Genomic DNA, 121,896 nt, shown 5'->3' with positions numbered 1-121,896 from the left:
CTGGAGATCGTCATCCCACGAGATCTGGCGGATGGATTTGTCAATAATAAGCGGGAGAGTTACAAGTTTCGGTAGGTTCTAGTTTTGTGGAATTTACAAACGTTGAATATTTTGAAGTTTTAGTTAATCCTCAGCGTTGTACATGGAAGTATTGTGGGGCTTCAGTTCAGCAACATAGACCACCAGGGATATCTATATGAATCTATTCATGCCCCCCAGACCACCAGGGATATCTACATGAATCTATTCACCCCCCAGACCGCTAGGGATATCTACACGAATCTATTCACCCCCCAGACCACCAGGGTTATCTACATGAATATATTCACCCCCCAGACCACCAGGGTTATCTACATGAATATATTCACCCCCCAGACCACCAGGGCTATCTACATGAATCTATTCACCCCCCAGACCACCAGGGCTATCTACATGAATCTATTCACCCCCCAGACCACCAGGGATATCTACATGAATCTATTCACCCCCCAGACCACCAGGGATATCTACATGAATCTATTCACCCCCCAGACCACCAGGGATATCTACATGAATCTATTCACCCCCCAGACCACCAGGGTTATCTACATGAATCTATTCACCCCCTAGACCACCAGGGATGTCTATGTGAATCTATTCAACCCCCCAGACCACCAGGGATATCTACATGAATCTATTCAACCCCCAGACCGCCAGGGATATCTACATGAATCTATTCACCCCCCAGACCACCAGGGATATCTACATGAATCTATTCACCCCCCAGACCACCAGGGATATCTACATGAATCTATTCACCCCCCAGACCACCAGGGATATCTACGTGAATCTATTCACCCCCCAGACCACCAGGGATATCTACATGAATCTATTCACCCCCCAGACCACCAGGGTTATCTACATGAATCTATTCACCCCCTAGACCACCAGGGATATCTATGTGAATCTATTCAACCCCCCCAGACCACCAGGGATATCTACATGAATCTATTCAACCCCCAGACCGCCAGGGATATCTACATGAATCTATTCACCCCCAAGACCACCAGGGTTATCTACATGAATCTATTCACCCCCCAGACCACCAGGGTTATCTACGTGAATCTATTCAACCCCCAGACCACAAAGGGATACCAACATGAATCTATTCACCTCCCCCTCCAGACTACCAGGGATATCTAAATACACTTATATGTCCTTACTTATTCATTAAAATAGAACTTTTATTAAACTGATTAAAAACGTAAATCCCTAAAGTGTTTAAATTTATTCCTTAAGAAGGTGTTATGAAAACTTGCGAGAAATGGGGGGGGGGGGGGCTTCTGTTGAATACAATTGTGGTAACCCGGTTGGTAATATGGGCTCCCACTCCATCTATCAGGGGTATATTCCTATTCAATCATTTTGGACCCCTTTCTCGTTTGTACAAACACCTCCCATTGATTTGCACTAAAATTTAAAAAGCACACAGGAGCATACACTGGCGGGGGTACGTTGTGAGACAGGGCTGCTGCAGTAATCAGCTATCTCTCTTAGCCTTGTCAATCCCCTAGAGGCCAATATTGCCATTGCAGGTTTCCCTCACTAAGGATTCCCCCTCTTGTGTGTCGGTGCTGATTGCTACCCTCAACGCGTTTCCCCATTCAGGTTCATCAGGAGGTAGGTATAAAGCGATGTGCAGTGACAACCGCAGTTCATGGGACCACGGTGGTTGGCCCGTTACTTATAAGGATCGAACAGGGATATGTACATGAATCTATTCACCCTCCCCCTCCAGACCACCAGGGTTATTTATGTAGATCTTGAGGTGATTGTCCTTTGTATACAATATGGGACCCCCGATAGTTAAACCTGTTAATATTTTTTGTTTTGATATCCCACCTATGTGTTTAATTTCCCTGGTCTGTATGTGTCGGTCAGTAGTAGGGGGCCATGTACCTGGCTCTGCCCCTCCTCGCCTGCTCTCCTCCATCACCTCTCCCCCTCCTGCCTGCACCACCTTAATTCCCCCCTCCCTTACCTCCGCCCCCTTACACCTCCCCCCACCTCTTTTCATAAATTTGCACAATAAATTACACATTGATCCATTCTTTACTAGCCAGAACTAATCTCAGCCATCAATTTGCTGACAATGATAGGGTCGGGGCTCCGGCAGAACACAGGGGGGTTTTGTTTCATTTCTGGGTGGTTGTGGGGGGGCTTCTCTACACAAACATTGAGGTTATGAATCGAGCTCTGTTTCACACTCCAAGGTGCTAAAAACTCCTAATTCTGGGATATTTTGCAGATTTCAAGAGACCTTTGACCAAGAAACAAAGCAGGAAGCCATATTTGAACGCATTGCAAAACCAGTGGCAGAAAGGTAAGGATGACGGTGGCGCCCCCAACAGTAGGGGTGCTGTACGTAACTACAAAGGAACAGTAACGCCAAAGACTGTAATATACGGGATTGTGACACTGTTGTTTTGGCAGAGGTGCAGCTTTCTGCGGATCCACTACTGCTGTGTGTGAATATACACCCAAGAGGTGATAGATTAACCCTTAATACTGTTAGGAACAGATTAATAAATGCAGGGTGCAGGGGCTGCAAGTTCTCCATAAAGCCTCCTTGTGAATGACTCGCCAGCGTGCTTGTGCGACCGGCGCTCTATTCACTGCTACGGGGCTGTCAGGACTGTCGTCTCCATAGAAGTGAATGGAGCTCCGGTCATGCAAGTATTCACTTAATCACTGCCTCCAGTGATCGGACACTTATTCCGTCCTGTTGCCTTAGTATAACTCCTTTAAACTTTCCCTGTGCTGATGGTTTGTTACAATGTATCAGTACAGGTAGAAAACACAGTTTATAGGTCATCCTAAGGCCGTGTTCAGAGAGCTGCGTTACTGCTACTGCGACAGATAAATCCTGATAACCCTTTGTGGGTCAAGTTTTATTGCATATCAGATTATTAGGGCATCCTGCCTGTCCCGACCCTCTCTGGGGATCCCATGTGATACCATATTGTGCAGCAGGTGCCTTCATTCACCTGGGGTAATGTCTCGGCCCCTGCTCTTTTGTGTGGAGGACAGAAGTGACCCCTGGCATGTAGGGTTTTTGTTGTCTGGAGGGAAATCACCAGGCTGGAGACCTTGTAATGGTGCGTCTGGATCCTACCGAGATAGGCAAACAATCAAAGTGCAATTATACAGTAGGAGAGAGGCCTAACATGGCATCCGAGCGAGGACAAGCACATGGAGCAACACCTAGAAACAGCGCAGCGATGGCGCTCAGCACTGAGGAATGAGACAGCGGCTGTCATTCTGTGCCATGTCACACATTGTATTGCTCTTATCATTTTACTGATAGTTCTAACATATTCCATAGCGCTCTACACACATTTTTTTTCCTCTTTTAAATGTAGATAGAGAGCCCCATATAGGGATCGCAATGTACATTTTTTTTCTTCCTATCAGTATGTCTTTGTAGAATGGGAGGAAATCCACGAGAACATACAAACTTCTTGCAAATGTTGTTCCCGGCGGGATTCGAACCCAGGACTCCAGCGCTGCAAGGCTGCAGTGCTAACCACTGAGCCACCGCGTTGCTCTATAGACATTGTTCCCATAGCGCTCACATCTGGAACTCCTAGCCGGTTTCTCAGGATGTTTTTTATATCGTGGGAGGAAATTAGAGAACCCAGATGAAACCCGTCCAAACTCCGGGAGACGTGGGTCACACTCACACCCAGGACCCCTCACTTGGACTTGTCTTTTCAGAAATTTACTTTAGGCTAAGGCCCCCCTTGAAAAAGCGCTACAGGAAAAAATGCAACGTGAACGCACCAGTTTTTCCCGCAGCACTTTTCACAGAAAGCCTGCAGCATTGTTGCCTAAATCCTTATAGGGAAACCGCTGGCGTGTCTGGACATGCGGATTTCCGTATATTTTTCTGCAGTGTCTGGATGGAATTTCATCCGCTTTCCGGGGACCGTGAAGCGCTGTGGTTTACGCCACGTGAGCCCCTGGCTTTGACTTTCATCTAGTCTCATAATTGGTATCTAAAAGCCGTCTTAAAGGAGTTTTCCAGGATCCAAATGCCAGTCCTTAGGGTCGGTCCTCAGTCAGATGTGGGTGGGGCTAGTCTTATGTGAATGGGACAGCATTACAATTCCCAGCACAGCAGCTTCTATATGTGTAGTGTGAACAGTACGGAGGTCACAGAGACCCTACATACAGCTGAAGGGGGTCAGTTGGACCCTCTTATGTTATGTTCTACCCTAACGATTAGTCATCAGTAATCCCCTTGAATCCTCAGTCAGTCCGTGCCATGGCCTCGGGGTGGGAATACTTTTTCTAGGGCCTGGCGCTCATTCCATGTCCAGCGTTTCTCATGGTGTCCGGTTTCGTGCGGTCAGATGCTTTTATTTTCCCTCCAGGCCGGGATTCAAGCTTTGCTCAAGGCTCCTAGTTCCGGCCACTGTTATTCAGGACAGAACATTGTTTTCTGTTCTTTGCATCCTGAGATTTGGCTCGGGCCCCGTTCTCAGGGGCCACAATATAATCATTTGTGAAATAGGGGTCATTTGATTCCTGACGTTCAGGTTCATAACACAGAGAAGCGTGACATGTTGGGGTCTCTACTTCTGGGGACCCCTAATAAGTCCGGCCCCTGTGAAGCTGTGTGGTGTACGCCCCGTGACTGGGCCACACTATAAGGTTGTCACTACTGTGCCATGTTACACTCGGTAGATTCTGATGCACAAATGTCTGACTCAAATCCTTTCCGTTCATCTCAGCAGGGCGGTTTTGGCGGCAGATACCTGCTTTTTGCCAAGCTCCTTTCAGATGAATAGCACAGTGCCTGCCGCGTGTGAATTCAACCTTACATTGCTCCCAAACAAATAGACAGTAAATAAATCTACTCCTAAAATGTATCAGGTTCTTTAACCGTGCCCTAGTGTTACCATCAGCTTTCCTCTCTTCTCTTGTCTCCTTGCAGCTTCCTTCTTTCTTTTGTCTCCTTGCAGGCTCCTTCTCTCTCCTCTTGTCTCCTTGCAGCCTCCTTCCCTCTCCTCTTGTCTCTTTGCAGCCTCCTTCTTTCTCTTGTCTCCTTGCAGGCTCCTTCTCTCTCCTCTTGTCTCCTTGCAGCCTCCTTTTCTCTCCTCTTGTCTCCTTGCGGCCTCCTTTTCTCTCCTCTTGTCTCCTTGCGGCCTCCTTCCCTCTCCTCTTGTCTCCTTGCGGCCTCCTTCCCTCTCCTCTTGTCTCCTTGCGGCCTCCTTCCCTCTCCTCTTGTCTCCTTGCGGCCTCCTTCCCTCTCCTCTTGTCTCCTTGCGGCCTCCTTCCCTCTCCTCTTGTCTCCTTGCGGCCTCCTTCCCTCTCCTCTTGTCTCCTTGCGGCCTCCTTCCCTCTCCTCTTGTCTCCTTGCGGCCTCCTTCCCTCTCCTCTTGTCTCCTTGCGGCCTCCTTCTCTCTCCTCTTGTCTCCTTGCGGCCTCCTTCTCTCTCCTCTTGTCTCCTTGCGGCCTCCTTCTCTCTCCTCTTGTCTCCTTGCGGCCTCCTTCTCTCTCCTCTTGTCTCCTTGCGGCCTCCTTCTCTCTCCTCTTGTCTCCTTGCGGCCTCCTTCTCTCTCCTCTTGTCTCCTTGCGGCCTCCTTCTCTCTCCTCTTGTCTCCTTGCGGCCTCCTTCTCTCTCCTCTTGTCTCCTTGCGGCCTCCTTCTCTCTCCTCTTGTCTCCTTGCGGCCTCCTTCTCTCTCCTCTTGTCTCCTTGCGGCCTCCTTCTCTCTCCTCTTGTCTCCTTGCGGCCTCCTTCTCTCTCCTCTTGTCTCCTTGCGGCCTCCTTCTCTCTCCTCTTGTCTCCTTGCGGCCTCCTTCTCTCTCCTCTTGTCTCCTTGCGGCCTCCTTCTCTCTCCTCTTGTCTCCTTGCGGCCTCCTTCTCTCTCCTCTTGTCTCCTTGCGGCCTCCTTCTCTCTCCTCTTGTCTCCTTGCGGCCTCCTTCTCTCTCCTCTTGTCTCCTTGCGGCCTCCTTCTCTCTCCTCTTGTCTCCTTGCGGCCTCCTTCTCTCTCCTCTTGTCTCCTTGCGGCCTCCTTCTCTCTCCTCTTGTCTCCTTGCGGCCTCCTTCTCTCTCCTCTTGTCTCCTTGCGGCCTCCTTCCCTCTCCTCTTGTCTCCTTGCGGCCTCCTTCCCTCTCCTCTTGTCTCCTTGCGGCCTCCTTCCCTCTCCTCTTGTCTCCTTGCGGCCTCCTTCCCTCTCCTCTTGTCTCCTTGCGGCCTCCTTCCCTCTCCTCTTGTCTCCTTGCGGCCTCCTTCCCTCTCCTCTTGTCTCCTTGCGGCCTCCTTCCCTCTCCTCTTGTCTCCTTGCGGCCTCCTTCCCTCTCCTCTTGTCTCCTTGCGGCCTCCTTCCCTCTCCTCGTCTCCTTGCGGCCTCCTTCCCTCTCCTCTTGTCTCCTTGCGGCCTCCTTCCCTCTCCTCTTGTCTCCTTGCGGCCTCCTTCCCTCTCCTCTTGTCTCCTTGCGGCCTCCTTCTCTCTCCTCTTGTCTCCTTGCGGCCTCCTTCTCTCTCCTCTTGTCTCCTTGCGGCCTCCTTCTCTCTCCTCTTGTCTCCTTGCGGCTTCCCTCTCTCTTATAACCCTGAAGGTGGTATTCTTGGTCGGTGCACCTCCATAACCTGATCTTGTGTCTTTGTATAACATTTCTAGGGGTCCTTGAAATCTTCCATTGGTTCATAATATTGAGAACAAGTTTTTTCTTCTGTGCGGTCTGGTGGGCCGGTCCTATATTCTGGTCGTCTGGGGCCGGCTCGCACTGACATCACGTGTTCTGGGTTCTTGTGTATTGTGCACACAGCTGTACATGACACCGTCCAGCTGCAGCTCCCAGTACACAATGTCTCTGCCGCAGCTTCGGGATCTTCTCAGTTTTACTTCATCTTATATGTTACTAACATGTTACTAAAAAGGGAACCTGGCTTACAGCTCTTAAAGGGATAGTCATGTTTGTAAGACGCTTAAAGAAACACTCTGGGAAAAACTAATGTTCTCAGCTATTGGTGGGACTGAAGGGGCGGGTCGTGTTTTCTTTATCTTTGTCATGCTCCTCCCCTTCAGGTCCTGTACCTGGTCTGGGTTAAATGTTGTTTGCAATGTAAGGTTTTTTTTTACAGATAACCTTAAACTAAAGAGGTATTCCAACCATAGATATGTATGGAGTATCCATAGGGTATGGTCTTACACGTCTGACCGGTGAGACCCCCCATCAACCAGTACTCAGACAACCATAGTGACCTTGACAGCTGAGAAAAGTGGGGGATGGTGAGCGTAAGTCGAACCTGTGCTCTCCTCCATACAGACTAGTAACCGTTGTGGGGAAACACGGTGGCTCAGTGGCTAGCACTGTAACCTTGTAGCGCTGGAGTCCTGGGTTCAAATCCTGCCAAGGACAACATCTGCAAGCAGTTTGTATGTTCTCCCCGTGTTTGCGTGTTTCCTGCCATTCTACAAAGACATACTAATAGGAGGGGGGGAAATGTACATTGTGATTCTTATATGGGACTCACAATCTACATAAAAAAAAGAAAAGACTAGTCACAGTTGTGGTCTTATTGAGTTTTCTGCAGACAGCAATATGGCTGCATGTGGAAAAAATAAACTCTGTGGACAATTAGTAGCGAGATTTCGGCTTATTTTGTTTTCATAGTTTTTTTCTGCATTTTATATGATAATGATGGAATATTGCAGTTCCCTCACTGGCCACTTGAGGCCTACAATGAGCTTATACTAAGTGTACACCTTGCTTTCTGGCCTGCTGAGACGAGTGTGATACCGTATTAGTCGGGCTGGGTTAGAGGCTGTGGGGGGTCTGGGGATGATGCCATTGCTGTAGTGATGCTTCAGACCTCAATGTGAACAGGCGTGTACAGTCCAGGAAATACCGCCCACACACAGACACGTGAATACGGCTAAGTTTTATAGATATATAGGTTTTTTTTTAATCAATTACATATTTATTTAAATTTGGCAACTAAAAACGTTTTTTGGCTTGTAAATCTTTCAGTTTTGTAACCAAAGGCTCGGAGGTGTTTGGTGTGTAGGCGGTGAAGAGAGACGATGTGTTACATATAGATAGACAGGACTCCTCCATTCTTTACACTGCAGGCTGCTAAAGTTTGTATGAGAAGGTTCTTATTTTATTGTATAACAGAAACCACTTAAAGGGCTTGTCCTGAGGGCAGAACTTTGACCACTGCCATCTTGCGCTGTAGTGGTAGAGCCCGGCCCCCCCTCCCCCCAGTGACCGCGCACACATGACCGCTGCAGCCAATATGCGTCCTCCGCAGGGATTTCGGCAAGTGATGGCCGCAGGAATTTATGAGAACCGCCGGAGAGGGGCAATATCATTGAGACTGGTGTAGAGTTTTTAATTTTTTTTATTCTTTTCCCAACATTTTAGTAGATCCCAGAGCGCCCCTATAAGATATATCTTTAGAAATGTATGTAACGTATTTGCAAGTAAGTCAGAACATTGAGAGCTGAGGGGTTGTTACAATTGTAGCCAGCCTAGACAATCCTTGATTCCAGACTGATACGTGTTCCATGCACTGATACATTGTAACAAAGCACAGGCCATGAGGTTGCAGGGACTAGATTATCACTTTAGTAATGTCTCTGATCTGCAGTCCAAAAACCCAGAGTAGTTACTAAAGTAATAGTTCTGCTGCGACACCGACGTGGTTACTTCTGCCTTACCGCTGCAGTAATGGGTTAAGCGCCCGGTCAGAACGCCTCCAGAACGCCGTGTTCCGTCCGGCCGTGTGGTAACGTGGACAGGACAGGGGCCGGGAGATGATTCACTATATAAATAATGCAGAGGAGAATTTCCACTTCTGACACGGCCCTATTTATACAGCTCCAAATCCTCCCGCTCCTCCCTCCGAAATCCAGGAAACCGGACGTCTTCAGAGCTTTTCTTATTAATATGTTCTAAATCTGTCACGCTCCATTTAAAGCCCACTGGCCCGCGCTCGGATTCCTTTGGTGCGGTGCCCTGCGTCCTCAGCCCGGCCACAAAGCTGTCAGTGTTCCCTCTCCTTCCTTTTCTTCTTTTTATTAGTCAGGATACGGCGTATTTGTACAGTCTAATGAGGAGGGGGGGAGGGTCTGGGGCTTCGCATGATACCGACTCTTGTAGCTTGGCTCTGGCCATTGGAGACGGAAATTTTGCATGATCCAAACAAGCTGCACGCTCTCGCTTCTTGTCACACAACGCAGCTATGTAGGTCTTAAGATGAAGATTTTTAGAGAATTTCCATCATGCGGAGGGCGCAATTTATTTTTTTTTCTGGTTAATTTAAGCACTCGGAGCCCTGGTGAATTATACAGAGGCCTAAATACATTGACTTGTAAGTGTGGTATTACATCACCCGCTGGACACAAGATGGCTGGACTTCACCTGTAAAGGGGTATGCTACTGGGTACTCATGGTGCCCGGGTATTCCCAGGACTTACAATGGGACCGAATTATGGCCAATAAACAAACATGAACACAAGAATGACTGGACTAGGATGTGATGGTATCCGATGACGGAACAAACTCTATGGAGAACCTTACTCTGAATCGTACCCTTGATCTATTAGATTCTGACCCTAGCACCAGGCGCAGCGCGGGATAATGTAAGTCACATCGTGGAGTGACGCAAGGGACAGCGCGGGCTAACACCAGGCAAAGTGCGGGGTAACACAAGGCATCGTAGACCCTGAGTGTCTGTAAAATATCCCTAGTGGAGACGCTCACCTGCAATACTGAGCCTAACACAAACAGGAGAGCGCTAGGACCCAGTGTCAAGAAAACCAAGCTAAGCAAAACTAGACGAGACAGATCCCTACAGGAGGACTCAGAACCGAGAAATCTAGAACTGGATCTAGAGCAAGACACTGGAAAAATGAAGACTCTACTGCAAGCACTTCTACTACCATATAGAGAATTACTGGATTATATACACATAGCACACCCTATAACCAGTACCGTATAGAGAATTACTGGATTATACACATAGCACAGCCTATAACCAGCACCATATAGAGGATTACTGGATTATATATAGCACAGACTATAACCAGCACCATATAGAGAATTATTGGATTATATATAGCACAGACTATAACCAGCACCATATAGAGAATTATTGGATTATATATAGCACAGACTATAACCAGCACCATATAGAGAATTATTGGATTATATATAGCACAGACTATAACCAGCACCATATAGAGAATTATTGGATTATATATAGCATAGCGTATAACAGCACCATATAGAGGATTACTGGATTATGCATAGCACACCCTATAACCAGCACCATATAGAGAATTACTGGATTATACACATAGCACAGACTATAACCAGCACCGTATAGAGGATTACTGGATTATACATAGCACAACCTATATACAGCACCATATAGAGAATTACTGGATTATGCATAGCACACCCTATAACCAGCACCATATAAAACAATCCTTTAATAGTCCCACCATGGGGGAATTCAGTGGGTTACAGAAGCATAGATAATACAGTAATAGTACAAGAAAAACACATACAAGCTCAGAATAGAAGATAAAAAAGCTACTAGGAGTCATTACAAATAAAAAGAAAAGACTTCAGGATCTTTCAGTTCTCTGTTTGGAGTGATCTCCACTTAGCCCGGTGTTGGTTGTACAGCCTGACCATGGTTGGGAGGAAGGACCTCCGATAGTTCCTCCTCACACTTGGGGTGAAGCAGTCGGTCACTGACAGTACTGTCCAGTGTTATCATGGTCTCATACATGGGGTGGAAGTCATTCTCTAGCATGAAACTCAGCAGGTCACTCCAAAGAAGATGACCGATGCTACCACAGAGTTGAAGAAGGCCTTAAGAAGTGGTCCCTGGACTCCAAAGACCCTCAGCCTCCTGAGCGGGTAGAGCCTGCTGTGCCCCTTCCTGTGTAGCGCCTCCAGGTGATCAGCCAGTCCAACTGATCAACAAGGAACGGGCATTGAAATAGTCAGGACCTATAAGTACCTGGGTGTGCTCTTCAATAATAATCGCGAGGCGACTCGGCCTGAGAGAATGAGCACCTAGCTTCTATTTCCAGGAGCCAGAACAAACCGGGTCCTGGAAAAAAGAACTGACCAGCTCCGGTCATTCATTGGGCCGAATCCGGAGCGGAGTGCGCAATTGGATGCAGTGCACCGCCATTCAGTCGTGGATACCCGTATTTTGGACCGGAACCTGAGGTGGTCTCCACCTCAGGTTCTGGGCCAAAAAAACCCTTGTGAACTTACCCTAACCAGCACTATATAGAGAATTACAGGCTTATACACACATAGCACACCCTTTAACCAGCACCATATCAAGAAATAGTGGGTTAACCCTTTTGCTGCCAGGGGCTTTCAGACACTTCACACCATTGTCGGCCAGAACATTTGTTTTACGCTACAGAGATGTACAAGTAAAACCCTAAACTATCGTACTAGGCCCCCTTGCCTTTTATTTTCTGACAGTAGCCACCTGCCACATGTCTATGAACAGTGTATGGACTGTGAGTTGTTTTATTTTTGAGTTTGTCTTTACAAGTGGCCCCTTTGTTTTTTCCGCCCCCTCCCCTGATGTTTTTGAGCCTCGTTGGCAGACATCTGGCGTGCATTGATTTCGGCACGGCTCGTGCTCGATAGTACTTGTTATTTATTTGTTTTCATCTGTGATTTCCAGAATGGCGCTCATGCAGAAGGAATTTTCTAATAATAACCTGGAGTTCAATTTGTCACATTTAATCTGTGCCCTGGCGTCACGCCTCTGCACCTTGGTGGTTTTGCCTGTTTTGGAGCCGCTTGTTGCGGTGTTAACATCTCATTAGCGGTTCGGGGTAGTTATACTGCTCTGATTGTTTTCAGAGGTTGGGATGTAGAGTATTTGCCTGCAGCCACATGTGGCACTGGTTGTGTGATCTGGATACTGAGAGATTCCAGCACGTGGCTGTGTGTAAATAGAGACTGCTGCAGATGGAAGAGGACAGTGATCTGGCGCGCTTTCCCTTGTGGAGGGGCTGTCGCTCTCCTTACCTTGTGGAGGGGCTGTCGCTCTCCTGCCCTTGCGGAGGGGCTGTCGCTCTCCTTCCCTTGCGGAGGTGCTGTCGCTCTCCTTCCCTTGCGGAGGTGCTGTCGCTCTCCTTCCCTTGCGGAGGTGCTGTCGCTCTCCTTCCCTTGCGGAGGGGCTCAGTCTCTCCTGCCCTTGCGGAGGGGTTCAGTCTCTCCTTCTCTTATGGAGGGGCTGTCGCTCTCCTTCCCTTGCAGAGGTGCTGTCGCTCTCCTTCCCTTGCGGAGGGGCTGTCGCTCTCCTTCCCTTGCGGAGGTGCTGTCGCTCTCCTTCCCTTGCGGAGGTGCTGTCGCTCTCCTTCCCTTGCGGTGGGGCTGTCGCTCTCCTTCCCTTGCGGTGGGGCTGTCGCTCTCCTTCCCTTGCGGTGGGGCTGTCGCTCTCCTTCCCTTGCGGAGGGGCTGTCGCTCTCCTTCCCTTGCGGAGGGGCTGTCGCTCTCCTTCCCTTGCGGAGGGGCTGTCGCTCTCCTTCCCTTGCGGAGGGGCTGTCGCTCTCCTTCCCTTGCGGAGGGGCTGTCGCTCTCCTTCCCTTGCGGAGGGGCTGTCGCTCTCCTTCCCTTGCGGAGGGGCTGTCGCTCTCCTTCCCTTGCGGAGGGGCTGTCGCTCTCCTTCCCTTGCGGAGGGGCTGTCGCTCTCCTTCCCTTGCGGAGGTGCTGTCGCTCTCCTTCACCTTGCGGTGGGGCTGTCGCTCTCCTTCCCTTGTGGAGGTGCTGTCGCTCTCCTTCCCTTGCGGAGGTGCTGTCGCTCTCCTTCCCTTGCAGTGGGGCTGTCGCTCTCCTTCCCTTGCGGTGGGGCTGTCGCTCTCCTTCACCTTGCGGTGGGGCTGTCGCTCTCCTTCACCTTGTGGAGAGGCTGTCGCTCTCCTTCGCCTTGTGAAGGGGCTCAGGCTCTCCTTCCCTTACGGAGGAGATGTCGCTCTCCTTCACAGTCCAGTTCCGTAAAGGCATTGTTGTGTGTTGTACTGGGGTTTTTTGTATATAGTGTTATACGTGTGCGTGTGGATAGATAGATAGATAGATAGATAGATAGATAGATAGATAGATAGATAGATAGATAGATAGATAGATAGATAGATAGATATTAAAAAAATTGAGAGTCTTCAGTAGTTGATACCTTTTTTAATGGCTAACTAAAAATGATGACAGATTGCAAGTTTTCGAGGCTCTAGGTTTCTTTCTCAGGTATAGTGCCTGAAGAAGAGGCCTAGAGCCTCGAAAGCTTGCAATCTGTCATCATTTATAGTTAGCCATTAAAAAGGCATCACCTACTGAAGACTCTCAATTTTTTATATTTCATATCCACTGACTATATATGTATGTATGTGATGTCATCCCTGTATATCATGGATTCTGTTCCCTGTACTGTGCACTGATCTTCTATAGGGTCTGCTCTACTATTCCGTCCTTCTGTGTTATTTCTGCCTTATTCTAGCTGCGATGGACCCGGTGACCTCTGATGGAGCCGCTCCTGTAATTTCTGTCTCTAGTTTCTGTGGGCTGGCTGCGGATACGTGTAGTCACATTTCTGCATGTATCACAGTTTTCCTGCGTCGGTCGCTCTCTGTGACCTCAGATGCATTTTACATCATTGATTTATAGAGAAATATGTGGAATAGTCTTAAGAATATTTCCTAATGTCTTATTTCTATGCTGTGGTTTTCACATCCTCATGACAACTCTTCCTATTCTGATTTATTTTAAGGTATTGTGCCAGCCCACGTCAGCGGCCACATCAGTCCACATAATAACTGGCCTGACAAGTCTTAGTAAAGTGTGAACACTGATCTAGATGTTGATCTGATAATATATGTGTATACTACTTGGTCTATCCTGACAGTGTCCTCACCGGCTACAATGGCACCATATTCGCTTATGGGCAAACGGGCAGTGGAAAAACCTTCACCATCACAGGAGGAGCCGAGCGTTACAGCGACAGAGGGATCATCCCCAGAACATTGTCATACGTCTTTGAGGAGCTTCAGAAGGTGTGACCTATTACTGTGGTGTGTAGACGGTGTCTGTGACGAGTGGTCTTGGACCTTCACGTATTTGTTGCTTTTATCTTTATGTAGGATGGTAGTAAAGTCTACACGGTGCACATCTCCTACCTGGAGATATATAATGAGTGTGGCTATGATCTACTGGATCCAAGACATGAAGCCTCCAAGCTGGAAGACCTCCCGTAAGTCACTTCATGGTTATTGATAATGATGTAGTGTTTAGTCACAAAGGGAGATGCTTCCGAAATAGCATGTCCTGCATTCAGTGCACCGTCCACCGACCTGCCACAACTTCATACACAAGGGCCTATATACAGGGTATGATATGGTGACAGCCCTATAATGATTCATGATCAGGGCCAAAAGGATCTTCCAAATGAGGCTCATGTCGGCAGCTATTCCCCCCCATGATGTCCATGTTCACAGCCATCTCCCTGATGAGGTCCATTTTTGCAGCAATCTTCCCCATGAGGTCCATGTCCGCAGCCATCCCCTTCCATGAGGTCCATGTCCACAGCCATCCCCTTCCATGAGGTCCATGTCCACAGCCATCCCCTTCCATGAGGTCCATGTCCACAGCCATCCCCTTCCTGGAGATCCATTTCCGTAGCCATCCCCTTCCAGGAGATCCATGTCCGCAGCCATCCCCTTCCTGGAGATCCATGTCAGCAGCCATCCCCTTCCATCAGGTCCATGTGATCTATGCCCACAGCCATCCCCTTCCATGAGATCCATGTCCACAGCCATCCCCTTCCATCAGGTCCATGTCCACAGCCATCCCCTTCCATGAGGTCCATGTCCACAGCCATCTCCTTTCAGGAGATCCATGTCCGCAGCCATCCCCTTCCATGAGATCCATGTCCACAGCCATCCCCTTCCACGAGATCCATGTCCACAGCCATCCTCTTCCATGAGGTCCATGTCCACAGCCATCTCCTTTCAGGAGATCCATGTCCGCAGCCATCCTCTTCCATGAGGTCCATGTCCACAGCCATCTTCTTTCAGGAGATCCATGTCCGCAGCCATCCCCTTCCTGGAGGTCCATGTCCGTAGCCATCCCCTTCCTGGAGATCCATGTCCGCAGCCATCTCCTTCCATGTGATCTATGCCCACAGCCATCCCCTTCCATGAGATCCATGTCCGCAGCCATCTCCTTCCATGAGATCCATGTCTGCAGCCATCCCCTTCCATGAGATCCATGTCCGCAGCCATCTCCTTCCATGAGATCCATGTCTGCAGCCATCCCCTTCCATGAGATCCATGTCCGCAGCCATCTCCTTCCATGAGATCCATGTCTGCAGCCATCTCCTTCCATGAGATCCATGTCCGCAGCCATCTCCTTCCATGAGATCCATGTCCGCAGCCATCTCCTTCCATGAGATCCATGTCTGCAGCCATCTCCTTCCATGAGATCCATGTCCGCAGCCATCTCCTTCCATGAGATCCATGTCCGCAGCCATCACCTTCGATGAGATCCATGTCTGCAGCCATCTCCCTGATGTTTAGTAATCTGTTTCTCAGCCTTGGAACTGCAGTTTTCTGGTGATGAGAATTACAGACAGTCCGCTTATTACATGAGGCTGAACTGACTTACACTGGGCCCCTGGTCATTGAGAATAGCAGCGGATAACCACCTGAAAAGAAAACACTCATTTATTTGAGCTGGATGTCAGAAGTAATTGGTGATTTGAGTGCAGTGAGAGCGGCCTGCGCGCTGGAGAAAACCACAAAATATAGCGTGCTTACGGCATGAATGTGTGGGAGAAAATCACATCACTAAATAATAAACCAGGGCTCGGGGGGAATGTGCCAACTATACTGGAGCCGGAGAATAAATGGCGGACCCTGCTAAAGCTGCAGCTTATGAATGGCTACCACCTCACTAAGCTCCAGATACATATAAATTGGGGAGGGGGGTTTATGGGATTAACCATTTTTGTTATATTTTACATATAAAGTATCTTAGTCATCGTATCGTCTGGCCAGCATTGGCATCGTGGGCCCTCACTTGGATGCTTCAAAAATGTTACAGATCCGTTCCCACTGATCACTGACAAATTTGACATACCCTCTCCTGGATGACTGATGATGTCATAGACCCTCTCCTGGATGACTGATGATGTCATAGACCCTCTCCTGGATGACTGATGATGTCACAAACCCTCTCCTGGATGACTGATGATGTCATAGACCCTCTCCTGGATGACTGATGATGTCACAGACCTTCTCCTGGATGACAGATAATGTCACAGAGCCTCTCCTGGATGACTGATGATGTCATAGTTCCTCCTTTGTATTGTTTCTTTTACTTGGATCCATTTTTAATAGAAGGTCATGAAACCCCTGTACATTCCATATGGGTCTGTGTGAGTGATGTATGCCTCCTCAATAACCTAGTGCCACCCCTCCATCTGCTCTACCATCCTCCATTATAATAGACCCTCCCAAGCACATGTACAGCCAGAACTAATTGGAATATGCAGAAGTCTGGTCTTTAAAAATCTAGAATGGATTTCAGAATATCCAGCAGCTTTTTGATGAGATCAGTCTTCTGGCGGTATCCTGTTACCGTAAATTACAGACAACCATCCTATATTTATCAATGGTTAGCTTTACACGCATTTGTCCTGGTCACTAGAATGTTGCTATTTTAGGGCAGCAGACACCAATTCCTGCAGAGCCTTTAATTGTCATGTTATGTAAATGAAAGGGATAAAAAGTGTTTATTTACTTTTTACAGTTAAGTGTCGTCATCGCACAGACATGTCTCTTTTTGGCAAGAGAAAACCTTAAATGGCTTGTAAGAATTCCCAGTGTCTGTAGTAAGAGCTTCTGTCCTGACCGAGTGACTGTAGTAAGAGCTGTTGTCCTGATCAAGTGACTGTAGTAAGAGCTCCTCTCCTCACTTCAGTGACTGTAGTAAGAGCTCCTCTCCTCACTTCAGTGACTGTAGTAAGGCTGAGTTCACACTGAGTTTTTTGGTCAGGAATCAACCTCAAAATTAGCCTCCAAAAAAAGCCTCCCAATAGAACTCTATTGGGGTTTTTTTGGGAGGCTGATTTTGAGACGGATTCCTGACCAAATTCCTGACCAAAAAACTCCAGCCTAAGAGCTCCTCTCCTCACTTTGGTGACTGTAGTACGAGCTCCTCACCTCAGTGACTGTAGTAAGAGCTCCTCTCCTCACTTCGGTGACTATAGTAAGGCTGAGTTCACACTGAGTTTTTTAAACCTCTATTGGGAGGTTTTTTTGGAGGCTGATTTTGAGACGGATTTCTGACCAAATTCCTGACCAAAAAACTCAGCCTAAGAGCTCCTCTCCTCACTTTGGTGACTGTAGTACGAGCTCCTCACTTCATTGACTGTGTAATAGCTCTTCACCTCACCTCAGTAGCTGTAGTACGAGCTCCTCTCCTCACCTTTGTGACTGTAGTACGAGGTCCTCTCCTCACTTCAGTGACTGTAGTACGAGCTCCTCTCCTCACCTTGGTGACTGTAGTAAGAGCTCCTCTCCTCACCTCAGTGACTGTAGTAAGAGCTCCTCTCGTCACCTCCGTGACTGTAGTACGAGCTCCTCTCCTCACTTCGGTGACTGTAGTACGAGCTCCTCACCTCATCTCAGTGACAGTAGTAAAAGCTCCTCTCCTCACCTCAGTAACTGAAGTACAAGCTCCTCACATCAGTGACTGTGTAATAGCTCTTCACCTCACCTCAGTAGCTGTAGTACAAGCTCCTCACTTCAGTGACTGTGTAATAGCTCTTCACCTCACCTCAGTAGCTGAAGTACAAGCTCCTCACTTCAGTGACTGTGTAATAGCTCTTCACCTCACCTCAGTAGCTGTAGTACAAGCTCCTCTCCTCACCTTGGTGACTGTAGTATGAGCTCCTCTCCTCACCTTGGTGACTGTAGTATGAGCTCCTCTCCTCACTTCAGTGACTGTAGTACGAGCTCCTCTCGTCACCTCAGTGACTGTAGTACAAGCTCCTCTCGTCACATCAGTGACTGTAGTACGAGCTCCTCTCCTCACCTCGGTGACTGTAGTATGAGCTCCTCACCTCGGTGACTGTAGTACGAGCTCCTCTCCTCACCTCGGTGACTGTAGTATGAGCTCCTCTCCTCACCTCAGTGACTAGTACGAGCTCCTCTCCTCACCTCGGTGACTGTAGTACGAGCTCCCCACCTCATCTCAGTGACTGTAGTAAGAGCTCCTCTCCTCACCTTGGTGACTATAGTAAGAGCTGCTATCCTCACCTCGGTGACTATAGTAAGAGCTCCTCTCCTCACCTCAGTGACTGTAGTAAGAGCTCCTCTCCTCACTTCAGTGACTGTAGTACGAGCTCCTCTCGTCACCTCAGTGACTGTAGTACGAGCTCCTCTCCTCACATCAGTGACTGTAGTACGAGCTCCTCTCCTCACCTTTGTGACTGTAGTACGAGGTCCTCTCCTCACTTCAGTGACTGTAGTACGAGCTCCTCTCCTCACCTTGGTGACTGTAGTAAGAGCTCCTCTCCTCACCTCAGTGACTGTAGTAAGAGCTCCTCTCGTCACCTCCGTGACTGTAGTACGAGCTCCTCTCCTCACTTCGGTGACTGTAGTACGAGCTCCTCACCTCATCTCAGTGACAGTAGTAAAAGCTCCTCTCCTCACCTCAGTAACTGAAGTACAAGCTCCTCACTTCAGTGACTGTGTAATAGCTCTTCACCTCACCTCAGTAGCTGTAGTACAAGCTCCTCTCCTCACCTTGGTGACTGTAGTATGAGCTCCTCTCCTCACCTCAGTGACTGTAGTACGAGCTCCTCTCGTCACATCAGTGACTGTAGTACGAGCTCTTCACCTCAGTGACTGTAGTATGAGCTCCTCTCCTCACCTCAGTGACTGTAGTACGAGCTCCTCTCGTCACCTCAGTGACTGTAGTACGAGCTCCTCTCGTCACATCAGTGACTGTAGTACGAGCTCCTCTCCTCACCTCGGTGACTGTAGTATGAGCTCCTCTCCTCACCTCGGTGACTGTAGTACGATTTCCTCTCCTCACCTCGGTGACTGTAGTACGAGCTCCCCACCTCATCTCAGTGACAGTAGTAAAAGCTCCTCTCCTCACCTCAGTAACTGAAGTACAAGCTCCTCACTTCAGTGACTGTGTAATAGCTCTTCACCTCACCTCAGTAGCTGTAGTACAAGCTCCTCTCCTCACCTTGGTGACTGTAGTATGAGCTCCTCTCCTCACCTCAGTGACTGTAGTACGAGCTCCTCTCGTCACATCAGTGACTGTAGTACGAGCTCTTCACCTCAGTGACTGTAGTATGAGCTCCTCTCCTCACCTCAGTGACTGTAGTACGAGCTCCTCTCGTCACCTCAGTGACTGTAGTACGAGCTCCTCTCGTCACATCAGTGACTGTAGTACGAGCTCCTCTCCTCACCTCGGTGACTGTAGTATGAGCTCCTCTCCTCACCTCGGTGACTGTAGTACGATTTCCTCTCCTCACCTCGGTGACTGTAGTACGAGCTCCCAACCTCATCTCAGTGACTGTAGTAAGAGCTCCTCTCCTCACCTTGGTGACTATAGTAAGAGCTGCTATCCTCACCTCGGTGACTATAGTAAGAGCTCCTCTCCTCACCTCAGTGACTGTAGTAAGAGCTCCTCTCCTCACTTCAGTGACTGTAGTACGAGCTCCTCTCCTCACATCAGTGACTGTAGTACGAGCTCCTCTCCTCACCTTTGTGACTGTAGTACGAGGTCCTCTCCTCACTTCAGTGACTGTAGTACGAGCTCCTCTCCTCACCTTGGTGACTGTAGTAAGAGCTCCTCTCCTCACCTCAGTGACTGTAGTAAGAGCTCCTCTCGTCACCTCCGTGACTGTAGTACGAGCTCCTCTCCTCACTTCGGTACTGTAGTACGAGCTCCTCACCTCATCTCAGTGACAGTAGTAAAAGCTCCTCTCCTCACCTCAGTAACTGAAGTACAAGCTCCTCACTTCAGTGACTGTGTAATAGCTCTTCACCTCACCTCAGTAGCTGTAGTACAAGCTCCTCTCCTCACCTTGGTGACTGTAGTATGAGCTCCTCTCCTCACCTCAGTGACTGTAGTACGAGCTCCTCTCGTCACATCAGTGACTGTAGTACGAGCTCTTCACCTCAGTGACTGTAGTATGAGCTCCTCTCCTCACCTCAGTGACTGTAGTACGAGCTCCTCTCGTCACCTCAGTGACTGTAGTACGAGCTCCTCTCGTCACATCAGTGACTGTAGTACGAGCTCCTCTCCTCACCTCGGTGACTGTAGTATGAGCTCCTCTCCTCACCTCGGTGACTGTAGTACGATTTCCTCTCCTCACCTCGGTGACTGTAGTACGAGCTCCCCACCTCATCTCAGTGACAGTAGTAAAAGCTCCTCTCCTCACCTCAGTAACTGAAGTACAAGCTCCTCACTTCAGTGACTGTGTAATAGCTCTTCACCTCACCTCAGTAGCTGTAGTACAAGCTCCTCTCCTCACCTTGGTGACTGTAGTATGAGCTCCTCTCCTCACCTTGGTGACTGTAGTACGAGCTCCTCTCGTCACATCAGTGACTGTAGTACGAGCTCTTCACCTCAGTGACTGTAGTATGAGCTCCTCTCCTCACCTCAGTGACTGTAGTACGAGCTCCTCTCGTCACCTCAGTGACTGTAGTACGAGCTCCTCTCGTCACATCAGTGACTGTAGTACGAGCTCCTCTCCTCACCTCGGTGACTGTAGTATGAGCTCCTCTCCTCACCTCGGTGACTGTAGTACGATTTCCTCTCCTCACCTCGGTGACTGTAGTACGAGCTCCCCACCTCATCTCAGTGACTGTAGTAAGAGCTCCTCTCCTCACCTTGGTGACTATAGTAAGAGCTGCTATCCTCACCTCGGTGACTATAGTAAGAGCTCCTCTCCTCACCTCAGTGGCTGTAGTAAGAGCTCCTCTCCTCACTTCAGTGACTGTAGTACGAGCTCCTCTCGTCACCTCAGTGACTGTAGTAGGAGCTCCTCTCGTCACATCAGTGACTGTAGTACGAGCTCCTCTCCTCACCTTTGTGACTGTAGTACGAGGTCCTCTCCTCACTTCAGTGACTGTAGTACGAGCTCCTCTCCTCACCTTGGTGACTGTAGTAAGAGCTCCTCTCCTCACCTCAGTGACTGTAGTAAGAGCTCCTCTCGTCACCTCCGTGACTGTAGTACGAGCTCCTCTCCTCACTTCGGTGACTGTAGTACGAGCTCCTCTCCTCACCTTGGTGACTGTAGTAAGACCTCCTCTCCTCACCTCAGTGACTGTAGTAAGAGCTCCTCTCGTCACCTCCGTGACTGTAGTACGAGCTCCTCTCCTCACTTCGGTGACTGTAGTACGAGCTCCTCACCTCATCTCAGTGACAGTAGTAAAAGCTCCTCTCCTCACCTCAGTAACTGAAGTACAAGCTCCTCACTTCAGTGACTGTGTAATAGCTCTTCACCTCACCTCAGTAGCTGTAGTACAAGCTCCTCTCCTCACCTTGGTGACTGTAGTATGAGCTCCTCTCCTCACCTCAGTGACTGTAGTACGAGCTCCTCTCGTCACCTCAGTGACTGTAGTACGAGCTCCTCTCGTCACATCAGTGACTGTAGTACGAGCTCCTCACCTCAGTGACTGTAGTATGAGCTCCTCTCCTCACCTCAGTGACTGTAGTACGAGCTCCTCTCGTCACCTCAGTGACTGTAGTACGAGCTCCTCTCGTCACATCAGTGACTGTAGTACGAGCTCCTCTCCTCACCTCGGTGACTGTAGTATGAGCTCCTCTCCTCACCTTGGTGACTGTAGTAAGAGCTCCTCTCCTCACCTCAGTGACTGTAGTAAGAGCTCCTCTCGTCACCTCCGTGACTGTAGTACGAGCTCCTCTCCTCACTTCGGTGACTGTAGTACGAGCTCCTCACCTCATCTCAGTGACAGTAGTAAAAGCTCCTCTCCTCACCTCAGTAGCTGTAGTACAAGCTCCTCTCCTCACCTTGGTGACTGTAGTATGAGCTCCTCTCCTCACCTCAATGATTGTAGTACGAGCTCCTCTCGTCACCTCAGTGACTGTAGTACGAGCTCCTCTCCTCACCTCAGTGACTGTAGTACGAGCTCCTCTCCTCACTTCGGTGACTGTAGTACGAGCTCCTCACCTCATCTCAGTGACAGTAGTAAAAGCTCCTCTCCTCACCTCAGTAACTGAAGTACAAGCTCCTCACTTCAGTGACTGTGTAATAGCTCTTCACCTCACCTCAGTAGCTGTAGTACAAGCTCCTCTCCTCACCTTGGTGACTGTAGTATGAGCTTCTTTCCTCACCTCAGTGACTGTAGTACGAGCTCCTCTCGTCACCTCAGTGACTGTAGTACGAGCTCCTCTCCTCACCTTGGTGACTGTAGTAAGAGCTCCTCTCCTCACCTCAGTGACTGTAGTAAGAGCTCCTCTCGTCACCTCCGTGACTGTAGTACGAGCTCCTCTCCTCACTTCGGTGACTGTAGTACGAGCTCCTCACCTCATCTCAGTGACAGTAGTAAAAGCTCCTCTCCTCACCTCAGTAACTGAAGTACAAGCTCCTCACATCAGTGACTGTGTAATAGCTCTTCACCTCACCTCAGTAGCTGAAGTACAAGCTCCTCACTTCAGTGACTGTGTAATAGCTCTTCACCTCACCTCAGTAGCTGTAGTACAAGCTCCTCTCCTCACCTTGGTGACTGTAGTATGAGCTCCTCTCCTCACCTTAGTGACTGTAGTATGAGCTCCTCTCCTCACCTCAGTGACTGTAGTACGAGCTCCTCTCGTCACCTCAGTGACTGTAGTACGAGCTCCTCTCGTCACATCAGTGACTGTAGTACGAGCTCCTCTCCTCACTTCGGTGACTGTAGTACGAGCTCCTCACCTCATCTCAGTGACAGTAGTAAAAGCTCCTCTCCTCACCTCAGTAACTGAAGTACAAGCTCCTCACATCAGTGACTGTGTAATAGCTCTTCACCTCACCTCAATAGCTGAAGTACAAGCTCCTCACTTCAGTGACTGTGTAATAGCTCTTCACCTCACCTCAGTAGCTGTAGTACAAGCTCCTCTCCTCACCTTGGTGACTGTAGTATGAGCTCCTCTCCTCACCTCAGTGACTGTAGTACGAGCTCCTCTCGTCACCTCAGTGACTGTAGTACGAGCTCCTCTCGTCACATCAGTGACTGTAGTACGAGCTCCTCTCCTCACCTCGGTGACTGTAGTATGAGCTCCTCTCCTCACCTCGGTGACTGTAGTACGAGCTCCTCTCCTCACCTCGGTGACTGTAGTATGAGCTCCTCTCCTCACCTCGGTGACTGTAGTACGAGCTCCTCTCCTCACCTCGGTGACTGTAGTACGAGCTCCCCACCTCATCTCGGTGACTGTAGTAAGAGCTCCTCTCCTCACCTTGGTGACTATAGTAAGAGCTGCTATCCTCACCTCGGTGACTATAGTAAGAGCTGCTATCCTCACCTCGGTGACTATAGTAAGAGCTCCTCTCCTCACCTCAGTGACTGTAGTAAGAGCTCCTCTCCTCACTTCAGTGACTGTAGTACGAGCTCCTCTCGTCACCTCAGTGACTGTAGTACGAGCTCCTCTCGTCACATCAGTGACTGTAGTACGAGCTCCTCTCCTCACCTTTGTGACTCTAGTACAAGGTCCTCTCCTCACTTCAGTGACTGTAGTACGAGCTCCTCTCCTCACCTTGGTGACTGTAGTAAGAGCTCCTCTCCTCACCTCAGTGACTGTAGTAAGAGCTCCTCTCGTCACTTCCGTGACTGTAGTACGAGCTCCTCTCCTCACTTCGGTGACTGTAGTACGAGCTCCTCACCTCATCTCAGTGACAGTAGTAAAAGCTCCTCTCCTCACCTCAGTAACTGAAGTACAAGCTCCTCACTTCAGTGACTGTGTAATAGCTCTTCACCTCACCTCAGTAGCTGTAGTACAAGCTCCTCACTTCAGTGACTGTGTAATAGCTCTTCACCTCACCTCAGTAGCTGTAGTACAAGCTCCTCTCCTCACCTTGGTGACTGTAGTATGAGCTCCTCTCCTCACCTCAGTGACTGTAGTACGAGCTCCTCTCGTCACCTCAGTGACTGTAGTACGAGCTCCTCTCGTCACATCAGTGACTGTAGTATGAGCTCCTCTCCTCACCTTGGTGACTGTAGTAGGAGCTCCTCTCGTCACCTTGGTGACTGTAGTACAAGCTCCTCTCCTCACCTTGGTGACTGTAGTATGAGCTCCTCTCCTCACCTCAGTGACTGTAGTACAAGCTCCTCTCGTCACCTCAGTGACTGTAGTACGAGCTCCTCTCGTCACATCAGTGACTGTAGTACGAGCTCCTCTCCTCACCTTGGTGACTGTAGTAGGAGCTCCTCTCGTCACCTTGGTGACTGTAGTACGAGCTCCTCTCCTCACCTCAGTGACTGTAGTACGAGCTCCTCTCCTCACTTCGGTGACTGTAGTACGAGCTCCTCACCTCATCTCAGTGACAGTAGTAAAAGCTCCTCTCCTCACCTCAGTAACTGAAGTACAAGCTCCTCACTTCAGTGACTGTGTAATAGCTCTTCACCTCACCTCAGTAGCTGTAGTACAAGCTCCTCTCCTCACCTTGGTGACTGTAGTATGAGCTTCTCTCCTCACCTCAGTGACTGTAGTACGAGCTCCTCTCGTCACCTCAGTGACTGTAGTACGAGCTCCTCTCCTCACCTTGGTGACTGTAGTAAGAGCTCCTCTCCTCACCTCAGTGACTGTAGTAAGAGCTCCTCTCGTCACCTCCGTGACTGTAGTACGAGCTCCTCTCCTCACTTCGGTGACTGTAGTACGAGCTCCTCACCTCATCTCAGTGACAGTAGTAAAAGCTCCTCTCCTCACCTCAGTAACTGAAGTACAAGCTCCTCACATCAGTGACTGTGTAATAGCTCTTCACCTCACCTCAGTAGCTGAAGTACAAGCTCCTCACTTCAGTGACTGTGTAATAGCTCTTCACCTCACCTCAGTAGCTGTAGTACAAGCTCCTCTCCTCACCTTGGTGACTGTAGTATGAGCTCCTCTCCTCACCTTAGTGACTGTAGTATGAGCTCCTCTCCTCACCTCAGTGACTGTAGTACGAGCTCCTCTCGTCACCTCAGTGACTGTAGTACGAGCTCCTCTCGTCACATCAGTGACTGTAGTACGAGCTCCTCTCCTCACTTCGGTGACTGTAGTACGAGCTCCTCACCTCATCTCAGTGACAGTAGTAAAAGCTCCTCTCCTCACCTCAGTAACTGAAGTACAAGCTCCTCACATCAGTGACTGTGTAATAGCTCTTCACCTCACCTCAATAGCTGAAGTACAAGCTCCTCACTTCAGTGACTGTGTAATAGCTCTTCACCTCACCTCAGTAGCTGTAGTACAAGCTCCTCTCCTCACCTTGGTGACTGTAGTATGAGCTCCTCTCCTCACCTCAGTGACTGTAGTACGAGCTCCTCTCGTCACCTCAGTGACTGTAGTACGAGCTCCTCTCGTCACATCAGTGACTGTAGTACGAGCTCCTCTCCTCACCTCGGTGACTGTAGTATGAGCTCCTCTCCTCACCTCGGTGACTGTAGTACGAGCTCCTCTCCTCACCTCGGTGACTGTAGTATGAGCTCCTCTCCTCACCTCGGTGACTGTAGTACGAGCTCCTCTCCTCACCTCGGTGACTGTAGTACGAGCTCCCCACCTCATCTCAGTGACTGTAGTAAGAGCTCCTCTCCTCACCTTGGTGACTATAGTAAGAGCTGCTATCCTCACCTCGGTGACTATAGTAAGAGCTGCTATCCTCACCTCGGTGACTATAGTAAGAGCTCCTCTCCTCACCTCAGTGACTGTAGTAAGAGCTCCTCTCCTCACTTCAGTGACTGTAGTACGAGCTCCTCTCGTCACCTCAGTGACTGTAGTACGAGCTCCTCTCGTCACATCAGTGACTGTAGTACGAGCTCCTCTCCTCACCTTTGTGACTCTAGTACAAGGTCCTCTCCTCACTTCAGTGACTGTAGTACGAGCTCCTCTCCTCACCTTGGTGACTGTAGTAAGAGCTCCTCTCCTCACCTCAGTGACTGTAGTAAGAGCTCCTCTCGTCACTTCCGTGACTGTAGTACGAGCTCCTCTCCTCACTTCGGTGACTGTAGTACGAGCTCCTCACCTCATCTCAGTGACAGTAGTAAAAGCTCCTCTCCTCACCTCAGTAACTGAAGTACAAGCTCCTCACTTCAGTGACTGTGTAATAGCTCTTCACCTCACCTCAGTAGCTGTAGTACAAGCTCCTCACTTCAGTGACTGTGTAATAGCTCTTCACCTCACCTCAGTAGCTGTAGTACAAGCTCCTCTCCTCACCTTGGTGACTGTAGTATGAGCTCCTCTCCTCACCTCAGTGACTGTAGTACGAGCTCCTCTCGTCACCTCAGTGACTGTAGTACGAGCTCCTCTCCTCACCTCAGTGACTGTAGTACGAGCTCCTCTCCTCACCTCGATGACTGTAGTACGAGCTCCTCTCCTCACCTCGGTGACTGTAGTACGAGCTCCTCACCTCGGTGACTGTAGTACGAGCTCCTCTCCTCACCTTGGTGACTGTAGTAGGAGCTCCTCTCGTCACCTTGGTGACTGTAGTACGAGCTCCTCTCCTCACCTCAGTGACTGTAGTACGAGCTCCTCTCCTCACTTCGGTGACTGTAGTACGAGCTCCTCACCTCATCTCAGTGACAGTAGTAAAAGCTCCTCTCCTCACCTCAGTAACTGAAGTACAAGCTCCTCACTTCAGTGACTGTGTAATAGCTCTTCACCTCACCTCAGTAGCTGTAGTACAAGCTCCTCTCCTCACCTTGGTGACTGTAGTATGAGCTTCTCTCCTCACCTCAGTGACTGTAGTACGAGCTCCTCTCGTCACCTCAGTGACTGTAGTACGAGCTCCTCTCCTCACCTCGGTGACTGTAGTAAGAGCTCCTCTCGTCACCTCGGTGACTGTAGTACGAGCTCCTCTCGTCACCTCGGTGACTGTAGTACGAGCTCCTCTCGTCACCTCGGTGACTGTAGTACGAGCTCCTCTCCTCACCTCGGTGACTGTAGTATGAGCTCCTCTCCTCACCTCGGTGACTGTAGTATGAGCTCCTCTCCTCACCTCGGTGACTGTAGTACGAGCTCCTCTCGTCACCTCGGTGACTGTAGTACAAGCTCCTCTCCTCACTTTGGTGACTGTAGTATGAGCTTCTCTCCTCACCTCAGTGACTGTAGTACGAGCTCCTCTCCTCACCTCGGTGACTGTAGTATGAGCTCCTCTCCTCACCTCGGTGACTGTAGTACGAGCTCCTCTCGTCACCTCGGTGACTGTAGTACGAGCTCCTCTCCTCACCTCGGTGACTGTAGTACGAGCTCCTCTCCTCACCTTGGTGACTGTAGTATGAGCTTCTCTCCTCACCTCAGTGACTGTAGTACGAGCTCCTCTCGTCACCTCGGTGACTGTAGTACGAGCTCCTCTCCTCACCTCGGTGACTGTAGTAAGAGCTCCTCTCCTCACCTCGGTGACTGTAGTAAGATTTTTTGTGCTGTAGTCTTTCTATTACAAGACTCTCCCTCTTAGTATTCTGCAGCTTCTTTTTCACATTCAGTAACCTGCCGCCTTTTCATGCACCTACCAGAAGGAGTGGGGTTGTTTCTGAACGATCACCAGCATGTTTGTTTGACCTCATAGTCTTCAATGATCCCTATATTCCCACAGCTGTAACACTATTCACCCTGATTATAATCCAGCAGAATCTGAGGGTGGTCACTGGCACATGGCGACTGTGACGTCTTTAGTCTGTACACCGGCAGTCCAGGGGGAAGGGATAAGAACCCCCCAAAACCCTGAAAGCGACAGTTGCGAGAAAAATCAATGGGTGCAAACCACCTGCTGCTAAGTACGACCGGCCCACGACATCCGAGTCCCCTGAGCCGCTGCTGACCGCTCTCACCACCGCAACCAGAAAGAAAATAAAAATAGGCCTCTGGGTGTAGGAAGCGACTGCGCCCTCCGCACTTGGCCATGTAATTGTTTGGTTAGAAATTCGATGCCGATCTCCACGACTGCGCCATAAAACAGATGGAGCGGCCGCAGATATTTATACCTCGGGGCTGAGTTATTTAAATGGATGAGCAGCAGCATTGCGTGTAACACAGGCGGTGGAATGTCGTATCTACGGGAAAGCTGGGTGACAACCAAAATGGCCTCCTCAGTTTAGGCCTTTTAATAAGAGCAGTGTTAAATGTGTTTCTGGGAAAGCTGGATGCGGTAGTCATCTTGCTGTCCTACAGTCTGTGTATTATTACAATGTGCCATTGTTTCCTGATCTGTGGGGTACAATCTCTGGGTCTTCCACCGATTTTTGAGAATTCAGGGGCTGCAGCATTGATTCGGAGTCTTCACAGTCTTTACCTGCAGAGCAGCGCTCCTGGCCTCTGGTTTTGCAGGTGAGATGCAGCACAGACCTATTCACATGAATGATCACTGAGCGCTGCAAGGCAAATCTAAAAAGGGGCGCAGCATGCGCAGAAGTGTCTCTGCAAGCTCCTATTTCTCAGGATTGGAGAGTCTCAGATTCAGACCCCCCCCCCCTTCACTGATTACGAGACAGTGGCGTATATTAGATGAGAGTAACCCTTTAAGTGTGAGGTCTACATAAATATACAGCTATAAGGGGGTGAGCAGTGTCCCCATGTGTAATTCTAAATCTTTGCTGCTCTGCAAATTTGCATAATTTCACTTGATATCTAACCAGGCTGCTTAGGATTAAGGATGGTGAAAATGGCGTCTAGCAGCGTGTTCACATATCACTGGTCCTGATTGTCCATTGTCAGGCAGATTTGCCATTTTTCCTGTAAATAATAGTGTACAGCACACAAGTCATCTTCTCATTTGCTTTTCTGTCCAGGAAGGTGACCATAATGGAAGATCCAGACCAAAATATCCATCTGAAGAACCTGTCCCTGCAGCCGGCCACCACTGAGGAGGAGGCGCTGAACCTGCTCTTTCTGGGGGACACTAATCGCATGATAGCTGAGGTAAGACTATTGGATATGAGCGGACTTATGTAATCCACTAACTCCCACTCACTACAGATATCCTCTGTCTGGAAGGAGGGGAGAACGAGGAGTCTGGAGTGAGGTGAGAAGGAGGAGTCTGGAGGGAGGGGAGAAGGAGGAGTCTGGAGTGAAAGGAGGAGGAGTCTGGGGGGAGTGGAGACAGGGGACTCTAAAGGGAAGAGATGGGTGGATTGACCCCCATGGAGACCGTGAGGAGGCCACCCTAATACATGTGTAACCCCCGACTGCTGTATAGGAATCTCTGGTGTCTGTCTCCTTGGGGTCTGTACACATTGCACTGAGTGTTACTAGGGTCAGTCCAGTTTGAAGACCAGCAGTAAAGATGGCGCATGTTAGTGTAGACAATATTTGCAGTATAATTCACATGACTGTTTCTAATGATTTCTTGGGAGCGTCTCATGTACAAGGGGCAGTGTGCTACTCATTGTCCTCCCTGCCATGTGTGCTGGCCTCCGTGCCCGTTTCCTGTTGGCATGCAGTGGTGTTGCCACGTGAATGGCTGCTGGTGAGGTCATACATGCAGCCCGTGAAGGGCCTAGACCATGTATGTGAAGCACATGTCTGAGATCAGAGGCTTCTCCTTCTTGTTGTGGCGCTGTCAGGCTGTCGCTGGCGGTCTCCTCACTATGTGAAGTGGTTATACTTCTTATTACTAATGGCCGCCGCCGCCTCCTGACTGTTGTACATCTGCCGTCTGACTCTTCCCTGTATCGGAGATTCTGGATCACAGGATGATACATGAAGGAGGCGTCTTCTCCGGGGTGGAATTTCTCTGGCAGCAGGGGACGCCGTGTTGTCGGCCGCCGCACATTTCTCATGACTTTGTTGGCCTGACGTTCCTCATCGTCCGTTCTAATGTCTACCAAATGTGAAGTCTCTGCTGCAAAGCGAAGCCATGTGCGAGGTGTGAACTGCGCTGTACAGGAGACTTGGTCCAGGAACTGCAGGATACGGGAAGTGTCATCTCCAAGCAAAGAAGTCCGATAGCTGGACCCTGGGCCGCCAAAGCAAAAAAATATCTTGTCACTCACGAGGCATGTGATCAACATTTCACAAGGCTCTGTAATGAATCACTCGCCACATTCTTCTCCTGAAATCCTATGTGCTGCTGGGGACCCCCTCTATAACATCAGCACATTCCTCTCCTGAAATACTCTGTACTGCTGGGGACTCTACTCTTCCACTCAGTCCATGTCCCTTGTGTGGCAGGTGTAGTATTACATAGCGCCCTCTTCAGGTGTAATATATGAACAAATGGAGTCCACCATAGTAGTGGGTCTTATAGAGGAGGGTTCATAGTGGGGAGGCCCTAATAAGATATATATATGGGGTTACTTATTCAGGCTGTAGGGGGCGCTGTGCCCTGAGCTCATATTTATTGCAGCGCCATCCTGGGCCCCCCATTGTAACTGTTTATACAGAAGCCCCGTCTGTCTATAAATATTTACTGCGTTTTGCTTTACTGCCAGGAATGTTTACCAGACCCTGACCTCCACCTATAAATCTGTCCGCCACCGCTGCACGCTATATATCCTGTCCATAAAGTGGAGTTACAGGGCTCAATAGCTTCAGCACTGGGTTGTCAAAAGTTCTGCGCCTGCAGGCTGTACATCAGGGTCTATGGCTCCAGCACTGGGAGAATGGTACCAGGAGAGAGTGGGTACAAGGATCGAGGATACAAGGGACGAGGGTATAAGTAGCGGAGGTACAAGGGGCAAGGGTGGGTGTATACCAGGTCATGTCCAGTGACTGACAGCAGGCAGAGATTTACATGGCGGCTGCTCTCTTGTCTGTCCTTTCAGACTCCAATGAACCAGGCCTCCACCCGCTCGCACTGCATCTTCACCATACACATCTCCAGTAAAGAGCCCGGATCCGCTACTGTCCGCCGCTCCAAACTGCATATGGTAGACCTGGCAGGATCTGAGCGAGTTGCCAAGACTGGAGTGGGGGGTCAACTATTGACTGAAGCCAAATACATCAACCTGTCCCTGCACTACCTGGAGCAGGTGAGTACCAGAGGGTAATTGTAAGAACAGCCCAATACGGGCCCTAGAAAGGGTAACTGTAAGAACAGTCTGGAGGACTGACAGAAACGAGATCTGTGTACATGTATGACATTACTTATCATGTGTTAATCCTGAGTGCAGCTCTGGAGTATAATACAGGATGTAACTCAGGATCAGTACAGGATAAGTAATGTATGTATACAGTGACTGTACCAGCAGAATAGTGAGTGCAGCTCTGGAGTATAATACAGGGTGTAACTCAGGATCAGTACAGGATAAGTAATGTAATGTATGTATACAGTGACTGTACCAGCAGAATAGTGAGTGCAGCTCTGGAGTATAATACAGGATGTAACTCAGGATCAGTACAGGATAAGTAATATAATGTATATACACAGTGACTGCACCAGCAGAATAGTGAGCGCAGCTCTGGAGTATAATACAGGATGTAACTCAGGATCAGTACAGGATAAGTAATGTAATGTATGTACACAGTGACTGTACCAGCAGAATAGTGAGCGCAGCTCTGAGTCTGTCTAGTCAGTATGCTTGTGTCTTTCCAGGTCATTATTGCACTGGCTGAGAAGAATCGCTCTCACATACCGTACAGGAACTCTATGATGACGTCTGTGCTCAGGGACAGTCTCGGTGGGAATTGTATGACCACTATGATCGCCACCCTGTCCTTGGAGAAGAGGAATATTGATGTATGTAGATGAGGTTCTCTGTCTGCTCCTCCTGACACCATCATTACTCTCTATTCATCTGTATACAGAGCTGTAGAAAGCGTTTCAGTGTCTCAGTGATTGATCTGTAGGACCTTCTGGCCTTGTAGTTTACTACTTGTGGTCTGTGGCTCTGATATTGTCTGTGGTCTCCGGCTGTATGTAGTTTAGTTGGCTCTTGCCCTGTTGCTCTTCTCTTTTGTGCTGGGTCTTGTACACTCTGTATACACATCCACTTGTCTCATGAGTCTAGTATAGACTTTATGACTCCTTGGTTCTGGGTTATGTAAATCTCCATGGTTTATACACCGTGACAGTAGCGGCCATCATGTAGTCATAGTGGTAATGACCTGACCACCAAACATAATCATCCCCCCCCCCTATTAGTGATATGTGTGAAAGCAAAATCTGCTCCATCTGTCACAACTCTCCGACCGGACTCTCTCTGTATGTTCTTACAGGAATCCATCTCTACCTGTCGCTTCGCACAAAGAGTCGCTCTTATCAAGAACGAAGCCGTGCTCAACGAGGAGATCGATCCTCAGCTGGTGAGAATATCAGCCCACCCACGCCTCTCCTGAAATACTCTGTACTGCTGGGGACCCTGCTCCTCCCACTATGTAACTCTCACCCTGTGACCTCTATAAGATCAGCACACACCTCTACTGAAATACTCTGTACTGCTGGGGACCCTGCTCCTCCCACTATGTAACTCTCACCCTGTGACCTCTATGAGATCAGCACACACCTCTTCTGAAATACTCTGTACTGCTGTCCTCTGTAACATGATCTGATACATCACGAGTCTCTTGCACATGTCACGGATTGTGTCTTCTTGATGTCCCTCAGATGATTGGACGTCTCAAGAAAGAGATCCAAGGTCTTAAAGATGAGATTGCCCTGATTACTGGGGAGCCGAGGACGACGGAGCTGACCCCAGAGGAGATCCAGAGGTAACAGCCTAAAAACAGATGTGTTAATCTTAACCAGGGTTCGATCGAACCCTAGGCCCTGTGCACGCTTCATTTTGTGTACCAGTACAAAAACATATACCTATGTCTTGAATTTGGAAATAAATCATAATTGATTCATCACTAAAGAAGGGTTCGGTGAATGTGCATATGAAACTGGTGGGTTTGGTACCTCAAACAAGGTTAAGAACCACTGTGTTAAAGGAATGATGAACACAGATCTGTGTATCTAAGTTTATGATGTGTGTTACTGTCTGCTGAGCTGTGTATCTAATCCAATCTTGTGCGATACTATGATATCACTCAGCGCTATGTCCCCATCATATACAAAATCCTGCAGCCTGGTCCCTGTTCATATTGGTGAGGTATCAGCAGCTCCTCCTCCTTTGTATGGTCCTGTAGTAGAGCCCGTCCAGGTGGTAAAGAGACTGTGAGAGGTGGTGGGTGAGACTCACACTGCAGAATTTGTACAATCTGATTAAAGTTTCTTTAGGAATTAAGAAACAGCATTTTTCGGCTTTATCTGCGGAAGAACTTCGTTGTCACATTCTGCTGTGACAGGTGGGGAAGTAGTACTGGGAGATCTCAGGTCTGGAGGTGGAGCAGTATTGGGAGGTCTCAGGTCTGGAGGTGGAATAGTACTGGGAGGTCTCAGGTCTGGAGGTGGAGTAGTACTGGGAGGTCTCAGGTCTGGAGGTGGAGTAGTACTGGGAGGTCTCAGGTCTGGAGGTGGAGTAGTACTGGGAGGTCTCAGGTCTGGAGGTGAAGTAGTAGTACTGGGAGGTCTCAGGTCTGGAGGTGGAGTAGTACTGGGAGGTCTCAGGTCTGGAGGTGGAGTAGTACTGGGAGGTCTCAGGTCTGGAGGTGGAGTAGTACTGGGAGATCTCAGGTCTGGAGGTGGAGTAGTACTGGGAGGTCTCAGGTCTGGAGGTGGAGTAGTAGTACTGGGAAGTCTCAGGTCTGGAGGTGGAGTAGTACTGGGAGGCCTCAGGTCTGGAGGTGGAGTAGTACTGGGAGGCCTCAGGTCTGGAGGTGGAGTAGTACTGGGAGGCCTCAGGTCTGGAGGTGGAGTAGTACTGGGAGGCCTCAGGTCTGGAGGTGGAGTAGTACTGGGAGGTCTCGAGTCGGGAGGTGGAGTAGTACTGGGAGGTCTCGGGTCTGGAGGGGGAGAAGCATTGGGAGATCTGAGGTCTGGAGGTGGAGTAGTATTGGGAGGCCTCAGGTCTGGAGGTGGAGTAATACTGGGAGATCTCAGGTAGTAGGTGGAGCAGTACTGGGAGGTCTCAGGTCTGGAGGTGAAGTAGTACTGGGAGGCCTCAGGTCTGGAGGTGGAGTAATACTGGGAAATCTCAGGTAGTAGGTGGAGTAGTACTGGGAGGTCTCAGGTCTGGAGGTGGAGCAGTACTGGGAGGTCTCAGGTCTGGAGGTGGAGCAGTACTGGGAGGTCTCAGGTCTGGAGGTGAAGTAGTACTGGGAGGCCTCAGGTCTGGAGGTGGAGTAGTACTGGGAGATCTCAGGTAGTAGGTGGAGTAGTACTGGGAGGTCTCAGGTCTGGAGGTGGAGTAGTACTGGGAGGTCTAAGGTTTGGAGGTGGAGTAGTACTGGGAGATCTCAGGTAGTAGGTGGAGTAGTACTGGGAGGTCTCAGGTCTGGAGGTGGAGTAGTACTGGGAAGTCTCAGGTCTGGAGGTGGAGCAGGTCTCAGGTCTGGAGGTGGAGCAGTACTGGGAGGTCTCAGGTCTGGAGGTGAAGTAGTACTGGGAGGTCTCAGGTCTGGAGGTGGAGCAGGTCTCAGGTCTGGAGGTGGAGCAGTACTGGGAGGTCTCAGGTCTGGAGGTGGAGCAGGTCTCAGGTCTGGAGGTGGAGCAGTACTGGGAGGTCTCAGGTCTGGAGGTGAAGTAGTACTGGGAGGTCTCAGGTCTGGAGGTGGAGCAGGTCTCAGGTCTGGAGGTGGAGCAGTACTGGGAGGTCTCAGGTCTGGAGGTGGAGCAGTACTGGGAGGTCTCAGGTCTGGAGGTGGAGCAGTACTGGGAGGTCTCAGGTCTGGAGGTGGAGTAGTACTAGGAAGTCTCAGGTAGGAGGTGGAGCAGTACTGGGAGGTCTCAGGTCTGGAGGTGAAGTAGTACTGGGAGGTCTCAGGTCTGGAGGTGGAGCAGGTCTCAGGTCTGGAGGTGGAGCAGTACTGGGAGGTCTCAGGTCTGGAGGTGAAGTAGTACTGGGAGGTCTCAGGTCTGGAGGTGGAGCAGGTCTCAGGTCTGGAGGTGGAATAGTACTGGGAGGTCTCAGGTCTGGAGGTGGAGTAGTACTGGGAGGTCTCAGGTCTGGAGGTGGAGTAGTACTAGGAAGTCTCAGGTAGGAGGTGGAGTAGTACTGGGAGGCCTCAGGTCTGGAGGTGGAGTAATACTGGGAGGCCTCAGGTCTGGAGGTGGAGTAATACTGGGAGATCTCAGGTAGTAGGTGGAGTAGTACTGGGAGGTCTCAGGTCTGGAGGTGGAGTAGTACTGGGAGAGCTCAGGTCTGGAGGAGGAGTAGTACTGGGAGATCTCAGGTAGGAGGTGGAGTAGTATTGGGAGATCTCAGGTAGGAGGTGGAGTAGTACTGGGAGCTCTCAGGTCTGGAGGTGGAGTAGTACCGGGAGGTCTCAGGAGTTCTAGTTTCATCATATACAAAATCCTGCAGCCTGGTCCCTGTTCATATTGGTGAGGTATCAGCAGCTCCTCCTCCTTTGTATGGTCCTGTAGTAGAGCCCGTCCAGGTGGTAAAGAGACTGTGAGAGGTGGTGGGTGAGACTCACACTGCAGAATTTGTACAATCTGATTAAAGTTTCTTTAGGAATTAAGAAACAGCATTTTTCGGCTTTATCTGCGGAAGAACTTCGTTGTCACATTCTGCTGTGACAGGTGGGGAAGTAGTACTGGGAGATCTCAGGTCTGGAGGTGGAGCAGTATTGGGAGGTCTCAGGTCTGGAGGTGGAATAGTACTGGGAGGTCTCAGGTCTGGAGGTGGAGTAGTACTGGGAGGTCTCAGGTCTGGAGGTGGAGTAGTACTGGGAGGTCTCAGGTCTGGAGGTGAAGTAGTAGTACTGGGAGGTCTCAGGTCTGGAGGTGGAGTAGTACTGGGAGGTCTCAGGTCTGGAGGTGGAGTAGTACTGGGAGGTCTCAGGTCTGGAGGTGGAGTAGTACTGGGAGGTCTCAGGTCTGGAGGTGGAGTAGTACTGGGAGATCTCAGGTCTGGAGGTGGAGTAGTACTGGGAGGTCTCAGGTCTGGAGGTGGAGTAGTAGTACTGGGAAGTCTCAGGTCTGGAGGTGGAGTAGTACTGGGAGGCCTCAGGTCTGGAGGTGGAGTAGTACTGGGAGGCCTCAGGTCTGGAGGTGGAGTAGTACTGGGAGGCCTCAGGTCTGGAGGTGGAGTAGTACTGGGAGGCCTCAGGTCTGGAGGTGGAGTAGTACTGGGAGGTCTCGAGTCGGGAGGTGGAGTAGTACTGGGAGGTCTCGGGTCTGGAGGGGGAGAAGCATTGGGAGATCTGAGGTCTGGAGGTGGAGTAGTATTGGGAGGCCTCAGGTCTGGAGGTGGAGTAATACTGGGAGATCTCAGGTAGTAGGTGGAGCAGTACTGGGAGGTCTCAGGTCTGGAGGTGAAGTAGTACTGGGAGGCCTCAGGTCTGGAGGTGGAGTAATACTGGGAAATCTCAGGTAGTAGGTGGAGTAGTACTGGGAGGTCTCAGGTCTGGAGGTGGAGCAGTACTGGGAGGTCTCAGGTCTGGAGGTGGAGCAGTACTGGGAGGTCTCAGGTCTGGAGGTGAAGTAGTACTGGGAGGCCTCAGGTCTGGAGGTGGAGTAGTACTGGGAGATCTCAGGTAGTAGGTGGAGTAGTACTGGGAGGTCTCAGGTCTGGAGGTGGAGTAGTACTGGGAGGTCTAAGGTTTGGAGGTGGAGTAGTACTGGGAGATCTCAGGTAGTAGGTGGAGTAGTACTGGGAGGTCTCAGGTCTGGAGGTGGAGTAGTACTGGGAAGTCTCAGGTCTGGAGGTGGAGCAGGTCTCAGGTCTGGAGGTGGAGCAGTACTGGGAGGTCTCAGGTCTGGAGGTGAAGTAGTACTGGGAGGTCTCAGGTCTGGAGGTGGAGCAGGTCTCAGGTCTGGAGGTGGAGCAGTACTGGGAGGTCTCAGGTCTGGAGGTGGAGCAGGTCTCAGGTCTGGAGGTGGAGCAGTACTGGGAGGTCTCAGGTCTGGAGGTGAAGTAGTACTGGGAGGTCTCAGGTCTGGAGGTGGAGTAGTACTGGGAGATCTCAGGTCTGGAGGTGGAGTAGTACTGGGAGGTCTCAGGTCTGGAGGTGGAGTAGTAGTACTGGGAAGTCTCAGGTCTGGAGGTGGAGTAGTACTGGGAGGCCTCAGGTCTGGAGGTGGAGTAGTACTGGGAGGCCTCAGGTCTGGAGGTGGAGTAGTACTGGGAGGCCTCAGGTCTGGAGGTGGAGTAGTACTGGGAGGCCTCAGGTCTGGAGGTGGAGTAGTACTGGGAGGTCTCGAGTCGGGAGGTGGAGTAGTACTGGGAGGTCTCGGGTCTGGAGGGGGAGAAGCATTGGGAGATCTGAGGTCTGGAGGTGGAGTAGTATTGGGAGGCCTCAGGTCTGGAGGTGGAGTAATACTGGGAGATCTCAGGTAGTAGGTGGAGCAGTACTGGGAGGTCTCAGGTCTGGAGGTGAAGTAGTACTGGGAGGCCTCAGGTCTGGAGGTGGAGTAATACTGGGAAATCTCAGGTAGTAGGTGGAGTAGTACTGGGAGGTCTCAGGTCTGGAGGTGGAGCAGTACTGGGAGGTCTCAGGTCTGGAGGTGGAGCAGTACTGGGAGGTCTCAGGTCTGGAGGTGAAGTAGTACTGGGAGGCCTCAGGTCTGGAGGTGGAGTAGTACTGGGAGATCTCAGGTAGTAGGTGGAGTAGTACTGGGAGGTCTCAGGTCTGGAGGTGGAGTAGTACTGGGAGGTCTAAGGTTTGGAGGTGGAGTAGTACTGGGAGATCTCAGGTAGTAGGTGGAGTAGTACTGGGAGGTCTCAGGTCTGGAGGTGGAGTAGTACTGGGAAGTCTCAGGTCTGGAGGTGGAGCAGGTCTCAGGTCTGGAGGTGGAGCAGTACTGGGAGGTCTCAGGTCTGGAGGTGAAGTAGTACTGGGAGGTCTCAGGTCTGGAGGTGGAGCAGGTCTCAGGTCTGGAGGTGGAGCAGTACTGGGAGGTCTCAGGTCTGGAGGTGGAGCAGGTCTCAGGTCTGGAGGTGGAGCAGTACTGGGAGGTCTCAGGTCTGGAGGTGAAGTAGTACTGGGAGGTCTCAGGTCTGGAGGTGGAGCAGGTCTCAGGTCTGGAGGTGGAGCAGTACTGGGAGGTCTCAGGTCTGGAGGTGGAGCAGTACTGGGAGGTCTCAGGTCTGGAGGTGGAGCAGTACTGGGAGGTCTCAGGTCTGGAGGTGGAGTAGTACTAGGAAGTCTCAGGTAGGAGGTGGAGCAGTACTGGGAGGTCTCAGGTCTGGAGGTGAAGTAGTACTGGGAGGTCTCAGGTCTGGAGGTGGAGCAGGTCTCAGGTCTGGAGGTGGAGCAGTACTGGGAGGTCTCAGGTCTGGAGGTGAAGTAGTACTGGGAGGTCTCAGGTCTGGAGGTGGAGCAGGTCTCAGGTCTGGAGGTGGAATAGTACTGGGAGGTCTCAGGTCTGGAGGTGGAGTAGTACTGGGAGGTCTCAGGTCTGGAGGTGGAGTAGTACTAGGAAGTCTCAGGTAGGAGGTGGAGTAGTACTGGGAGGCCTCAGGTCTGGAGGTGGAGTAATACTGGGAGGCCTCAGGTCTGGAGGTGGAGTAATACTGGGAGATCTCAGGTAGTAGGTGGAGTAGTACTGGGAGGTCTCAGGTCTGGAGGTGGAGTAGTACTGGGAGAGCTCAGGTCTGGAGGTGGAGTAGTACTGGGAGATCTCAGGTAGGAGGTGGAGTAGTATTGGGAGATCTCAGGTAGGAGGTGGAGTAGTACTGGGAGCTCTCAGGTCTGGAGGTGGAGTAGTACCGGGAGGTCTCAGGAGTTCTAGTTTCATCATATACAAAATCCTGCAGCCTGGTCCCTGTTCATATTGGTGAGGTATCAGCAGCTCCTCCTCCTTTGTATGGTCCTGTAGTAGAGCCCGTCCAGGTGGTAAAGAGACTGTGAGAGGTGGTGGGTGAGACTCACACTGCAGAATTTGTACAATCTGATTAAAGTTTCTTTAGGAATTAAGAAACAGCATTTTTCGGCTTTATCTGCGGAAGAACTTCGTTGTCACATTCTGCTGTGACAGGTGGGGAAGTAGTACTGGGAGATCTCAGGTCTGGAGGTGGAGCAGTATTGGGAGGTCTCAGGTCTGGAGGTGGAATAGTACTGGGAGGTCTCAGGTCTGGAGGTGGAGTAGTACTGGGAGGTCTCAGGTCTGGAGGTGGAGTAGTACTGGGAGGTCTCAGGTCTGGAGGTGAAGTAGTAGTACTGGGAGGTCTCAGGTCTGGAGGTGGAGTAGTACTGGGAGGTCTCAGGTCTGGAGGTGGAGTAGTACTGGGAGGTCTCAGGTCTGGAGGTGGAGTAGTACTGGGAGATCTCAGGTCTGGAGGTGGAGTAGTACTGGGAGGTCTCAGGTCTGGAGGTGGAGTAGTAGTACTGGGAAGTCTCAGGTCTGGAGGTGGAGTAGTACTGGGAGGCCTCAGGTCTGGAGGTGGAGTAGTACTGGGAGGCCTCAGGTCTGGAGGTGGAGTAGTACTGGGAGGCCTCAGGTCTGGAGGTGGAGTAGTACTGGGAGGCCTCAGGTCTGGAGGTGGAGTAGTACTGGGAGGTCTCGAGTCGGGAGGTGGAGTAGTACTGGGAGGTCTCGGGTCTGGAGGGGGAGAAGCATTGGGAGATCTGAGGTCTGGAGGTGGAGTAGTATTGGGAGGCCTCAGGTCTGGAGGTGGAGTAATACTGGGAGATCTCAGGTAGTAGGTGGAGCAGTACTGGGAGGTCTCAGGTCTGGAGGTGAAGTAGTACTGGGAGGCCTCAGGTCTGGAGGTGGAGTAATACTGGGAAATCTCAGGTAGTAGGTGGAGTAGTACTGGGAGGTCTCAGGTCTGGAGGTGGAGCAGTACTGGGAGGTCTCAGGTCTGGAGGTGGAGCAGTACTGGGAGGTCTCAGGTCTGGAGGTGAAGTAGTACTGGGAGGCCTCAGGTCTGGAGGTGGAGTAGTACTGGGAGATCTCAGGTAGTAGGTGGAGTAGTACTGGGAGGTCTCAGGTCTGGAGGTGGAGTAGTACTGGGAGGTCTAAGGTTTGGAGGTGGAGTAGTACTGGGAGATCTCAGGTAGTAGGTGGAGTAGTACTGGGAGGTCTCAGGTCTGGAGGTGGAGTAGTACTGGGAAGTCTCAGGTCTGGAGGTGGAGCAGGTCTCAGGTCTGGAGGTGGAGCAGTACTGGGAGGTCTCAGGTCTGGAGGTGAAGTAGTACTGGGAGGTCTCAGGTCTGGAGGTGGAGCAGGTCTCAGGTCTGGAGGTGGAGCAGTACTGGGAGGTCTCAGGTCTGGAGGTGGAGCAGGTCTCAGGTCTGGAGGTGGAGCAGTACTGGGAGGTCTCAGGTCTGGAGGTGAAGTAGTACTGGGAGGTCTCAGGTCTGGAGGTGGAGCAGGTCTCAGGTCTGGAGGTGGAGCAGTACTGGGAGGTCTCAGGTCTGGAGGTGAAGTAGTACTGGGAGGTCTCAGGTCTGGAGGTGGAGCAGGTCTCAGGTCTGGAGGTGGAGCAGTACTGGGAGGTCTCAGGTCTGGAGGTGGAGCAGTACTGGGAGGTCTCAGGTCTGGAGGTGGAGTAGTACTAGGAAGTCTCAGGTAGGAGGTGGAGTAGTACTGGGAGGCCTCAGGTCTGGAGGTGGAGTAATACTGGGAGGCCTCAGGTCTGGAGGTGGAGTAATACTGGGAGATCTCAGGTAGTAGGTGGAGTAGTACTGGGAGGTCTCAGGTCTGGAGGTGGAGTAGTACTGGGAGAGCTCAGGTCTGGAGGTGGAGTAGTACTGGGAGATCTCAGGTAGGAGGTGGAGTAGTATTGGGAGATCTCAGGTAGGAGGTGGAGTAGTACTGGGAGCTCTCAGGTCTGGAGGTGGAGTAGTACCGGGAGGTCTCAGGAGTTCTAGTTTCGGCCATGACGCCCTCCTGTCTTCACCACTTTCCCATCTCTTTCCCTCCAGACTTGAAGAGCGGCTCCACGTCTTCCTGGATGACCAAGACCCTGACGCCATCTTGGACGTTGGGTCTGACATGCGCAAGATCCTCCATTGTTTCAGCTTCTTTAAGGTAACGTTCCATTAGGGTTGATGAAGATTTTGGTCCGGTCCTGTCTGAGTATTGGCGTGCCGATGTCTGCTCCACATTGTCATATCAGTCTGAATGGTGTCTAAGCGTCGGATCCTCTGGCTCGCCCCAGTTCTATGTAATTTTTTTTGTGAGATTTTTCACAATTGTTTCCAAATCCTCCCCTTGTTTTAGATATTTTACTGTATCTGCAGGTTTGTTACAGTGTCTCAGTGCAGGTTCACAGCTGTCTCCTCCCTGCACTCATCTAATGCACAAAATTATTTCCATTCACTAAAATTCAGCAGAGATCCTGATCCTTCAGCTCCGCACCGCTAATAAAGCTGCCCACAGTCATGTGGGCGGAGCCAAAGTATATAGCCGCTTAGCAGCAAGGGAGGCACTGATGGATGATACGGCGAATGTTGTCACATGACTCTGGTGCACTAATAATATCCTCTCCCAGCAGAGGGTTCTCCATGAGAAGAAGGCGTCAGACAGGAGGGTCCACTCTCCCGAAATATCCACAGAAAGTCCTGCAGGCTCCTCCCCCCAACCAGAAGAGGTGAAGAAGCTGCGAGATCTCCTGCAGCAGAGAGACAGCGAAATCAGTATCCTTACCCCGCCACATAGAACACAGTGCACACTGTTCTACCATCTCAGCTATAAGGCACTGCCATAGGGGCTCCACGGCTTCACTCTCTGTGGCTTCAGTATAGCGCCCCCAGCTGGGCTGGTGATCCACTACTGTTCTCCACCTTCATGACACAGAATTGTAGCTCTGTAGCCTGATGGATTAACCCCTTCACCACTGTAGCTTCACCCCATAGACCGGAGCAAATCACGTGCAAGCTGTTTTGGTGCTAATGCTTATTGGAAATCTAAATATCTGCAGTTATAGATAGTAGTAGCAGCGCTATGTGACCACAGCAGGATTTAAAGGATGTGGCCTATTACCCCCAAGATGTAATATCCACAGGTCTGCTAGGCCCACAGAAATATGATAATTGACTACTTCTTCAACTTCTTGTACCCTGTGGTCCTGCAGACTCTTCTCGCCCTCCTGTATCCTCTGGTCCTGCAGACTCTTCTCGCCCTCCTGTATCCTCTGGTCCTGCAGACTCCTCTCGCCCTCCTGTATCCTCTGGTCCTGCAGACTCTTCTCGCCCTCCTGTATCCTCTGGTCCTACAGACTCCTCTCGCCCTCCTGTATCCTCTGGTCCTGCAGACTCTTCTTGCCTCATACACCCGGATCTGCCCCTGTACAGTCTGATCTTCCTATAGATGGTCTGCAGATATCCTGGTCAGTATGCTGAAGAAGGAGAAGAGGCGCAATCAGGACACTGCGTATAACACTGCTCCACCTCGTATCAGCACAGAGGACAATCACTCTACACAGATGGGTCCACTGCCCCCAGGAACTCCGACTGTCAAAGATACCTGGACCAGCGCCCTCCACAGGAAGACAGGTGCATGACAGAAGTAGAAAATAGTTCTTATGAAAGTATCATATACTGGTCATATTGAATTAGCGTACATGGTATCGGTATACAGGGCAGTATTATAGTAATTACTGTATATGGTATCAATATTCAGGATGATATAGTAATTACAGTGCATGGTATCAATATACAGGGCAGTATTATAGTAATAGTAAAGGGCGGTATAGTAATTACCATATCAGTATACAGGGGGAGTATAGTAGTTACAGTATCAGTATACAGGGTGATATTATAGTAATTACAGTATATGGTATCAATATACAGGGCAGCATTACTGTATATGGTGTCAATATACAGGGTGATATAGTAATTACAGTACACGGAATCACTATACTGGACAGTATTATAGTAATTATTACAATACACAGTATTAATATACAGGGCGGTATTACAGTAATTACAGTATGCAGTATCCCCAGGAGATGATGTAACAGCCCCCGAACCCCTGGAGATGACGTATCTCAGCATACACCCCACCACCACCTGGAGATGACGTACCCCCCACAGATGCAGCTTTTTTACTAGTTGCAGTTTCCAAGAATATTCTATTTCTTGTGTCCATTTTTATTTCTCCTTTTCTTTCCCTTCTTAACATTTCTGTGCACTGCTGAGAGAATAGAATGCAGAAATGACAGTAGACACTGACACTGAGGCAATGCTTCTTGAGAAGATAGAATATTAAGTAATGCAGACTTATAAGACTTTCAGGATCTTTGGAAAGCTGGCTATTGGAAGTTGTAACAACTGATCCATTAATAAGAAATTCCTTTAAGTCTCTCTGTACATGACGTCCCCCCTCGGTTCTCTCCTTACTCCTTTGCACCTGTTTCTTGCACATGAGCTTGTCGCTGCCTGTATATTGTGCAGCACCTCAGTCTGCTGTAACATGAGGTGGAGCGGATCAGTGCGGCCCCCTCGCCCGGCCCCCGGACCACTCGCCTCCGTCTGTTTCTGTTTTATGGTAATAAAGAAAAGCTCGGCTGGTTCCTCCATGAAACTCACAAAATGGCCATATTGTTCTCCTTAGCAGCGCAGCGGCGGCCCCAGCCTGCTCCAAATCCTAACCTGGAACCATTCAGCAGTGCTGAAATCCTCTGTGACTCACAGCAGCCTCGCTCAGCCGTCTCAGCATTGTCACTCATAGACCGCCATACGAGTGTTCACAGACTCATGAGGTCTCCATGTCGTGCAGCATTGATGATCCGGAGACAGTGGCGCCCCTCACTGGTGGTGGATGTATCAGAGGGATCCGATTCTGACAGCTGGGTCAGAGCTTCACCATAAGGCCGGTCTTGTGGAGTGTTCTGAGTGTGCAGGGGTTAATAGCTACCAAAAGTGTACAAGGAGCCAGCGATAGGTTCATGGGTGCCCACCAGTCGTCTGGTCTGACCCCAAGGAAGGGCTGCTATAGTACCGGGATCTGTACGCACTGGACATCACAGCTTATTGTATATGGGGTTTAGTCACTGACTGGTCAGAGTGCACATGAAGGATATGTGTGTAACACTGGATAGAGGGCGCCATTAGGCATCATGGAGAGAGGGTGCCAACAGGGGGCAGCATGGAAGGAAGTGGAGACGTGCCGCCTACCTACACATTGTACAGAGAAGTAACCCCCTCCATGTCAGTGGTGCCCTCTAGTGGTAGGAGTTATGACTACTCTAAATATCAGTCTGATCCATGGTGGCCGCAGCGAGCGACGTGCAAGACTGACAGATCTACTGCTGATGGATCCAGAAACCACAGGAAGCGGCAGCAATCTAGTCGCAGATGGGGAGCGACACAATATCAGCGGTCAACTGTCCCAGCCATAAGGATCTATATTCCATTCAGGGTCTCTGGAAAAGCTGAGGGATTACCTCAGTAATGTGCAGTGTAATGGCTGCTATAAGTGGTTGGCTCCAGGATGATGGGTTGTCTGGGCCCTAGAGCAGAGAGAGCCTGCTGCTGCTGTGTGAGCAGGACTGTGGCCAGAGAACTTATGGCGACCTGTCAATGACTCCACCACCGCTGCGCCCACCATCGGCCCCCAGAGCAGAGATAGCGGCACACTGACAGGTGCGGACACATCCAGGATAAATCTCAGAAATACATGTCAGGTTTTATACGATGAGATTTACAGCTATGATGGAAAAGACTCCACATTCCTCATGTCAGCCCCGAAAATCCTGGACCTCCGAGGATCCAGATGTGGAGGTCTGCTGTTGTCCTAGATTGGTCTGACCTATCAGCGGGTCATCTCCCAGGACGTTAGGCTGCATTCACACACAGCAATTTGTAGCAGCAATCACATGTCTCTTTGACGCTCGCAACATTCAGGGTTTTCTGTGCTGCTGCTCAGTTTGGGGCTGCAGTCTCCTTGTCTTCTGAGGCCTCTGCCCATGGCTCAGTCTCCAGTGGGGTGTCCTCTGCCTCCTGAAATACCTGCTGCGTGGGATCCGTGTCCAGGGTGTTACTCTCCTCTGTATCTCTAATGTATCTGAACAGTGTCATTCTTCTCTTCATCAGCTATGAGTGCTCTCTTCTCCCATCCACTGACAGACACTGATGCTGAGGAGTGTGTGATCCCTCCCCAGTAGATCCTTCTATGGGTCCTCTCCTCTCTCTCTACATGCATACACTTCATGTGTGACTGCCTTGTGTGTCTCCTCCATGTCCTGTGTGATCTGCTGTGCCTGATGACTTAGACGCTTCCTACCTACACACTCTGATCTGCTGCCAGAAGAAAGGCGAAGAGCAGAGACAGCTAACTGATCTACATCAGCAGCGCTGCCACCTATGTGCAGGAGTGACGCAGACTATACAGCAACATGAAAAGTTTTACAAAAATATTTCACTTCACATTTAGGAATAAAAGAAGGATGTAAAAAATTACTGTGAACATTTTTATAGTCTGTACAGGATAAAGAGAAGCTGAATGAGGAATCCTGTGCGTGTCCGGGGGTCGCCGGTCCTGTTACCTGTGCTCGTCTTATTGTGACGCACTCCGGATGGGGTTTGTTTCTCCCCGGTCAGATTTCTGGAGCTGCCGTGGTCCTGGCCTCCGGCTGGTTTTGGTCTTCCAGAATGAGCAGGTGCAGTGACGAGTCCTGGACGCAGGCGCTCCATTACCTCACCACCCAGCGCGTTCCGTTTGCCAATCTCATTGATGTTTTTATATCCCAGTCAATAATGACGATTCTCTGCCTGAGAGTCCAAATTAATGGCCGAAAATCAGATTCATTTCCACTAAACTGTCCCCCAAGACCCCGCAGCAGAGACGATTCTCATCCACAAAGCAGATGCTCTAGATGTGTGAGAGCTGCTGGAACCGTCCCGACCCTCCAAATGCAACAGATACTCATGGGTGCCGGGGAGGAGGGTGGTGTGGGAGACAGATGTGCTGGACCGGGCTAGAGTCTCCTCCTGGTACAGGCTGAATCTCTCAGTGGACCCTCCCGGACATATGCTGCTTTTGTCCACTGCGGCACTGAAATCCTTCACCTAACACATCTCTGCACCCCCTGCACTGAGCATTGGGCCTGATGACCCCCACTTTCTGCCTACACTTTAGCCGCACTCACTATATATAACTAGTTACCAGTAATAATACTGAATAAATGTCTGCATTCTATCTTCATACCCCCGCCCCTTAACTGAGTGCCAGTATATACTATAAATCTAGCATTCTGTTCATGAACCCCAGAGATCAGATAGTGTATATGAGCTGTCAGGTTTTTGAGGGGATCTTGTCCTACTGTCTCATCATCCAGACCAGTGAGCACAGAGAGTGTCACACCAACTCCATCCCCAACACTGCAGTCTGTGAGAAAAGGAATGTGTCATGTCTGACACCACAACAGAGCGCTCCGGTTATATTTGTATAGGTGTGGTGTCTGCTGAAGGATTCTGTGGCCTCATCTCGTATTCATCACTTCTATACAAGCTCTCCAGCCTGACACCAGCCCGCACGTCTGACAACCCCATAATCATAGCAGCATATGGGAATACCACGGAGAAAGTGATCTCAGCAGTATTATAGTAGTCTTATTATTATATATAGGGGCAGTATTGTAGTAGTTATATACTTAGACATAGGAGGTAGTATTATAGTAGTTATATTCTTGTACATAGGAGCAGTATTATAGTAGTTATATTCTTGTACATAGGAGCAGTATTATAGTAGTTATGTTCTTGTACATAGGGGGCAGTATTATAGTAGTTATATTCTTGTACATAGGAGGTAGTATTATAGTAGTTATATTCTTGTACATAGGAGTAGTATTATAGTAGTTATATTCTTGTACATAGGAGTAGTATTATAGTAGTTATATTCTTGTACATAGGAGTAGTATTATAGTAGTTATATTCTTGTATATAGGAGCAGTATTATAGTAGTTATGTTCTTGTACATAGGAGTAGTATTATAGTTGTTATATTCTTGTACATAGGAGTAGTATTATAGTAGTTATATTCTTGTACATAGGAGCAGTATTATAGTAGTTATATTCTTGTACATAGGAGTAGTATTATAGTAGTTATATTCTTGTACATAGGAGTAGTATTATAGTAGTTGTATTCTTGTACATAGGAGTAGTATTATAGTAGTTGTATTCTTGTACATAGGAGCAGTATTATAGTAGTTATATTCTTGTACATAGGAGTAGTATTATAGTAGTTATATTCTTGTACATAGGAGCAGTATTATAGTAGTTATATTCTTGTACATAGGAGTAGTATTATAGTAGTTATATTCTTGTACATAGGAGTAGTATTATAGTAGTTATATTCTTGTACATAGGAGCAGTATTATAGTAGTTATATTCTTGTACATAGGGGTAGTATTATAGTAGTTATATTCTTGTACATAGGAGCGGTATTATAGTAGTTATATTCTTGTACATAGGAGTAGTATTATAGTAGTTATATTCTTGTACATAGGAGCAGTATTATAGTAGTTGTATTCTTGTACATAGGAGTAGTATTATAGTAGTTATATTCTTGTACATAGGAGCAGTATTATAGTAGTTGTATTCTTGTACATAGGAGTAGTATTATAGTAGTTATATTCTTGTACATAGGAGTAGTATTATAGTAGTTATAGTCTTGTACATAGGAGCAGTATTATAGTAGTTATATTCTTGTACATAGTAATAGTATTATAGTAGTTATATTCTTGTACATAGTGGCAGTATTCTAGTTTAGAGTTATTTATTCTCAGTCTCTTTCATGGCTGCATTCTCCCTTGTAGTGTGAGGCTCTCTGTAGCACACCTGTTATATTACGGTATATCTTGCAGCCATGCTTTATATTGTAGCTCTTCTCATCAGTGGCTCGGTATAGGTCATGGTTATAGTGTACAGTTTGGACATATAAAGCTGCAGTGATATGATGTGCTGATTTTCTGTATCTAGCTCATCTATGGTCCTATACATTTCCATGTTTTTGGGGTCTCCTCTTAGGGGTACAGATGTCTCTCGGACGCCAAGAAGCTTTTGAAATTTTCAAGCGGGATTATCCAGACAGAGTCGGCATTGAAGACAACAAGACGCTTCTGAAACAGAGGTGAGTGACTTGAGCGGGTGGATGTGGTGCAGGCAGACCAAGGGGCTTGACTGTGAGGTTTTGGCTAGTTCTATGCACTTGGGGACTCTTGTAAGATGGAAATAATGGTGACATGATGGGTATACAGATGCAGTGGGAACATATACAAATATAGCACCCCCTACAGTCCTAGGTGAGCCCTGCTTTGACACGTTCAGGGACACTGTAACTTTAAATGGCTCTAAATCTGGATCTGAGGGGGCTAGAGCCGCGAATCCTGTAATGCCAGAAATCCTATCTGTAGCCCCCCAGTTGTCTCTGGGTGTAGCGGAGCTGCATATACTTTTATACACTCCAACCTCAGGATTGTTTTATTCTCCTGACCCATTCATTTCTGATGACCCCAGGGGTGGGGGGACCTTGGATAATATCGGCCCCTTCCCATTATCAAATAGGACCAGACCTAACTTTTAACCCCTTATATACTGACATAGATAAAAAAAAGTAGACCCCTCACCTTTTTGTTAATGAAAAAAAGCAAAACACATAATTGGTATCACCAGATCTACAGGAAGACACACAGTCAAAAATTTGAATAAAAAAAGTGAACTTTAAGTGGTTAAAGGGGTATTTTGGGGTAAATATATTGGTAACTTTTCCTATGGATAGAACATCAGTATCAGATAAATAGGGGTCTGACTCCTGACCCCTCCCTTCTTTCCGATCAGCTGCTCTCATTTAACAATCTCCAGAGCAGGAAGTACACAGCGCTGTTCTCTGTGTAGTGGTCAGACCAGGCACTGCACATAGCTCTCATTCATGTAAGCTGCAGTGACCCCGTTCCACCACTGCTCCTCTTCTGAGCCCGTTTGTTTGGGTGAATGGAGGGACTGGGGGGTCTCCTGGTTTGTGGACATACTGATCTGTTGTAGTTTCATGAAGACAAGCTCTTTGTCGCTTTTCATTGCCTGAAAATTTCTGCGGCCAGTAGTGCAGCTCTTATACCCCCTGTCAGGCAGGTTACATCTTACATGATGCTACAGCAGTGGCTTCGTTTCCTTGTGTCAGGACAGTCTCAGAGATGGAAGTGATTAGAGGACTGGACATCTGCGGCTGACTGGAGGCGTCTCGTCTCTCCTTAGCCGCTGACTAATGGTGGTCGTCCTGAATCACCGGAGGATCCCATCCCATTAACCCTAGGGGGAAGCCGCAGGACGCACTGCAGGGGAGGCTCCGGGGGGCCAGAATGTGCAGTGACTCAGCCCTCCGACCCTCTGAGGTTTCCCTCCAGTCTTTCCTTGACAACCAGATGCAGTTTCCAAAGACCAGAAGTGCAAACTCAGGTTGGGGCCACTACAATGGTTATAGATGAGGATGTCTGATATTTCCTCAGAAGCTGCACAATATCGCTCCGTACAACCACTACAGCAAGTCCAGAGCCACCCACTAAAATACACTGGAACGTAGAAGCTACCAACGAGTCCCCCTCCTCTGACCCCTGGTGTAGCACCCGCTCCTCAGAGCCCCAGTGTAGCACCCCCTCCTCTGACTCCCATTATAGCACCCCCTCTATCAGACCTCATTGAAGACCCCTGGTCTCTCTCCCACCTCCCCATGTCAGTGCAGTGTAGCGTCCAGGTCAGGACAGATTTTTGCTGCTGTAGATAATGCACTGATACGTTGTAACAAGTCTACAGCATCACCAAGTGTATTAGAAGTGTGAGCTTTGTCTGGGTGAGCCAGGGCGACCCCATGTGTGACCTTATTAGGGTGTATGGAGGGGTGGTGGGTACTAGATCAGCCTTTTTGGCCGCTGGTACCTTACACAATTGTGACGTGAGTCTCCACCACCTCTGTTTTGTGATGCGGTTTACACTCTGAGTATTCGGCAGAAATTTCTATAGTTGTGAATGTAGAATAAATGATTGTTTATTAAGTTACCAGATGTCCGGAGGCCGAAACCGCAGTGATGTCACCCCATAAATACCGCCGCCTGACTGTGCTGATAATTATGGGATCATGTTTGATGCAGGAGGACGGTGGGGGTAGTAGTGGAAATCGCTGCCTTCCTCGATGTTCTTGGGTCTTCTTTCATCATTTGTACCCTCTTCGCTGTGGGCGGAGTCTCTCCTGTGTATATCTCATACTACCACTTAAAGGGGAACATTCAGTGAAGTTCAGAGACAATGCTTTGGCTTATGTAGCAGATACAAGCTGCTGCCTTGTCACATGTTGTCAATCAGATGACATCACTTCCTGTTTCAGTTACCACGCGGACTCCTCTCCTAATACCCTAATTGGGCAGGGGTAGCTCATGGCCCCCCACCCTGGAGCATGCATATGCATACCTGAGCTATAGGGAGGTCAATCAGTAGCTGGATGGAGAAAAAATAAGATATGGCTGAAAGTGCCAAGAACCAAAAAATGTCCGTAGTCCTTAAAGGGCAAAAGTCTTTTATGATCTGTCCTTAGGATGGGCCGCCCGTATCAGAACAATGGGGCCGACAACTCCAACCAATCCGCTGATATCCGTATACACAGAAGTAGATAGCGCCACCCACTGTGTAATGGCAGTCAGTGATTACTGCAGTTCAGGTCATGTTCAGGTGAATGGGATCTGTGTAACACTAGGTAGGTGTGCCTTTAAGGAGCCTCGGAAAGCTGGGTGGTTGCTCACTCATCTCTTCTCTTTGTAGATTCGCTGAAGCCAAATCTTTGGGAGAAGAAGTGAACAACGTGAGGCAGCGAATCAGTGAGTACAAGGGGTCGGGGGGGGGGGGTGCAATATAATATTGAAGGGGAACAATACAGCATAGGAAGAAGAGAGGAGACGATACAGCATAGGAAGAAGAGAGGAGATGATACAACGTAGGTAGAAGAGAGGAGACTATGCAATATGGGTAGAAGAGAGGAGACGATACAGCATAAGTAAAAGGGAGGAGACAATACAGCATAGGTAAAAGAGAAGAGATGACAAATCGGTAGAAGAGTGGAGATGATACTACATAGATTGAAGAGAGGAGACGATACAATATGGGTAGAAGAGAGTAGACGATACAACATAGGTAGAAGAGAGGAGATGGTACAACATAGGTGGAAAAGAGAAGATGATACAGCATAGGTAGAAGAGAGGAGATGATACAACATGGGTAGAAGAGAGGAGACGATACAGCATAGGTAGAAGAGAGGAGATGATACAACATAGGTAGAAGAGAGGAGACTATGCAATATGGGTAGAACAGAGGAGACGATACAGCATAGGTAAAAGAGAAGAGATGACCCAACATCGGTAGAAGAGTGGAGACGATACTACATAGATAGAAGAGAGGAGATGGTACAACATAGGTGGAAGAGAGAAGATGATACAGCATAGGTAGAAGAGAGGAGATGATACAACATGGGTAGAAGAGAGGAGACGATACAGCATAGGTAGAAGAGAGGAGACGATACAGCATAGGTAGTAGAGGAGACGATACGACATAGGTAGAAGAGAGGAGATGATATGACATGAGTAGAAGAGAGGAGACGATACAGCATAGGTAGTAGAGAGGAGACGATACGACATAGGTAGAAGAGAGGAGATGATATGGCATGAGTAGAAGAGAGGAGATAATATGGCATAGGTAGAAGAGAGGAGATGATACAGCATAGGTAGTAGAGAGGTGACGATACAACATAAGTATAAGAGAGGAGATGATACAATAATGGTAGTAGAGGGGAGACAATATAACAATGGGAGAAGAGAGGAGATGATACAATATGAGTAGGTGAGAGGAGATGATACAATATGAGTAGGTGAGAGGAGATGATACAACTTGCGTAGAAGAGACAAAGTAATATAATATAGATATGGTATGGAGTTACAGCAGTATTCTCTCTGGCGTCCCCAGTGCTGTGTAGTAGTCATGTCTGGGTTAGTATCCTAATAGGGTAATGAAGCGACCGGCCCCTTTAAGTCTCTTGTTTTGGGTGGATTTGATCCCACTAACTTCCTGTACAGGACCCGAGTCATCTCTAACCTCCCCTACTGTAGGACATACCTTCATAACCTGATTATTCTGATGATTCATGGCGTCCGCTCTCCATCCTTACCACCAGCCGTCTGCTGTATCCAGTCTGGGACAGGTGGAGAAGGATTATATGCAGCACTGAATTCTGAATCTTCACCATTATTACTTTTCCATGGTTACATGTTATAAGGGGTGAGTGACCTTAGCGGCGCCCCTCGCACTACTCACCATAAGCACAGACTGACCACAAGGAGGCCGATGGGATAATCTGGGACAGTCTGTCATGTGTCAGACCGGGGTCATCTGTCTAATGGGAAACAGGAGATCTCCGCAGGGTAACCAGTGACTACCTGTACTGGGCAGTGAGGGTGCCAGATGTCTGCATACATCTCCACAGCCGCTACTGAACAGGAAGTATTCATAATCCTTATACACTAGTCAGATCTAGAGCAGCAGTCACAATTCTTATACACTAATCACATCCAGAGCTCCATCCATCCATCCATGCATTGTAGACAATAAGTAAGCAGAGCTGGGTAGGGAGATTGAGGAGATGAACTCTGCAGCTGTGTCACTTGAGAATGTGCGAGCCACTTATCTCCTCCCTTCAAGGGTGTATGAGCCACTTATCGCCTCTGAGGATGCATGATCCACTTATCTCCTCTGTAAGGGTGTATGAGCCACTTATCTCTTCTCTAGTAGTGACTGTATAATCTGTATGTAGTGAGCTCCCTCTAGTGGTGACTGTATAATCTGTATGTATTGAGCTCCTCCTAGTGGTGACTGTATAGTCTGTATGTAGTGAGCTCCCTCTAGTGGTGACTGTATAATCTGTATGTAGTGCGCTCCCTCTAGTGGTGACTGTATAATCTGTATGTATTGAGCTCCTCCTAGTGGTGACTGTATAATCTGTATGTAGTGAGCTCCCTCTAGTGGTGACTGTATAATCTGTATGTAGTGAACTCCCCCTAGTGGTGACTGTATAATCTGTATGTAGTGAGCTCCCTCTAGTGGTGACTGTATAATCTTTATGTAGTGAGCTCCCCCTAGTGGTGACTGTATAATATATATGTAGTGAGTTCCCCCTAGTGGTGACTGTATAATCTGTATGTAGTGAGCTCCCTCTAGTGGTGACTGTATAATATATATGTAGTGAGTTCCCCCTAGTGGTGACTGTATAATCTGTATGTAGTGAGCTCCCCCTAGCTGTGACTATAAATTGTATTTAGTGAGCTCCCCCTAGTGGTGACTGTATAATCTGTATGTAGTGAGCTCCCTCTAGTGGTGACTGTATAATCTTTATGTAGTGAGCTCCCCCTAGTGGTGACTGTATAATCTGTATGTAGTGAGCTCCCTCTAGTGGTGACTGTATAATCTGTATGTAGTGAGCTCCCCCTAGCTGTGACTGTATAAATTGTATTTAGTGAGCTCCCCCTAGTGGTGACTGTATAATCTGTATGTAGTGAGCTCCTCCTAGTGGTGACTGTATAATCTGTATGTAGTGAGCTCCCTCTAGTGGTGACTGTATAATCTGTATGTAGTGAGCTCCCCCTAGTGGCTTCTGTAGACAGACAGAATATTTATCATGTGATATCTATTATGTCCCTTGTAGTCCCCTCCATCAGCTCTCATTATATTGTTGTTTTTTATCTCCCCACATTATATAAGCAGACAGATATTATAGCGTGTGCATCCTCAGAGTGATCTCCACGCGACTCCGCACTCTGCACATGATACACAATCTTTAGCGCTTTCCATCGTCTCGCCCAGCGATGTTTTTCTTGGGAGACCTCGGCGCTTTCATTCTGATGAATCCAGAAAAAAATATGAGACCCTTGGTATTTGTAAACCCAGAGGAGAAAAATAATAAGGGAAGAAATATGTGATGATTTGTGTGTGTGCACAGCTGCTCCTGCAAAACACAGTTGTGCCTGGGAGGGGCGCTGCAGGTCACATGACCAGGCCTCCACGTTTATAGCAATCTGTAGCTGCATTGTAGGCAGGTTATCGCCTCCAGTTAGGTTCAGTGGATATTCTGATCCTGTTTGTTCATCTTGAGCCTCCTGATTCTTGAATAACATGCCAGAACTATAGTGAAGACTGACACCAGCAATGTCAGCGTAGAGAATAAAGTAAAGCCTCACGACAGGCCGTAATACTGGCTCCGGGCAGCTCAGAAACATGTGAATATGGGCAGGTTTAATGGATCCCTCTTGACATTACGTCCACCTGCGCAGACACAGTGGAACAAACGCCTGGAGCGGCCAATGTGTGTAAAGCATGGAGGATACACATGTAACAAATCCTCAGCTCTGACAAGTATAAGGACCATATGATATTTTAGACCGTAATGTCACTATTAAGTGATTGTAAGCAGAGATGACCCTCGGCCCGGGGCGCCCGCCATCGCCTGCGCAGCCGGATTTATTGGCGATCGCTGGCTCTTTCCACGTATAAGGTTTCTATCACATGTTTACACTTCGCCGCCTCCTGATTTTTCGCTGCCTTCTCATCTACAGTTTACATTTCCTGCTGGATGAATCTGCTATTTACATCCCATAATCACAAGCATGCCCCATCCGAGCGTCCATGTCTGGGGGCTGGCCCTCACTGCCAGGACACAATGTTCCCCAGATGTAAAGTGCGGCCGCCCTGGACTATCTGAATATTTGTCCGGTCACGTCTGATATTTCAGTGGAATTCTCCAGAAATGTATTTATAATAGTATTGTGTACAAAACTCCCAGGACGACCAGATAGATAGATAGATACAAGATAAGATAAGATAATCCTTTAATAGTCCCACAGTGGGGAAATTTCAGTATGTTACAGCAGCATAGTAATACAGATACAGGATAATACACAGTAATATAATACAGACGTAGGCACACATAAGCTGAGAAGAGAAGATATACTGTACTAGGAGTCCATAGCAGCTAAAGAACAGAAGAGAAAGAGGATGGTCATCGTCATAATCATTAGTTCTCTGTGCGGAGTATAGTGTGTATATATATATATATATATATATATATATATATATATATATATATATATATAAAAACAGCATGTGACTCATGATGCTCCCTATTGGTTAAAGGGGTAATGCCAACCCACTACCATGACGTCTCTCATTGTGGCCAAACTATAGAAGTAATAATATTATTTTTCCTGTATTATACTCCAGAGTTGCACTCACTATTCTGCTGGTGCAGTCACTGTGTACATCCATTACATTACTTATCCTGTATTATACTCCAGAGCTGCGCTCACTAATCTGCTGGTACAGTCACTGTGTACATACATTACATTACTTATCCTGTATTATACTCCAGAGCTGCACTCACTATTCTGCTGGTGCAGTCACTGTGTACATACATTACATTACTTATCCTGTATTATACTCCAGAGCTGCACTCACTATTCTGCTGGTACAGTCACTGTGTATATACATTACATTACTTATCCTGTATTATACTCCAGAGCTACGCTCACTATTCTGCTGGTGCAGTCACTGTGTACATACATTACATTACTTATCCTGTACTGATCCTGAGTTACATCCTGTATTATACTCCAGAGCTGTACTCACTATTCTGCTGGTGCAGTCACTGTGTACATACATTACTTATCCTGTATTATACTCCAGAGCTGCACTCACTATTCTGCTGGTGCAGTCACTGTGTACATACATTACATTACTTATTCTGTACTGATCCTGAGTTACATCCTGTATTATACTCCAGAGCTGTACTCACTATTCTGCTGGTGCAGTCACTGTGTACATACATTACTTATCCTGTATTATACTCCAGAGCTGCGCTCACTATTCTGCTGGTGCAGTCACTGTGTACATACATTACATTACTTATCCTGTACTGATCCTGAGTTACATCCTGTATTATACTCCAGAGCTGTACTCACTATTCTGCTGGTGCAGTCACTGTGTACATACATTACTTATCCTGTATTATACTCCAGAGCTGCACTCACTATTCTGCTGGTGCAGTCACTGTGTACATACATTACATTACTTATTCTGTACTGATCCTGAGTTACATCCTGTATTATACTCCAGAGCTGTACTCACTATTCTGCTGGTGCAGTCACTGTGTACATACATTACTTATCCTGTATTATACTCCAGAGCTGCGCTCACTATTCTGCTGGTGCAGTCACTGTGTACATACATTACATTACTTATTCTGTACTGATCCTGAGTTACATCCTGTATTATACTCCAGAGCTGTACTCACTATTCTGCTGGTGCAGTCACTGTGTACATACATTACATTACTTATCTTGTATTATACTCCAGAGCTGCGCTCACTATTCTGCTGACGCAGTCACTGTGTACATACTTTACAGTACTTATCCTGTATTACACTCCAGAGCTGCGATCACACTTACTCTACCCTGGCTCAGTGATTACAGTATTTTGTGAGCATTTATTGCACATGTAGTTTATGGTCTGCTGGGGGCGCTGTTAGTGGTGAGACACAGGAGGTTCGGGCACTCACAAGACTTTTTGTTCCTCACTGTTCAGACAGGACGTTGTGTTTCCTGGTTCTGCCTACAGCAGTGGGTCACATCAGCTCTCTCGGCCGTGTCTATCCTCTGCTCACCCCAGGCGTTCTAAAAATGTCCACCCAGCAGTAAGTCTCCAGCCCCTCTGGCCCTCCGCCTGGCAGGCCGTCCGCTCTGACCTGCTGCTTCTGCTCTATCACACGGCTGAAATACGTTAAAGGGCCAACACCTTGACTCTGGCCTTCATCAGTCCAAGATGGCTGGAAATTCCTCCGCCTGCTGCCATTAATTCCTTGGCTCGATAATTTGGCAATCAGAGGATGAAAATAGATTTCAGATGTGTTTGTTTTGGAACATTTGTGTCCGAAATAGCTGCAAGGACGCTCAATAAAGAGAAGATTACAGGGAAGGAGACGCGTGAGCGCCCTCAGAGCCACACTGTACCAGAAATGGATTCCACAATGGCAGAGCACTGATCACGAACAGGTCACAATGCAATAAGCCTGCGTCATACAGGCACTGAACCAGCAGGGGGCAACAGCGAGGTTAAATCCAAAAAGCTAGAAAGGAATTGTTAATGCAGCTCTGAAAGTGACTGGAGTATAAATTCAGATTAAACTTGCCGGAGGAACTCACTAAATATATATTATACAGTCACCACTAGGGAAGCTTACTATATATAGAATATACAATTACCACTAGGGGGAGCTCACTACATACAGAATATACAGTCACCACTAGGGGGAGCTCACTACATACAGAATATACAGTCACCACTAGAGGGAGCTCATTACATACAGATTATACAGTCACCACTAGAGAGAGCTCACTACATACAGATTATACAGTCACCACTAGAGGGAGCTCACTACATACAGATTATACAGTCACCACTAGAGGGAGCTCACTACATACAGATTATACAGTCACCACTAGAGGGAGCTCACTACATACAGATTATACAGTCACCACTAGAGGGAGCTCACCGAATATGTATTATACAGTCACCACTAGGGGCATTGCTCATATATATTTATGTATACACTTTATTTGTATTTTATACATCAGTCTCCTCATTGCATGTTAGTCTGATGATTTGATCGCTCAAATGTGATTTTTTTTTTTTTTTTTTAATTGCAGTAATTTCTGCAGTTTTCCTCCAATAGGGGGCAGCATACAAAGTGAAATAAAATCTCAGGACAGAATTGATTGTACACTGTGTTACATTTCCCTACATCAGCTTTGATTTCAGCAGGGCTGGAGTTAGATCTCCCCTGACTTGTGTATGTATGGAGCTCCCCCTAGTGGTGGACGATGCCTCCCCTGTCTAGCAGTGGTATGGTTGGTGGTAGCCAGAAACCACAGATATTGTAAGGAGATACCACTGTGTGATTTGACAACCTCAGCTCTGCTACATCTACAGTGTTCGTGTGATACAGCGCAGAGTAAATACTGGAGGTGTCGGTGGCGTTGCGCCACATTCCAGCAGTAAGTCCAGGAAAAGCCCTGGCGGCAACACAAGCGTTTTACGAGCTTGCGTTGTTTTTCTATCAGCTCGTTAGTTTTACTACTGAACATTTCCAGTGGATTGTTCCCCCCGCTGTAATGGTCCGGCCCGTGGTAATGGCGTCTGACATCATGACATGTATATAGCGGTCTGTCCGAGAGCTGCAGACCTTTATTTAATGAGACACTTGTTGGCACTAGATGGCACTCTTACTTACAGCTCTGTAGTGTTATTATTTGGGCATGGTGTGGCGCTGTTATTTGGTAAAAGTATGTGTTGGCACTAGATGGCGCTCTTACCTTGCTCTCTGTAATGTTATTATTTGGGCACAGGGTGGCGCTGTTATTTGGTAAGACAATGTTGGCACTAGATGGAGTTTTTTTTTGGACTTCTGTATGATCATTATTTCGGCACAGGGTGGCTTTTTTCTTTAATGACCCATATTTAATTAGATGCTTGTTTGCACTAGATGGCGTTCTTACTTGAACTTTGGTATTATTGTTATTTGAGCACAGTATGGCAGTATTCTTTGGGGACTATGGCAGTGCGGTGTAGTTTAGATGTCTTTCCAAGCATGGAGGGGGTTGGATAGGGAAGGGGGGAGGGGGGGGGGTCCTAAGATAGAGAACACCTACAGACTTGTGAGACCCACTAGAGAATGTTTGATCCTGGAAGAATTTGCTCTACTTCATGGTCTCCACCTCGAGCGATGACTGTGAAGATGATGACAGTCCTGAGTGCCGGCCCTCCGGGGTCCAGACCACAGTAGGAGCAGCAGAAAGTGTCCCCGACTTGTAGGACTAAACCTCGGGGTGAAGGGGGAGGGGTGCAGGATGACGTACATCAGCCCTTCTCTTCCAGCCTGGCCTTGTTGCCCTCATTTCTCAATCGCTGGTTGGACGGCTCCTGCTTGTGTGTATGGGGATCACTCAGCCCTAAAATCTTACAATCCCCTGTAAAGTCCTTGAGTTTTCCTCCTTGTCATCAATTCACTGTCATGTAAGAAAGCTGATCTGTAATGTATGTAAGCTGTACAGCCGGGCCCCGCAGAGCACATGCAACATGTGTAATCTGTACGGCCAGGGCCCCGCAGAGCACACGCTACATGTGTAACCTGTACAGCCGGGGCCCCGCAGAGCACATGCAACATGTGTAATCTGTATGGCCTGGGCCCCGCAGAGCGCATGCAACATGTGTAACCTGTATGGCCTGGGCCCCGCAGAGCACACGCTACATGTGTAACCTGTACAGCCAGGGCCCCGCAGAGCGCATGCAACATGTGTAACCTGTACGGCCAGGGCCCCGCAGAGCGCATGCAACATGTGTAATCTGTACGGCCAGGGCCCCGCAGAGCACACGCTACATGTGTAACCTGTACAGCCAGGGCCCCGCAGAGCACACGCTACATGTGTAACCTGTACGGCCAGGGCCCCGCAGAGCGCATGCAACATGTGTAACCTGTACGGCCAGGGCCCCGCAGAGCGCACGCTACATGTGTAACCTGTACAGCCAGGGTCCCGCAGAGCGCATGCAACATGTGTAACCTGTACGGCTGGGGCCCCGCAGAGCTGATGTGTGTAATATGTATGGCCGGGGCCCATCCATGATTCACAATTACTGGGGTACTGTGGCTAGTATCAGCATATAGAGATGTCCCATTTCTGCCCCTCGACCTCCACAGTGACCGCCATTAACCCCTTCTCTCCTGCACTTGAGCTCTTCTCTGTCTCCTGCTCGGTAATCCCGCTCATAAAGCTGCCTGGATGGAGATGAAGGTCCTGGCGCGGCTGCTCTGTAATATCTTGTGGCTCTGGACCAGCGCTCTCTTCAGATGCTCCGGTCATAGTTCATGTGCAGGTAACGCGGGGCTGACGTCAGCACACGGGAGAGCCAGGGTAACCCTCTCTGGGGTACACGTGTCGCCATGTGTGCCGTTTCACTGTAAAGCATGGCGCTCAGGACTGTGACTGGTTCTCCCTGTGCTGAATGGTTTCCTGGGAAGTGGTAAAACAGACAATGGACAGACAAGGGGCCGGCCGGACAGGTGGGGGTCACAGCAGAGGGTGGGGGGCTCAGTGATCGGAGCTGGTTCAGTATCCTGATTGTTTCCTCCTTGTGTCTCCCATATCAGACCAGCTGAAGGCGGCCGTGGAGCAGCGGAGGATGCAGCAGGCGGCCCTGGGTAAGCTCCGGGCGGGGGCACCTACCAGATATGGTCACCTCCTACCCCTGCGGGATGTAAATGAGACTGAAACAATCGGCTGTACTGCCACCTATTGATAGCTAACCTGTGTGTGCCCTATTAAAGAGGCTTCAGACATGACTAAAGGTGATGACCCCCCCCCCCCCAATCTTTGGATGGCCCAGGGAGACCCTCCATCTATAGGTGGTCAAGAGACCCCCCCCCCCCCATATCTGTAGACAGCCTAGAGACACATTCTCTGGCATGCATCCTAAACCTATCAGGAAGCTGTAATCTAGAGCCATGCACTGCACCCCCAAAATAGAGCAACACATAGCGCCCCCAAAATAGAGCCAAACGCTGTGCCCCCATAATAGAGCCAGGCACTGCACCCCCATAATACAGCCGCACATAGTGCCCCCATAATAGAGTCAGGCACTGCGCCCCCAGAATAGAGCAACACATAGTTCTCCCATAATAGAGCCAGACGCTGTGCCCCCTTAATAGAGCCAGGCACTGCACCCCCATAATACAGCCGCACATAGTGCCCCCATAATAGAGTCAGGCACTGCGCCCCCAGAATAGAGCAACACATAGTTCTCCCATAATAGAGCCAGACGCTGTGCCCCCTTAATAGAGCCAGGCACTGCACCCCCATAATAGAGCCAGGCACTGCGCCCCCATAATAGTCAGGCACTGCGCCCCCATAATAGAGCCAGGCACTGCGCCCCCATAATAGAGCCAGGCACTGCGCCCCCATAATAGTGTCACACACAGCGTCCCCATAATAGAGCCAGGCACTGCACCCCCATAATAGAGCCAGGCACTGCACCCCCATAATAGAGCTAGGCACTGCGCCCCCATAATAGTCAAGCACTGCGCCCCCATAATAGAGTCAGGCACTGCGCCCCCATAATAGTGTCACACACAGTGCCTCCATAATAGAGCCAGGCACTGCACCCCCATAATAGAGCCAGGCACTGCGCCCCCATAATAGAGTCAGGCACTGCGCCCCCATAAGAGAGCCAGGCACTGCGCCCCCATAATAGTGTCACACACAGCGCCCCCATAATAGAGCCAGGCACTGCGCCCCCATAATAGAGCAACACATAGTGCCCCCATAATAGAGCCAGACGCTGCACCCCCATAATAGAGCCAGGCACTGCACCCCCATAATAGAGCCAGGCACTGCACCCCCATATTAGAGCCAGGCACTGCGCCCCCATAATAGAGCAACACATAGTGCCCCCATAATAGAGCCAGACGCTGCACCCCCATAATAGAGCCAGGCACTGCAGCCCCATATTAGAGCCAGGCACTGCGCCCCCATAATAGAGCCAGGCACTGCGCCCCCAGAATAGAGCAACACATAGTGCCCCAATAATAGAGCCAGACGCTGCACCCCCATAATAGAGCCAGGCACTGCGCCCCCATAATAGAGCCAGGCACTGCGCCCCCATAATAGTCAGGCACTGCGCCCCCCATTATAGTGTCACACACAGCGCCCCTCATGGATTTCTTCCAGAGCAGCAGTTCCAGGTCAATGTGTAGGGTCGGTAGGTGCTGGTATCCCATCAGAGTGCAGAGTACTACTCTAATCCTCCATATACTAAGCGCTCGCCCCGCTCCGTGTACGTGCCGCTGCTCTCTGATCCTCGGATGTTTCGTCTGGCCGGGCTCCTGCGCTCTTACTATTGTCTGTCATACAGCCAAGATGGAAATCACGTCCCGGCCAAACTATTTATCATTGTCCAAACCTCCCCCCAGGTGTGTCCAGCGCCTATGAAGACGCAAACAAGTACGATCCAACCGAGGAGGAGCTGCGGGGGGAGATGGAGTCCGAAAAGAAGCGGTAAGTGTGCACAGCGGCCAAACAAGACACTGCAGCCAGTGCTACTCCCCCCATTATCACCTACTATCAGCCTTATACCGAAATAACAAGTGACCCCCTCCCCCATATCTTAGGTATAAAACACGTTTCAGTCGACTCAAAAGCCTTAAGACGGAGATTGAACATCTGCAGCTCCTACTGGAGAAGGCAAAGGTCAAACTGCAGAAGGACTTCGAGGACTGGTGGTCACAGGAGGAGCAGAAGGTACGACCTGATGACGTCATCACATGACTAGGAGGAGGGGAGGGATTGGCTGCCCACTTACTGATGTCACCGCTGATCTCTAGTATATGGATAGGCTGTATTCTCAGTGATGTCACCGCTGATCTCTAGTATTTGGATAGGTTGTATTCTCAGTGATGTCACCGCTGATCTCTAGTATATGGATAGGCTGTATTCTCAGTGATGTCACCGCTGATCTCTAGTATAGGGATAGGCTGTATTCTCAGTGATGTCACCGCTGATCTCTAGTATAGGGATAGGCTGTATTCTCAGTGATGTCACCGCTGATCTCTAGTATATGGATAGGCTGTATTCTCAGTGATGTCACCGCTGATCTCTAGTATATAGATAGGCTGTATTCTCAGTGATGTCACCGCTGATCTCTAGTATAGGGATAGGCTGTATTCTCAGTGATGTCACCGCTGATCTCTAGTATAGGGATAGGCTGTATTCTCAGTGATGTCACCGCTGATCTCTAGTATAGGGATAGGCTGTATTCTCAGTGATGTCACCGCTGATCTCTAGTATAGGGATAGGCTGTATTCTCAGTGATGTCACCGCTGATCTCTAGTATAGGGATAGGCTGTATTCTCAGTGATGTCACCGCTGATCTCTAGTATATAGATAGGCTGTATTCTCAGTGATGTCACCGCTGATCTCTAGTATTGTCAGTGATGTCACATTTTCTCCTCTTGCAGGATCGGCTGGTTGTAGATTTTCGCAGTTCTTCATCCTCGTTCTTGCGGCCTGCAGACAGGTACAGGTACAGGGGGGACATCGGCAGTAATAACTAATATTAGAGCGACCTGGAAGGATCAGACCCTAATAGTGATAGTAGGACAGCCCTGAATCACTTCGTATCCCTCGGCCCCGGGCCTGTCAGTGATGTCAGGGCACTCAGGATTCAGGGCCTTGTCCATTGCTCGGCACTTATACATTGCTTGACCCTCAAGTCCATCCATATCATACAAAAAGATGAGAGGACAGCGCTAGAGCAGGAAGTGATGAAGCGGACTTATACGTCATGTCCAATCCTATGAGTAGGAAGAGCAGCCGGGGAAGCTTGAAGGGTCTGTCCCATCTGTACAGTCCTATATGTCATGATAGGGAGCAATGAGGAGAAGGAGACAGAAAGATACACAGACACATACAAATAGTCTAAAAAATCTATAATCTCATCTAAAGCAACAACAAGAAACTGCCCCTACTGAAAAGGTAAATAGTAGGGATCTGTCCTGCTCCTGTCACTAGAGGGCAGTAGACAATAGGGATATGTCCTGCTCGTGTCACTAGAGGGCAGTAGACAGTAGGGATCTGTCCTGCTCCTGTCACTAGAGGGCAGTAGACAATAGGGATCTGTCCTGCTCCTGTCACTAGAGGGCAGTAGACAGTAGGGATCTGTCCTGCTTGTGTCTCTAGTGGGCAGTAGACAGTAGGGATCTGTCCTGCTCCTGTCACTAGAGGGCAGTACACAGTAGGGATCTGTCCTGTTCCTGTCACTAGGGGGCAGTACACAGTAGGGATCTGTCCTGCTCATGTCACTAGGGGGCAGCAGACAGTAGGGATCTGTCAAGCTTGTGTCTCTAGTGGTCAGTAGACAGTAGGGATCTGTCCTGTTCCTATTACTAGAGGGCAGTAGACAGTAGGGATCTGTCCTGTTCCTGTCACTAGTGGGCAGCAGACAGTAGGGATCTGTGCTGCTCCTGTCACAAGGAGGCAGTAGACAGTAGGGATCTTTCCTACTTCTTTCAGTAGCGGCCAGTAGACAATAGGGATCCTGTACATCTGAATGTGTTCCTACCAATGTCTACCTGTTACATCGTGGCTTATACTCCTTTCACATCCAAACCTTATTCTCTAGTCATGTTTTCATGCTCCAGTCACATCCAAAGCTGCTTTCATAATTCTTCCTCTTCCTTATGCACAGTCAGACAATGCCTGCTGTGGCACATCTCCTACTAATGAATACCCCTCATACCCCTCGCCCTCTGCACCCCCACATCATACACCATCTACACCCATGAGAGCGGGGCACCCTGTAATATCTGCTGTAAATGACAGTGGATCTCTTCTGCCACTTAGTGGCCAGTGTAATGTAATGCAAGTCCTGATAAAACTGATAAATTATCTGATCAGCAGTCAACAGGAGTCCCCTCCAGGGGTTAATCCTGCATGTTCTGAGGTCAGGGGTCACCTTTGGGTATGGAGCGGGGCAGGTACAGATTAGGGGTCACCTTGGGGTAGGGTCATCATCAGATAGGGGGCGGGCAGGTACTGATCAGGAGTCACCTTTGAAAAAAAGGGTTGGAGCAGGGTTATCATCAAATAGGGGTGTGTTGCAGGTACCGATCAGGGGTCACTTCCAGGGGGCAGATACTGATCAGAGGTCATTGATATTTATTCCGGTCACATTTTCTCTCGGACCCTTCTGCAGTTTCTCAGATGAAGCCGCCAGCAGAGGGCAGCAGAGCAGCGAGCAGAGGCCAGCTCCAGATCTAAGGTAACATCAGTCTCCTGCCCCCTAGTGGTGCAAGATTTATAATTGCACTCTGTGTCTCATATGTACTGACCTATATAAGTGACCCCTCTACATACTGTATATCTTCATATAAGTGAACCCTCTACACCCTGTATACATCTGTTGCAGGGCCTCCCGCGGTGCAGACACCCCCATCCCCCTGACCGGTGACAGTCAGACGGACGCCGACATCTTGGCCTTTGTCCGAGCGCGGCAGAACCTGCTGAACAGGAAAGGTAACGGCAAAAATCTACACCATTAAGGGAGAAAGAGAAAATCTCTGCTTGGAAAAGCTGGGCGACTACCAGAATGGCCACTAGCTGTTGACACCAAGCTTTTCTACAGTCCTGCATGTTACACAGTAATACCCGTTCTCCACTTCACTCATCTTCAGGAGCCTGGAAAAGCTGGGTACTAATCATTGGTATTCATAGCCTCCGCATGTCAATCATCTTTTCTAACCTCTTGAGCGGTTATATCATCACTGTATATAGGAGTCTGTAGTCTGAGCCATATTATAGTCACCCAGCTTTCCCAGGACCAGATATAGCTATGTAGCCCTGTTTGTGGCGCCCAGTATCTGTGTCCTTGCATATATTGGGGGGCGGGATCGCCGCTCCGCGCCTCGTGCCCATTATTTCAGACGCTCGGATACATCGGTCTCTTCGGCCATCGTGTTCCCTGAGCGCTGCAGAGGCAGCAGATGGCACGGTGTGACGGATTATCTTATCAATAGTGACTGCCGTGTAAACACAGGGGGCGCTCCGCACTGCCCTTATCTGAGGTCTCCAATGTGTTCACTGTAAGAAATGGACTAATAATAGCGGGTGCAGCGTGGTCACATAACCTCTGTGTACTCCTCAATACTGACATGGTACTCAACAGGCCTTCGGTGATAGTAGGAGCGCCCCCTAGTGGTCAGGTTATACTGATAATAGACTGTACTGGAGCATCGTCCCCTTGTGGTCAGTTTGTGCTGATAATATAATAGACCGTCTGGAGCATCACCTCCTAGTGGTCAGGTTAGGCTGGTAATAGACTGTCCTAGAGCAGCACCCCCTAGTGGTCAGGTTATACTGATAATAGACGGTACTAGAGCAGTGTCCCCTAGTGGTCAGGTTATACTGGTAATAGACTGTCCTAGAGCAGCACCCCTAGTGGTCAGGTTATACTGATAATAGACGGTACTAGAGCAGTGTCCCCTAGTGGTCAGGTTATACTGGTAATAGACTGTCCTAGAGCAGCACCCCTAGTGGTCAGGTTATACTGATAATAGACGGTACTAGAGCAGCACCCCCTAGTGGTCAGGTTATACTGGTAATAGACTGTCCTAGAGCAGCACCCCTAGTGGTCAGGTTATACTGATAATAGACGGTACTAGAGCAGTGTCCCCTAGTGGTCAGGTTATACTGGTAATAGACTGTCCTAGAGCAGCACCCCTAGTGGTCAGGTTATACTGATAATAGACGGTACTAGAGCAGTGTCCCCTAGTGGTCAGGTTATACTGGTAATAGACTGTCCTAGAGCAGCACCCCTAGTGGTCAGGTTATACTGATAATAGACTGTCCTAGAGCAGCACCCCCTAGTGGTCAGGTTATACTGGTAATAGACAGTACTAGAGCAGCACCCCTAGTGGTCAGGTTATACTGATAATAGACCGTACTAGAGCAGCACCCCCTAGTGGTCAGGTAATACTGATAATAGACTGTACTAGAGCAGTGCCCCCTAGTGGTCAAGTTATACTGGTAATAGACTGTCCTCCTAGAGCAGCACCCCTAGTGGTCAGGTTATGCTGATAATAGACCGTACTAGAGCAGTGCCCCCTAGTGGTCAGGTTATACTGATAATAGACTGTCCTAGAGCAGCACCCCCTAGTGGTCAGGTTATACTGGTAATAGACTGTCCCAGAGCAGCACCCCCTAGTGGTCAGGTAATATTGATAATACACAGTACTGGAGCATCGCCCCCTAGTGGTCAGGTAATACTGATAATAGACCGTACTAGAGCAGTGCCCCCTAGTGGTCAGGTTATACTGATAATAGACTGTCCTAGAGCAGCACCCCCTAGTGGTCAGGTTATACTGGTAATAGACTGTCCCAGAGCAGCACCCCCTAGTGGTCAGGTAATATGGATAATACACAGTACTGGAGCATCGCCCCCTAGTGGTCAGGTTATACTGATAATAGACTGTCCTAGAGCAGCGTCCCCTAGTGGTCAGGTTATACTGATAATACACAGTACTGGAGCATTGCCCCCTAGTGGTCAGGTTATACTGATAATAGACTGTCCTAGAGCAGCACCCCCTAGTGGTCAGGTTATACTGATAATAGACTATCCTAGAGCATTGCCCCCTAGTGGTCAGGTTATACTGATAATAGACTGTCCTAGAGCAGCACCCCCTAGTGGTCAGGTTATACTGATAATAGACTGTCCTAGAGCAGCACCCCCTAGTGGTCAGGTAATATTGATAATACACAGTACTGGAGCATCGCCCCCTAGTGGTCAGGTTATGCTGATAATAGACAGTACTAGAGCAGTGCCCCCTAGTGGTCAGGTTAGGCTGATAATAGACAGTGCTGGAGCATCGCCCCCTAGTGGTCAGGTAATACTGATAATAGACTGTACTAGAGCAGCACCCCCTAGTGGTCAGGTAATACTGATAATACACAGTACTAGAGCAGCGCCCCCTAGTGGTCAGGTTATACTGATAATAGACGGTACTAGAGCAGTGTCCCCTAGTGGTCAGGTTATACTGGTAATAGACTGTCCTAGAGCAGCACCCCTAGTGGTCAGGTTATACTGATAATAGACGGTACTAGAGCAGTGTCCCCTAGTGGTCAGGTTATACTGGTAATAGACTGTCCTAGAGCAGCACCCCTAGTGGTCAGGTTATACTGATAATAGACTGTCCTAGAGCAGCACCCCCTAGTGGTCAGGTTATACTGGTAATAGACAGTACTAGAGCAGCACCCCTAGTGGTCAGGTAATACTGATAATAGACTGTACTAGAGCAGTGCCCCCTAGTGGTCAAGTTATACTGGTAATAGACTGTCCTCCTAGAGCAGCACCCCTAGTGGTCAGGTTATGCTGATAATAGACCGTACTAGAGCAGTGCCCCCTAGTGGTCAGGTTATACTGATAATAGACTGTCCTAGAGCAGCACCCCCTAGTGGTCAGGTTATACTGGTAATAGACTGTCCCAGAGCAGCACCCCCTAGTGGTCAGGTAATATTGATAATACACAGTACTGGAGCATCGCCCCCTAGTGGTCAGGTAATACTGATAATAGACCGTACTAGAGCAGTGCCCCCTAGTGGTCAGGTTATACTGATAATAGACTGTCCTAGAGCAGCACCCCCTAGTGGTCAGGTTATACTGGTAATAGACTGTCCCAGAGCAGCACCCCCTAGTGGTCAGGTAATATGGATAATACACAGTACTGGAGCATCGCCCCCTAGTGGTCAGGTTATACTGATAATAGACTGTCCTAGAGCAGCGTCCCCTAGTGGTCAGGTTATACTGATAATACACAGTACTGGAGCATTGCCCCCTAGTGGTCAGGTTATACTGATAATAGACTGTCCTAGAGCAGCACCCCCTAGTGGTCAGGTTATACTGATAATAGACTATCCTAGAGCAGCACCCCCTAGTGGTCAGGTTATACTGATAATAGACTGTCCTAGAGCAGCACCCCCTAGTGGTCAGGTAATATTGATAATACACAGTACTGGAGCATCGCCCCCTAGTGGTCAGGTTATGCTGATAATAGACAGTACTAGAGCAGTGCCCCCTAGTGGTCAGGTTAGGCTGATAATAGACAGTGCTGGAGCATCGCCCCCTAGTGGTCAGGTAATACTGATAATAGACTGTACTAGAGCAGCACCCCCTAGTGGTCAGGTAATACTGATAATACACAGTACTAGAGCAGTGCCCCCTAGTGGTCAGGTAATATTGATAATACACAGTACTAGAGCAGCGCCCCCTAGTGGTCAGGTTATGCTGATAATAGACCGTACTAGAGCAGTGCCCCCTAGTGGTCAGGTTATGCTGATAATAGACAGTACTAGAAGAGCAGTGCCCCCTAGTGGTCAGGTTAGGCTGATAATAGACAGTGCTGGAGCATTGCCCCCTAGTGGTCAGGTAATACTGATAATAGACTGTACTAGAGCAGCACCCCCTAGTGGTCAGGTAATACTGATAATACACAGTACTAGAGCAGCGCCCCCTAGTGGTCAGGTTATGCTGATAATAGACCGTACTAGAGCAGCGCCCCCTAGTGGTCAGGTTAGGCTGATAATAGACCGTACTAGAGCAGCGCCCCCTAGTGGTCAGGTTATGCTGATAATAGACAGCACAAGAGCAGCGCCCCCTAGTGGTCAGGATATACTGATAATAGACAGTGCTGGAGTAGCACCTCCTAGTGGTCAGGTTAGGCTGATAATAGACAGCACTAGAGCAGCGCCCCCTAGTGGTCAGGTTATGCTGATAATAGACGGCACTAGAGCAGCGCCCCCTACAGCCGGCTCCACTTACCTGTGTGTAGCGGAGGAGACGCTGCCACCTGCTGAGGATTGTTGTGCGGCTCATTACTCTGATGTCACTGACTCATCGCCCCCGCTATTACCACCATTTACACATCCACCGCTGCACCCTGCAAAGTGTTTTTCCACTGCTGCAAATAAAAATCCATCTCAGCTACCGTGCTAAAAATCTAACCCCCCTCTCCACGATTGCTCCGCTTTACCCTACCCCCACCCCACTGGCGAGATGTGTCTGATAAACCAGAGGGGAGGCGACTTCTCCGGAGCTCGGGATACATCTCCTTGTGGTGTACTGGCCTGAATTCCCATCAGGTGCCCACTCTCCAGTCACATCCAAAGCTGTTGTGTTGAGACATCATGTTCCATACTCTAGTCACAGCCACACATGGTATATTTGATCAGCATTAGTAACATCCAAATCTGCATTCCCAATTCTGCTGTTACATTATGATATCTACTACAGTCACATCCAGAGCTGCAGTAATAATTCTACTATTCATCATATTTTATGTTACAGTCACAATCATATGCTCAAGTCACCGATAGAGCTGCATGTGCAACTTTAAAATTACATCATATCTTTTGTGCCCTTCACATCCAGAGCTGCATTCACAGTTTTACCGATGTGTCAGATCTTCTACACTTGTCACATCTAGAGCTGCATTACCAGTTCTGTTGTTCTCTTACGTTGTAGACTCCAGAGCTGCATTTAGGAGCTGCAGCACTAATAACTTTTTCTAGGCAGTGAATGACTAAGTCAGATGTGTGAGGAGAGCTGTGACTGATAGATGGCGCTATCCAATCTTTATTGACATGTGGGCGGAGTCAGCGGTGCCACCTGCTCTGTGACTGTACATAGAAGAGGTCCGTGGATTGTGTCACCATTAACACTCATGTGTCACTGTCATCTGCAGGATCTGGGCGTCAGTGAGTCCTCGTCCGCAGCATATAGCAGAAACATCAGAGAGTCCTCGTCACCGCCATATGCAGAGACATCAGAGAGTCCTCGTAACCTGCACCGCCATATACAGAGACATCAGAGTCCTTGTCATCATTCCCATGAAGACATCAGAGTCCTTGTCACTGGCACCTCCATATAGCAGAGACCTAAGAGAGTCCTCATCCCTGGCACCGCCATATGCAGAGACATCAGAGTCCTTGTCACTGGCACCTCCATATAGCAGAAACATCAGAGAGTCCTCGTCACCGCCATATGCAGAGACATCAGAGAGTCCTCGTCACCGGCATATAGCAGAGACATCAGAGTCCTTGTCATCATTCCCATGAAGACCTTAGAGTCCTTGTCATCGGCACCGCCATATAGCAGAAAAATCAGAGAGTCCTCGTAACCGGCACCGCCATATGCAGAGACATCAGAGTCCTTGTCACCGGCACCGACATATAGCAGAGACATCAGAGAGTCCTCATCACCAGCACCACCATATAGCGGACACATCAGAGAGTCCTTGTCACTGGCACCACCATATAGCAGTGACATCAGAGAGTCCTTGTCGCTGCCCCGCCATATAGCAGAGACATCAGAGTGTCACTGGCATTGCCGTATTGTGGACACATCAGAGAGTCCTTGTCACTGGCACCTCCGTATAGCAGAGACATCAGAGAGTTCTCGTCCCCTGCATTGCCATATGCAGAAACATCAGAGTCCTCGTCACCGCCATATAGCCGTGACATTAGAGAGATCTTGTCCCCTGCACCTCTATTTGCAGGGACATCAGGGTCCTTGGCACCGCCATATAGCAGAGACATCAAAGAGTCCTCGTCGCTGCCCCGCTATATAGCAGAGACATCAGAGAGTCACTGGCACCGCCATATTGCGGACACATCAGAGTCCTTGTCACTGGCACCTCTGTATAGCAGAGAGATCTTGTCCCCTGCACCTCCATATGCAGGGACATCAGGGTCCTCGTCACCGGCACCACCATATAGAAGAGACATCAGAGAGTTCTCGTCGTTACCCTGCCATATAGCAGTGACATCAGAGAGTCCTTTTCCCCTGCACCCACATATGCAGGGACATCAGGGTCACTGGCACTGCCATATAGCAGAGATATCAGAGAGTCCTCGTCGCGGCATCTCCATACAGCAGAGGCATCAGAGGGTCCTAAACCAGCCCCTCCTATCACAGCTGGATCTCTGTGAGTGTGCGTGAGCCATTGTTATGGTACCTGTCGTTGTCAGCTACGTTCTCTGCCCCCCTAAAACTACAGCCGAGGTGCGGGGGAGGAGCTGACAACCTGTCATACCTGATGATCCAGAACTGGACTAACCCATATTGGCGTTGTCACCTCTTGGGGGCGCCGTTGTGTCTCTGAATTGTACATTTATGTATTTTGTACAACAGATTTTTAATGTCCTTTGTAATAAACTTTATGGAAACTTCATTGTTGTCAGTTGGAGGAGGGGAGGGGGCGTCTTATCTGTGTGACTGGCTGTATAGAGCCCATGGTAAGTGCAGTAAGCGTGTCTACCACTTGATGGCGGTGTTGTCCTGCCCATCTGAATGATAGAGGAGTTGGTGTAGCAGTAGTCTGTGTGGCATTGCTTGTATTCCTACAGCTTCAAGCAGTAGAGTAGTGGCTCTATAACATCACCAGGAGGACGGGGGTGACATTACAGCTTCAGGCGGTAGAGTATGGGGGAGGGGGGATCCACTAAGCCTGTAACCCTTTGGGCACTGACTAGATCTCTGGGGGTTCTCTCATTTACAACCTTTTTGCAGTTTGGATTTTTCTGCAGTTTCCCAGGTTGCAGTCCCCAGAATAGACACTAGTTGGCAGCAGTATTTTTGATACAGAAGCAGCATAGTCCTAAACTGACCCAGCGGTCAGTGGAACAGGTATGACGAGCCAAAAGTGGTCAGAGCCAGGTGTCGGACAACATCTACCAGCAAGACAATTCAGAGGACAAGACAAGTGTAGGAACAAGCAGAAGTCAACAGCAACGAATCGGGACAGGAGCCTGGAGCGGGTGAAGCTCAACAAACTGGTGTCATCTTCTGGCCATGGTCACTGTCTGGACACTGCTGTATAGTGACCAAAAGATCCAACCAGCAGGACCGTGGAGGAAGACGAGGCAGCCGCTCCCTGGGGTGTAGGGTGGTGGATGAGAAGAGGAGTGATCACCGGCTGTAGTGTCAGATGTGGCCAAGAGACATCCAGATTATTATAGGATTGGAGCACTCTGGACACCAGTAATACCACTCCTGACCACATAGAGCGCTCTGGTCTTCTGTAATACCATTCCTGAGCACACGGAGCGCTCTGAACCTCAGTTATACCACTCCTGACCACACTGTGCTCTCTGGTCATCTGTAATACCACTCCCGACCACACGGAGCGGTGTTCAGAAGAAAGATCTCTATACCACAGGAAGCGCAAAGTATATATAGTAGGATGCACTACAGCACCATCTAGTGGTGAACATATTCAGTACACTCAGGTTTTATTGGTAATGGAGTGGAGATTGACCCCCAGCACCATCTTGGTTACATGTTGAGATGTAAATAACGCTAGATCTGGTCCATATATTTTGAGGTTAGACCCGACCTTGCCCTTTGCTCTCGGAGACGTTGCTGCCCTCTTATAGTTACAATTCCCTTCTAAAGCTGAAATGTCAAGCAGCGGGTGGAGGACCCCGTTATCTATGGAGTGTCATCTATAAGCCTGGACATTTTGTAGGTAAATATTAACCGGCTTCCTTCCTGGCGCTCACTGAGTGGTGCTGTAGGAGGTCTCTTATCTCCCGGCCAGATGAATCTCCCCATTATCAGTAGGACACTCTTGAATCCAGGCAAGCAGAAGAGGACAGCGGCCGGCACCACAAGACCTGCTCACAATGCTTCATGGTCAGACCTTAAAGAACGTCTTGGAGGATCTTCTTGGGTTCCATGACCACTCCTCATGAGGAGCCTCAGGATGAAGAGGTAGCAGATCCATTAGGACTTGTGTGTGGGATCTCGGTGGAGGGATGTCTCTCTAGCTCTTCATCTACCATATCGGTGACTGGTCTGCAGCCATGTCTCAGCTCTTCTGGTGCAGCCGGCAGACCATGCTGGCGGTCGCCTTGTCCTTGGGATATTTCATGTACCTCTTTCTGGGCGCCATGATGTTCCAGCTGCTGGAGAAGCAAGCCGAAGCAAACTCCAGAGACAAGTTCCAGCTGGCCAAGTTAGGGTTCCTCCAGAACTACACCTGCTTAGATGCGGGAGCCATTGAACAGTTTGTACAGGTAAGATGACTGAAGCGTCCTGGTGCCTTCTCCAGATGTAAGAGATTGTTCCGATGCATAAGTATTCACCCCCCATGTCAGGATTGACAGCAGCGCCCATGACCAGTTATTCCTTTGTATATTTCGCATTCTTCAGAAAATGGCAGAAGTTGCAGGAGGGCGCGGAGTCAGCAGGTACTTGTAGTCCAGCTATAAACCCTGCAGATTTAACCCCGTGTAGCACTGGACAGGGTCACTGGCATGTAATGGATCTCTTGCAGGCTGCAGCAGGATTTCCTCCAGAATTTATTCTACCTGCTGACTACAGTAGTGCGCCGTCGGACCGAGGCCCTTCCCCACACACACAGCAGGGATTGTGGGGGACTTTATGAAGACCTCACCCTCTGCCATTTTGTGCCCAAAAAGTGACTGTTTAAGTTGCAAATTGTGTTAATATTTTGATGCTAAAAAGTGGTAAAAAATTCTAATGAATTCCCAGGAGTTTTGTATTTTTTGTCTTTTTCTGTGACTTTTTCCTGTTGTTGGATCAGTTTCAAAGCCAGAAGTGTCCTCCATGTGACGGTTCTATTGGGGTGCCGCAGTCCTGAGGGTGCCGCAGTCCTAATAGTCATAGTCCTGGGGATGCCGCAGTCCTAATAGTCATAGTCTTAGGGGTGTTGCCGTTCTGGGGGTACAAACTTTTATATTTAGTTATTTTCTGGTTAATATATAACATTAGAGGGGGGAAACACATTAATGGTGTGGGGTATCTAAGCCAGGCTTTTGTGCCCCAGGTCTTGGGCTGGTTCTGTCAGCTCCTCCAGTGCCCCTCAGATTTTCCTCCAGGTTTCTGAGACTGAACCATTTCATGCTGCCGGGGTTCTGTGCGGTGAGTGGATACTTTGGCCTCCATGTCACACAGCTCGCCATCACCCCAAGAAGAGCTTACCCCGGCCTGCAGCACCTCGCAGCCTGCAGTCTTTTTCAACTCTAACACCCTTCCGACAACGGACATTCTCACCCAAATGTTGTTACCCGGCACATTCTCACCCAAATGTTGTCACCCGACACATCTTCACCCAGATGTTGTCACTCGGCACATTCTCACCAAGATGTTGTCACCTGGCTCATTCTCGCCCTCATTTCATCACCCAGAACATTCTTACCTTCATCTCGTCACCCAGCATATTCTCATCCTCATGTTGTTACATGGCACATCTTCATCCAGATGTTGTCACTTGGCGCATTCTAACTCGGATGTTGTCACCCGGCACATCCTCACCCAGATGTTGTCACCCGACACATTTTCACCCAGATGTCATTTGCCGCATTCTCATTCAGATGTTGTCACCCGGCTCATTCTCATCCTCATTTCATCACCCAGAACATTCTCACCTTCATGTTGTCACCCAGCATATTCTCACCCTCATGTTGTCACATGGCGCATCTTCATACAGATGTTATCGCCCAGCACATTCTCACTCAGATGTGGTCACCCAGCACATCTTCACCCAGATGTTGTCATCCAGCACATCTTCACCCAGACGTTGTCACCTGGCGCATTCTCACCCAGATGTTGTCACTCGGCACATTCTCACCCTCATTTCATCACTCAGAACATTCTCATCCTCATGTCGACACCCAGTATATTCTCATCCTCATGTTGTCACCCGGCACATCTTCACCCACATGTCACTCATCAGATTTTCACCAATATGTTGTCACCCGGCTCAGTCTCACCCTCATTTCATCATCCAGAACCTTCTCACCCTCATGTTGTGACACGGCACATCTTCATCCAAATGTTGGCACACGGCACATTCTCAGCCAGATGTCGTCACCCAGCACATACTCACCCTAATGTTGTCACCCGGCACATTTTCACCCTTATGTCGTCACCCAGAACATTCTCAATCTCATGTCATCACCTGGCACATTCTCACCCAGATGTTGTCACCCGGCATATTCTCACCCTCATCTTCCCGCCAGACTCATTCTCGCCCACATGTTGTTGCCCGACATATCCTCACCCACTTCCATGCCCCTGTTGTATCAATTGTCTCTTCCTCCCATCTTCATCTTCCCTTCCCTCTGTTTGGCCACCATAACCTGCGGCCAAATAACAAGAATTAGTCCAATAACAAGAATTTGATAACTGCCTCTTTCCTGGCACGCTGCGCTCTTGCTCCTGTATATGACATTTCCCTGCAGATCCCTCACAAAGGTCATTCAGATAACACTAGCATGGTAGCAGCAGAGCCGGCCCGGGCGCAGGGCATATTTACCTGCCAAGACAAGAAATCAGGTGGAAGCAAAAGCATAAACATCACCAATAAGACTCCAGACACAACGGGGCAGATTTCTTAGGACTGGTGGATTGTATGTTAGTCTTAATACAAGGCCCGACAGGTGCAGGGATCAAGAAAGTCCAGCCCATGCACTAGTCAGCGACTAACGTAGGTTTGCATTATAACTGATGCCAGAAAACGGGTGTAGACGGGTTGATAAATACCCCAATGTGTCAGATAATGGGAACATCTGCAGGACAAGACCAGAAAAGCTATGACAGGCAAAGAGAGTAATAGACAGCCCAAAGGTACATCAGAGTCCAAATCAGGGTGAAGTCAGGAGGAGTCAGGTAAAGCCAAATCAGTAAGAGATGGGTGAACCTGGTAAATGAGCTAAAATCAGGAGGTCAACAGAGAAACCAGTGAGGTCATGGCAGTGACTACAGAGAAAGAGCCAGAAAACGAAGATAATCACAGGCACCAGAGCAAGGGAAGTGTCCGGTCACAATACCCCACCACAGCCCTGGATATTACAGAACTGCATCCCAAACATGTCATGGGCTCAACAGACACAGCCAAAATTTGACTGATAGGCATAGCAACCTTAAAGGGATGGTCGTGTAACAAATGTAGATGTTGTACAGAATCCCCCTAGCTGCCCAGAGAGAATGAACAGTGAACAGAGAGGGGGGAGTGCGGAGATTCAGATTCCTGACAGAGTCATTGTCTGCCAGATGAAGTAAGATGAAGATGTAGACCCATGTCCTGGCCCTAGACCCCCACTATGAACCCCTAAAAATAAACTGTGATATATTAAGTGTTACTCTCTCGGCTAATAACCAGCCTAGGTCTCCAAGAGTCATATATATCAGTACTAACCCCTTCGTCACCCCAGACCACCAGAGATATTAGGTATTAACCACTGCGCCACCCCAGGCCACCAGAGATACTAGGTATAGTCAGGACCTATAAGTACCTGGGTTTGCTCCTCAATAATAAACTAGACTGGGCTGACCACCTGGAGGCGCTGCACAGAAAGGGCCACAGCAGACTCTACCTGCTCAGGAGGCTGAGGGCCTTCGGAGTCCAGGGGCCACTTCTTAGGGCCTTTTTCAACTCTGTGGTTGCTTCGGCCATCTTTTTCGGTGTGGCCTGCTGGGCGAGCAGTTTATCAACCAGGGACAGAAATAGACTTGACAGGCTGATCAGGAGGGCCAGCTCTGTCCTGGGGAGCCCTCTGGACCCAGTACAGGTGGTGGGTGACAGAAGGATACTGTCTGTGGTGACCTCCATGCGGGAGAACAAATCCCACCCCATGTATGGGACCCTGATGGGACTGTAAGTGACCGTCTGCTTCACCCCAAGTGTGAGAAGGAGCTATCACAAGTCCTTCCTCCCAACTGCAATCAGGCTGTATAATCTACATCAGACCAAGCGAAGATCACTCCGCACAGGAAACTAATGATTATGACGATGACCATGAAGTCTTCCATCTTTCTTCCTCTGTTCTTTAGCTGCTATGGACTCCTACTATATCTTCTCTTCTCAGCTTATGTGTGTCTGCTTCCGTAATATATTACTGTGTATTATCCTGTATCTGTATTATTATGCTGCTGTAACATGCTGAAATTTCCCCAATGTGGGACTATTAAAGGATTATCTTATCTTATTAATCACTGAGCCACTCCAGACTAGCAAGAGATTGCAGTTATTAACCACTGCACCACCCCTGACTATCAGAGATGCTAGGCATTAACCACTGGGATACCCCAGACTAGCAGAGATAGCAGGTATTAACCACTGAGCCAGCAATTAGCTCCAGGGATGTTCCCTGGCTCCCTGCCCCTCCACCCACTACACAACTGCCACTGGTTGTTGTGCACCTTACTGTTTCCCCATCGGTCGGGTGGACACACGTCCTAGTAACCTGACACTAACGGTGTAGGTGTGAGGGTGTGTCAGACCCATCTACAAGGTGTCCAAAGTAAAATGGAGTCAGTGGTGGAAAGATGGGGTGTGTGACCTGCTCGGAGTAGTGGGAGTCTGTGTGTGGCATGGCACAGCAGGAGGGCCCAGGACAGTCATGTTTATGACCTACCCTGTCCCACTGCAGAGGCCTCCGGCCATCAGAGCTGACAATTAGAGATGAGCGAACAGTGAAATGTTCGAAGTTCGATTTGAGTAGCCGCTCAATACTCGACTGTTCAATCGAACATCGAACCCCATTATAGTCTATGGAGAATAAATACTCGTTTAGGGGGAAACCACTGTTCGACTCAGGAGGGTCACCAAGTCCACTATCACACCCCAGGAAATAATGCCAACACTTCTTGAATGAAACTGGGACATCAGGGGAAGCATGCCTGGGGGCATCTAACATGCCCAAGTCACTGTATTACGTCAGGATCCCTGTCAGCATGCGATATGCGTGAGCTGACTTTTTCCCATAGGAATGCATTGACCAGCGTTGATTGGCTGAATGCCATACAGAGTACGATATTCGGCCAATTAATGCTGGTTCTGCCGGAGGCTGGTCTGTGAGGAGGCGGAGTCTAAGATCGGACCAGAATGGAGACTGCTGTGGACTTATCTTAGACTTCGCCTCCTCCGGCAGAACCAGCATTGATTGGCCAAATGCTGTACTCTGTATGGCATTCGGCCAATCAACGCTAGTCAATGCATTCCTATGCCGAGATGTAGCAGTGCTGGTCTTGCGCTCAGCACTGCTACACTGGAGATGAAGCAGAGCTGAGTGTGCGCTGAACCCTGCTGCACACTCAGCTCTGCTGCATCAGAGATGCGCTGAACCCTGCTGCACACTCAGCTCTGCTGCATCAGCGCACACTCAGCTGTGCTTCATCTCCAGTGTAGCAGTGCTGAACGCAAGGGCAGCACTGCTACATCTCGGCATAGGAATGCATTGACCAGCAGAGTACAGCATTCGGCCAATCAACGCTGGTTCTGCCGGAGGAGGCGGAGTCTAAGATCGGTCCACAGCAGTCTCCATTCTGGTCTGATCTTAGACTCCGCCTCCTCACAGACAAGCCTCCGGCAGAACCAGTGTTGATTGGCCGAATGCTGTACTCTGTATGGCATTCGGCCAATCAATGCTGGTCAATGCATTCCTAGGGGAAAAAGTCAGCTCCCGCATATCGCAAGCTGACAGGGATCCCGACCAGATAGAGCCCCAAAGAGCTGGATGAGTAACATTCCCCCCTAAATAAAGGTAACCCCTAGCTAACTCTGCCTGTACATCTATCCCTGTCTCACAGTCACATAGTTCACAGTCTCATATGAACCAGATATTAAATCCACTATTTGTATAAATTGGAGGTCACCTGGATTAGCCAGCCAATTACTTTTTCTGATTTTTTTCCGATGCCTCCGTTGTCGTAGTTCCTGTCCCACCTCCCCTGCGCAGTTATTGGTGCAGAAAAAGCGCCAGGGAAGGTGAGAGGGGAATCAAATTTTTAGTGAGTTTGCTACCTGGTGTTCGACTCGAATCAAACATCTCGAACAGCCTGATATCCGATCGAACATGTACTCGATCGAACGCTGTTCGCTCATCTCTACTGACAATCAATGAAATAGAGGGTCCCACACATGGTGTCCTCTTCCCCCTCCATATAGACCTGTGCACCACTCCCCCTCTTCCCTACTGATTGCCCTTCAGGGCCATAAACCAGCACTAGGAAGGGCCCCATCTACATACCCCCTGATCCACCAGACGATCCCTCCATCATCACCTGTGACTCCTCTTCTACCTCTTACAGATCATCATGGAGGCCTGGGAGAAGGGGCTGAACCCCAAAGGGAATGCCACGAACCCCAGTAACTGGGACTTCAGCAACTCCTTCTTCTTCGCTGGGACTGTCATCACTACAATAGGTAAATCCTGGGCTGGGCACAGAGCCAATGGTCCCTTAAAGGGATGCTCATGGGAAACAGTCACCCAGCTTTCATAGAAGTAGATGTTACAAGCCAATCAAAAAAGATGTAGGCGGAGCTTGATGTAGACTTGATGCCCTGGTGGAAACCATCAGCAAGCAGATATTGAAGGAGCTTTTATTTGCTTTGATTGAGTCATTAACTGTTGAATAACCAACAAGCCGTCTGTGATAATGAGATTGGCAGCTGCCGCAGCTAACCCGCTTGCTGATGGTTTCCGGGTGATAAGGACAAATCTGATTCTGACTGAAGATTCACTAATAAAAGGCGGAGCTTCTCTTTACAGGGCGGGTCTTTTAGGAGTTATTAACCCATTAATGCTCTTCCCTCCTTATCTGCAGGTTACGGGAACTTGTACCCCAGCACCATGGCCGGGCAGGTGTTCTGCGTCTTCTACGCTCTTTTCGGCATTCCTCTTAATGTGGCGTTCCTCAACCAGATCGGTAAAGGCCTGAACACCCATCTCCTCGCCCTGGGTCGGTGCACGCAGGAGCCAGAGGGCTCGGGGGTAAGTGGCCATATTACACCTACGTCTGAGCATGCAAAGGGGCTGTAAGGACAACGCACAGAGCAGAGTGTTCCCCCGACTACAGTCAGGACGTATTTGTAGTCAGTAACCATGAAAACACAGGAGTTGTCGGCGGCTGCCTCAGTGAACATGTTTGTACCCCCAGGTGATGAAGATGGTGGTCATGGGCCTGTTCCTGACCACGGGCTCGCTCCTCTTCCTCGTCTTCCCCCCCATGATCTTCAGCTACGTTGAGGGCTGGAGCTACGGCGAGGGATTCTACTTCGCATTCATTACGCTCAGCACCATTGGCTTTGGCGATTACGTGTTAGGTAAATATCCAAGCAGAACATATCCGACTAAAAGCCGACACTAAAGGCTACTACTACAGCAAACAGACCAGCAGGGGGTGCTAGGACATGTGCAGGCGTCTGCAGCTTTGGATGTGGCTGGAGTGTATCGCTCGTTCTAGTTAAAGGGCCAGTCATAGGTAAAATAAGGAGATAGCAGAACTATTCCTCCAGGCGTGAAGTCTAAAGTAACCCAAAACAAGGGGTGTGGCTTAATGAGAAAGGGGCGTGTCTGGAAAAAACCAGCCTGGACCCCGCCCAGAATGATAGACTTAAGATGCACTGACACATTGTAACAAACTAATAGGACAGAAGGCAAGCTCAGATCTAAAGAGTTCTAAAGGCAGCTTTAGATGTGACTGGAGAAATAGAGGACGCGATGTAAAGTATTTATATCACATCAGTGGCGTAACTAGGAATGGCGGGGCCCCGTGGCGAACTTTTGACATGGCCCCCCCCCCCCAACCGACACTGACGCCGAAAATCTCAACCAACCCCCTCCTCCGCACTCTATTATGTCCCTTAGTGACCCCTGCACACAGTATTATGTCCCATAGTGGCCCCTGCACACAGTATTATCCCCCATAGTGGCCCCTGTACACAGTATTATCCCCATAGTGGCCCTTCACACAGTATTATGTCCCTTAGTGGCCCCTGTACACAGTATTATCCCCATAGTGGCCCTTCACACAGTATTATGTCCCTTAGTGGCCCCTGCACACAGTATTATACCCCATAGTGGCCCCTGCACACATTATTGTGTCCCTTAGTGGCCCCTGCACAAAGTATTATGTCCCTTAGTGACCCCTGCACACAGTATTATCCCCCATAGTGGCCCCTGCACACAGTATTATGCCCGTAGTGGCCCCTGCACACAGTATTATGCCCATAGTGGCTCCTGCACACAGTATTATTCCCCATAATGACCCCTGCACACAGTATTATGTCCCTTAATGGCCCCTGCAAACAGTATTATTCCCCGTAGTGGCCCCTGCACACAGTATTATGTCCCTTAGTGACCCCTGCACACAGTATTATGTCCCATAGTGGCCCCTGTACACAGTATTATCCCCATAGTGACCCCTGCACACAGTATTATGTCCCATAGTGGCCCCTGTACACAGTATTATCCCCCATAGTGGCCCCTGTACACAGTATTATCCCCATAGTGGCCCCTGTACACAGTATTATCCCCATAGTGGCCCCTGCACACAGTATTATGTCCCTTAGTGGCCCCTGCACACAGTATTATACCCCATAGTGGCCCATGCACACATTATTGTGTCCCTTAGTGGCCCTTGCACAAAGTATTATGCCCCATAGTGGCCCCTGCACACAGTATTATGTCCCTTAGTGGCCCCTGCACACAGTATTATGCCCCATAGTGACCCCTGCACACAGTATTATGCCCCTTAGTGGCCCCTGCACACAGTATTATGTCCCTTAATGGCCCCTGCACATAGTATTATGCCCCTTAGTGGCCCCTGCACACAGTATTATCCCCCATAGTGGCCCCTGCACACAGTATTATCCCCCATAGTGGCCCCTGCACACAGTATTATAGCCCATAGTGGACACCCATAAATAATTATTATACTCTGGGGTCTTTTCAGACCCCAGAGTATAATAATCGGAGACCCGGGGGAATAAAAACATAAAAAATTACTGTTTCTTACCTGTCCCCGGCTCCTACGCTGTCTTCTCCACTGCCGTCCTTCTTCTATGACGTCGGACGTCACATGACCCGGGAAGCAGGCCGGGTTCATGTGACATCAGAGAACTAGGAAGGAGGCCTGGCAGGATCGTGGAGAGGTAAGTAACACTGTTTGTTATGTTCTCTTACCTCTCCCGATCCGCCGATCATTATACTCGGGGGTCTGCAAAGACCCCCGAGTATAATGATAGTGTTTGTGGGGCCCGCGGTGGCTGATCCCGGTCCAGCTAGGATCGGCAAGTAAATAGGGCCCGTAACGGCCTATTAAAAAAAAAAAAAAAAAAAAAATGCAGCGGTAGCGGCTGTCACCAGGCCCCCTAATGGCCCGGGCCCTGTGGCAGCTGCCTCTGTGGTAGTTACGCCACTGTATCACATGATATAGATTTAACCCATAATCTGCTGACATTATAAGTTATTGTCATCTTGTCGCACTACTGTTACTAGGAACCGATCCCAACAAGCACTACATCTCCATCTACCGGAGCCTGGCGGCGCTGTGGATCATCTTTGGCTTGGCTTGGCTCGCCATGGTCTTTAACCTGGTAGCAGAGATGGTGGAGAAGGTCATCCACCCGAGGATGCACAGAACACACATCATCCAGGAGGAGGCGGCCGTGCAAAAGACGGAGGAACACAGTGTCCAGCGCCGGGTCCAGATCTAGATTGCCAGGAGGACATGCTATGGCCTGAACCACGTGTCACTGCATCTGATGACATCACAAGCACACCGGACGCTTTGTCACTTTCCCCCCGGAGGTGGTGCACACCCAGGCGAGGCTGTTAGGAGCACCTCCCCCTCCCACGGATACTGGACCGCTCCTTCCGCCTGGTGAAGGGTTAACTGAGACTCTACATTTATTTCATCAGCCCAAAAAGGAATAAAAAAACAGAAGAAAGGCGGAGCCTGAGATGATGAGAAAAGTCAAAAGAAAATAAATCCTCGCAACATGTTTGGACGGATTAACCTTCATCATCAGATGCCGGAAAATTCTACACAGCAAATATAACGGAACATCAATGTATCAAAAGAACCTTGTGGTCAAGTGTTAAAAAACTCTAACATAACTGTATATCCGTGTACAAAGTATACAAAACCCGCAACACCGGCCAGCGCACAACACAAGTGGCGAATGCCAGAAACATTCCAAAGACCCCTCCCCACAATCATCAGGTCTGCTCCACCCAGGGCACATAACACAGACGAAGCAATGTAGATGTGTAGGTGTATGTGTGCAGGTGTTGGTGTGCCAGTGTAGGTGTATACAGTATAGGTTTGTATAGTATCCTTAGACTTATGTGTATAGAAGTCTATGGAGAAGGAAGGGTGGAGCTTTATGAAACTTTCTATCACAACCAACACACTTGCCTCATATCTGTACAGTCAGTGCTTCTCTATATATGTCCTGCATGTGTCGGGGCTGAGCTAGCAGTTATAGAGCGGCTTCGCCTCTACTCCCTGTGTGCAGTCTCCAGCCATCAGCTCAGAGAGAACTGCTAATTCCTGCAGGATACATCACATGATGTGCAGATATGTAGTGTTAGTCCCCATGTACACACGGCAGCTCAGCCTGGGCAGTCACCTGAAAGGACAAGTATATAATAATCCTATACATATATATATATCCATATGAGTCACATCACATATAGACCTTATTGTAGTGCAGATCTCACACAGAATCCAGCAGGCAGACATATTGGATATTCTGCAGACAGCGCCCTCTTATGGACTAGATTAGATAATGGTCTTTGTGGAACTTCTAATAATATCTGTGATGATATTCGCCCCTTTATATGGAAAACTTTCTGATAATTTGGAATTTTTTCATTCAATGTATTTGTTTTCCTTTTTGTTCCTATTTTTGCTTGTGCTGAGTATTTTCTGTCTAAATTGTGTTTTAGGGAATATTATCAGCCTGCACACCTCCATCTGTACACATACACCTGCACACCTACACCGAGACACCTACACCAAGCACCTACGCCAAATACACCTGCAGACCTATACCTGCATACACCGGCACACCTCCATCTGTACACAGACACCTGCACACCTATACCTGCGCACATACACCAACACACCACACTGAACACACTGGGACACATACACCGGCACATCTACACCGGCAAACCAGGACTCCTACACCAGCACAACTACACCAAATACACCTGCGCGCGCGCACACACACACACACACACACACACACACTGACATACATACACCTGCACATCCACACATATACCGGCACTCCTACACCAGCACATCTACATTCCTGGATCCTCCTTTGTCTGTGTTGTGTGCCCTGGGTGGGGCGGACCTGACGTTTGCAGGTTTTGTATACTTTGGCCACTGTTTGCACACTTCAATAGACAACGGCGACGTTTTTGTCAGGACGATTTTTACTTTATAATGGATTGATGATACAGCATATCTGCTGTGTAGAATCTTCCAGTTATGACAGTCCCTGATACGGTGACTTCTATATCTGAAGTTTCAGCCCTAAAAACGTGTCGCACTGATTTATTGTCTTATGAATTTATTAGAAAAAAACATTCCTGAAACCTTTATTATTGCACCAGTATATCTGATGATATCATTACATATCTAATTACCGTACATCACTCCTTACCTGATGACATCACCCCATTTCCAATGACATCACTCCTTATAGGATGACATCACCCCATATCTAATGACATCATCCCATATTTAATGACATCACTCCCTATCTAATGACATCACTCCCTATCTGATGACATCACACCATGTTGGATCCCTATATACTATGGTTAGTCTTCATTTATATGGGGAGGAAATTGCAACTATCCCGGATCCACTCAGGCCCCTCCAGCCCTCACTCACAGTCAGAAGTCAAGTGTCCATCCCCCACCCTGTGTCTGAGAGAGACCCCCAATCATCTATACGTGGGGAGTGGTCGCCGTACACCAGAGAGGAGCTGTCATATCATCTCTGTACTTCATAGACTGCTGGAGATTTATTATCTGATATCCAGAAAAATAAGAGACAAACCGGACTAACTTTTTAGGCAACGTTTGTACAATTTTTTTATGCAAATAATGTTTTTTGCCACCTTTGTCACGTTCCAAATATTTGTTGTAGTGGGCGGAGCCATCACCCCCAACACTGCGACCATTCTCAGCACAAGGACTGCATAGAAAGCGCCGCTCGTCGTAACCCTCCCCCACTGTCTATCTATCTACCCCACCCCCCATATCACATGACATGATCTGTAACAAGAGATAAGAAGTTAAAGGGGTTCTCCAGGATCTCGTGACCAGATTGGAGGTTCAGTGGGCGATGACCAATCCTAAGAATCTAACCCTGAGTATAATCGGACGGGCGCTGATACTTTTCCATGCCCTGTATTTTAGGTCTCATTCCCTCCTCTGTATTTTCTCTGCATGTGATAAGGGGGCACATACTTTTGCACATGACCCTGTGTATATATATATATATATATATATATATATATATATATATATATATATATATATATATATATATGTCTTTCTCTGTCCGGGTTCTTGTGTGAAGACTCATGTGAAGAATCTCGGAATGTTCTGGATTTTTGTCTTCTTGGTAAATGTTGTAGGTGACAAATATGAGAAAAGTTCTCTGAACATTTGATTTTCAGTCTATTTGGGCCACTAGGGGGCACTGCTCCTGCTATAACCACTCGGGTATTACAGTGCAGATCACACAGCTGACAGCTTGTTACAATGTATCAGTGCAGATAACTATCACACAGCTGGAGGTTTGTTACAATGTACAATGTAACCCCCACCTGTCCTGCATCTCCAGGCCAAAGAGATCAGTCCTCTCATTAACAAGGATCCTCTTGCGAAGCAGGGAAGGAGTTAATCGAGAGCCTTCAGCCCATGGAAGTAAATGGAAAGGTAAAGCAATCTGTGCGAGATAAGAGAGAGAGACAAACACTACCAGACATCTGCTGATCCCCCATATCTGCGCCTATTATTTGTCTTGTAGCACATTCATTACCATTATACATCCTGCCGCAGACGCCATTAATAGACGTCACCCCATCAATCACCAGAGGAGGCGACAGCGAGCAACTAATACACGGCCACCCTCTGACACCTGCTTCACCACAAAAATAGAACCAATGACACCCTAACACTTGGGGTAGGGGATAATGACAGGCTGACACTTGGGGTACAGGATAATGACAGGCCGATACTTGGGGTACAGGATAATGACAGGCTGATACTTGGGGTACAGGATAATGACAGGCTGATACTTGGGGTACAGGATAATGACAGGCTGATACTTGGGGTACAGGATAATGACAGGCTGACACTCGGGGTACAGGATAATGACAGGCTGATACTTGGGGTACAGGATAATGACAGGCTGACACTTGGGGTACAGGATAATGACAGGCTGACACTTGGGGTACAGGATAATGACAGGCCAATACTTGGGGTACAGGATAATGACAGGCTGACACTTGGGGTACAGGATAATGACAGGCTGACACTTGGGGTACAGGATAATGACAGGCTGACACTTGGGGTACAGGATAATGACAGGCTGACACTTGGGGTACAGGATAATGACAGGTTGATACTTGGGGTACAGGATAATGACAGGCTGATACTTGGGGTACAGGATAATGACAGGCTGACACTTGGGGTACAGGATAATGACAGGCTGATACTTGGGGTACAGGATAATGACAGGCTGACACTTGGGGTACAGGATAATGACAGGCTGATACTCGGGGTACAGGATAATGACAGACTGACACTTGGGGTACAGGATAATGACAGGCTGATACTTGGGGTACAGGATAATGACAGGCTGACACTTGGGGTACAGGATAATGACAGGCTGATACTCGGGGTACAGGATAATGACAGGCTGATACTCGGGGTACAGGATAATGACAGGCTGACACTTGGGGTACAGGATAATGACAGGCTGACACTTGGGGTACAGGATAATGACAGGCTGACACTCGGGGTACAGGATAATGACAGGCTGACACATGGGGTACAGGATAATGACAGGCGGACATTTTTGGTACCAGACATCATGTATAGAACTATTAACCCATTAGACACCATTAAATGATTAGCTCACTCGAGACAGTGAAGATATTATTAACCCCCTAGAATCAGAGTGATAATTGTTCACCCAGTAGCCACCACTAATAACCTTCTAAAGACCAGCAACTCATTACTAACCCTGTATACACCATAGGTCAGGGGTATATCTATCATCCCACTGTATACCAGTATTAGGATCTTACTAGTAACCCTTTAAAAACCAGGGAAATGACTGATCTTCTCATTATTACGCCTCCTATACTGAGGTGGAATGTGAATCTGGGGGCAGAAATGGAGGGAACATGAATCTGGGGGCAGAGATGGAGGGGACATGAATCTGGGAGCAGAGATGGAGGGGACATGAATCTGGGGGCAGAGATGGATGGGACATGAATCTGGGGGCAGAGATGGAGGGGACATGAATCTGGGGGCAGAGATGGATGGGACATGAATCTGGGGGCAGAGATGGAGGGGACATGAATCTGGGGGCAGAGATGGAGGGAACATGAATCTGGGGGCAGAGATGGAGGGGACATGAATCTGGGGGCAGAGATGGAGGGGACATGAATCTGGGGGCAGAGATGGATGGGACATGAATCTGGGGGCAGAGATGGAGGGAACATGAATCTGGGGGCAGAGATGGAGGGGACATGAATCTGGGGGCAGAGATGGAGGGGACATGAATCTGGGGGCAGAGATGGATGGGACATGAATCTGGGGGCAGAGATGGAGGGGACATGAATCTGGGGGCAGAGATGGAGGGAACATGAATCTGGGGGCAGAGATGGATGGGACATGAATCTGGGGGCAGAGATGGATGTATATGAAACTGGGGGAGAGATAGAGGGGGACATATAATTTACGGGTGACTGTAGGAGGATTATACTGTGTGGGAGCACGTGAAAAATGAATGAGAATGGGCGGAGTCAACATAAAAATGGTCAGAGTCAACATAAAAGTGGGCGGAGCGAAATTTGCCACGGCGCGCTGAGCGTGCCGCACGTTTTGTCCCTCTTTCGACTTTCCAAAAGTTGGGAGGTATGCGATTATAGCCATACATGGGGTGTCAATCGTCCTGATATAAACTATCTGTTCTAAATTATTAAAGGACTTCAGAGCGCTGATGTAAAGAACAAATATAAAGAATCACTAAAAGATGGAAAAAGAAGTAAACTGAGTGCTGGTGGGTGTGATAATCCCTCATTATTATATACAATGATATATATATACAGTATACCGAGTGCTGGTGGGTGTGATAATCCCTCATTATTATGTACAGTGATATATATACAGTATACTGAGTGCTGGTGGGTGTAATAATCCCTCATTATTATATACAGTGATATATATATACAGTATACTGAGTGCTGGTGGGTGTGATAATCGCTCATTATTATGTACAGTGATATATATACAGTATACTGAGTGCTGGTGGGTGTAATAATCCCTCATTATTATATACAGTGATATATATATATACAGTATACTGAGTGCTGGTGGGTGTGATAATCCCTCATTATTATGTACAGTGATATATATACAGTATACTGAGTGCTGGTGGGTGTAATAATCCCTCATTATTATATACAGTGATATATATATACAGTATACTGAGTGCTGGTGGGTGTGATAATCGCCCATTATTATTTATAGGGATTATAGTGATGGCGGTTTAGCATAAGAATATTTCGCCTCTTACAGCCAGATCTAGCAATGTTTTGTTCTGTTACAGACGCCGTTGCTGTATCCAGTCAGGGGTTATTCTCAGGGTTATCTATCTCTTATACTAAGATGTCTGCCTCCACCCTCAATATACTGTATATATATATATATATACAGTTCTCAGTGATTGTTACAATGTTGCGATGACTCTTTTATCTTATAACTTTCCTTCTGATGCACCTGAGTGTTTTCCTTTTTCTTTGCTCTTGTATTACATATGTGATAATGAGAGTTCTTGTTACTGACATCTTATCTTGTCTTTGTCCAAGCTTTGAGTTTACTAGGAGCGGACACAGAGAAGTGAGGGCCCCGTGCAGGGATATATATGTACCAGTATAGGGGCCCCTAGCTTGGTCTTTACATGCAATCTTATAGACAGGCAGAAGCTGCTTTTGGCAGGCAGTGGCCCTAAATTCTGGGGCCCCTATACAGCTGCACATATTGTATGGTCTTCCCTGGGTCATGTTCAGCCGCCTCGTTGTGTCTTCTATGCCTGTATCTATGTCTGTATCCTCCAGCACTTGAGCTGATCCTGGAGCCCTCGCTGGCTGTGTATATATATATAAAGATCTATATACACATACATACACATATATATATCTAGTTCTGCAGGACGCAGCAGAGGATGCAGAACCTCTTTGTAACCCGCCATCGCTCACTCCCCCGCTGTAAACACCAGATTGCTGTAACTTCACTTTCCTGCTATCCAAAGGCCCTGGCGACGGCTCTTAAAGGAGAAGATCCTGACAAAATGCATATGGCCCCGTAATGTGCGGAAATGTGTAAAGAAATATTTGAGTCTTCAAGACTGAGATCTGATCTACTGGGCCAAAGCCTGAGGCTGCAGTGGGTCAGCTCAGTGTGTCCCCCTCACCCCAGACTCCATAGTGATGGTATGAAGGAGGCTGCACTGACCACGCACGTAGCTATCGGCCCCAGGGGCCCCAGGTAACATCAGCTTATCAATATAGATAGGCCGGTACCTGAGGTCTATGACGAAGCTTAATATTGACAGCAGACAGTTATCATATAGCAATATTGTATAGGTATTGTATAGCACTATTATTAGTTCACATATTGTGTAAAGCCATTAATTCATCACTATATGTTGGTACATGAGCACTAAATGATGGTATTGTGTAAGCGCTGTATGGCGGTATTATAAAGGGGCACTGCGGTGGTATTATATAAGCACTGTATGGTGGTATAAAGGGACACTGTAGTGGTATTATATAGGCACAATGTGGTGGTATAAAGGGACACTGTAGTGGTATTATATGGGCACAATGTGGTGGTATTACAGTTGTGCTCAAAAGTTGACATACCCCGGCAGATTTTTTTTGGGGGGGGGTTGCCATTTTTTCTGAGAATATGAATGATGAGTGGTTGGGTGAAGCCATTTATTGTCAAACTTTTGTGTTTTCTCTTTTTAAATCATAATGACAACCAAAACCATCAAAATGACCCTGTTCAAAAGTTCCCATCCCCCAGTGATTTTGGCCTAATAACAGGCCCAGAAGGTGATACAGTTGTCCCTGGATCTACGGGAAAAGGAAGTTGAACTGTATGAAACAGGAAAGGGATACAAAAAGGTCTCCAAGGAATTGCTACTGCCGGTCAGCAGTGTTATAAAAACATCTCCTAAGCTTTGAGCATCTCAAGGAGCCCTGTTCAAACCATCATCCAAAAATGGAGAAAGTATTCCACAACTGCAAACCTACCAAGACATGGCCGTCCACCTAAACTACTAGATCACTGAGTAAGGAGAGCGCTGGTCAGAGAAACAGCCAAGAGGCCCATGGTCACTAAGGAGGAGCTGCAGAAATCCTCAGGTACAGGAGAATCTGTCCACAGGACAACTAGAAGTCACTGAGCACCCCACAAATCTGCCAATATATATGGAAGAGCGGCAAGAAGAAACCATTGTTGTAAGAAAGACATAAGAAGTGGCGTCGGCAGTTTATCGCCACAAGACATAGAAAGGACGGCAAACATGGAAGAAGGTGAGAGGAGACCAAAGGGGAACTTCATGGCCTAAATGTAAAATGCTATGTGTGGTGGAAAAGTAACCCACCCCGTCATCCCCACTGTGACACATAGGGGGCAGCATCATGTTGGGGAGGAAGGCAGCAGGGACAGGGAAGCTGCTCAGAGGTGATGGGAAGATGGATGGAGCAAAATACAGGGCAATCCTGGAAGAAAACTGCAAAAGGCTTGAGACTTGGAAGGAGATTCCAGCAATGACCCGAAACCTCCAGCCCGAGCCCCAGTGAATGGTTTAGATCACAGAATATTCGGGGCTTAGAACGGCCCAGTCACAGGCCAAACACAAATCCTATTGAAATTACTGATAACAGACGCCCCATCCAATCTGGCTGCAAAGAAGGGGCAGAGGTCTCATCTCTAGATGTGCTGAGCTGAGACCGAGCCCATATATACAGTATATAAAATGTATTGCTCCTGGCTATTACTGTATATGACAAGTTTATCTTTCTTACAAGATGTCTCCATGCAGATATGAGGCCCCACCAAGGAGCAGGGGGAGGGCAGAGGAGGAGGGGGCCGTGGGGTTTGGCTATGACGTGTCTCTGGGTTACAGTTCAGTTCTTTGTGGTTTTGTTTCCGTTGCCACAACTTTTACTTAAGTCAACTAAAAATCTTGTATAGCAGACAAGTGAGACCCGAAAACCTGCAGATCCCGCTGAGCGGGCGGCTATTAAGTAACGGGGGCCACATCCCCCATCTGTGAAGGGGCCCCTATAATAAGTACATGTACATGAGCTTGGCTGTCAGGGGTTAATAAGACATCTATAGGACCGGATTTCCATGTTGTGCTCCCAACATCGCGTTCAGCGCAGTTTTCTACTGAATGTCCCTATTAATCCGATATGGCGGTGATTTTGGGGGATTGACTTGTAGACTGTGCCAACCTTTATCCTGACGCCTTTACCAGACATGTCGTACCTCAGCCGTCAGAGGTTAGATGTGACATCACAACCTCGCCCCTATATACAGTGCCACCCCCTATATACAGTGTCACACACCAAAACCCTTAAAATTGTCTGATACATTGTAACAAACTAGCAGGACAGGAGAGAGATAGAGGAATAGGCTGCACTGATACATTGTAACAAACCCTCAGGGCAGGGGACAGATCACATGACTAGTCTGCACTGACACACTGGATAAAGTTTCCGCTTAACCCTTTGAGGTCTTCTGGTCCTCACTGATGCTACTTCTCAGACTCCGCCCCGGTGCTGGACGCCCCGCCCCCTGTGAGCCCCGGGCACTGCTGCTGTCTCAGCCTCTATGTGAGTCCCGGCCGTGTAGTCAGAGAGTCGGGTCGGGCTGCAGCAGTCTGGTCTGTAGGGGGCGGTCTCTGCCGATTACAGCCGATGACATCTCTGAGTATTAGGGTAAGGCTCTACATGGGGGCAGGGTCTCTGATGGTTGGGGTAGGTCTTCTTATTGAACCAGTCTCTGTATCAGGGAATCTGTATATTACAGGCAGTCTCTGTATTAGTAGCAGTATTGGTGTATGAAGGCTGGTCTATTGGGAACAGTCTCTGTAGTAGTCTGTGTAGTAGGGTTAGTCTGTATCCTAGGAGTAGCCTCTGTGTATCAGGACCTGTCTCTATTTATGGAGTAGGCTCTCTGTATTAGGACCAGCCTGTATATTAGGAGTAGGCTCTATGTATAAGGGACAGCCTGTATATTAGAGTTAGTCTCTCTCTTAGGAGTAGTCTCTCTGTATTAGGACCAGCCTGTATATTAGGACCAGTCTCTATATTAGAAGTAGCCTCTCTGTATATTAGGAGTAGTCTCTCTGTATTAGGACCAGCCTATATATTAGGAGTAGTCTCTCTGTATTAGGACCAGCCTATATATTAGGAGTAGGCTCTCTGTATAAGGGGATGGTCTGTATATTAGGAGTAGTCTCTCTACCTTAGAAGTAGCCTCTCTGTATTAGGACTAGTCTGTATATTAGAGTTAGTCTCTCTCTCTTAGGAGTAGCCTCTCTGTATTAGGACCAGCCTGTATATTAGGACTAGTCTCTATATTAGAAGTAGCCTCTCTGTATTAGGATCAGCCTATATATTATGAGTAGGCTGTCTGTATAAGGGGACGGCCTGTATATTAGGAATAGTCTCTCTATCTTAGAAGTAGCCTCTCTGTATTAGGACTAGTCTGTATATTAGGACCAGTCTCTATATTAGAAGTAGCCTCTCTGTATATTAGGAGTAGCCTCTCTGTATTAAGACCAGTGTCTATCTTAGCAGTAGTCTCTCTGTATTAGGACCAGCCTATATATTAGGAATAGGCTCTCTGTATAAGGGGACGGCCTGTATATTAGGAGTAGTCTCTCTACCTTAGAAGTAGCCTCTCTGTATTAGGACTAGTCTGTATATTAGGACCGGTCTCTATATTAGGAGTAGTCCCTCTGTATTAGGACCAGCCTATATATTAGGAGTAGGCTCTCTGTATAAGGGGCCGGCCTGTATATTAGGAGTAGTCTCTCTACCTTAGAAGTAGCCTCTCTGTATTAGGACTAGTCTGTATATTAGGTCCAGTCTCTATCTTAGGAGTAGTCTCTCTGTATAAGTGACGGCTTGTATATTAGGAGTATTCTATGTATTTCAGGGTTAGTCAGTGGAGACTCTGGGGTGTTTACCTCCTCGGTGACCCGGGACCATCATGCCTTGCTGCTGTCGTCGCCCGTGCCGCTGCCGTGTTCCGGTCACCCTGATCCTCCTGGTCATTTACTTCTGTTACCTGCTGGTCGGGGCCGCCGTCTTCTCAGCCTTGGAGAGTCCGGCGGAGCAGAAGATGACCCTCAACCTGCTGCAGGAGAAGTGGTCGCTGCTGCAGAACCACACCTGTATGGACAACCAGACCCTGGAGATGTTCATCGCGGTGAGTGAGGGCCACAGGACACTATACAGAGGTCAGACTGATTGACACTATACAGATGTCAGATAAGTGACACTATACAGAGGTAAGACTGATTGACACTATACAGATGTCAGATAAGTGACACTATACAGAGGTAAGACTGATCGACACTATACAGGGGTCAGACTGACAGTATACAGGGGTCAGACACAGATATGATTCCTGTAAGTTCATATCATATATTTATATGCTTGTAGAGGCCTCGTAGCCTGTACGCAGCAGCTTCTGTACTGGACACATGGGGGCGCTCCTGTTTACTCTTTATTGTTTGTCTTTTTTATCTTATGATTAGTGATAATAATATTATCTGTACATGTGATGAGACTATAAATATGACACGGTGAGGACAGCTGCGCCCCTTCTACAAACACCACAAGGCCTCCCATATGTGTGATGTGTAGGAGCGTCCCCCGGAGACATCTGGCCTCCAGCTCATGCTCCACCACATCTTCTGCTCTGCAGTCTCCACTTCTCTGGTCTTGGTTCCTGTACATGTTTCGCTTGTATGTGGTGAACAGAATTCAGGTCTTGTAGTTCTCCAGTATCTGACCAGCAATGACATCACCGTTCTTCATACTTTATTGGTCTTATCAGCCTTCATCATCAGTATTCATCTGTCATGTCCGGTCTTCTGTCATGTCTGGTCTTCCGTGATCTCTCGACTCGTCCAACATCTCTGGTCATCCGCCATCTCTGGTCTCTTCCATCATCTCTGATCTCTTCAGAGGGAGCATTATACTGTGGGGGGGGGGCACACAGGGAGCATTATACTGTATGGGGGCACAGAGAGAGCATTATACTGTGTGGGGGGCACAGAGGGAGCATTATACTGTATGGGGGCACAGAGGGAGCATTATACTGTGTGGGGGCACAGAGGGAGCATTATACTGTATGGGGGCACAGAGGGAGCATTATACTGTATGGGGGCACAGAGGGAGCATTATACTGTGTGGGGGGCACAGAGGGAGCATTATACTGTGGGGGGGCACAGAGGGAGCATTATACTGTATGGGGGCACAGGGGGAGCATTATACTGTGTGGGGGGCACAGAGGGAGCATTATACTGTATGGGGGCACAGAGGGAGCATTATACTGTGTGGGGGGCACAGAGGGAGCATTATACTGTGGGGGGGGGCACAGAGGGAGCATTATACTGTATCGGGGCACAGAGAGAGCATTATACTGTGTGGGGGGAACAGAGGGAGCATTATACTGTGGGGGGGCACAGAGGGAGCATTATACTGTATGGGGGCACAGAGAGAGCATTATACTGTGTGGAGGGCACAGGGGGAGCATTATACTGTATGGGGGCACAGAGGGAGCATTATACTGTATGGAGGCACAGAGAGAGCATTATACTGTGTGGGGGCACAGAGGGAGCATTATACTGTATGGGGGCACAGAGAGAGCATTATACTGTATGGGGGCACAGAGAGAGCATTATACTGTGTGAGGGGCACAGAGGGAGCATTATACTGTGTGGGGGCACAGAGAGAGCATTATACTGTGTGGAGGGCACAGGGGGAGCATTATACTGTATGGGGGCACAGAGGGAGCATTATATTGTATGGGGGCACAGAGAGAGCATTATACTGTGTGAGGGGCACAGAGGGAGCATTATACTGTGGAGGGGGCACAGAGGGAGCATTATACTGTGTGGGGGCACAGGGGGAGCATTATACTGTATGGGGACACAGAAAGAGCATTGTCCCTCTTTCTGTCCTCTGAAAGTTGTTAGGTACATATATGGTCTATATCATACACCAGTGATCTATAGTCTGGTGAACAACTACAACTCCCAGCATTATCTGATAGACACAGCATGAAATAGCAGCTAGACATTACGAAAGGATTGTGCACCAAGGAAGCCGAGGGGATTATTACTTACTGGGGCGTCAAGAATTCTGCACCAAAAATAACTACACATCAATTTAGTAAAAAAATCCCAAGGTTAAGGTCCAGACGATATCTCAGCAGCAGCGACCGGGGGTGCGATTATCAAGTCCAATGACCGCGGTATAAAACCATAAAAGAAAATATTCTGAGATCAAAGAGAAAAGGCAGAAATTCCAAGAACCTGCCAAAATATCCTGTTACATTAGTAAGAAAAATAATAACGGAGGAGGGGAGGGGGCAAAATACTAGATGTGACGGTGAAGAGTCCGATAGGGGGTAAAGAAAGAAGGTGAAGAAAAGAGAACAGAAGAAATACAAATCAAACATTGATACCTGCACCTCACATACAGCAGCTTGGGACAGTATTATAGTAGCTATATTCTTGTACATAGGAGGTAGTATTATAGTAGTTATATTCTTGTACATAGGAGCAGTATTATAGTAGTTATATTCTTGTACATAGGAGTAGTATTATAGTAGTTATATTCTTGTACATAGGAGGTAGTATTATAGTAGTTATATTCTTGTACATAGGAGCAGTATTATAGTAGTTATATTCTTGTACATAGGAGTAGTATTGTAGTAGTTATATTCTTGTACATAGGAACAGTATTATAGTAGTTATATTCTTGTACATAGGAGCAGTATTATAGTAGTTATATTCTTGTACATAGGAGTAGTATTATAGTAGTTATATTCTTGTACATAGGAGCAGTATTATAGTAGTTATATTCTTGTACATAGGAGTAGTATTATAACAGTTATATTCTTGTACGTAGGAGTAGTATTATAGTAGTTATATTCTTGTACATAGGAGGTAGTATTATAGTAGTTATATTCTTGTACATAGGAGTAGTATTATAGCAGTTATATTCTTGTACGTAGGAGTAGTATTATAGCAGTTATATTCTTGTACATAGGAGCAGTATTATAGTAGTTATATTCTTGTACATAGGAGTAGTATTATAGTAGTTATATTCTTGTACATAGGATTAGTATTATAGCAGTTATATTCTTGTACATAGGAGGTAGTATTATAGTAGTTATATTCTTGTACATAGGAGTAGTATTATAGCAGTTATATTCTTGTACATAGGAGGTAGTATTGTAGTAGTTATATTCTTTTACATAGGAGTAGTATTATAGTAGTTATATTCTTGTACATAGGAGCAGTATTACAGTAGTTATATTCTTGTACATAGGAGCAGTATTATAGTAGTTATATTCTTGTACATAGGAGCAGCATTATAGTATATTCTTGTATATAGCAGCAGTATTATAGTAGTTATATTCTTGTATATAGCAGCAGTATTATAGTAGTTATATTCTTGTACATAGGAGTAGTATTATAGAAGTTATATTCTTGTACATAGGAGGTAGTATTATAGTAGTTATATTCTTGTACATAGGAGTAGTATGATAGTAGTTATATTCTTGTACATAGGAGTAGTATTATAGTAGTTATATTCTTGTACATAGGAGGTACTATTATAGTAGTTATATTCTTATACATAGGAGTAGTATTATAGTAGTTATATTCTTGTACATAGGAGCAGTATTACAGTAGTTATATTCTTGTACATAGGAGCAGTATTATAGTAGTTATATTCTTGTACATAGGAGCAGCATTATAGTATATTCTTGTATATAGCAGCAGTATTATAGTAGTTATATTCTTGTATATAGCAGCAGTATTGTAGTAGTTATATTCTTGTACATAGGAGTAGTATTATAGAAGTTATATTCTTGTACATAGGAGGTAGTATTATAGTAGTTATATTCTTGTACATAGGAGCAGTATTATAGAAGTTATATTCTTGTACATAGGAGGTAGTATTATAGTAGTTATATTCTTGTACATAGGAGTAGTATGATAGTAGTTATATTCTTGTACATAGGAGTAGTATTATAGTAGTTATATTCTTGTACATAGGAGGTACTATTATAGTAGTTATATTCTTATACATAGGACCAGTATTATAGTAGTTATATTCTTGTACATTGGGGCTAGTATTATAGTAGTTATATTCTTGTACATAGGAGCAGTATTATAGTAGTTATATTCTTGTACATAGGAGTAGTATTATAGTAGTTATATTCTTGTACATAGGAGCAGTATTATAGTAGTTATATTCTTGTACATAGGAGTAGTATTATAGTAGTTATATTCTTGTACATAGGAGTAGTATTATAGTAGTTATTTTCTTGTACATAGGAGTAGTATTATAGTAGTTATTTTCTTGTACATAGGAGTAGTATTATAGTAGTTATTTTCTTGTACATAGGAGTAGTATTATGTAATATTTCATGTGCCCTGTATCTGTATTATTTCCTGTTGGTCAATTTCCTTTCATCCATTATCAGATTTCAGTCGTCATTTTTTATTCTGTTTGTTCTTTTCTGTTTATTTCTGGAAGTTTCCGTGAAACTCTATAACACAGTTGATGAATGTTCAGGCCCATATTGTGGAAATGCATCGGAATAAAAACCACTGTATTGTACAGTACAAGAAATGGGATTGAGCGTTCATTAATCCTATCTACATATTGAGGTATTATTGTGTTTTTACATATCCGCCATGTTATTTATAGGTCTGATTGTTTTCTTTATATATTTAATATGGAAGAAAAATGCAGAAAAACTCAATGAACAATCCTGCACAAAAATTTCCATGTGTTTTTGTAGCTTTTTTTCTGCAGCCTTCTTTTAGCTGTTTCGGTATGTGGGGATTTATATGCTTTTCTGAGGTGAATGCGCAATTATCAGTGTAATCTGAAATGATGGGAGATGGGAGACGTCACTGATAGTAATTTTTGTCAGGATTCCGGGGATTCCTCGTGTATTCTGGCGGAGTTACCCTTTCAGTGCTGTTACAGTATCTCTTCTGTCCCTTTGGATGGTTTGCTCTGATCACACCATTTCTCCGGGAGCTTCTCTTTAGGGACTTCCTATGTGACTCGCTTCTTTCTGGATTTCTCCTCTTCTTTTATTCTGGAGTCTCTGACCTCAGTATGAGATGTGACGGACAGCGCAGAGAGGTTCGGAGACAGAGGCCGAACCTTCCTTGAATTTTCCAAGCAGCTCTTTTCTCTCCACATGTTTTGTGTGGAAACTACATGGACCCCATTCTAGTCTATAGGGTCTGCAGGTTTGCTGAGGTAACCACTTTTTAATGCGTATAGGTTTTCATTTGGGGGGTCCCCAAGCAGACTCCCCAAACGGATACCCGAAAGCAGATATGAATGGGGCCTTACGTCTAGAAACTTTCAGAATAAATGAGAAGAAACTTCCCATTCTGTCATTGTAGTTGTTTGGTTTATGTGGCGCTGACTCGACATTAAACACGACACAGGAAGTTTGTAGCGATATATCGGATGTGACGGATACAATAACACACGATACAAATCATTGATACAAAGTTATACATCCGGTAGATCCTACCAATCTGAAATAATTACATCGCCCCATCTGCTGCGCCCAGACTCATGTAGAGACCCCTCCTCCCAGATAAATAGGAAGCCGTTGTTACTTACACTAGAGGGATGTATTATTTCTAATACACAACTCAGCTGCATAACAACCTCAAAGCAAGAGATTCCTGTACATAAAAAGGTTCTGCAGCAGCTGCGGTGTGTATTATGAGGTTTTGCAGCAGCTGAGGTGTGTATTATGAGGTTTTGCAGCAGCTGCGGTGTGTATTATGAGGTTCTGCAGCAGCTGAGGTGTGTATTATGAGGTTCTGCAGCAGCTGAGGTGTGTATTATGAGGTTCTGCAGCAGCTGAGGTGTGTATTATGAAGTTCTGCAGCAGCTGAGGTGTGTATTATGAGGTTTTGCACCAACTGAGGTGTGTATTATGAGGTTCTGCAGCAGCTGAGTTGTGTGTTATGATGTTCTGCAGCAGCTGAGGTGTTAATTATGATGTTCTGCAGCAGCGGAGGTATGTATTATGATGTTCTGCAGCAGCTGAGGTGTATATTATGAGGTTCTGCAGCAGCTGACGTGTGTATTTTGATGCTGATGTGTCTACAGATATCTGAGATACCTATATAACACTGCTCATCTATATATGTTTGTCCAGTTGTGACCTCACAAGGGGATGAGTCTACAGATATTTATAGATATGTCAACAGAAGATTCCCGGAATAATGTTGCAGTTTATATGCGATGTGTGCGCCCCCGAGCGGTAATATCTGGTACTACATTCACTATTGCATTTTCCTTCTTTATAAGTTACGTTTTACTCTTTTATGATATTTTCCAGGATATTGTAAAACAGTCTTAAAGGGATCATAAAAAGATGTCTAAATAAACCCCATGACCTTGTTGATCCTGTGCCGCTCCCATACCTCCCAACTTTCAAACGACAGAAAGAGGGACAAAATGTGCAGCCCCCTCAGTTCCCCTTTCTTGCACACACATGCTGTCTCTTCTCTCCTCCTTACCTTCCATCAGTCTCCTTTCCTAGCAGATTCTTCTCTCTGTGTAACACCGCACTCGCCCACACAAGAGTCTGATCATATGGTCATGTCGTCATCAAAGGTTCTTTAGCCCACTAGGATTTAGCAGCTACCATTTAGCTTTTTGCCCTACCCTAACAAAGTTTGTTAAAAGCAAAACACTTTAGAGGTATAATAGAAAAACCGTAAGCTATCTGGGATGGCGGGACAGCAGTGGAAAATTGGGACTGTCCCGTTGGATCTGGGACAGTTGGGAGTTATGGCCGCTGCCATGCCACCCTCCCTGCCAATCCGGCTATATTTTGTCAATCAATTGTACATGGAGAAATAGTAATTCCCCTAAAAACGCCGTACACTATAGAATGTCCCGTGTCGTTTTATATGGCCTGTGTATGCACGTGCCTGCAGCCATTTTCTTGTGGCCGCTTACACAGTACGCTCGTGGCCGCAAGCCCGATGGCTAAGCACCCCCCCCAGTGCTACGAGAAAACTCATTTGCATACCAATGAAAACTGGGATTTCTACGGAACGCTGGCGCGGAGAAGATTTCTAAAGGTAGTAGAAGAATAGCCTTTCTTAAGGCTATTCCTATGTGTGATCAAGAAAAAATGGGATTGTAATGATAGAATCCCTTTAAGACCTCTACTTGCTTTGAGTAAATAACAGGATTTCAAAAACAAGTCTGAACCCCTCCATACCTCTCACTGCAGAGGGTTTGTTACATTTGTATCTATGAAGAGAATCCTGATACATTTCTTGCAGATTATAGGAGAGCTGAGAAGATTGGGCTGCGAGTATATTAAAGGGATCCTATCATTCACACACTATTTTTTTTTAGGTACCACGTCGGAATAGCCTTAAGAAAGGCTATTCGTCTCCTACCTTTCGTCGTCTTCTACGTGTCGCCGTTCGCCTACAATCCCGCTTCTTGTCGGTATGCAAATTAGCTCTCTCGCAGCACTGGGGGTGGGCCTCAGCGCTCAAACAGCACTTGGGGCATCCCCAATGCTGCGAGAGAACCCTCTCCAGCGCCGCCTCCATCTTTTTCAAGAGTGTCCTCTTCAGCCTCTTCTTCCGGCGATGGCTTATAACTTCTAGTCCTCGGGCCTTGGGCAGAGCAGACTGCGCATGCCCACAGGCCATGAGAAAAATGGCCGCTTGCATGGTATTGTAAGCAATGATACAACTGTGGCAAACCCTAAGCAGTGATAGACATTAGCTTCTAGGTGTAAAAAGGAAAAAAATGCTTTAATTATAGCAAATATACATTTCTCAGCACATAAATATCTCCATCAGAGGGTTCTAGAACATTCTTTATACGGAGATGATGCTTCATATCCACATCCTTTATATTGGTATCTCGACTGCTCGTCCTTTCTCATCTTCTAGCTCAGGCTGAAACCCAAGAACAATAATACAAGAGATCAGCCATAAAGTCACAAATACACAGTAACAAACCATCTACTGTACACTGGCCTGAAGAGGAGACGATAATCACAGCTACGGGTTATTATATTACAGGCATGACTTTAACCCCTTAATACCAAGAGAGTGTATTCCTAAAGTAAATATTGTGATCTGTCCCCATTCTCCAACCTCATAAACACAGCGGAAAGCGGGAAAGAAATCTCATCATGTAATGACAGAAACACATCATAAACCTGCGGTAACTAAGGAAATAGGGGGTGGAAAATAATGAAAGTGTAAACTGAGAAAATAAAAAAAATCAACATAAGGCAAATTATATCAGAATGGAAATTGTCTATCACTAAGAAAACATCTGTGTAATACTGAAATCTACATAGAAGAATATAACTACTATAATACTACCTCCTATGTACAAGAATATAACTACTATAATACTACTCCTATGTACAAGAATATAACTACTATAATACTACTCCTATGTACAAGAATATAACTACTATAATACTACTCCTATGTACAAGAATATAACTACTATAATACTACCTCCTATGTACAAGAATGTAACTACTATAATACTGCTCCTATGTACAAGAATATAACTACTATAATACTGCTCCTATGTACAGGAATATAACTACTATAATACTCCTCCTATGTACAAGAATATAACTACTATAATACTGCTCCTATGTACAAGAATATAACTACTATAATACTACTCCTATGTACATGAATATAACTACTATAATACTGCTCCTATGTACAAAAATATAACTACTATAATACTACTCCTATGTACATGAATATATCTACTATAATACTACTCCTATGTACAAGAATATAACTACTATACTATTGCTCCTATGTACAAGAATATAACTACTATAATACTGCTCCTATGTACAAGAATATATCTACTATAATACTACTCCTATGTACATGAATATAACTACTATAATACTGCTCCTATGTACAAAAATATAACTACTATAATACTACTCCTATGTACATGAATATATCTACTATAATACTACTCCTATGTACAAGAATATAACTACTATAATACTGCTCCTATGTACAAGAATATATCTACTATAATACTACTCCTATGTACATGAATATAACTACTATAATACTGCTCCTATGTACAAGAATATAACTACTATAATACTACTCCTATGTACAACAATATATCTACTATAATACTACCTCCTATGTACAAGAATATAACTACTATAATACTACTCCTAATATTACTGTGTTTTTTTTCCACAGGGTATTATAAAGGCTTATAAGAGCGGGATAATTCTTCTGGGTAATAACACTGATCAGGAGACTTGGAACTTTCCCGGATCTTTCTTCTTTTCGGTAACGGTTATTACCACAATCGGTAAGACTTTGTATTTATTATTATCTATGACTGGTTATAGGTTTCGGTCATGTCTCCACTGTAGTGTATTATTTGGCATCTTTTTTTTCTGTACTGGTTCCCCTTGCTGACTCATCTGTTGGGATGAACTGGTAGACTTCTGGTGATCTGCTCAGTGTTCGGATCATTATGAATAGAGATGTGTGAATCTCAGAAGATATTTTTTGGGTTCATGTAGTTCGCTCGAAAAATCATTTTGTGACTTATAAATTTGATATGAATTGGCTTGTATGACAGGGCTCCTAGGATTATATATCTATAATACATAGTGTATGACACTGTCAGGGCTCCTAGGACTATATATCTATAATACATAGTGTATAACACTGTCAGGGCTCCTAGGACTATATATATCTATAATACATAGTGTATGACACTGTCAGGGCTCCTAGGACTATATATATCTATAATACATAGTGTATGACATTGTCAGGACTCCTAGGACTCTATATCTATAATACATAGTGTCAGGGCTCCTAGGACTATATATATCTATAATACATAGTGTAGGACACTGTCAGGGCTCCTAGGACTATATATCTATAATACATAGTGTATGACACTGTCAGGGCTCCTAGGACTATATATCTATAATACATAGTGTATGACACTGTCAGGACTCCTAGGACTATATATCTATAATACATAGTGTATGACACTGTCAGAGCTCCTAGGACTATATATCTATAATACATAGTGTGTGACACTGTCAAGACTTAGAGTTTTACCATACACTGCATTGCCATCAAAAATGAACCTATTTTGGGGTACTGTCTTATGTTTTTATATAAACACATGATGATTATATTACATATAACATTGATTTTATATAAAATGTGCCTGTTTTGATGACCTGTAAGTCCTACAGACTTGGTATTTGGGAGACAAGGGTGAAAAGTGATGAAGAATAATATGCTTAAAAATTAAATAAATAGAAGTTTCCAGTTGTTATCCCTTTATATGAGCAGATGCAGCAGCAATTAATTGTAATAACAGAATTTCAAGAAAATTTGTGGAACACAGTCCAGATTTTTCAGGCTAGGCATTCTGACTGTCTTCCAAAACTGATCATGAGGTAGAAGTTGTTGTTCCTGTCACAGTTCTCCCCTTCATTGTCCCTGTGGTTCTTTGCATGCAGTTAAGATCCACCATATTCTGACGCTCCAACATGTACAATATGGGCACCCAATTTGCACTGCACCTTATAGCCATGATATGAGGGGGCCAGGGTAAGCAATGGTTTGTCCTGGTGAAGATGGGGAGGGAAATGGTCCAGTATGTAGGAGATGGTGAAGATGGACGGGTCACACCTGGTGGTGACTGCGTCAGTAAGGTGATGTCAGTACTAGAAAGCATCGGGTCTTAACACTTTCTAGATTGTGGCCTCTGATGCACAAAACATTAACCCAGTGGGCCACGACAGCTGATGTATTTTCCCTGCTGTTCCACATATTGAGGCCATCCTTTCCGCCACCTTTCCCCACATGGACATTTACAAGGAGAGGTCCACATGGAAATCAAGAAGGGACAATTTTGCTCCAGAAGTAATGGCATCTAGGTATTCCCCATGGAGACTGGGCGCTGCCACCGGCTGGCGGAACATAGTGGATTCCACTAAGTGACACGGCAGAGACTGCACCGCCAGTAACTTGGCCAGGTGGGAGTTAAAGCCACAGACCAGCCGTGAGACTGGGGCAGATTGTGTGGAGGAAATGATAATGTGCCACCAACCACACTGGTCCTTTCCTGTATATACTGTACTCCAGACTAGTCCTCTCCTGTATATACTGTGCTCCAGACTAGTCCTCTCCTATAATTCTATTTCCCCCATGTCCAAACCGCAGCACAACAGATGGGGTATTCCTGCCCCTGTGTGCGGTTTAGGACAGGTGGAATTTTAATGAAATTAATTATAATAATTAACCCCCCCTATAAGAAGGTAAGAGGAACCTCCTCCCCTTGTGTTTTTTTCTGTCCTGTGTGGGACAGGTGGAGGAGGCTTTTTAGCCTCCTGTATAGTTTGGAGAAAGATCTGGGTTTATATTCCAGTCTTTTGTCTTTCCTGTTACTGACATTTTTTCAGCTGTGTTTCAGCTTGTTCATTACCAGCAGTAAGGTAGCTACGTCCTCTCCAGTTTTTCCTGTGTCCAGTGCAGAAACTAAAGCACTATTTTCTATTGCTATGTGCACTTGGTCAGCTGCCTGTTGTTTGTCAGTAGCCGTGCGCACTCACCTGTGCTGCTCAGCCGTGGAAGTCATTTCACCGCCATTATGCCTGCTGTTGCAGACTCTGTGCTCTTACTCGGCTGACGGGCTGGTTGCTCCGCTGCCTTAAATAGCAGCTAATGTGAACAACAGCCTATTAATGCAGTGAGTTTAAGGATCACTGGATGCTCAGCGGCTTGCATATACGCAGATGTCTCCTCTTCTCCCAAAGGGGATGAAGCTCCGAGACGGAAAGTGTCGTCCAAAAGACCCTATAGGGAGTCACGGCCATTAACTTATCCTTCTGAAGGTTCCAACATGGTTGAAATTTCTTCTGATGAAGATTCTGTCTCTCCTAAAACCGCATTTCCAATGGAGAAAATGTCAAAATTATTTAAGTCCATCCACCCAGGCGGGCGCGATGTTGACAATGGGTTGAAATTTCTTCTGATGAAGATTCTGTCTCTCCTAAAACCGTAGTTCCAATGGAGGAAATGTCAAAATTATTTAAGTCCATCCACCCAGGCGGGCGCGATGTTGACAATGGGGAAGCCTCAGGTTCCACCTATAGAAGGTCTAGGACCTTCCAAGTGGATTCAACCCTGGTCAAAGCTATGGAAGCAGAATTGGAAGCACCCAGACATGCGTTTTTCAAAAAATATAAGCTGAGGTGTCCCTTAGAAGGAAGTGGACGAACCAGCTGGCTTCCACCGCCAAAGGTTGATTTCGCTGTGTCCAAGCTCTCCAGGCGTACCGTAGTTCCATCCGAGGATGGGCAATTTGCCAGATGCCATGGATAGACACCCAGAGTGTCTTGAGGCGTATTCACACTGTAGCTGCCTCTCAGGCTTCCATAGGTGTAGCCTCCTTTGAAGCCTACAGTCAGGCCTGGCGAAATTACAGCGGGATATTGATGATGGAGTCCCTCGTGATGATCTACTGATTTTCTGTCCGAAGCTTCCGCGTACCAAGTGAAAGCAGCCGCCAAGGGTATGGCTTCATCAGTGGCCGCCAGAAGGCCTCTCTGGCTCAAGCCGTGGAAGGCAGACAATGCCTCTAAATATGACATTTGTGGTCTTCCATTCAAACCCGGCAGACTGTTTGGCAGACAGTTGGATGGCATCATGGTAGAGGTTCTCAGCGCCAGTCTTCTTCCAGGCTGCTGTATGCCAGAAGATCTGGGTTCCAGTCCTGGGGATCTGGCCATCGTTTCTCCAAGGAGGAACCAAAGAAGTCATCTTTTTGACAATCACTGTACCCCTCCTGTGGAGAGCTCTCCACCCGTCGGAGGTCGCCTAAAAAGCTTTCTTCCAGCCTGGCGCCAAAACATCCAGGACCCTTGGGTCCTCCAACTAATTCAACATGGATACCGCATAGATTTCGTGTCTCCTTCTCGTGCCAGATATATCGCAATCCGCTCTTTCTCCAGTCAAAAACAAGTGTGCCTGGAAGGTATGATCCAAGAGCATCTGGACAAGGCGGTTCTGGAGCAGTACCTCGAGACGAGAGAGGCGCAGGAGGGTATTATACAGTCTTCCTGGTACAAAAAGCATCAGGAGGCTGGAGGATGATAATCGACCTTAGGTACCTGAACCTCTTCATCTGCAAGTTACATTTCCGCATGGAAACTATAAAAATTGGTAGTCGTTTTTCTGCAACCTGGCGGCGTCCTCGCCACCTTGGATCTCAAAGATGCCTATCTCCACATCTCAATTTTTCCTCCCCACAGGAAATATCTGAGAATAGCCGTGCTATTAGACGGCCAATTATGTCATCTGCGGTTTGCGGCCCTGCTGTTCGGCATCACCTCAGCTCCTATATCCGGACGATTGGCTGTTGAAAGCTCACTCAGAGGAGCTACTAAGAAACCAAATACAAGTGACCACCTCCTTCCTCCAGAACCTCGGGTGGATAATCAACTGGGACAAGTCAGACGTTGTACCCTCCAAAAGGAAGTCTTTCCTAGGCTGCGTCCTAGATTCCATCCAGATGACAGTATCCCTTCCTCAGAGGAAGGAGAAAATCAGGACGGTGGTCAACCATCTCTCCCAGAGGCGCTGGGTGTCAATCTGAATGACCATGAAGGTCCTTGGTCTCATGTCAGCGGCTGCAGATGCAGTCCCTTGGGCACTTTGGCACATGTGTCCTCTCCTGAGCGAGGTCCTCCAGTGGTGGAACTGCAGCCCTCTAAGTTTGGATTCACTGATCCACCTATCCCTCAATACCCGTCTGTCACTCAGGTGGTGGTCCCATCTAAAAGACGGAAGGTCCACGGTCCAGCCAGTCTGGACCCTGTTGACTACGGATGCATCTCTTATCGGTTGGGGAGCCCATCTAGACGAGATGCACGCGAGAGGGACATGGAATTGGTCAGAGAAGGCCAAGTCATCCAGTTGGCGCGAGATCAGAGCCATCTACCTGGCGCTTCTACATTTTGCCCCCTTACTTCGGTGCAAGGCAGTGAAGGCATGTTCGGACAACCTAACCGCAGTCCTCTACCTGAACAAGCAGGGAGGTACCCGGTCCCCTGCCCTTCTGAGGGAAACAGATCTTATTTTCTCCTGGGCAGAAAAAGAATCTCGCACATCTCATGGCGATCCACATCAAAGGGTCCTTGAACGTGTTGGCAGACCAGTTGAGTCGGAGCCTGACTGTGTCAGACGAATGGTCTCTGAACAAACAAGTTTTCAGCAAATTACCGAGATGTGGGGAGATCCAGAGGTGGACCTGATGGCCACCAAGTATAGTACCAAGGTGGAGAAGTTTTGTTCCCTTTGGAGAACGAGCCCTTGGCAGTAGACGCCCTGTCGATTCCATGGAGGTTCAGGCTGGCATACATCTTCCCTCCACTTTCCATGATACCGAGGGTATTGATGAAAGTCAGACAGGAGCAGGCGTCAGTGTTAAGCAATCATACCCGTTTGACCAAAGAGGGCTTGGTTTACCCAACTCATTCAGATGAGTCGAGGGATATATTGGAGGCTCCCCCAGTGCACAACCTGGTCACTCAAGGTGCCAGAGTATGCCAAGATCTCAAGAGGTTCAACTTGACAGCCTGGAAGTTGACCGGTCCATACCTGGACTAGAAGAGTTATCCTCAGCCGTCCGGAACACTATAGCTCATTCTAGAGCTCCTGCTACCAACCAGGCTTATCTCAGAGTTTTTAACACCTTCAAGTCCTGATGTAGGGACAAAGGTCTCATGACAATCCGTCCACACAATGTCTGTTGGAATTCTTGCAAGACGGCTTGGATAAAGGCCTTACTCCTGCCACACTTAAGGTCCAGGTGTCCGCCTTGTCTGCCTGTCTGAACAGGCGCTTATCACAAGATGTCTTTACATCCCGGTTTCTGAAAGGCGCAACCAGGTTGAGGCCTTCTATAAGATCTCTGGTTCCCCAGTGGGACCTTTCTACTGTCTTAGCGGGGCTCTGTAATCCTCCATTTAAACCAATGTAGGAAGCAGACCTAAAATTTATGTCTGTTAAGATGGCTTTTAGCTATAACATCGGCTAAAACTTGTAGGCGAATTACAGGCTCTGTCAGCCCACGAGCCTTACACAACTTTTTTTTCCCTGATCGGGTTCAGTTAAGATTTTTGCTGGGGTTTTTGCCTGAGGTTCTCTCCTATGTTAACCTGAGTCAGGTTATTTCCTTGCCTGTCTTTTTTCCTTTCCCCTCCTCTCCTGAGGAAGAGAAATGGCAAACTCTAGATCTAGTGAGAATCTTGCATATCTACCTAGAACATACTAAGAGTTTTAGGAAGGAGGAAAAACTTACTAGTTTCCTTTTTGGGGCGATCCAAGGGGGTTTAGGATCTAGAAACCCACATTAGCCAGATGGCTCAAGGAAGCAATAAAGCTTTGTATCTCAGGGGTTTACTCCTCCAGATTTTGTTAAAGCCCATTCCATTAGGCAATGTCTACCTCTTGGGCGGAAAAACACTCGGTCTCCTTGGAGCATATTTGTTATGCTGCTACCTGGCAGTCTCAATCCACTTTTGTCACTCTACCGTTTAGACCTTAAAGGGTCAGAGGCTACCGCCTTCGGCCAAAATGTTTTGTCATCTGTATGCCGAGGCGGCCCTCCCTAGGGGTTATCTCGCTACATCCCCATCTGTTGTGCTGCGGTTTGGACGTGGGGGAATCGAGGGTTATGAATGATAACCTGTTTCCCTTAGTCCAAACAGCAGCACAAGAATCCCTCCCTATATTTGCTATTATTTTTTTACTTTATAACCAACACAAGGGGAGGAGGTTCCTCTTACCTTCTTATAGGGGGGTTAATTATTATAAATAATTTCATTAAAATTCCACCTGTCCTAAACCGCACACAGGGGCAGGAATACCCCATCTGTTGTGCTGCTGTTTGGACTAAGGGAAATAGGTTATCATTCATAACCCTCGATATACTATGCTCCAGACTAGTCCTCCTACAATTCTATATACTGTGCCCCAGACTAGTCCTCTCCTATAATTCTATATACTGTGCTCCAGACTAGTCCTCACCTATAACTTTATACACTATGCTCCAGACTAGTCCTCTCCTATAATTCTATATACTGTGCTCCAGACTAGTCCCTTCCTATAATTCTATATACTGTGCTCCAGACTAGTCCCTTCCTATAATTCTATATACTGTGCTCCAGACTAGTCCTCTCCTATAATTCTATATACTGTGCTCCAGACTAGTCCTCTCCTCTATATACTGTGCTCCAGGCTAGTCCTATCCTATAATTATATATACTGTGCTCCAGACTAGTCCTATCCTATAATTATATATACTGTGCTCCAGACTAGTTCTCTCCTATAATTCTATATACTGTGCTCCAGACTAGTCCTCTCCTATAATTCTATATACTGTGCTCCAGACTAGTCCTATCCTATAATTATATATACTGTGCTCCAGACTAGTCCCTTCCTATAATTCTATATACTGTGCTCCAGACTAGTCCTCTCCTATAATTCTATATACTGTGCTCCAGACTAGTCCTCTCCTCTATATACTGTGCTCCAGACTAGTCCTCTCCTATAATTCTATATACTGTGCTCCAGACTAGTCCTATCCTATAATTCTATATACTGTGCTCCAGACTAGTCCTCTCCTATAATTCTATATACTGTGCTCCAGACTAGTCCTCTCCTATAATTCTATATACTGTGCTCCAGACTAGTCCTCTCCTCTATATACTGTGCTCCAGACTAGTCCTCTCCTATAATTCTATATACTGTGCTCCAGACTAGTCCTCTCCTATAATTCTATATACTGTGCTCCAGACTAGTCCTCTCCTCTATATACTGTGCTCCAGACTAGTTCTTTCCTATAAGTCTATATACTGTGCTCCAGACTAGTCCTCTCCTATAATTCTATATACTGTGCTCCAGACTAGTCCTCTCCTATAACTCTATATACTGTGCTCCAGACTAGTCCTCCTATAATTCTATATACTGTGCTCCAGACTAGTCCTCTCCTATAATTCTATATACTGTGCTCCAGACTAGTCCTATCCTATAAGTCTATATACTGTGCTCCAGACTAGTCCTCTCCTATAATTCTATATACTGTGCTCCAGACTAGTTCTTTCCTATAAGTCTATATACTGTGCTCCAGACTAGTCCTCTCCTATAATTCTATATACTGTGCTCCAGGCTAGTCCTATCCTATAATTATATATACTGTGCTCTAGACTAGTCCTCTCCTATAATTCTATATACTGTGCTGCAGACTAGTCCTCCTATAATTCTATATACTGTGTTCCTGCATATACTGTGTTCTACTAGTCCTCTATTCACACCATGTTTTTTTTTTGCTTCTGATAGGGATTTTTATACTGGAAGTAATTAGTTAATGATCTGTTGATCACATTTTATGCCTTTTTGTAACGTTAACCTGACACATAGTTTTGTTGTATAGAAAAGCCCAAATTCTGATAATATATGCGGATACTGTATTTTACGGCCCATTCATTTGAGCCGACAGCGGAGGGGAAAGCCGCAACCGCGATGGTCGCCGCGTCTCTCTCGGTGTGAAAACCCACGCGGGCAGTTCACGTGTGAACTAGCCCTTATAGGAGCACTTCTGTTGTGGGGAGTCACCTGCCTGAGATATGATAACCATTGCAGTTATCTCATTCTCCACCAGGTGTCAGTATTTCTTCTCTAATGCTGTAGGTTTTGCTCTCATAGCAGAATTCGGGACTTTGTACTCCACATCTGCTCCGGCTAAATATAATACAGTAGTACAGGTGAGGGGCACCAGCAGCATCGATGGATTAGCTTTAGTGACTCTACACTTGGGGTCTGCACCGTTCTCTATATATAACATACCAGAGTATAAGTATGTGCCCCCCTCATCCAGCCAGGACTCCAGATTGTTACAGGTTACCTGCACAGATACATTGTAACAAACTGTCAGAACAGTAAAGAGTTTTCTGCTGCTGAGAGGATTGTCCAGACTGGATACAACTGTAACTGTTCCCTTTGTGATGTCTTTCAAGATTCTGTTAAACAAAACATCTTCTAGGACCACTCAAGACAAGGACCGCGCTACTTAATGCTTTTCCCCCATCTTCTTACCACACTAACACTCCTGGAAACAATGTAACAACCGTCACTTTCTCTGCCCTGCCAGGTTATGGGAACCGGAGCCCCAGTACTATGGGGGGGCAAATCTTCTGCGTCTTCTTTGCACTGTTTGGGATTCCATTAAACCTGATCCTGCTGAATCGTATCGGGGAGAAGATGCTGCGCCTGGTGCAGAGATCCGCAGAGTACCTGGGGAGGAAAATTGGCCGACAGGTGAGGGGAAAGCTAGAAGTATGTGACTTGTGTCTATCCATCACATGTACATGTATGTAACACAACTGTAATGGGGTTCACCCTCTCCAGAGTGCAGCTCTGGAGTATAATACAGGATAATAGTGAGTGCAGCTCTGGGGTATAATACAGGATATAACTCAGGATCAGTACAGGATAAGTAATGTAATGTATGTACACCGTGACTACACCAGCAGAATAGTGAGCGCAGCTCTGGAGTATAATACAGGATAAGTAATGTAATGTATGTACACAGTGACTGCACCAGCAGAATAGTGAGTGCAGCTCTGGGGTATAATACAGGATATAACTCAGGATCAGTACAGGATAAGTAATGTAATGTATGTACACCGTGACTACACCAGCAGAATAGTGAGCGCAGCTCTGAGTATAATACCGGATGTAACTCAGGATCAGTACAGGATAAGTAATGTAATGTATGTACACAGTGACTGCACCAGCAGAATAGTGAGCGCAGCTCTGGAGTATAATACATGATGTAACTCAGGATCAGTACAGGATAAGTAATGTAAAGTATGTATACAGTGACTGCACCAGCAGAAAAGTGAGCGCAGCTCTGAGTATAATACCGGATGTAACTCAGGATCAGTACAGGATAAGTAATGTAATGTATGTACACAGTGACTGTACCAGCAGAATAGTGACCGCAGCTCTGGAGTATAATACAGGATGTAACTCAGGATCAGTACAGGATAAGTAATGTAATGTATGTACACAGTGACTGTACCAGCAGAATAGTGAGCGCAGCTCTGGAGTATATTACAGGGTATAACTCAGGATCAGTACAGGATAAGTAATGTAATGCATGTACACAGTGACTGCACCAGCAGAATAGTGAGCGCAGCTCTGGAGTATAATTCAGGATAAGTAATGTAATGTATGTACACAGTGACTGTACCAGCAGAATAGTGAGCACAGCTCTGGAGTATAATACTGGATGTAACTCAGGATCAGTACAGGATAAGTAATGTAATGTATGTACACAGTGACTGTACCAGCAGAATAGTGAGCACAGCTCTGGAGTATAATACTGGATGTAACTCAGGATCAGTACAGGATAAGTAATGTAATGTATGTACACATTGACTGCACCAGCAGAATAGTGAGCGCAGCTCTGGAGTATAATACAGGATATAACTCAGGATCAGTACAGGATAAGTAATGTAATGTATGTACACAGTGACTGTACCAGCAGAATAGTGAGCACAGCTCTGGAGTATAATACTGGATGTAACTCAGGATCAGTACAGGATAAGTAATGTAATGTATGTACACATTGACTGCACCAGCAGAATAGTGAATGCAGCTCTGGAGTATAATACATGATATAACTCAGGATCAGTACAGGATAAGTAATGTAATGTATGTACACAGTGACTGTACCAGCAGAATAGTGAGCGCAGCTCTGGAGTATAATACAGGATGTAACTCAGGATCAGTACAGGATAAGTAATGTAATGTATGTACACAGTGACTGTCACTTTGGATTTATTTGCCTTCCCCACGGTGACATTTTTTATTTATTTTGCTTCTCCTTGTAGAAAACAGTGAAGTTCTTATTCAGCTCTTGTGCCTTGGTGATCGGTCTTCTGTTCTTCTTCTTGCTGCCACCGATTCTCTTCAGGGGGATGGAGGGCTGGAGCTATGAGGAAGGCTTCTACTACTCCTTCATCACCCTCAGCACTATTGGGTTTGGTGACTATGTCATTGGTGAGTGTAGAGGACTTTGTATGTGGCCAATGTGTTGGGTTGTCTGGTCCTACAATAAGGCTGAGAACTTCCTAGAAATGTTTCTGTTATTACAGCCCAAGCTCATTGACTTGAATAGATCTGAGTTGCAATACAAGGCAAAGTCCATGATAAATGTAATAGTCAACTATTTATTAGAATGGCTCGTGATTTTACCATCATAATACAAATCTGTGCCTGCACACAATGCTAAAAGTAGTAGCAACTATGCCTCATAGTAGTGTCACTATCTGCAGTCTATCCACACATAGCTGCTACTAGGTCATAAACATATATGTCCATAGAGAGATCATATTATATAACCAGTGCCTGTGTGTTTGTGAGTAACCCTCTCTGAACACACAGCTGCTTGCTAGTGTGAATTGTGGCTAAATAACATACATACAATCTGTCCATCTCCCTAATGTTAGGGAGACAGTCAGACTACTTCTATAGCACTGAGACAGATTGTATGTATGTATTGTATCGTGATATAATGTAATAATATGTAATAATCATACATGGAGGCTATAAAACAGATGGGGTGTAATGTGAATAATAAAGGGGCCCCACACAGTATATGTTCCACAGAGACCCCACACAGTATCATATGCTGCACAGTGACCCCCACACAGTATAATATGCTGCATAGTGACCCCACACAGTATGATATGCTTCACAGTGACCCCACAAAGTATAATATGCTGCAGTGACCCACACAGTATAATATGCTGCAGTGACCCCACACAGTATAATATGCTGCAGTGACCCCACACAGTATAATATGCTGCAGTGACCCCACACAGTATAATATACTCTACAGTGGCCCTCATACGGTATAATATGCTCCACAGTGACCACACATAGTGTAATATGCTCCACAGTGACCACACATAGTATAATATGCATCACAGTGACTACACATAGTATAATATGCATCACAATGACCCCACACAGTATAATATACTCCACAATGGCCCTTATACAGTATAATATGCTCCACAGTGACCTCACATAGTATTGTATGCTCCACAGCAGCCCTGTTGAGCTGCTTCAAGTGAAACCCACAAAATTCGATGAAATATAGTATAATGTGCTCCATTTAGTATAATGTGCTCAACAGTGGCCGAACACAGTATAATGCTCCACAGTGGCCCCCATACACTGTAATATTATCCACACTATCCCCCACACAGTATAATATGCTCTACAGTGGCCTCCTGTCAGGGTGCGGCGCTCTTCTGTGACATAAGCACTGACACATGTACATTAACCATCATTTGGTGCTGCACATTTTTAAAAAATGAGACAAAAACAGTATTTGGGTGCAACACGTGAATAGCTCCTGAGACTTTCCTGCTGGTCCTGTCTTTCTCCTCAGGACAAGATCCCAATGTGAATTATCCGTACTGGTACATGAACCTGGTGTCTATGTGGATCCTGTTCGGCATGGCCTGGCTCGCCCTCATCATCACCCTGAGTGTGAACCTCCTGCAGAAGACCAGGGACCTCTGCCTGTGCCCCAAGAGGATAGAGGACAAGACCAAGGAGCTCAATGGACTCGCTCCGACATCGCAGGAGGCCGAGGACGCAGAGTCCAGGACTAGTATCAGCAAAGCTGAGTCACAGGAATCAGTCCAGAGCAACGGCGAGTAATGGACGCTGGAGATCTACAAAACAACCCGAGAACTAAACATCAGGGCCAGTGGTATAGCTGTAAGTCTTGTGAGCACCGGGGCCAACTTTGTCCATGACCCCTACAGCGTACTATTGATAGTGACGGTTACTGGTGCTGCAGCGGTATCTCATATATACTGTATATACAACTATAAGACCCACTACTGTGGATATCAGGAATATGGTGGTGAGTGGCGCAGCGTCTGGCATGGAAACAATACTGGAGGCTGGGTGTTGGGAATCAGCGGATCTGCAGGGTCCTAACAGTCTAAGAAATCGGTGGGGGTCTAACACCCAGGGCCCCTGCTGATCAGCTGTTTGTAGATATTCTGGTGCTTTTGCGAACACCCTCACTATCTACACTGCACATATGTTTTATAATCAATAAGTAATGTAATAATATGTAATAATAATACACGAAGGCTGTAAAACAGATTAGGTATTATGTGAATAGTGAAGGGGCCCCACACAGTATAATATGGTCCACAGTGATCCAATACAGTATAATATGGTCCACAGTGACCCCACACAATATAATATGTTGTTTAGTGACCCCCACACAGTATAATATGCTCCACAGTGGCCTGCACACAGTATAATATCCATCTAGAGTGATCCTATACAGTATAATATGCTACACAGTGGCCTACACACAGTACAATGCTCCACAGTGACTTCACACAGTATAATATGCTCCCTAGTGGCCCCCACACAGTATAATATGCTCCCTACTGGCCCCCACACAGTATAACATCCTCCACAGTGATCCTATATAGTATAATTTACTCCACAGTAGCCCATACACAGTATAATATGGTCCACAGTGACCTCACACAGTATTGTATGCTCCACAGCAGCCCCCTTGAGCTGCTTGGAAGTGAAACTCATGAAATTTGATGAAATTTCTTGAGGTTCGGCCATCTGGTTCATTTTGGTGGTATTATTATCCTCAGACCCCAGAATATAATAAGGAGAGACTCAGGGAAAGTAATGAAAAATAATAAACACTTACACCCACCTTACCTCTCCTGGGCACGCTCGCTCTGATCGTTTCTCTTCAGCATCTTCTTCAGTCCTCCTTTGCCTGCGACTGAGGTCACCGCTGTGGCTTGTGATTGGACCTCACTCACAGGTCAGAAGAGCCCCGGAAATGATGGTGGGGACAGTCAGAAGCCCAAGAGAGGAGACCATAAATATTTTCCTTTCCTGGGCTGACTACCATTATACAGGGTCATTATGTGATGTCTGTACACACTGGGCCTCTTTCCATTAAGGAGATGTATAGTGGTCGGGTCACCCTGTGACCTCCTCTATAAGATCAGCACACTCCTCTCCTGAAATACTCTGTACTGCAGGGACCCTGCTCCTCCTACTATGTAACTCTCACCCTGTGACCTCCTCTATAAGATCAGCACACTCCTCTCCTGAAATACTCTGTACTGCTGGGGACCCTGCTCCTCCTAGTATGTAACTCTCACCCTGTGACCTCCTTTATAAGATCAGCACACAACTCTCCTGAAATACTCTGTACTGCTGTGGGCCCTGCTCCTTCACTATGTAACTCTCACCCTGTGACCTCCTCTATAAGATCATCACACTCCTCTCCTGAAATACTCTGTGTTGCTGTCAGCACTGTAGGGTAATACAATCCATCTCTCATCAGTAACATGGCCGTAACTCGCCATTCACCATAACGGTTTGCGCTCCCAATCACATGACTCAGCGCTCACAGTGGAGGGTGTTGGGAATAATTGTGACTCCGGGCAGGGCGGAGCCAGATACCTGCAGTAAACATTTCAGAGTCCCCGCCCCCAATCATGGCGGACACTTCGCCTTTTAATAATAAAACAGATTATTTGCAAAACTCTACCAGAGATTGTCACCCAGCTTTGCTTGATCCCTGAGTGGCGTTCCCCTTCCTGAGCACATTCCTGTTTGTTCTACTTTAGATTTTATGTATTTGAACATTAAAGGGCAAAGGTCATTTATATTTTTACTAATTATACCCAAAACTCGTGAATTTTTTTTTTTTAAATCTGTTTTAATTTTCTGATTTTAGATTTTTCTTATTCTCTTTCTTGTACATGATTATGTGGGCGGCCATTTTGTCTGAGTCTTATTGAATTCTATTGAAGAGTGCAGTGGGCATGCTCTGTGACCTGTGCAGGGAGGGGAGGAGCCCTGTGACTGTCATATATTGACTACAATGTGAGATTGCAGTGAGCATGCTCTGTGACCTGTGCAAGGAGGTAGGAGCCCTGTGACTGTCATATTGACTACAATGTGAGATTGTAGTGAGCATGCTCTGTGACCTGTGCAAGGAGGTAGGAGCCCTGTGACTGTCATATTGACTACAATGTGAGATTGTAGTGAGCATGCTCTGTGACCTGTTCAGGGAGGGGAGGAGCCCTGTGACTGTCATATTGACTACAATGTGAGATTGTAGTGAGCATGCTCTGTGACCTGTGCAGGGAGGGGAGGAGCCCTGTGACTGTCATATTGACTACAATGTGAGATTGTAGTGAGCATGCTCTGTGACCTGTGCAGGGAGGTAGGAGACCTGTGACTGACATCTATTGACTACTATGGGAGAGTGTAGTGGGCATGCTCTGTGACTGTTGAAGAAGTCATTATAAAGGAGGGGAGCTGGAACTTTTATAGGATTTATAGAACTTTTATATAAACTAGGACTTTTCTATGTATGTACCATAAATTCTATAAAAATCATTTGTATAAACATCCCATACATTGTATAGAAGTCCTATAAATGCCCTAACATTTATATCATTTATGGCATGTTTATAGGACTTTTATAGGATTTCTGGGACTTTTCTAGCAGATGCATATAGCGGACGGCCATGAGACGGCGACTGATGCTGTTCTATTATTGGCTTTCATGTGTTGATATTGGCCCCTATTATACTTGCCCACGGCCGCTCCTGTCTCAGCTGAGGGTTTGTTACCATTGGCTCCAGTCTACACAATGCAGAGAGTTCTGAGCTGCAGATGCTGATGGCCTGAGCTCACAGAGTATTGTCTGCACTGGATATTACCAGAGGGGCAAAAAGAGAGGAAATACCCACCTGGAGGGAAGGACATGAAATAGCCCCCGACACTGTTATATTGGGGTTTACTGGTTATATAGGGGTGTACTCAGGGCCGGCTCCAGGTTTTTATGGGCCCTTGGGCGACAGAGCCTCAGTGGGCCCCCTTGTAAAGGAGACGGGGGAGCCGAGACACTGTGCGTCGCAGATGAAGTGAGTGACGTCACGCAGGAGTGTGGTGTCACCAACGCCATACCTCCCAATTTTTAAAGAGTAGAAAGAGGGGCAAAATGTGCTCTGCGCGCCGCGGCAAATTTGACTCCACCCGCTTTTATGTTGACTCCGCCCATTCTCATTCATTTATCATGTGTTCCCACACAATATAATCCTCCTACAGTCACCCGTAAATTATATGGCCCCCCTCCATCTCTCCCCCAGTTTCATATACACCCTTCCTCTGCCCCAGTTTCATGTCCCCCCCTCCATCTGTCCCCAGTTTCATCACGTTCTCCCCCTTCATCTGCCCAGTTTCATGTCCCCATCTCTGCCCCAGTGTCATGCTGTTCCACCCCCCCATTTGCCCCAGTGTCATGCCGTTCCCCCCCCTCCCCTTCATTTGCCCCCCCAGTTTCATTAGGCCCCCTCCATCTCTGTCCCAAGTTTCATGCCGTTCTCTCCCCACCCCCTTCATCTTCCCCAGTGTCATGCCGTTCCCCCCTCCCCTTCACTTGCCCCCCAGTTTCATGGGCGCCCTTCATTATGTTCCACCTTAATATTTAATACAAAACAAACACTTACACTCACCTTCCATCGCTCCCCCGATGCTCCTCTCTCCACTCTCTCACTCCATTCACATAGGCAATTAAAGCAGGAGCTGTGAGCTCAGCTCCTGCTTTAAAGCTGCAGCCCGGCTTGCGTGTGTAGGCGCGATGTGATGACGTCATCGCGCCTATACACACAAGCCGGGCCGCAGCTTTAAAGCAGGAACTGAGCTCACAGCTCCTGCTTTAATCGCCTATGTATTCGGGAAATCGGGACAAGCAAGTGCTGGGGCGGGCAAGTGCCGGGGGGCCCCCAGAGGCTCTGTGGGCTCCGGCACTTGCCCGACTATGCCGTGCGCTGACGCCGGCCCTGGGTGTACTGTTATATGGGGGTGTACTGTTATATGGGGGTGCACTGGTTACATGGGGGTGTACTGTTATATGGAGGTGCACTGGTTATATTGGGGTTTACTGGTTATACGGGGTGTACTGTTATATGGGGGTGCACTGGTTATATGGGGGTGTACTGTTATATGGAGGTGTACTGGTTATACGGGGTGTACTGTTATATGGGGGTGCACTGGTTATATGGGGGTGTACTGTTATATGGAGGTGTACTGTTATATGGGGGTGCACTGGTTATACCGGGGTGTACTGTTATATGGGGGTGCACTGGTTATATAGGGGTGTACTGTTATATGGGGGTGCACTGGTTATATGGGGCTCTCGCTATCCTATGCAATATTTCAGGGGCGACGTCTTGTGCGGCCAATCAGAGATTATTAGGCTGTCTGGTATACGCAGATTTCTTAATCCTGTAATCATTAACCCCTTCTGCACCTGAACTGGGCACATGGACAGCAGAGTAGCCCAGAGTTATTGGCGGCTATCTCCGAGGGGCAGGGCTTTAGGACCAATCAGAATCCTGGGCTCAAGACCGGCCTCTCATTGAGGACTGAACATTGCAAACAGCTGATAGATAAGAGCAAGTCAATCTGCCCAGCCAAACAGACCAGGGGCAGGAGAGGGTGGGGGATCACTGCAGGTCACTGGGGTCACAGCGAGTCATTGAGGTCACTTCCTATTACCTGCAATGTGTCTCCTTTCTTTTTACTGCAATGAGGAAGACAGGTGAATACAATCTATTACTATCTGTTATCAGCCATGTCAAGAGAGGAGAGGCGACTGTAGGACAGGTGACTACAATCTATTACTATCTGTTATCAGCCATGTCAGGAGGGGAGAGGCCGACTGTAGGACAGGTGACTACCATCTATTATTATCTGTTATCAGCCATGTCAGGAGAAGAGAGGCCGACTGTAGGACAGGTGACTACAATCTATTATTATCTGTTATCAGCCATGTCAGGAGAGGAGAGGCCGACTGTAGGACAGGGGAATGCAATCTATTACTATCTGTTATCAGCCATGTCAGGAGGGGAGAGGCCGACTGTAGGACAGGTGAATACAATTTATTACTATCTGTTATCAGCCATGACAGGAGAGGAGAGGCCGACTGTAGGACAGGTGAATACAATCTATTACTATCTGTTATCAGCCATGTCAGGAGAGGAGAGGCTGACTGTAGGACAGGGGAATACAATCTATTACTATCTGTTATCAGCCATGTCAGGAGGGGAGAGGCCGACTGTAGGACAGGGGAATGCAATCTATTACTATCTGTTATCAGCCATGTCAGGAGGGGAGAGGCCGACTGTAGGACAGGTGAATACAATCTATTACTATCTGTTATCAGCCATGTCAGGAGAGGAGAGGCTGACTGTAGGACAGGGGAATACAATCTATTACTATCTGTTATCAGCCATGTCAGGAGAGGAGAGGCCGACTGTAGGACAGGTGAATACAATCTATTACTCCCTGTTATCAGCCATGTCAGGAGGGGAGAGGCCGACTGTAGGACAGGTGACTACAATCTATTACTATCTGTTATCAGCCATGTCAGGAGAGGAGAGGCCGACTGTAGGACAGGTGAATGCAATCTATTACTATCTGTT

At 47.5% G+C, this 121,896-nt stretch overlaps 3 protein-coding genes across 3 annotated transcripts; all 3 read left to right on the top strand.

The window, feature by feature from the left end:
- Positions 1-14,079: 14,079 nt before the first annotated feature.
- KIF6 (kinesin family member 6) lies at positions 14,080-70,616 on the top strand. The gene is made up of 19 exons (XM_075267350.1): positions 14,080-14,086; positions 14,174-14,283; positions 29,033-29,162; positions 31,007-31,213; positions 31,777-31,920; positions 32,400-32,486; positions 32,788-32,891; positions 41,100-41,205; positions 41,672-41,813; positions 42,498-42,671; positions 48,146-48,248; positions 50,924-50,979; positions 60,399-60,449; positions 62,217-62,301; positions 62,415-62,544; positions 63,261-63,298; positions 64,997-65,062; positions 65,210-65,316; positions 70,536-70,616. The coding sequence occupies exons 3-19, from the start codon at positions 29,046-29,048 to the stop codon at positions 70,550-70,552; spliced, it is 1,734 nt and encodes a 577-aa protein (XP_075123451.1). The 5' UTR covers positions 14,080-14,086; positions 14,174-14,283; positions 29,033-29,045; the 3' UTR covers positions 70,553-70,616.
- Positions 70,617-73,656: 3,040 nt separating this feature from the next.
- On the top strand, positions 73,657-83,318 carry LOC142196884 (potassium channel subfamily K member 16-like). Its single transcript, XM_075266870.1, has 5 exons — positions 73,657-73,869; positions 79,910-80,024; positions 80,426-80,592; positions 80,759-80,924; positions 83,101-83,318. The coding sequence occupies exons 1-5, from the start codon at positions 73,657-73,659 to the stop codon at positions 83,316-83,318; spliced, it is 879 nt and encodes a 292-aa protein (XP_075122971.1).
- A 10,843-nt stretch (positions 83,319-94,161) lies between these two features.
- On the top strand, positions 94,162-116,295 carry KCNK17 (potassium two pore domain channel subfamily K member 17). The gene is made up of 5 exons (XM_075267355.1): positions 94,162-94,380; positions 103,478-103,592; positions 112,467-112,633; positions 114,214-114,382; positions 115,782-116,295. Exons 1-5 carry the CDS (start codon positions 94,162-94,164, stop codon positions 116,054-116,056), a joined length of 945 nt encoding a protein of 314 aa, XP_075123456.1. The 3' UTR covers positions 116,057-116,295.
- Positions 116,296-121,896: the final 5,601 nt, after the last annotated feature.

This window comes from Leptodactylus fuscus, chromosome 3 (genome assembly GCF_031893055.1).
Source record: "Leptodactylus fuscus isolate aLepFus1 chromosome 3, aLepFus1.hap2, whole genome shotgun sequence".
NCBI classification, from domain to species: domain Eukaryota; kingdom Metazoa; phylum Chordata; class Amphibia; order Anura; family Leptodactylidae; genus Leptodactylus; species Leptodactylus fuscus.
This window is presented reverse-complemented; position numbering and strand designations above follow the sequence as displayed.

Bases quoted from the DNA above. Each gene is read 5' to 3' on its own strand.
- KIF6 (XM_075267350.1), top strand. From the start codon at position 29,046: ATGGAAGATCCAGACCAAAATATCCATCTGAAGAACCTGTCCCTGCAG. The intron at 32,892-41,099 runs GTAACAGCCTAA...CTTTCCCTCCAG, and splicing joins ACCCCAGAGGAGATCCAGAG to ACTTGAAGAGCGGCTCCACG. The intron at 42,672-48,145 runs GTGCATGACAGA...GTCTCCTCTTAG, and splicing joins CGCCCTCCACAGGAAGACAG to GGGTACAGATGTCTCTCGGA.
- LOC142196884 (XM_075266870.1), top strand. From the start codon at position 73,657: ATGTCTCAGCTCTTCTGGTGCAGCCGGCAGACCATGCTGGCGGTCGCC. The intron at 80,025-80,425 runs GTAAATCCTGGG...CCTTATCTGCAG, and splicing joins GACTGTCATCACTACAATAG to GTTACGGGAACTTGTACCCC. The intron at 80,593-80,758 runs GTAAGTGGCCAT...TTGTACCCCCAG, and splicing joins AGGAGCCAGAGGGCTCGGGG to GTGATGAAGATGGTGGTCAT.
- KCNK17 (XM_075267355.1), top strand. From the start codon at position 94,162: ATGCCTTGCTGCTGTCGTCGCCCGTGCCGCTGCCGTGTTCCGGTCACC. The intron at 94,381-103,477 runs GTGAGTGAGGGC...TTTTTTCCACAG, and splicing joins CCCTGGAGATGTTCATCGCG to GGTATTATAAAGGCTTATAA. The intron at 103,593-112,466 runs GTAAGACTTTGT...CTGCCCTGCCAG, and splicing joins AACGGTTATTACCACAATCG to GTTATGGGAACCGGAGCCCC.